Below are 142,163 nucleotides of genomic sequence, written 5' to 3'. Positions count from 1 at the left end.
GTGCAGTCTCCATGTAGCCAAGAAACTATGAAGCCAGCTCTACTGGCTACCAAGCTATTTTTAAAAGTGCCATGAATTCTAATTTTCTTCCCTAGGTGACATCAGAGACTTTTAAGTTGTCTAGGAAGGGGACAACAGCACAGGAGGGAAAAGAGCAGATCATAAAAAGTATCTTTAGGACAGCATGCACCAATCATCGACCTACCTGCTTGAAACTCAGAGGACAAATGATGAAAACCTCTCTACCTTAACTCCCACATGGTGGCTTACACCTGAAACTCCATCCAGTTCCAGGGGATCGAATGCCCTGGCCTTTGCAGGCACCTGCACTCTTGTGCACATACCCACATGCACGAGACTGTGTGCCTGTGTGTTACACACACACACACACACACACACACACACCTATACGTAATTAAAAATAATAAAAATGAATCTTTAAAAAAATCTCAACTGGATGATGGTAGCTTTAATCCCTGCACTTGGGAGGTAGAGTTTGAGGTCAGCCTGGTCTACATAGTGAGTTTCAAGTCAGCCACAACTATATAGTAGAAGCCTACCTAAATTAAAAAATAATTAATTAAAGGTCATTTACAGGAAAGGAAGGCTGGGGAGATAGCTGTCAGTGAAGTGCTTGCTGTGAAAGGAGAGATGTGTGCCACCATGCCCAGCTAAATGGTTTCTTAATCATTTACATGAACATTCTCTTTTTAAAATATACTTTAGGCCGGTCGCTGGTGGCACACGCCTTTAATCCCAGCACTCGGGAGGCAGAGCAGGCAGATCTCTGCGACTTTGAGCCCACCCTGGTCTACAAGACCTAGTTCCAGGAAAGGCTCCAAAGCTACAGAGAAACCCTGCCTCGAAAAACAAAAACAACAAAAAACCTTTAAAAATCATTTTTCAGGATTTTTATTTTATGTTTATGGGGTTGCCAGCATGTATACACACACACAGAGGTCAGAAGAGGACATCAGATCCCCTATGGCTGGAGTTATATACAAATGGTTGTGGTCTACGATGTGAGTGCTGGAAATGAAGCCCCAGTCCTCTGTAAGCACAGCAAGTGCCCTTAATCACTGAACACGGTTCCCAGGCTGACCCCAGAATTGGAGTTTGACAGCTGAAGTCACCACGAGGGTGCTGGAGGGGCGGCATATGCTGACCCTGCTGTCCCTGGAAAAACATTCTTACTGGGCCATAAAAGTCGGAAACCTTATTACTAACAATCAATGCACTTAGTGATAATGCTGGACAGTTTATGTCAACTCGACACAAGCTAGAGTCATCGGAAAAGAGGGAGCCTCAAGTAACAAAATGCCTCCGTAAGACCAAACTGTAGGCAAGTTTGTAGGGCATTTTCTTAATTGGTGATTTACCGGGTAGGGCTCAGTCTACTGTGGGTGGGGCCATCATCCCTGGGCTTGTAGTCCTGGGTTCTATTTTTTTCAAAGATTTATTTATTTTATGTATATGAGTACTCTCTCTACATGTACACCTTTATGCCACAAAAGGGCATCAAATCCCACTATAGATGGTTGTGAGGCACCATGTGGTTACTGGGAATTGAACTCAGGACCTCTGGAAGTGCAGCCTGTACTCTTGGCTGCTGGGCCAACTTTCCAGCCCCTAGTGCTCGGTTCTGTAAGAAAGCAGGCTGAGAACATCATGGGGAGCAAGCCAATAAGCAGTTCCCTTTCATGGCCTCAGCATCAGCTCCTGTCTCCAGGTTCCTGACCTGTTTGAGTTCCTGTCCCAATTTCCTTTGACAACAAACAGTGATTGGGGAAATAAACCCTTTCCTCCCCAACTTGCTTTCGGTCATGGTGTTTTATTATAGCAATATAATAATAATATAGCAATACAGTCTTAGTTAGTGACCCTAACCAAGACTAACAACTCTTAAAGAGCCCTATAATGAGTTCGAGGCCAGCCTGGTCTACAAGAGTTAGTTCCAGGACAGGCTCCAAAGCTACAGAGAAACCCTGTCTCGAAAAACCAAAGAGCCCTCTAATGGCCCACTTCTCCCTTTTATTTCCCCGTAAGTCCCATTTCACTATTATGTTTTTATACATATATTTCTAAAAGGATCCCCCCTTTTTTTCCCCCTGAGACAGGGTTTCTCTGTAGCTTTGGAGCCTGTCCTGGAACTAACTCCAGTAAATCAGACTGGCCTCAAACTCACAGAGATCTGCTTGCCTCTGCCTCCCAAGTGCTGGGATTAAAAGTGTGTACCACCACCACCTGGTCTTCCCATTCTATTTCAAGAGAAAATATAGACAATATTGAGTCAAACAGAATATGATTTAATTTGTCACATTCTCATTTGAATGGGATGTTTAAACTTTAATATATCAATCATCAGTCACATAAATATAAAGCAGGCTGTCACTTGAGCGCAGAATTACCTCAAACACTGGCTGCATTGGAGCTTTCACCCTTCTGGCTCCATTTTCAAGTGCTAGGAGAACAGGTATGCCTCCCTGGTTGTAGGTGGTGCCAGGGATTGGATGCAAAGCTTCCTGGAGTTCCCATTTTACCTCCAGTCACCATCGAATCTTGCTTCGAGAATATATCTGAGATGTGTGCAAACATGCATGAAGGAAATCTTTCCAAATGTGTTTAACTTAAATGGCATCCTGAATCTACTCCTAAGAAAACCACCAAAAACAAACAAGCCGAAAACTCAACCTTCCACTCAGAATTAGAGGTTTACTTAGAAGGAGAAGAGGGACCCACAACAATAGAGGTGGGAATAGAGGTTACAGAGCTGGGAAAGTAGGTGCCCAGGAGCATGGAGAAGTCACTCTGCAAAACAATAATATAGAACTAGCGATTCTAGTATAGAAAGACGTTCAAGACGTTAAGCACTAAAGCTAAATCATGGATTATCAGAGTCTCTGAGATTTATGTATGTGCATAAATGTGTTGAGGAAAAATTTCTTGTAATGATTTAATCTTAATTTTTTTTTAAATTTTGAGATAAGGTCTCTGTGACTTGAATGAGAATTGTCTCCACAGGCATGTATGTTTGAGTGTTTGGTCCCCAGTCAGTGACACTGTTTGGGAAGGATTAGGAGGTGTGGCCTTACTGGAGGAGCTGTGTCACTGGCGGTAGCTTTGAGGTTTCAAAAGCCTACACCATTCCCAGTTAGCTCTCTCTCAGTGATTCCTGCTTGGGGATCAGATGAAAGCTCTGAACTATGGTTCTAGCCCCACGTCTGCCTGCCTGTTGCCACGCTCCCTGCCATGACGGCCATGGACTTTAACCCTCTGGAATGGTGAGCCCCAAATTAAAGGCTTTCTTTTACAAGTTGTCCTGGCCATGATGTGTTGCCATGCAATAAAAGAAAGTTAAGACAGTCCTATCATGCAGCCTTGTGTCTGTTTCCTGGGTGTTGAGATGAGAAAACCACCCACAGTCAATGGCCACCTCTTTAGAGTAGAACTAGGAGAAAAGAAAAAGTTATAACCTTATTATCCATATTTAATAATTATAAATATGATTTTTACAATGGAAAAATTGAAATTTCTCATTTAACTGAAAAGGCCAATAATGGAATATTGTAATTTTGTAAGTAATCACAATGTTCTATCACTAAGCCTTATCAGTTACACAGCAAGGCATAGCAATACCTTGGAATATAGAAGGAGAGGCCAGTTGTTTGTCCCTGCTGCCCAGAACCAAAATAACCACACAGAAATTGTATTAATAAAATCACTGCTTGGTCCATTAGCTCTAACTTCTTATTGGCTAACTCTTACATCTTAATTTAACCCATTTCTATTAATCTGTATATCACCACAAGGTCATGGCCTATTAGCAAAGTTCCAGCACATATATCTCTGGCAGTGGATCCATGGTGTCTCTTGACTCCACAGCATTCAGTTCAGTTTTCCCCACCTACCTAAGTTCTGCTCTATCAACAGGCCAAGGCAATTTCTTTATTCATTAACTAAGAAAAGCAACACAGAGACAGATGGACTTGCCACACCATTGGAAGGGGGATTTTAAAAAAGCCCAAGGGAGTTTCTGGTCTTTAGAGATCTGTCCCAGGTGTGACACTGGGGATGAACCCCAGAATATGGGCGGAAGAGACAGAGGGTCCATGCAAGTCCCAGACCATTCATAGTCTCCGGTTGCAGTTTCAGGCTATCTTAGCCTTAAGGAACAAAACAAACCTGCAGTGGGCAGGCTCCAAAGTTAGAGAAACCCTGTCTCAAAAAATAAATAAATAAATAAATAAATAAATAAATAAATAAATAAATAAAATCTAAAACTACAATAGTATGTAAATTCACTTCTATAATTTTGAAGATTACTCCAATAAAAACTAACTTCAAATAAATATTAGAACACATAAATTATGATTAATGTTAATAGAATTATATGCATCATCTGTACTTCACAAAAATGAGAATCATGAATTTGGAAGGAACCTTAAGTTACCAGTTCAAGTTCAGGCATGGTGTCAAACATCTTGAGTCTCAGCTTGTGTGAGGCTGAGTCTATGAACAGCCTGGGCTGTGTACCGAGTGTGCCACTGGAGTCACCCACCTAGTTCAGCTCTTCCACTCACCATCCTGACAGGGTTGGGACTGACTGGGAACCAGCCCTCCATAACACAACTAGAAATGTCACCTCAAAACGGGATACCGGGTAATCATTCACTAGAAAAGTCAAGCTGTTTGCATCAGTGTTAGTAATTTTCAGGTTTCAAACCAGAAAAAATTAGAAACCACATTACAGGTTGATTTTAATGAACACCAACAAAACGCTGTGTGTGTGTATGTAATCTTTATCAAATGCTTCAAAAACATACACACATAAATTCAAATCCAATACAGAATCTTGTAACATTATCTTTGTTCATCTCAGCAAAATTTGAGGAAATTTCTGAATAAAACTTTATATGTGGCCAGGTGGTGATGATGCACGCCTTTAATCCCAGCACTGGAGGCAGAGGCAGGGGGATTTCTGTGTAGGCCAGCCTGGTCTACAGAGTGAATTTCACGACAGCCAGGATTATGCAGAGAAATCCTGTCTCAAAAAACAAAACAAAACAAAAAGACCCCTAATACTTTACAATTCTACACATGTACACAGACATACGGTCATTTGGAAGGCAGAACATAGACACAGCATGAGTCTGAATGGGAAAAGTATGTATTTTTTGTAAAGCTTAGTGTTTAAAGAACACTATGCCAAAATAAGACGGAAGGAAAAGTGAGACTGGAATAACTCATTTATAAACACACAGTGTGAGATCGCCAGTCAAGGACAAGGAGCTCCGGGAGTCAGAGACACTCAGGCCTCTCCCGCCTCCCGCTCTGTGCTTGAGGTTCGTGGTCACAGGCACCTGTCTGGTTTTCAGGTCTTGATTATCATTACTTAGGGATGTCCTCCTTTCTTGACTGACTAACTCATCAGTTTCCACAGAGCCCTAGGAAAAAATGATGGTGAGCACAGACAAGGAAGAGCGGCACTCCTTGGGGCGGGACATCAGATGACAGGCCCAAGAGCGCCACTGCTAGCCGCCTGTCCTAACATAAAGGGAAGCGCCTGTTGCAGCTTAGTTGGAGTACTTGCCTAGCACTGTGAGGCTCTGGTTCAAGCCCAGCACTGTAGAAACAGGCAAGGTGGCAAATGTTTATAATCCCAGCACTTGAGAGTAGACGCAAGAACATGGACCACTGTCCCCCACACTCCACAAAACAAACAAAAAACAAGGGAACAAATCAGAGCTGACAATATGCTCGATACAAAAGAGATTGATAACTTAAGTTTCATGAATACACATGTTCACGTTTATACTAGAAAAATGGCAGGGAGGTGTGATGCATGCCTTTAATCCTAACAGGCAGATCTCTGTGAATTTGAGGCCAACCCGGTCTAAAGAGAAAGTTCCAGGACAAAGAGCTGTTATACAGAGGAACTCTGTCTCAAAAAACAAAACAAAATGAAAACAAAAACAAACAAAAGAAAATAAAAATGACAAGAGCTCTATATCACAAGATTAAACTCTTTCCATTAAACGTCACGCCATTCCCCTGCCCTCTACACCCTAATGACGGAAGTTCATATTGGTATCCAACAGGGACCAGAAACTAAGCAGATTGCTGCTCAACTTCATGTCTGGCAGGATCTGAGGGTGCCATACTGCTTGGGCCAATACAGGGGGCTGGAATTCCACTTTAGGGCCTGGTCACCCAGCATGCCCCCTCCCACCATTCACAGAAGACCTTCAGTGTCTAGTCATGTCCCCTTCAAAGGGCAGTCGTCAAGAGGACGGAAGCAGCAGCCAGCAGATGTGGAATGCTCCTCCTACTTCAGAATGATGTGATAGCTATCACTGGTTTCTGCTGTAAAAAAGATGGGAGAGAAGAGTGAGTTTTGTTTGTTTGTTTTCTTTGTTTTTATTTTTTTGTTGTTGTTGCTGTTGTTTTCGAGACAGGGTTTCTCTGTGTAGCCCTGGCAGTCCCGGAACTCACTCTGTAGACCAGATTGACCTCAAACTCACTGAAATCCACCTACCTCTGCCTCCTGAGTGTGTCAAACCACGGCCTAGCAAGAAGGGGTGCTCTTTAGCCACCTTTAGAACAGTAAGGAAGAAAATTATCTTGTGTGAGAGAATACAGAGTCAAATCGGATGGCCAGGTGTGGTGGCACAGACCTTGGTTCCCACTCTGCAGGAGGCAGGAGCAGGTAAAGTAAAGGTATCAATCTTACACTTTTCCTGGGCCAGAGATACACAGAACGAGGCAGTTTACATCAAACACGCTCACCAAGATGAAACATTGGTATTCTACAATGTACTATGTTGCAAAGCAATAACACTAGAAAGATTAGGCCTATTAAATGCTTTACAAATATTTATAATTACACTTTTTTATTTTTGGGGTGTGTGTGCCATGGCACGCATGCACTTGGAGGTCAGAGAACAATTTGTGGGAGTTGGTTCTTCTCTTTCACTACATGAGTTCTAGAGACTGAACCCCAGTCATCAGGCTGGGTGCCATCCCGCAGCTCTTCTATGCTTTCTATTTATTTGTTTTAAAGGGTTACTTTATTTTTTAAAGTTTTTATTTTTATTTTGTGTGTGTATGTGTTGCCTACATGCATGTATGTGCATCACATGTGTACCTGAAGTGCCCTCTAAGGCCAAAAGTGTTGGACCCCCTTGAACTGTAGCCATAGACAATTATTATCCACATAGTATGTGGGCTGGGAACCAAACCTGGGTCTTCCCCAAGAGCAGTAAACACTCTTAACCTCTGAGCCACCTCTTCAGGCCCTGCTTATTTGTTTCTGAGAGAGGATCTTACATAGTCCAGGCTTGTTTCAAACTCACTACATAGAGAATAACGCTGAACTCATAATTCTTTTGCCTCCACTCCCTAAGTGCTGGGATTTCAGGTTTGTGTCACTACACATGGCTTTTAAATACTCTTCTTTGGGGGGAGAGGGATCAAAGGGTCTCTCTATGTAGCCTTGGCTGTCCTGGAACTAACTATGTAGATGGGGCTAGCCTCAAACTCACCAAGATTGCACTGCCTTTTCTGCTGAGTGCTGGCATTAAGCATTATTGATTTTCAGCATTTTCAACTTATACTGGGCTTACCAGAATGGGGCCTTACCGTAATGAATAAGTATGTGTAATAAAAACAACACACCTGGATTTCCTCCTTTGCTAAGGGAAGCTGAAAGAGAATGGTAGTGCTGCCAAGTATGCTTTCCTCAAATAATGTCAGGAAGCCGCTTCACAGAGAGAACAATAACCAAGCTTCTCTCCAAACACTCTTCCCATCTCCCTCTTAGGGAAGAAAATATGCAACCGGGAGCGATGCACATGCCTCTAATCCAAGCACCAGGGAGGCTGAGTTAGGAGTTTCCTAGTCTGAAGTCAGCCTGCATTTCATTAAATGAAATGCAGACCACATTAAAATAAAAAAAAAAGTTTGTCTACTTTACCTCACAAAGGTAAAACATTAAAGATCTTTTTGTTGTTTAAGAACTAGAATTCATACCAAGGTCTTGTGTATGCTAAGTTAAAACCCTAGTCTGGAAAACCTTTAAAATTCCTTACAAAGGGGGCTGTGGAGCTAACGAATAAAGTGCTGTACTTGATTCCCAGAACAAATATAAAAAATGTCCTGTACTGATGGTGCTGAGTGCATTTAGTCAGAGTGCTGGGAAGGTAGAGACACATCTCTAATGGCAGTCAGTCTAGCCTTCTTGGCAAGGTCTGGGCCAGTAAGAGAGGTTGTACCAAAACAAACAAACAAAGCAAAAAACAAAACAAAAACCCAATGGAACTGGAACTCAGTGGTAAGAACACTTGTTGACTTGGATTTGGTTTCCAGCATCCATATGGCAGCTCAGAACAGTTTTTAATTCCCGTTTTGACCAACACAGCCCCCCTGTTAATACATGGTGCACATTACATATACTCAGGCACATACACAAAATAAATAATGTTTCTAAAGGGGGGTTAGAGAGATATCTCAGTGGTTTAAGCACTGGCTGCTCTTCTAGAGAAATGTAGTTCAATTCTCAGCACCCATACAGCAACTCACAGATTTCCAACTCTCGTCCAAGGCATCTGAGGCCCTTCTCTGGCCTCTCAGGACACTGAACACATGTGGTGCACAGATATACATGCAGGCAAAACAGCTATACATGTAAAAATAACACTTTATAATTTTAATAGATTTATATTAAAATAGAAAAAATAAATTTAAAATAGGTGGCTAGTGCCTAAGTAACACTACCTGAGACCGTCCTCTGGCTCAACACATGCATGTTTACCAAGATGCATGTACTCACTCTCTTGTACTTATTTTGGGTTGACTATAAGGTTCAGTGGGGTAACGGTACTTGCTGCCAAATCTAATGACTTGAGTTTGGTTCCTAGAACCCACAAGGTGGAAGGACAGAACCAACTTCTATAGGTTGTCATATGATCTGTGTGTGCCATGGCACATGATAACCCATCTCATACACACGTAAACAGACAATAAGTGTTAAAGCATGTTTTAGTATTTTATTACCTTTCATTGTGTCCAGGATAAAGCAGGCTTCTTCCTGAAAGTTCTGTATCATCTGAAAAAAGCAACAAGATTTGCTGATCAATGTTTCTTTTCACATGAGGCTTTTCATGACATTGTCCTGAAGTAGAAATTAAGCTCTTTTATTTCTTCTGATAGTGTAAAATTTTATAACTAAGCTTTTGACCAGTATAAGAAAAACACTGTAGCTCTAGTTAGCTTAAAGATATCCATTAGTCAGCAAGCTTCAAATTAAAAAATCCATAAATTCCATAAGTCAGAACAACTAACTCTGAATACTGCCTTAATATCACTTACTTTGGAAGGTACTGGCAATGTCTAAAATCCAAAAATTTTTCAAAATAAATCATAACTTTACAAACTAGTCTATTTTTAAGCTAAAATAGCTTTACCTGAGCCTTCCTTCAAAATCAATAGCAAAAGAAACAAAGCATTTGGAAAATGTGGTGCTGAACAAGTCATGGTAGGAGATAAATGTACTAACTTCCACCTCAAGTCAGACCTCTTTCTGCTCCACAGCCCTGAAGAAAGGCGAAGAACATCCTTTAAGCAGTCCAGAGCAGCAGCTGCCTCAAAAGAGCTCTAACCTCAGAAGGGTTTGGGGAGCATGGCCAAAGGAGTCAGATTCCTTTATTTCAAAAGAATTATTTATTTTACATAGCTGATCATTTTTCCTGTATCCTTGTCTGTGAACCGCATGCATGCCTGACCCCTGCAGAGGTCAGAAGAAGGTATCAGATCCCTTGGAAGTGGAGTAGCAGTAGGTTGTGAGCTAACATCTGAGTGCCCAGAACTGAACTTAGGTTCTCTCACAGAGCAACGAAAGCTCTAAACCACTGAGCCCTCTTCCAGCCTCTGTCCAGACTCCACCTTTGATGGAGAGTGAAGTGGCCCCTCAAGCGGCGCTGCTACCTGCAGCCCTGCTCCCGCGCTGTGCTACTGCTGCAGACACCTTTTCTCTAGGTGGTCAGTGTCCAGGGAGCGCCGATGAGGTCAGCACAGTTTCCAGGGACTGAAAAGGAAGTCTTTCTCCAGGAGAATCACAAATCCAGGGCTGTTTGAGCTGCAGAGTGAAATTGTCTCAAAAAGCAAAGGAGGGCAGACTCCAGCCCTGAGTGTTTGCCTACCAGGCATGCCTGTCCTGGCCTCTAGGCTCAACTCCAGCATTTCAAAAGACAAAAACAAAGACACTCCTTTCTTTTTACTTATTTTTTTTTCTCCCCTGAGATAGGGTTTCTCTGTGTAACTCACTCTGTAGACCAGGCTGGCCTCACTTAGGGATCCTCATGCCCCTATCTCCAGAGAACTGGGATTAAAGGCTAAAACACTCCTTTGTAGTCTCTGTGGTCCTATCACAGGGTTTGTTTACAAGACAGGCTCCTAACTCCATGACAAAATGTGCCAGGCCCAGCTTTATGCAGGAAACCACAGCTGCTGAGAGAGCTCCAGGGTGTGAGACCTTCTCATAAAAGCTGGGTTTGGTAAGTTCCTCCTGTAGGCCATCTACAACAATGGTTTGTAATGTGGAACATGCACTTCTTTGGATGAACCCCAAGACTTTGTAAGAGGTACAAAGATATTAACAGGCTCATATAGGAGACCTGACTTCCAGATCTCCAACTTCCAAATACCTTCCTCTACATGTGAGTGTCAGTGTCCAACTTGAGTGACCCAACCACAGTTGTCAAAAGATGGATGGCTTGAGTCAGGCAGTGGTGGCGCATACCTTTAATCCCAGCACTCGGAGGGCAGAGGCAGAAACCCTGTTCTGAAAAAGCAAAACCCAAAACCAAACCAACACAAAACAAAAAGATGGATGATGCTGAAGCAATATCATTATATAATTTTTGGTACATAACTAAGAAATTAAAAAAAAACCAAATTCAGTGATTCTGTTCTAGCAAAACCCCATCCATTCCTGCTTCTAAAAGTCCAATGCACTATCCATCCCTGTCTCTCAATGTAGGAAAATCAAGTTCACGGGGCTTCTATCCAGAGCGGAAAGTGGGACAGAACTGTTGCCATTTTCACAATTCGGGGGCAGCATTCAACTACAGACTAATTAAGCATGTATAGCACGGGCAAAGGGAACTGGGTGATTTCATCAGTATCTCTAATAGATGGATGAGGCCTCGCTGGTATAGTAATGGTCTGGCATGCATTAAGCCGTAGGTTTGACCTCAGCACTGCACAATTGAGCATGCTAGTGCACACTGTAATCACAGCATTTGCAACATGGAGGCAGGAGTTCAAGATCATTCTTTTTTGTTTGTTTTGCTTTTTACTTTTTTAAACAGGGAAAAGCTTTGGAGCCTGTCCTGAAACTAGCTCTTGTAGACCAGGCTGGCCTTGGACTCATAGAAATCTGCCTGTCTCTGCCTCCCGAGTACTGGGGTTAAGGGTGTGTGCCACCACTGCCTTGGCTTCAAGATCATTCTTAAGTGTATGGTGAGTTTGAAGTCAGCCTGCCATACATGAGATCCCATCTTAAAAATCAAAAACAGAACCCCCATAAGAGATGCATGTATAATTCTTTTTCTCCTCTTTTGAGGTTTTAAGGATTAAATTCAATGCCTTGTACACATGCCAAGCATGTTTACCTCTGAGCTGTACTTCAACCCTCTAACTTGATATTTTATAAATACCTACTTCTTGTTTTTGATCATCTCTGTAACTGATGATAATTCTATTAAGAAGAAATAAGTTTTCAACTTGTATTGAAGCAAGTTATTTAGATTAAACAAATTTTTGTTTCAAGGAAGTACAGCAGGACAAAAATTGGGATTTTCAAGCATAAAAACGTAAATTTAAAAACTACGGGAGGACTAGAGAGTGGTTAAGGGTGCTTGTTGTTTTTCCAGAGGACCTGGGTTCAGTTCCTACCACCATTAGGCAGCTCACAACTACCTGTAACAGCAGCTCCAGAGGACTGGACACCCTCCTCTGATCTCATACACACACACACACACACACACACACACACACACACCCCATTTAAAAACAAAACAAAAACAACTCTGTGGAAGTCAGGCTAACACACATTTATAATCCCAGCAACAGGGAAGCAGAGGTGGGAGGATCAGAAGTTTAAAACCATCCTTGGCTATCAAGAGGCAGGAGCAACGGTTAAGTCAGTGGTAAAGTGCTTGCTGTGGCCTGTGAGTAAGGCCCTGAGTTTTAATTCCTAGAACCCACATAAAAGTTGAGCATAGTGGCATGTGCCAGTAAACCAGCAGGTCCTGGAGCTCATGACTGGCTTTACATGGGTAGTGGGGGATCCCAATTCAGGCCCTAACATCTGTTCAGCAAGCTTTTTACCAACTGAGCCATCTCCCTAACGCCATTTTAAAATGGGCTGTGTGTGTGTCTAGGAATGACATTTTTTACTCAAGTGAGAAAACTTGTAATTGTTCAAACTTTTTTAAGTTGACCTAAAAATGTGCAAAGGATACATGGTTTTGTGTGTGTGCACGTGTGCGCACCCGCATGCACACATGCATGTGTATGAGGTGCATATGTATGTGTGGTGTATATATGATATATACGCGCACGTGTATGAATATATAATCACACAGAGGCAAACTCTAGTATCAGGTGTCCTCTATCACTGCCCACCTTATTTTCTAAAGAATCTCACTGAACCTGGAGCTCACTCCACGATCTGGTCCCATCAGCTGGGCTGGCAGAGCACAAGCTCCAGCGACCCTCCTGTGCTAGGGTGACAGCACATGGAGGATGAGCACAGCCATCTTTAAAAGAAACAAAAACAAAACATGGTGCTGGGATCTGAACTCTTATCCTCACACTTGTGCAGCAAGTACTTATAACTGCTGAGCCACCTCTCCCTCACCAGATTTTGGTTTTGTCTGTTTTTGAGGAGGGAGGGGGAGTCACCATTTCATGTATACCAGGTGGGCCTTGAACTTACTACATAGAGATGAAGTTGTATTCATGATTTTCTTGCCTCTACTTCTCTTTGTGCTGGGGCTACAGGGGTGCATCAACACCCCCAAATTTAAACATAATTTTTAAAAATTAGGAGGTAAGCAACAACAAAACTAAGGATGCTGAGGCAGGAGGATCATGTGAACCCACAAGTTCAGGGTCCGTCGGGCCAAAATTGCAAGACCATGTCTGTTAAATTTTTAAAAGAATTAAAATTAAAAAGCTAAACCTTTCAGTAGAAAACAGAGTCCAACCCTGGCAGAGTACTCTGGTCTTGGTGCCGTCACAAACTAGGGTACAGCAGGTAACTCAACAGGACTGAGAAACTGACCTCATCACTGATGAGCACATGGATCCCTGTTGGCCCTTGCTTGTAAATCTGGCTGATCTGGTGAGGAGAAATACTGAAAAGTTGAGCAATTTTTTCTGTTAATTCAACAGCTGTCAGTTCTTCTAGATAGATAGCATGGTACACTGCAAAAGAAAGCACAGCAGTCAGTGCAAAGGCCGACGGCACCTGCAGGTGGCTGCTTGTTTTAGAGACCCACACATCACACAGCCGGCCTGCAGACCCTGCCTCCACTGCCCCTTTTCAATGTGAACTAGGACAAGTTACTCAAAAAATCTAGTCCTTTCCTTTTTCTAAAGACTGGGGGAGAGAAAATCTACAGCACGATAGACATTACTGGTTTTAAGAATTCAAGCATAGCCAGGTGGTAGCGCACACCTTTAATCTCGGCACTCGGGAAACAGAGGCAGGAGGATCTCTGTGAGTTCGAGACCAGCCTAGTCTACAGAGCGAGTTCCAAGACACCAGGGTCACATAGAGAAACACTGTCTCAAAAAAACAAACAAAAAAGCCCAGAGACAAATATTGGGGTTCAAGCTGAAGACCAGAAAAGCAAAGCAGCCAACCACTACAGATATCTTTCACCTCTACCAACTCTGCAGACCGAAAGGGCGAGATCCTGTCTCCATGAATCCTCAGACTGCACCAAGACTGCACTGAACTCGTGCCTTATATTCCTCTCTAGTGCTGGGATCAAAGTCGTGACCTCTGTTTCTCTATTAGATTGATTCACTTTCCTGTAGCTCAGGGTGGCCTTGAGTCCTGGGATTAAAGGTGTGTGCCACCATTCCCTGGCCTGTATGGCTGACTAGTTGTAGCTAGCTTTGTTCTCTGGTCTTCAGGCAAGTTTTATTTAATAAAATGCAAATAAAATATCACTATATAAGCATATAAAAAGTACTGGAATAGCACCTGGCATAGATTATGAGCTCAATAAATGTGGGCAATTGCTATTACTTCCAGAACTCTAATGCTGAACTGTTCTAAACTCTATTACACCTGCCCATGAGTCATCACTTCTTTCTCCCTACCTGTGCGGGTCTGCCTAGAACAACCTACCGAAGAAAGTACCATTGGAATCTCCATCTTCCTGCTTCTGTTGTGGTGGCTGCTGCTGCTCCCTCAACTGCAATGATTCCTGACAGACATAGATGGTTAGCCGTGGACGCACCATCCTGTGAGGGAAGAAAAGGACTGTCGGCTTTCCACTGCCTTCCCATTGTAAGCACGCAGACAGGTAGATCTGAGTCCTACGTCACCGAGCAGAGCAGAGAGGAACTCTATTAGTGCTGCTTCCTCATCTCAGTGGTGGGCTCTGTTGATTAAGCTGACTGGTTCCAACAAGAGATACCATTTAAGCTTCGAAATTCTGCTCTCCCTGAAGTTAGACTTGGGGTTAGAATTGTGGCTCAGTATTAGACTATTGGCTTGGCATGTTTAAGGCCCTGGGCTCTGCTCTCAGCATTGAAAGGGAAAGGGTAGAAGAGGAAAAGTAGGAAGAGAGGGGAAGAGAACACTAATGTTAGCTTAGACCTGGCAATTGAGGCTCCTCATTCTCCCAAGATTTCTTCACTGACTTTGACTATTGTTTCTTTGCATGACAATGTAGTGCCTACAGTCAACCGAGTTTGTGAGTTTTGGAGTTATGGTTAGAAATATTCAAAATGTAAGAGTCACCGTTTTATGTAAGGGTCAGGTTCTAGATATAATCTTTACTTAAAAATACTAATATATGACGGGCAAGATGGCTCAGTTGGTAAAGCGCTTGTCACTTGAGAGAGAGGGAAAGAGAGAGAGGGAGGGGGAGAGAGAGAGGGATGGAGGGAGTGAGGGAGAGAGAGAGGAAGAGAGAGAGGGAGGGGGGGGAGGGAGAGAGAGAGGGAAACACTGCACAGTAAAGTGGATGATCTCATCTTCCCTAGCGCCTGCCCACCTGCCCGAGCAGCCTCTCTCCCTCCCACTTACTCTCAGCACTTCTTCATCTGGTCACCTCGTTCTTTTCCATTTCTAAACACTTCTTAGATAACACCCTTAAAAATAAAGGATCTGTTACTAACTTTTAAATTCTCATTTCTATTACCTATTATATTTATTTTTGTTGCATTAGAGATTGAACCCAGGGCTTTGCACATGTGAGGCAAAGGTTTTTCCGCTGAGCTACAGCCCCAGTCTTTGAAAAATCTTCTTTCCTTGGGTCAATTTCTGACCACTAGGCCATCTCTCCAAGTTCATGCTTGAATTAAAAATTGTGTGTGTGTGTGTGTCTGTATCTGTATGCCCACAGAGACCAGGAGAGGGCTTCAGATCTCCTGGAGCTGGAGTTCCAGGTAATTGTGAGCCACCCAATGTGGGTGCTGAGAACCAAACACAGGTTCTCTAGAAGAGCAGGAAACACGCTGAACTCTGAACCATCTCTCTTGCCCTTAACCCTTGAATTTTTATCTCCTTCTGTGGTGGTTTGAAAGAAACATGGTCCTCAAAAGGGAGTGGCACTATTAGGAGGTGTGGCCTTGTTAGAGGAAGTGTGTCACTTAGGGGCGGGCTTTGAGGTCTCTTGCTCAAGCTTCACTCAGTGTGACACTGAGACCATTTCCTGTCGCCTGCAAAATGAGATGTAAGACTCTCAGCTACTACTCCAGCGTCATGTCTGCTGCACACATCCATATTCTCTGACATGATGATGATAATGGACTGAACCTCTGAACTCTAAGCCACCCCAATTAAATGTTTTTCCTTTATAAAAGTTGCCATGGTCATGGTGTCTCCTCACAGCAACAGAAACCCTGACTAACACACTTTCCTTTAAGTTTTCCAAAACTGCCAGGGTGGCAGCACATTCCTGTAACTTCAGTGTCAGAAGATAAAGGGAGACTAGGAACTCAAAGCTTTATCCTCAGATTCATACAGAGGTTGAGGCCAACCTGAGTCATATGAGACTGTGTTTCAAAAACAAAATTTCCGAGACTACAGTCAGTTCAATGCATTATGTTTGTGAGGTATAGAGATACAAATTCTTCATAATTTATTTATTCACTGATTCGATTCTGTTATCACTGATCTAATTTTCCCCCTATCAATTATTATTACTAAGCCAAACATGATACTACATGCCTGTAATCCCATCACTTACATGGTTGGGGCTGGAAGCTCTGAGTCCAAGGCTAACTAGGCTACACAGCAAATTCAAAAAAATAAAAAATAAGAAACATTTAAAAACAAAAAAATAGAGCCGGGCGGTGGTGGCGCACGTCTTTAATCCCAGCACTCGGGAGGCAGAAACAGGCGGATCTCTGTGAGTTCGAGGCCAGCCTGGTCTACAAGAGCTAGTCCCAGGACAGGCCCCAAAACTACAGAGAAACCCTGTCTCAAAAAACAAAAAACCAATCAAACAAACAAACAAAAACCAAAAAAATAAAACAACCCCCCCCCCATCTCAAAAAGGATTAAGATGACCCTTTTTTCTCTTGAGACAGGGTTTCACACTACATAGCTGATCTGGAACTTAAATATATACACACTCTCTCTCCACAGTGTCCTTTCTAACTACATCAGCATATTCTATAGACCACAAACTTGCTTTATTTTGTTCGTTTTGTTGAGACATGGTCTCTGGTACTCCAGGGTAACTTGAAGCTACACAGTCAAGGATGGCCTTGAGCTCTTGGTCTTCCTGCCTCATCCTAGGACCTGAACTATAAGCTGAGCCACGTGCAGCTTGTCTGTGTCCTTTCAGAGCTCGTAGCACTACCTAAAACACCTACTGCTCTTCACTATGGGCACACTGTCATCAGTGTACCCCACAACCTGCAACAGTGCCTGTCTTCTCATAGAGACACTAACTATTTACCCAAGGAAAGGACCTGGACACTCTGAGAACTGCCTATCACAAGGAGTTATTTGGATCAAATGTAAGAAATAATATTCTACATTTATGTTTACTTGGTACACAATGGGATTTTTTAATAAAGTTTTTTTTTCTTTTAAAAGAAATAAAAGATTTCTTTAGCATGCACGCATGTTGTGTGCAAGTGTGTGTCTATGTGTTTGTAGTGGGGGCACATCTCAGAGTACATGTGGAGGGTGGAAGTCAAAGGACAACTTCTGAGAACGAGTACTTCCTCCGTGTGCTTTCATCTCTTTACCTACTGAATTCACTGGATCAAGACTAGAATTTTTGAGACAAGGTTTCTATGTAGCTTTGGAGTCTGTCCTGGAACTAGCTCTTGTAGACCAGGGTAGTCTTGAACTCACAGAGATCCACCTGCCTCTGCCTCCCGAGTGTTAGGATTAAAGGCGTGCACACCACTGCCCAGGTAGAACTTCTTTTTTTTTTTTAAGTTTTGACAAGATGTATTTATCTGTGTAGAATATTGTGAAAAATTCCAGAATGTAAATTCATGTGAAATCCAATCTGACTGGTATCTTAACCACTGGCATCTTAGAACACATACCGGCCTTTTAATGCATTAAAAAGTCTGATTCCATCTGCAGGGCCGCAGATTTGGATCACATCATCTCTAGTTAGTTTCAATAAATCTGCCCCTGGAATAAATACGGGACAAAAAGGTTAACAATAAAGGCAAAAATTACTTTCGTAAGTGACTTTTAAAGTGGACTCTACTTTGAGGACACCTCATCAGCAGTCCGTTAGAGTCTTCTGCAGTGGACAAAGCCCTTGTGACCTGGCCTCTGCCTCATCTTCTGTCTCAATCCTCAGCCAATTAACTTTTCCACTTAACCCTCCGCTTTGACCAGACAGGGTGCTAAACAGGCCGCTTGCTTTTTCTGCCAGAAACACCTTCCATAGTATGACAGACTCAGACCAGCCCCTCCCCAGCTTCACCTCACACACTGCTGCACTAGTACTTACCTAGTAGGTTCCATCTGGATTTTTCTTTTACACACATGATAAAAGAGTGCTCTCATTGGTACATCTTATCAACTATATGTTCCTACACAGATGCACACAGAGGCCCCTTGATAAAGTATTATACGGAATACCCATTTAAAAAGTGCTATACAGAATAAACATTTTATGGTTTAAATGAGTTCAAACTGAAAGTTGCTTCTTTTTTTTAATTATTTATATTTGTGTGCATTGGTGTTTTGCCTGCATTTTAAGTCTCTGTAAGAGTGCCAGGTCCCTTGGAACTGCAGTTACAGACAGTTGTGAACTGCCATGTGGGTGCTGGGAATTGAACCCATGTCCTCTGGAAGAGCAGTCAGGGTTCTTAACCACTGTGCTATCTCTTCAACCCCGAAGCTGCTTCTTTTTAAGAGTCTCCCAGTATAATCGTAGCCAATTCAAAGTGTTTAATGAAATTCATTTTATCAGAAAAAACAGACTGAGACACCGCTGCACACCACATGTACACCAAAAGGCCCTACAATGCACATGAGTACCCCATGCTGGAGAAGGCAAAAAGAAAAACTAATCTAACCTGAGAAGTTGGTGAAGAGTCTGGTGAATGTGGAAAACCGGTTTCGATGCAACCACTGTTGGGCTTCCTGAGGTGTGGTTGTTGGCAAGAGGTTCTGAAAGAGAATGCATTCTTTTGTATGCGAATAGTTTACCTGTTACCTCATTAGATAAAATAACCAATCACTTCTGCACTCTACAACCACACAGGTAGTGTCTGGAAACTGTTTCTATCACACAGGGTCTTCTCTAACCATAATAAAGATATTTCACTATCAAACTATAAGATCTTCATAGTCAAGGGATCCTGTAGTGGCAGCTACATGGGAAATCACATGAGCCTACAGCTCACACTAGACCAGCCTGGGCAATACAATAAGATCCATAAAAAAAGAAGAAACAGCCAGCTGGGGCAGGGTACACCTGTAATCCCAGCACTTGCAAGGCTGAGGCAGGATGACCACTATGCATCCTAAGCCAGTCCAAGCTGCAGAGTGAGTTCTCGGACAGCCTGTGATGTACAGTCAGAGTCTGGCTAAGAACAAGCAAACCAACACAACAGCTTTCAAGGTCCTGCTTGCACTTATTTTGTTTCGGTCCCTAGGATAATTTCGAGTTGGCTGAAATTCGGTAAGCGTGGGTGAATAACAGCCTCTAGTCAGCTAGCCCACTGGCATCTGGCAATCACAGTCACCACAACAGCACTGCACATTACGATAACTGACATTGCTTGAGACTTACGTCAGTGACTGGAGGGGGTGGCTCTGGCTGGTGGTTTGGTGAGCCATTTCTAAGGAGAGACATTGAAGATGAAAGGATGAGTCCATGGTACACTCTGTAGATTACCTCCTGCTTCTGTGTCATGGTGACTCTTAAGTTGAGAGCTAAAAGGATCTCTACTTTATCTGAAAACATTCTCTGACCCAGTGTTTCAGCTGTGTGCTGATTAACTCAGAAATTTCAGGGAAAGGGAGAAACTATGTCACTGAAACATTTTTTTTAATAACTGAGGAAACTAGGAAAAACATCAAAATATCAGTAAATAGAAACTGATAGATTAAACTATGGCATAATAAATATCTATAAGGGGCTAGAGATATAGTCAGCAGTAAAGCATCTCCTAGGCTGCATAAGGCTCTGAGCTCAACATAGGGAAAAACACTGGCTATAAAAGTCCTAGTGCTTCACTGCTATAATTATGCATCACTATATTAACCCTATCAGCAGCCACACATCCAACACAGAAGAATCAGAAGAAACTGTATGCTATGACCACACACGGGGCCGGGCACAGTGACCTGCGCCTTAAATCTCGGCACTCAGGAGGCAGAGGCGGTGGATCTCCATGAGTTCAAGGAAAGCCTGATCTACATAGTCAGTTCCAGGTCAGCCAAGGCTAAGTGAGACCCTACTCAAAAAATTCAAAGACAAACAAACCAAAGCAACAATAACAAAATAACTATTCTGCTGGGGGCTGAAGCCAGTTCCTTCTTTGCATGTGCTAGCAATTGCTATCCCACTGCACTACCTCAGTTCTTCAAAACAATTATTGTTCTGAGCTGCCATGTGGGTGCTACGAACTGAACTGGGTCCTTTCAGAAAAACAGTCAGTGCTCTGAACTGCCAAGTCATCTCTCTAGCCCCTAGTTGTTAGTTTTTAAATGTTGGTTAATTATTGTTGCTGTATGTATATGCTGCTGGGTGGTGCAGGTACGAGGACAGTCCTGTGGGGTCGGGTCTCCTTCCATCTTTACATGGGTTCTGAGGATCAAGGACTGCTGGGCTCGACAGGCAAGAACTGTTGGCTCAGGGCTATCTTGCTGGTCCAATTCATTTTTAGATCTACTTACTTACTCACCTGTCCGCCTGCCCGCCCATCCATCCATCCGTGAGAGTGAGTGTGTGTCTGTAAGAGTATACCCAAAGATCCATGTCAGTGTGTATACCTAATTATCTACCTACCTACCTATCCATCCATCTGTCAGAGTGTGTGTCTGTGAAAGTATACGCAGAGATCTGTGTCAGTGTGTATATTTAATTATCTACCTACTTACTTACCCACCCACCCATCCATCTACCCATCCATCCATCCATCTGTGAGTGTGTGTGAGTGCGCATGTATGTGTGTGTCTGTGAGATTATATTCAAAAATCTGTCAGTGTGTATACCTAATTATCTACCTACCCACCCATCCATCCATTCATCTGTGAGTGTGCATGTGTGTGAATATATTCAAAGATCTCTGTCAGTGTGTATACCTAATTATCTACCTACCCAACCATCCATCCATCTGTGAGTGTGAGTGTGCATGTGCATGTGTGTGAATATATTCAAAGATCTCTGTCAGTGTGTATACCTAATTATCTACCTACCCAACCATCCATCCATCCATCCATCCATCCATCCATCCATCCATCCATCCATCCATCTGTGAGTGTTAGTGTGCATGTGTGTGAATATATTCAAAGATCTCTGTCAGTGTGTATACCTAATTATCTACCTACCCAACCATCCATCCATCCATCCATCCATCCATCTGTGAGTGTTAGTGTGCATGTGTGTGAATATATTCAAAGATCTGTGTCAGTGTGTATACCTAATTATCTACCTACCCAACCATCCATCCATCCATCCACCCGTGAGTGTGTGTGTGTGTCTGTGAAAGTATATTCAAAGATCCGTGTCAGTGTATATACATAAATGTGGAAGCCAGAAGAGGGCACTGGTGAAGCTAAATTACAGGAGTTTGTGAGAGGTCTACCTGATTTCATGGGTGTAGGTTCTAAACTCTGGTTCTCACAACTGGGAAGCAAGCACTCTCACCTACTAAACCATATATATCTCTGGTTCCCCAATCCATTACGGTTAAAGTTGATTCAAAATTAGTGCTAATTTGTCATTCAATATTTATCTCCACAGTTTTGTTTTTCTTATAGTTTCTTTTATTTAATATTTATTTTCTCTATGAGAGAAAAAGTTAAGGAGAAAAAAAATGTAAAACTCAACCCTTAAACTGCAGGTATTTTAAACCACCTCCAAGTGGACAGTATCATGCCCCAAAGGATAATAAAAAAAAAAATCCTTTTATTTCAAGAGCTCCTCTGGTTCAGATGTAGTGGTGCACATCTATAGCCAGCTACCTGAGAGGCTGAGGCAGGAGGATGGTTGGCTCCAGGAGTTCAAGGCCAGCTTAGAAACAGAGCAAAGACCACTGTATACAAACAAACAAAAAATGAAAGATAGTGTAGCAATGGCAGCTCATGCCTATAATCCCAAGATTAGGGAGTCTGGCAGCAGGACTGCTGTGAACTTAGGGCTAGCCTGGCTATATTATAATTCAAGGCCAGCCTGGAATAGTATACAGCAAGGCCCTGTCCTAAAAAACAAATTCCTTTTTCTTCTTCATTTCTATCATAGTTATTCAAACTCAGTAATGACATCAGGGTTTTAGACAGATGTATTCCTTTTTTAACTAATACCAAAGAGTAACTGTTATATTCAAATATTTAAGGTACTTTTTAAATCTTGTAAGAAGTAGGTTAAACACAGTATAAACAAATCCAAACTGAAACATCACAGTCCAACAGTTTGTTCCTTCTTTTATATGCTTGTGGTTGTTGTTGTTGTGGTTTCCTTCTTCTAATATGCTTCTTAACTGTGATACTGAAGATCAAACCCAAGGCCTAATGCATGTCAGCCAAATGCTCTACTATTGAGTAACACTTCAGGCCTCATGACAATTCTTAAAACAAGGGAAAAAAATGTCTATACAATTGTGCTTCTAATTCCCAGGCCCACTCTCTGGGGCAAGTCTGAAAAGGAAAGGGAACAAACACAAAGCAAACAAGATAAGGTTCATCAAAACACCAAAACTAAAATCTCCCATAGAAGTCACCTGACACTATCTGATGCTACCTGACACTGACACCATGTGATACTACCTGACACCTTCTGATATCACCTGACACCATCTGATATCACCTGACACCTTCTGATATCACCTGACACCATCTGATATCACCTGACACCATCTGATATCACCTGACACCATCTGATATCACCTGACACCATCTGATATCACCTGACACCATCTGATATCACCTGACACCATCTGATGTCACCTGACACCTTCTGATGTCACCTGACACCTTCTGATGTCACCTGACACCATCTGATATCACCTGACACCATCTGATGTCACCTGACACCATCTGATATCACCTGACACCATCTGATATCACCTGACACCATCTGATGTCACCTGACACCATCTGATATCACCTGACACCATCTGATGTTACCTGACACCTTCTGATGTCACCTGACACCATCTGATGTCACCTGACACCATCTGATATCACCTGACACCATCTGATGTTACCTGACACCATCTGATGGTACCTGACACCATCTGATGTTACCTGACACCATCTGATGTTACCCGACACCATCAGATGTCACCTGACATCATCTGATATCACCTGACACCATCTGATATCACCTGACACCATCTGATGTCACCTGACACCATCTGATGTTACCTGACACCATCTGATGTTACCTGACACCATCTGATGGTACCTGACACCATCTGATGTTACCTGACACCATCTGATGTTACCCGACACCATCAGATGTCACCTGACACCATCTGATATCACCTGACACCATCTGATATCACCTGACACCATCTGATATCACCTGACACCATCTGATATCACCTGACACCATCTGATGTCACCTGACACCATCTGATGTTACCTGACACCATCTGATGTTACCTGACACCATCTGATGTTACCCGACACCATCAGATGTTACCTGACACCATCTGATATCACCTCACACCATCTGATGGTACCTGACACCATCAGATGTTACCTGACACCCTCTGATGTTACCTGACACCCTCTGATGTTACCCGACACCATCAGATGTTACCTGACACCATCTGATATCACCTGACACCATCTGATATCACCTGACACCATCTGATGGTACCTGACACCATCTGATGGTACCTGACATTACCTGATGTTACCTGACACCATCTGATATCACCTGACACCTTCTGATATCACCTGACACCATCTGATATCACCTGACACCATCTGATGTTACCTGACACCATCTGATGGTACCTGACATTACCTGATGTTACCTGACACCATCTGATATCACCTGACACCATCTGATGGTACCTGACACCCTCTGATAGCACCTGACACCATCTGATGGTACCTGACACCCTCTGATGGTACCTGACACCATCTGATGGTACCTGACACCCTCTGATATCACCTGACACCATCTGATGGTACCTGACACCCTCTGATGCTACCTGACACCATCTGATATCACCTGACACCGTCTGATATCACCTGACACCATCTGATGGTACCTGACACCCTCTGATATCACCTGACACCATCTGATGGTACCTGACACCCTCTGATGCTACCTGACACCATCTGATAGCACCTGACAACGTCTGATGTTACCTGACATTACCTGATGTTACCTGACACCCTCTGATGTTACCCGACACCATCAGATGTTACCTGACACCATCTGATGTTACCCGACACTATCTGATGCTACCTGACACCATCTGATGTTACCCGACACCATCTGATGTTACCTGACACCTTCTGATGTCACCTGACACCATCTGATGTTACCTGACACCATCTGATGTTACCTGACACCTTTTGATGTTACCTGACACCATCTGAGGGGAAAAGTTCTTAGATAAAACTCCATCTCTTTTCAGGAGAGTCCAAACCTTAACCAGTACAAAAATTGGTCAAAAGAATAACCAAATGGAAGCACTTATTAATTTGGAAAGAACTTGATAATGGAAATGTAATAAAAGAATATATATTTGGTTCAAATATAACCCAAATGCATTTCCTAGACTTACCCTTCCCCAAGAGAGAAACTGCTATGGGAACTGTTGAAGCCAGGTGATGGGGAATTGTTAACATAGGTGATCTCAGGCCATGGGGAACACTGAAAACAAAGGAGAACGTAGGGAACAAGAAAGGACGCTCTGTCAGTCAGTGCTCCCATAAACACTCTCACTTCACTAGCATATCTTCATCAGTCAAGAAAATATGCGCAGAACCAAGTTTAGACTAGGCTGGAAAGGAATATATACATATATATGTTTTTTAATTTATTTTTTCTTTTGTGAATGACACTTATAAGAATGGAGACGCAGCTCGGTAATAGAGAGCTTGCCTAACATACACAAGACCCTAAGTCTGATCCCAGCCCCACATAATGAATGAATGAATAAGAGTAAAAATTATGAACTGAAAAATCCTTTTACCTCTGTGAGTATGGTTGTTTCATAGGAAGGTTGATATTTCTCTTTTTCATGGGGTGTTCGTTTCTCCATTTTCTCTCTATCAGTTTTTTGTTTTCTGTCTGCACCTTTAGGCTGAAATGAGAAATAAGTTGCTTTAAATTCAAGTAATCATACTTTGACCCAGAAATAATACTTTAAAACTCTTAAATACTCACAAACGAAACAAATGTGTGAGTACGGTAATGTAAAGACTCTGTACATCACCCTCACCGTCTGAAAATAGGATATTTAAATGTTTGATGCAGTTGGAAAAATTGATAGAAAGACCACTAAAATACATGGCTAACTGAAAAAAAATAAAGTCTCAAAACCACGCATAAAGTATACTCCCACTTATGTTTCAAAGAAGAGAAAATATGTGTACCTATGCATACACGTTCATTAAAGAACAGAAGGGACCAGGAGCATGTATAACAAACTGTGACAATAGTAACCTCTGGAGAGAGGTTACAGGCTTGGGAAGAGTAAGTGAGGGAGGTTACAGTGCAGTGCTCCATGTATTTTAGATCACTGACTCATGGCCGCCCTTCCCTCCTTCCCAGCTTCCTTCTTGATTTTTTGAGATAGAGGCTTGCAATGTACCGTACTCCTAGTTCACCTGATCTTGATATGTAACCCAGGTTTGTACAGATTACAGCAATCTTGCCTCAGGCTAAGTGCTAAGACTATAGTTGTGAGCCACTACACTTGGCCTGAATTTCTTGCAATGAGAATATATTTATTCATATGATAAAAACAAAGACAAAGCAGGGGATGGTGGTACATGCCTATCGTCCCAGTACTTAGAGGCAGAAACAGAAGTATAGGGGGTTCAAGGACACCTTGACTACTTAGCAAATCTGAGGTCACACCTTAGAACCTATTTTTGCCTCATGACTGCCTCAAAACAACAAAAATAATAAATAGCAGAAACACAAACTATTCATGTACCTAAACCAATCAACTCTGCATGCTTACAAGTCAGCAGGCTTTAATGAGAAGCAGCTTGGCCTGCCATCTGCTTTCCGAGTTCTTGTTGCCCCACACCAATCCCCATGTAAACAACCCTAAGTGGTATTTCAGAGCTTGTCTCAGAATCTATCTCAGATAATTTGTAGTTCTGAAAACAGGCAAGTTGACTTATTATCTTGGCACCTCAAGTTAAAATGGAATGATAAAGAAAAAGGCTTTAGCTGGGCATGGCGGCACATACTTTTAATCTCAGCAGAAGCAGGCAGATCTCTGAGTTTGAGAACAACCTGATCTACAGAATGAGTTCTAGAACAGCCAGGGCTACACAGAGAAACCCTGTCTCAACACCCCACCCCAAAGAGGCCAGTGCATGGTTCAGGATACCTTGAAGACTTTGATCTGGCAGCTGGCTGAGTGTAAGTGCTCAGTGTATTCCCCATTCTCATTTTCCTTGAAGGTATCAATTTGTACTCGGAATGGCACCCCCTTCTCTCCACCATGCTTCCTCATAGTGAACTCTGTGCTGATGCAGTGCACCTGGAAGGAAGTGACACCATGGCTCCAGTGTCACAGGCCAAACTAGCCAGCCACGCTCTGGAGCAACTAACAGAGGCAAAACTTTTAATAGACATTTATCAATATATATTAAATTCTTTCCATTTCTTACAGTCTAATGGAGGAAATTAGAAACATTAGTAATTTACAAATGTAAGCAAGTAAATTTATAGATCAAATGCCATCAAAGACCCTGTCTCAAAAAAACTAAACAACAAAAAAGGCTGCTTGTAACTTAATGTATTAACTCCTCTGAGAACACTGAGCTGTCAAAACGTTAGTGAACCTTCATCTAGATTTAAAAAAGAGGCGCATTCAGGCTGGGAAAACAGTAAATACGAACGCTCAGATGTAATAGGGAAGATCTGCTTGGCTCCTGCTGACCACTCACTGGCTTGGCTTGGCTGCTTACTCACTCTAGGCCTCAGAGTCTAGTCTGGGGCTACACAGATGGCTCAGCTATTAAGAACACATTCTTTGTTGTTGTTGTTGTTCTTCAAATTTCTTTTTTTGTGTTATTTTTTAATTTTTCCATTCAAAAATTTACACTTCCTACCCTCTTCCCATTCCCCTCCCGCTCCCCCACTCCCCCTCCTCCCTTCCCCTCCCTCCTTAAGAGAAAGCAGGGAACCCTGCCCTGTGGGAAGTCAAAGGCCCTCCCCCCTTCATTCAGGCCTCGGAAGGTGTGCATCCAAATAAAGTAGGGTCCCAAAAAGCCAGTACATGCAGTAGAAACAGGTCCCAGTGCCTTTAAATGGCCCAAGTTCAGTTCCAACACTCACATCACGTGGCTCACAATTGCCTATAACTCCAGCTCTAGTGGGATTAAATGCCTTTGGCCTCTGTAAGTTAAGTAAATTTACAAACCTATTGCCATCAAAGACCCTGTCTCAAAAAAAAACCAAACCCTTTGTGGACACCTACACTCATGCACAAACCCATACTCTAATATACATAAACATAATCTAAAAATAATAAAGGATATTTTTAAATATAAAATTATAAATTAAATGTTTCAAAGACTCTCCCTGTTCTAAAGAACTATTATTCAAAGTCTTAAAACAATATTTACAAAGTAGTAACACAGTGATAACCTTAATGGTAAGTATTCAATGAACTGCTGGTTGAAATTATTACAAATAAACAAATTCTGAGGAGTTAACCCAAAGGACATAATCACATATGCAAATCAAACTTTAAGTATATGCGTGTCCAAAATAACTATGGATAACAATTAAAAAAAGAACAATTACCAGTTACATAATTGTTATGTAAATTACCTACAATCAATGAATGGTAGACAACAACATTCTAATTGTATAAAATCGGAAGAGCAATTAAAAGACTCTTCATGTTGAGATGCCTGAATCCGATAGGTTAGAACCCTGAAGAACAGAGGTACAAGTCAGTGAAAGAATGTGTGGTTAGCATGCAGAAGGCTGCAGGTTCGATCCCCAGCATGTGTAGCACATGTGCATGCACACAACTCATGTGCAAACAAGAATCTTTTGTTTTGAGATGGAAGTCTCTCTATGTAGTTCTTGCTGTCCTGGATCTCGATATGTAGATCAGGCCGGTCTCAAATTCATAGAGGTCTGCCAGTGCCGTAATTAAAGCATGCACTGCCATGTCCACCATAGTGTTGCCAGTTTATTGTTTGAGATAACAGCTCACATAGCTCTGACTGCCTTGAACTCACTAAGCAGCTTTGATCTTCCTACCTCTACTATCCAAGAGCTAAGATTAGAGGTGTGTATCACCACACCAGGTTTATGGGGTACAGGGGGTCAAATCTAGGGCCTCATGTATGCTAAGTAAGCACTCTACCAATTGAGCTACATTTCCAGGTCTGGTATTTGTTTAGTCTTTAAAAAAAACAAACCAGTAGTAGCAGGTGCTCTTTGTAACTGTATGGCGACTGCAATGCCTTACCTGAATAAACACAGACGTCCTCTTTGCAGGATCCCACAGGAACTCCACTGTATTTAGTTGGGTAGGATTGGCCCTGGGATCAATTATACCCACAGACATTGGAATATCTGAGAAATATAACAGGAATCACTGAACAATTCTGAGGACTCCTTGTTTTTGTTTTTAATATGGGGGTCTTGATGCACTGCCTAGGCTCAAGCAATTCTGCTTCAGTCACTCGAGAAGCTGGGACTGTAAGAATGTGTCACCACGCCCATCCGTGCCTTCCATGGTTTTAAGTAAGAGAGCAACTGACTGTGATGGATTAAGTCTATCTACTAGCTCTAATATGAAAATTAGGAAACTTTGGAGACTCAATCATCCTGCTTCTACTTCTTGAGAACTGGGTACAGAACTTACAAATAGTGTCAAATATAGAGAGTATTTGAATACTACTGGTAAAATGCATTACAGGCATTTCTGGGGAAAAAAAAAGATTAAAAATAGAACTGAAATATGGTCCAACACACCCACTTCTTAGTAATGAAACAGAAGCCTTGATTGTAGTGGCTCATATTAGCAGTCTGCACTCAAGACAGTCAGGAGGGTCGCCACGAGTTCAAGGCCAGCCTGGGCTACCAGCTACAGAGTGACATCTTGCTTCAGACAAACAAGAAACCAAAGCAGAGGCTCAAACAAATATTATTATGTCCATGTGCACAGGAATGGTATTCAAAAAAGCCCAACGGTAAAAGCTGTCTGTGTCGGGCTGGAGAGATGGCTCAGCGGTTAAGAGCATTGCCTGCTCTTCCAAAGGTCCTGAGTTCAAGTCCCAGCAACCACACGGTGGCTCACAACCATCTGTAATGAGGTCTGGTGCCCTCTCTGGTCTGCAGGCAGACATGTAGGCAGATATTGTATGCATATTAAATGAATAAATATTTAAAAAAAAAGCTGTCTGTGTCCCTCATAGGTGAGGGGTAAGAGGGGTAAACAGAATGTAGTGGACACTGGATCACTCTTCTGCCTTGAAAAGGAAAGAAATTCTGACACACGCTGCAACATGATTGAATCTTGAAAGGCTGATGCCAACTCACAGAAGCCAGTCACAAAGGACAAATACTGCATGAGGTGCCTGAAGCAGAAAATGACAGGGCAGGAAAGTGACTGACAGGCTGGGAATAAACAGAATGAAGAGCTATTTATGTGGAGTACAGATTTCTGTCTTGCAGGACAAAAAAAGTTCTGCAAATGGACAATAGTGATAATTAACAAAGTAAATGCACTTAATATTATTCGATGGTCTAAAATGGAAAAAATTAAGTTTTATATTATATATGAATTAAGTTTCATATTATATATTATATATGAATTTTATATTACCACAGTTCAAAGCAAATGCACTCTGAAACAACAGACAAACTGCTTTGGAACTCGATGCCCATGTCCTACTCAATCCTGATGCCAAAAGTGAAGCAGTAAGCCACTTCAGGGTCCCTGCTAATTAGCCTTGAAGCACTCCATCAGGACTCAATGGGGAAGCCTAATAGGAAACCAACTCTAGACGCAGGCAGATGTTCTCCAAGCAGCAGCTTCTTTTGACTCACCTATGTCAAGAATCCTGTCTCCAGGCCGGTTCCACCTCCAGCCTTCCAGCTGCTGGTGCTCGGTGTACTGCAGCCGCCTGTCGTGGAACACTACCCGAAATATGCTCTAAAGGAAGGACAATGTCAGTCCACAGGAGTCTAGAAAACCAGTTCAGACAAAAGAAAACTAGAGGAGTTAATGCTAGCTGGCTAGACACAATCCAGCGTTTCCTGTGCCTTTCTGAAGACGCCCAAGCTGTCTGCGTGTGTCTTAGATGTTCTCACACACGACCTCTGTGTTTGTTTCAGATGAGGATTAGAAGCCATATAGCCCAGACTGACATCCGACTTTCCATTTTAAGGCATAAACATGGATGCTTATCTGTGTGCACATGGGTGGGTGTATATGTGTGCATCTGGGGATGTACCACAGTATTCATGTGCAGCAGACAAAATGAGGGAGGGAGTCTCTTCTCTCCTTCCACCATGTGAGTCCTGGGAATCAAACTCAGGGTGCATGTCTGGCAGTAAGTACAGGGCATATAGTGAGCCATCTCTCTAGCCCTTGGTACCAGACTCTTGATCCTCCTTCCTCAGCCTCCCAAATGCTGGGGTCATACATCATCTTTACAGTTAACTGAGAATACACTCTTAAGTGAAGTCAAGAGGGTCTCACTGTGTAGCCCAGTCTGATCTCAGACATACTATAGCCTTGGACTCCCAGTCCTCCAATTAGTACATTATGTGAAGTACTTTTTCTTTTTGTAATGCTTATTACATTTCCCTCTTTCTTTCCTTACTGGGGTGGGGGTGTATGCACACCACAGATTCCTTACACCACATAGGTGCCAAGGACAGAAGTATTTTATTCTTGGCAGCAAGCATTTTCACCTGTTGAGCCATCCTGCTAGCCTTATGAAGCATTTCTATCACATCACGTAATTCAGCCTAAGCCTCCAGGTAGGTATGAAACACATACTAGGACCCACTCACCAATCCTACATACACCTATAAACACTGAGGGTCGATAGACTACTCCCGGCTATGTTCCTTATGCTGGCCTCCCTTTGTGGAGGTAGCTGCCAGCCACCCCCCCACACACTCTTACAGGCGCTGATAAAACTCCTGTACCAAGTGTGTGAGTTCCCCAAATTCTTACCATCAGTTGACAAAAAGAACTCTATTCATTAACAGTAGCTCTGGGGGTTAGGTTCTGTTCTAAATTTTTTATTTTATGGACAAAAAGTGTGCAGGTCTCCTTCACTGGGTAGGTAGTCCTAGATGATGCATTCAATTTAGTGAAGTCAATATTCTTTCGTACTTCTGGAAACACTGTGACCCATGTGCTGCCCTAATCTTCAGGTCAGATCACACAGGTCTGAGCAGACAAGTCAAAATTATCATTACAATTAAAATCCTTAAGGAGCTGATTTTACACCACCCAAAAACAACTCCAGTAGGACTCTCTCCTGAACAAGGACTTGCAAGCCTTCTGCAAGTCTGTGAAACCCATGTGAGGCCCAGCAAGATGGCTTAGCAAGTAAGACTGACAATCCCTGGAACCCACGTGGTAGGAAGAGAAATCTGAGTCCCTCAAGACAGTGTCTGACTTCCACACTCAAATAGTGACATGTGTACACACCTACAGCCACATAGTTAATTAAAAACTACATGTGAACAGCAAGGCTTACTGTGATCCCAAAGATCATCAGTTTATCTCTCAGGCCGTCAACTGTGGCAGACAAAAGATACCGAGCCCTGCCGGCAAGGATCCAAAAGAATATGAAACAGAAAAAAAGAAACAACAGTTATGCATTACGGTACACTCCTGGAATTATACTCTACTAAGCTGAGGCAGGATTCAGAATTCAAGGCCAGTCTAGGATATATGAGACTTTGCCAAAAAAAACAAAAGCAAAGGAAAAACTAAAAGGATCAGTAAAAGACTATTACACAGAAAAACAGGCTGCTTATTTTACCTTTACCAACTTGCCATTGATTTCTGGAAGTTCTCCCAGTTTTCTATTGTCTAGCATTCGGATTTCGTAAGACTGTCCTAGAAGAAAATTAATTACAAATTACACCAATCACAATTCACTTACCTAGACCCAGGAAGAAAGACTGTTGAATAGACACAATAGCACTACTAGTACCGACTAGCAGTGAGGCACTGTGCTAAGCACTTCTAAATCCTATTACACTAACAGACAGTGTTCTAAGTTACTGTCAATCCCACCTGTACAGATAAGGAAAGTAAACAAAAAGTTCACATGCCCGAGGCCACGGGGACACTGGTGGACAACAGAGCTGGGTAGAGGAATTTCCACGGGGATAACTGAGGATCATGAATTGGAAACAGTCAGGAGAATATGGCGCTAGTGTGACAGGCCACATTACACAGCTCTAACCACTGTCATGTGAGCATCTATAGTCACAATCATAAGCCCAGCGATCTCCAGTGCATAAGAAACAAGAAAGCATCTGACCTTGATTGAGGTACGTCAGGGTCTCATCGTGGAGCTTAACTGCTGGAGAGGTGGCAGCGCAAAGAACATACTGGAACGGTAGGATTTCGTTCTCAGTGTCAGGAGGCAGACTGGACTCTTCTTGCTTAAAAATGGGCAATGCAAGGACATCACTGAAATAAAACAAATGACTGCTATTAGTAACTGATAACAGTACAAAAGCAGATACATAATTTTAAAAAAAATTAACTGGAAAAATCTTTAAAAGCCATAAACACTATTCACTTGGTGAAACCTCGTCCAAACTGCCAAACAGATTACTGTGACAGCCCCCCGCCAAAGTATGTAAATACTGTCACTAGACAGTATTCTCTGCTAATGTGTACATGTCAAGACTGTGTTAAAGGACTCACAGACAGAAACTGAAAATAACATCCAGGGTTCCAAAATGTAAATCTAGGACATTTGGGACAGTGGTATAGCAATGGCTGTGTGTTTGGTCCTCGGTGTGGTAACACTGAGACAGCAGAATTGTGAAAATGAAACAAATACAAGGTTAAGGGGCTGCGGGCGCACTGAGAGAGAAGTCAAGTCCTGTGGAGCAGTTCCTGACAGCACGGTACTTCACAAGGGGCCTCCTCTAACTCCCCTTCAGGTGCACTGCTCTCACTAGACATAGCCGTATAAGTCTGTAAGCCCAGTCTTAGAGGTATCACTTGTTCTCACCATATGATGCCGGAAACAGAGTCAAGCAGGCCAGCCCTCTGCTGGCGAATCACAGAACAGTGTACAAGTAAAGCTTTCTTTACTCATTATCCAGCACTGGGTATGGTGAAAGCAGCACTCAGCTATGCACCTGCTCTCAAAAGCAACTACAGCAACTCCATAAACATGTAAGCTGATCTACTGTATGGTCTTAAACAGTTTCTTTCTGCCCCCCCCCCTTTCTTTTTGGTTTTTCAAGATAGTCCTGACTATCTTAGAACTCATTCTGTAGACCAGGTTGGCCTGGAACTCACAGAGCTTCACCTGCTTCTGTCTCCCCAAGTGCTGGAATTAAAGGCATGCACAACACCCCCTCCTGGCTTTGCTTTGTTTTTTTTATTTTATGTGTTTTAACTACATGTATGTCTGTGCATCACTTGCATGTTTGGTGTCTGTGGAGGCCAGAAGAGAGTGTAGGGTCCCCTAGAACTGGAGTTACAGATGGTTATGAGCAGCCATGTGCATGCTGGGAATCAAACTATTCTGGAAGACTCTGAACTGCTGAGCCATCTCTCCAGCTCTCTGGTGTTTTATTTAAATAAACAACAAGAGGAAATCAAAAAACAAAACAAAACAAAAACAGGCTCTCACCAGACTGGCCTTGAACTCCCTTATGTCATCAAGGATGACCTTGAATTCCTGATACTATTATCTTTACTTTTCAAGTTTTTATAGGTAGGCAACAAACACCTAAAACAATGTTTATAGTTCCTTAGAAGTCACAAGAAAACCTGCTTATGCCTATAATCTCAGCTATCAGGATGCTGAGGCAGGACTGTGAGTTCAAGGCCCTGTAAGGACACTATCTCACAACAAAACAAGAATATATCAGAAATATCTTAGAAACCATAAAATAATAAAATAGATGTAAGTAAGTAGTAAAAGCATTCTTTTACAAGCTTTAACCAGACATGTTGTGGGCATTATTCAAAATCTTTTTTTTAATTAATTTATTTTTATTTCATGTGCATTGCTGTTTTGCCTGCATGTGTGTGTAAGGGTGTCAGATCTGCTGAAACCAGAGTTACAGGCAGTTGTGAGCTGTCATGTGGGTGCAGAGACTCAAATCCAGGTCCTCTGGAAGAGCAGCCATTTCTCAGAATCTTGATGAGCAGTCGATGTTTAAAATGTTCTTAGAATGCACAAACTATAGTGCATTTCCAACTATCTGAAGACAAGCCACAAAACTCTCAAAGTATATTTTTATTTCTTCTGAAGAATATGTACACACTAAGATGAAAATGAATGAGAACTCTAATGTTGGCGAGGAGATAAAGCAGCCATGACTCAGTTTGCCAGTGGAAATATAAGCTAAGTAAAGAATAGAATGTAAGGAGTTTGAACAGAGACACCCTACATATGCTTCTCAGGAGGCATAGATTATAAAATAAAAATTTCAGTGCCAGCCATGGAATCCCCAGAGAATGATTCCTTAGGGAGTCTTCGGAGGCCCCCAAAGTAACGCAGGCTATTGCCATTGCTCGACTGGCCATAACTGTGATGAGACCTTGTTGTTGAAGACACCACATACTGTCACTGCAAGATACAGAAAAATCACTCCAGAACTGGTCAGGAAGCTCCCCCCTTGATGGCGTGCTTTCATGGGGCTGGAAGGTGCTATGCGGTTGCTGGGGAGAAAGGTTATCAATCGTCTTCCTCGGCACTGGACCTGCCTGGGAAAATGTGCCCAACAGTGGCATGACAGCATGAAGGCTATGGTGGCAGCCTACTCCACAGGAAGGAACTCACACCTGTGCTGAGTGAGGTCATAGGCCCACTGGGAACCTCCTAGTGCTATTTTGCTGTATTTATATTTACAGATTTGTGCAACGTTTGTCACAGAAGCTTTATACAGCAGGCGATAGTCAATACAGAAGTACACGGCTGGTCAGAGCACTGAGAATAAGTGACTGCATTCACCTACTAGGACACTTATGCAAATCCCCATCCCAGGGGTCAGGGAATAGAGGAGGACAGAAAACATGTGGGAGAGTCGAAGAAGTGCTCTGAAATACTGTCCTCAGGGCTGACATGGCTGTTGCAGTCATGAACTCAGCAGATTAGCGTTAAGACTTACGGGAGATCAAGCCAGTCAAAATTTCAGCATGGATGGGGAGGTGTTCACAAGGCCCATGGCTAGCTGAGGAGCTAAGCTGATGGCTCTGAAAGAGGGTTATACATTTTGTATTTGGGGGTGTGGCCATTGATAAGTTGTCCATGCTCTAGTGGATGATCCCAAAATTCATGGGCACACAGGCAGAACTAACCAGACTCATTGAATTAAAAAAAAAAAAAGAAAAAAAAAGGAAGAAAGAAGGAAGGAAGGACAGACATGAGTTAAGGAAAGGGGGGAAAGTGGAGGGAAAACAGAGGTGACCACAATCAAAATACATTGTATACTATAAAATTAACAACCCACCTCAGAGAAAGAGAGAGAGAGAGAGAAAGAGAGAGAGAGAGAGAGAGAGAGAGAGAGAGAGAGAGAGAGAAAAGAAAAAAGAAAGAAATGAAGGGGCTGGAGAGGTGACTTAGCAGTTAAGGACACTGGTTGCTCTTACAGATTGGCAGCACCCACATGGCGGTTCACAACTTTCTGTAACTCCAGTTCCAGGAACTCCAATGCTCTTTTCTGACCTCCACAGGCACCAGACACAACATGTGATACACATACATGCATGCATGCATGCAAACATTCATATACATAAAATAAAAACAATTCTTTATTTTAAAAAATGGAGAGTAACAAGGGACCAATTTCGTGTTAAGGTTCCTTAAAATAGCACATGGAGCTTGTTATGTTTACTTTGTTGGGTATTTGAGATTTTGTATGATAAAAAATTTTTGTAAATAAGAAAAATCATAGCCAAGTGTGATGGTGGTGCATGCCTTTAATTCCAGCACTTAGAAGGCTATACAGTGAGACCCTGCTTCAGAAAATAAACAAACAAACAAAAATCCAAAAAACAACAACTATAACAGCAACAAAAACCCACCCCAAAACAACAAACACCTTTGGAAAAAAGGGGCAGTAATGAAGAATTACTCAATCTTTTTGTCTGCATTAAAAAAAATTACATATGACAGATGTATGCATGGAACTCTCAGGCACCAGGTGAGGACATCAGAGCCCCTGGAGCTGAGGTTACAGGAATTTTTAAGCAGCCCAATCCAAGTGCTAGGAACCTAACCAGCATCTTCTGGAACTGCAGCAACTGCTGTCCATCACCATGCCACCTCCTTTCACATTTGTTTTAGGACTGTTTACTATGTAAGCTGGGCTGGTCTTTATCTAGAGATCTTCCTACCTCATCTCCAGAGTGCTGGGATTACAAGTGTGTGCCACCATGCCCACCCAGTTCAAAGCATGTGCATCCTTTGTCTGTGGAGATTCTTTCTTCATGATTTTCTGGGCATATGTGTGTGTATGAGGTGTATGCTTACTGAGAACACCTCCGCGAAAGGCCAGAGAAGGTTGGGGTACTGCTTCTCACTCTCAGTCATATCCCCTTGAGATAGGACTTCACACTGATCCTAGACAGGCTGGTGGCTAGCAGGTCCACCAGTCCTGTCTCCACCTCTCACACAGCCCTGGGGTCACAGGCAAGCACATAACCATGCCCAGTGAAGTGGGAAAGAAACAGCTGGAGACAGTTCCATGCATACAGAGCATCTGTGGGGCTCCAGCTGGACCCCCAGCACCACAGGAGAACACAACAAAACAAAAACACCAGGTTCACACGTGCTGGATTTGGTGGTGCTCAGGAAATGAAGTCTGCTGTATTTAAAGACAGGATCTCCTATATAACTCACGCCGGCCCTAAACAAGAGATTCTCTTGTCTTCACCCCCAAGAGCTGGGACCAGAGCCCTGCATCCCTACACCCAGACTGTAAATCAGTTGTTATGAAAGCTGCTGTTGCTAAGAATTACTGAAAAGACCAGACATGGAAGGTGCTCTCCTCTTCCTCAGGCCTGTATTTGCGTGTATTCCGTCCAGATGGGTGCAGTTAAAAGGGGGAAAGTAAGGCTGGAGAGAAAACTCAATGGTTAAAAGTACCAGTGGCTTAGGTTCGATTCCCAGCAGATCCCATACAGATGGCTCACAACCATCTCTACCTCCAGTTCTAGGGATCCAACACCCTTTCCTGGCCTCCACAGGCACTAGAAACACCCATGGTGCATACATATATGCAGGTAAAACATTCCATACATATAAAATAATAAATAGATAAATAAAATGTGTCTTTAAAAAAGAGAGAGAGAGAGAGAGAGAGAGAGAGAGAGAGAGAGAGAGAGGATAAAGCCTGGTGTGATAGCACACATCTCTAATTCTAGTACTAGGGAGGCTGAAGGAAGAGGACTGTGAATTCAAAGCCAGTCAGGGCTATATGAGCCCTAAGGAGAATGAGCACAAAAGGTGGGAATCTATCCTTCCTAGGCATATCAGTCAGAGAAAAATACTCTTGTTCCCTGCAGACTACTTCAAGCCACAGGAGTATGGAGTCTTCTAGAAAAGAACTGTCACAATTCTCAAGACCAGCTACAACACTGTAGAAAACAAAGTCAACTACGATTGGGCTCTGGGAGATCTCACTGTGACAGGTCTGTCAGCTCTGCTGCTTTCTATGACGGATTAGAGAAGATTACCAGGAATCAGGATTTTGACATAGCAACAGCTCAGCCCTCATTAACGCACACTGGCATTCTCCTCAAAGCTCAGGGCCTTGGTAGGCTAACGTACAGTGACAGGTTGTGGTTCACATCGTGTGGCACCCCACTTAAGTCTCCATGACTAAGCAAAGATCTGTCATTTAAGGTTGAGATTCTAACATTTTCAAAGCAGTACAACTACCCCAAATATGTCTATATTCACACACGCGTACACACATGTACACACACAGTGCGCATGATGGGAGGACAACTTTCTGGGTCTGTTCTCTCCATCCATCATGTGGTTTCTGGGACAGAAGTCAGGCTATCAGACTTAGCAGTGAGCGCCTGTACCTACTGAGCAAGTCTACCAGTCCTTCATCAGAGACTGTACAATCTAGAATTACTTATGTTTTGCTTTCCTTCCTTCCCTCCCTCCCTCCCTCCTTCCCTCCCTCCCTCCCTCTCTTTGAGACAGGGTTTCACTGTGTAGCCCCAGCTGTTCTGGAACTAGCGAGGCTGGCCTTGAATTCACAGAAATCCACCTGCCTCTGCCTTCCAAGTGCTGGGATTAAAGGCATACACTACCACTGCCTTTTTTTTTTTTTTAAAGTTAAACCACTTTTTTAGAGAACAGGACATAGAACCCTGCCATTTTTGTGAGTGAAATGGCGGCAGCCTCCACAGGTGGAGGTGGAGTCAGAGAGCAGCACCATGCACTGGTGAACACTAGGAGGAGATACTACTTTTCTTTACTGCTGGAGCCAAAGAGCATTTGTTCCACAATCCTAGAGATGGAGACTACAGATCCCTGGTCAACACAATTCAAGGCCCCTACTTATTTTTCCTTTTTAAATTTTATTTATGTTTTTTGGGTTTCTTTTTTTACTTATTATATATACACACACCAGAAGAGGGCATCAGATCCAGATGATTGTAAGCCACAATATGGTTGCTGGAAATTGAACTCAGGACCTCTGGAAGAACAGCCAGTGCTCTAAACCTCTGAGCCATCTCTCCAGTCCCATGTATTTTGTTTTTTAGGTATGAGTGTTCTGCCTGCATGTATGCCTGCAGACCAGAAGAGGGTACCAGATCTCATTACAGATGGTTGTAAGAGCCACCATGTGGGTGCTGGGAATTCAACTCAGAAGCTCTGAAAGAGCAGCAAGTCTCTTAAACAAAATGCATTTAAAATAAAACCAAATTGGAAGTATAAAAGCCAGTAAATTAGCTGGTTTTGTATTAACTTGAGACAAGCTAGCGTCATCAGAGGGGAGGGTACCTCAACTGACAAAAAGCCTCCATAAGACAGAGCTATAGGCAAGTTTCTAGGGCATTTTCTAGATTAGAGATTGATGGGAGAGGCCCAGTTGAGCTGGGTGGGGCCACTCCTGGGCTAGGGGTCCTGTTCTATGCGAAAGCAGGCTGAGCAAGCCATGAGAAGCAAGCCAGTAAGCAGCACCCCTCCATGGTCTCTGCATCAGCTCCTGCCTCCAGGTTCCCGCCCTGCTTGAATTTATATCCTGACTTCCTTTGATGATGAACTACATATACTCTTTCCTCCCCGGGTTGCTTTGGTCATGGTGTTTCATCACAGCAATAGTAACCCTAGCTAAGACACCCAGCTCTACTCACACGCATGACATGAAGGTAGGACTGGTTGGAAAAGGTGGGAGTATAGGGAGAGTAATGTAGAAAGTGATCGAATGAGCATGTCATAAGAAAACGCATTATCATGTATAATTAATATATGCTAATGCAAGGGGAAAGTCTGCTCTGTTCTCAAGAGTAACTGATTACAAATTAGGAAAATCCATTCTGATAGACTCTCCTTGGTGTCTGTCAATGCATAAGTAAACATTTTATTACATTATCAAATTGCTTCATTCATGTACCTCATTTCAATGAAGCTATGTGAAGGGATGACTTCTATCTTGTGGTAGTTTGAATGTTAATTGGCCCCCCATAATCTCATAGAGAGTGGCATTATTAAGAGGTGTGGCTTTGTTGGAGTGGGTATATAGTCTTTTTGGTAAAAGTGTGTCACTGTGGGGGTGGGCTTTGCTCAGGATACCGTCCAGTGTCTTAGCTCATTTCCTGCTGCCTGCAAGACTCAGCTCCTTCTCCAGCACCACTTCTCCCTGCACACCACCATGATAATGGACTGAACCTTTGAAACTGTAAGCAAGTCCTCTCGATTAAATGTTTTTCTTTGTAAGAGTTGCCGTCTCTTTTCCTCCAGCGCGCTACCGACGATCCTATTGTCATCATGGGTCGCCGCCCCGCCCGGTGTTACCGGTATTGTAAAAACAAGCCGTACCCAAAGTCTCGCTTCTGCCAAGGTGTCCCTGATGCTAAAATCCGCATCTTTGACTTGGGGCAAAAGTTGATGAATTCCCACTTTGTGGCCACATGGTGTCAGATGAATACGAACAACTCTCTTCTGAAGCTCTGGAGGCTACCCGTATTTGTGCCAACAAGTACATGGTAAAGAGTTGTGGCAAGGATGGCTTTCATATTCGAGTGAGGCTTCACCCTTTTCATGTCATCCAGAATCAACAAGATGTTGTCCTGTGCTGGGGCTGACAGGCTCCAGACAGGTATGCGTGGTGCCTTTGGGAAGCCCCAGGGCACAGTGGCCAGGGTTCATATTGGCCAGGTCATCATGTCCATCCACACTAAGCTGCAGAATAAGGAACATGTGATTGAGGCTCTTCGTAGAGCCAAGTTCAAGTTTCCTGGCCACCAGAAGATCCACATCTCAAAGAAATGGGGCTTTACTAAGTTTAATGCAGATGAATTTGAAGACATGGTTGTTGAGAAGCGACTGATTCCTGATGGCTGTGGGGTCAAATATATTCCTAATCGTGGTCCCCTGGACAAGTGGCGAGCCCTACACTCCTGAGGGCTTTCACGGTGCTCTCCTATACCCTACCAAATCATGGTCAGTAATAAATCTCACATCCAGTCTGCTAAAAAAAAAAGAGTTGCCATGGTCGTGGTATCTCTTCACAGCAGTAGAAACCCTAAGACATAAGTGCTTAGTAAATATTACTGATGGTATTTTATACTTCTGTTTTAATTCTGCACAATCAGTGCTACATATACTGTTATCGATATTGTTTTGTTTTTGTTCTTTGTTTTTTGAGACAGTCTCTCTACACAGTTCAGCCTGTCCTGGAACTCACTTTGTAGTGTAGATCAGGCTGACCTGGAACTCACAGAGATCCACCTGCCTTTGCCTCCTGAGATTAAAGGTGTCTGCCACCATGCCTGGCCAATCTGGCATATCTTTAATCAAACATAAAGGTATAAAAGTTAAGTTGTTGAAAGGTAAGTTGAGTGCTGGAGATATAGATCAGTTGGCTGAGTGCTTGTCTAGCATGCACTACACTGGGTTTGATCTGTAGCATTGCATAAACCAGGCATGGCAGGACATTCCTACAACCCCACACTTGGGAGATAAAGGCAGGAGGGTCAGAAGTTCAGGATCCACTAGTGAAATGGTTCAGCAGATAAAAGCACTTGTCATCAATCAAATACATATGCAGAAATAAATAAATGTAAAAAAAAAGAGTAGTTCAGATCATCCTCAGCTACACATTAAGCTCACAGTCAGTAAGGGATACAAGAGACCCTGTCTTCTAACGCTGTGTGTTGAAGCATGCACTCTCCACAGCGGAGAACAGGAAGCATCTGGGTGTTAGCTGGGCAGACGGCAGCAGCAGGTGGCTCACACTAGAACTCGGGAAAGCTGCGGGGCATGGTCTGCTGAGGCACACATTACCCTCCTGATGTAAGGCAGCTCACGATTGGTCTCCACTAATTCTTAACCATGGTCTACCTACCCTCAGGCCTAACAGCTGTGGAGATGCTCTCTTCTAGAAAAAGCCCAGAGACTCAAGAGTGACAGGCCTGTTAAGTTTTACCTGAGCAAGGCTGACAACAGCTAGCCCTCAAGAATTCAGAAACATGGGACAGGAAGTCACTGTGAACTTCAACCTGCTTATTTCTGTCTCACTTAGAATGGAATTCTACAGGTACACATTATCTGAGACAAAGAAAACAGGGGAGGTTAAAACCAGACACAGCACTCACTAATCAACTATGAAATGGATCTGCACAACACACAAAAAGGGAAACTTTCTTGAAGCAATGGTACTTAAAGTGTACAGAATATTCATTAACACACACTCAGAAGGAGCTGAAGCTGAAACATGGCAGACTTACTCTGATATAATTACTAATATGAAGGAGACAGAAGGGCTCTCCATTCCTGTTCTTCTTCTACATTTCTGTTACAAAAAAAAAAAAATTTTTTTTTGAGTTTTTCAAGACAGGGTTTTTCTGTGTAACAGCCCTGACTGTCCTTGAACTAGTTTTGTAGACCAGGCTGGCATTAAACTCACAGAGATCTGCCTGCCTGTGCATCTTAAGTGCTGGGATTAAAGGCATGTGCTACCATGCCCAGCTAAAACTACTCATTAGAGAAGGAAAATGCATATATTTTATTGAAAATATAGCTTGTTTTATAGCATTAACTTGTTCTTTTAAGAGAAGCTGGGCATGGGGGCTCACATCTATAATCCCAACACTCGGCAGATGGGGCAAAGACAGACTTAACTGCACAGCAAGTGTGAAGTTGGCTTCAGCTACCTAAGACCTTGTCTCAAAAAACTGTTATAGTATATTCTGAGATGGTTATGTGTTTTATTTCTTTAAACAAAATAAGCAATTTTAAAATATACTGTGTCCTATCGTCTGTGTGTGTGCACACATGTATGTGTGCCCGCGCATATGTGAATGTAAAACTTAGTATTTTCCATTATGTGTTTATTCATCACACATGTGGTGGGAGCAAAAAATTCTATAGAGCTTACCCTGCTATCTTAATGAATAACAAAAATATTCCTAAAACATAGTGGCTTAAGAAATAATTTATGACTTCTTATGAATTTGTGAGTTAGCTGGATTAATCGATCTGTTTCATGAGTGTCAGACACTAAAGCTGCAATCGTGGGTCCTACACTAGAGCATCCAGGATGGTAAACTCGCGAACTGGTCCTGGGCTTTGTTGGGATACTTGGGTGGCTGGACCTCTCCATGTAGTCTCAAGTTCCCTCTGTTCATGGACATACATGGTTGCTCCAAGAATCATCAGACTTCTCCCTGGCCGTTCAGGGTTCCCCACCATGCTGGAGAATTTCCTTAGGGATGAGCTCCTAGACCAGACCTAGTGCACTACTTTCTGCAGCTCACACGCCCATATTCAGTGTAGAAGGAGGATCTGAGAGGGGCTGATATGAGAAAAGCAGAAAGATTTTGTCCATGTTTTAAGGCAGAGTCTCAAATACTCCAGGTTGGCCACAAGTTTGCTGGGTAGGTGCTAGCTTTACAGGTGTGCATGTATTAACTGTGCAGGAGGCAATGGCACTACATAGGTGCTCTTAGTAGGTGTGAATATCCTGGTGGTCTACAGCTTCCCAAGTGTTATCGCCCATACATGGGCAGTCAAATGGGACCACTATCTGTTAACATATGCTCACAGTGCCTTGTGTGGAGTGGTTTGAATGAGAATGGCTATAGGCTCACATGTCTGAATACCTGGTCCCCAGCTGGAGGAGTGTTCGGGAAAGATTAGGAGGTGTAGCCTCATTGAAGAATGTGTCACTGGGAGCAGGCTTCAAAAGCCCACACTATTCCCAGTTTGCTCTCTCTCTGCCTCCTACTTGAGCATCAAGATGCAAGCTCTCCATACCCAGACTCCCCACATCCTTCAGCAGGATTAGCTTGAACTAACAAAGGATCTCATCACAGGAATAACAACACTGTGAAAGATTAAGCCAGGATCTTTTCTCCAAAACTCACTTAAACATGCTTGCCAAGATGAACTTACAAGACCCATCATAAACCTCCTCAAAGAAATCAAGGAATTTAAAGGAGATACAAAGTAACAGCTCTGGGGAAGCAAGGAGAAAGAGCTTAGGGAGACTAAATGTGGAGTGACGTAATGTGACACAAGAAACCGCAAACACAGGCTGACAGCAATAACAGTGACCAGACAAGGCTGAGAGTGGGATTCAGTCGGAGACAGAGACACGGAATGGAACTCGAGCTGACATGAGAATGGAATTGAAAATCCCAAGATCCCAACTAGAAAATGCGAATGCGCGAATGAAAGCTTTATAAGCAAAATAAATCAAGCAAAAGACAGATTAAGTCTCGGAGATAAAAGAGAGGTTTTAAACCAAATAACCAAGAACATGAAAAAAAAAAAAAACAAAAAAATAAAAACATAAGAAAGAAATACACAAAAAACATGGGATCATGTAAAAACAAAACAAGACAAACAAAAAAACGAAACAATACCTTTGAATTATAGGCAAAGATGGGGAGAAGAATCCCAAGTCAATGGTATAGACAAAGTTTTCAATAAGATCATACAAGAAAACTTCCTCAAACCAAAGAAACACACATCCATATGACAAGAAGCACGCAAATCCCCATAACATATCATTTCGTAGAAAAATAGCATATCATAGTTAAAACACTGAGTACACATAATAAAGACAGTGTATTAAAGCCACAAGAGAAGAAATGCAAGTCACATATAAAGGAAAATCCACTAGAATAACAGCAGAGTTCTCAACGGAAACTTTGAAAGCCAGCAGAGCCTAGAACAATGCATCCCAAGTCCTAAAAGACAATGAAGGTCATCCTAGAATATATACCCAGCAAAACTATCTGCATATGTAAAGGAAAAGAACTTTCCATGATATAAACAGCCCCCAAAAATTATACCCAACAAAGCAAACTTAAATAAAAGAAAACATTATTTCAAGCTGAAGGAAGGAACAGCACAGCAAGGGGCTGTGGGAAGGAACACAAAACCCTGATGATTAAAACACAACACTGAGAACACAGCACCAAAAACTGACAACACAATGACCGACAAACACACATATTTCAATAACAACCTTAAATATCGATGGCCTCCGTTCCCCAATCAAAAGACACAGACGGACTGAATGGGTCAAGAAACAAATTCCATCTATATGCTGCCTACAAGAAACACGTTTTAGTTTTAAAGGTAAATATTACCTTAGACTAAAAGGGATGGGCAAAAGTACTCTAATCAATGGGACAGGATGCAAGCAGGTGTTGCTATTATATGACAAAAAAAGACTTCAACTTAAAACTAATCAAGAGAGTAAGAGGGACACTTCATTCCAATCAAGGGACAGTTAATCAAAAAGACATTACTATCTTAAACACAGGTGCACCAAACCCTGGTGCACTTAATCTCATTAAAAATGTTCTAGTGGATTTAAAAACATAGATTAACAGCAATCCATTAATAACAGCTGATTTCAATACTCCACTTTCTCCAATAGATGGGTCATTTGGACGAAAAAAGAAGAAACATCAGAAACAACTGACATCAGACATCAGACGAAGTTAACATACATCTACAGAACAGTTATCCAAACACTAAAGAACACAAGAGCACATATACTCAACAGCATATGGAAGATTTTCTAAAATAAACCACATCCCGAGATACGAGACCAATCTTCCCAAATTCAAAAAGACTGAAGACACTCCCTGTATCCTATCTGACCATAATGCAATAAAACTTAAAATTGGCAGCAATAAATAAATAAATAAAACCCTCTGGTAATTATGCAAATTCATGGAGATTAAATAACTCACTACTAAATTATAAGTGGGTCAAAGAAGAAGTCAAGAAAGAAAGAAACTTCCTGGTACTAAAATAAAGATGAAAACAGAACATAGATCCCTGAAGGCAGTCCTGCATGAGAAATCACAGCTCTACATGCCTACATTAAAAAACCAGAAAGAGCACAAATAAATAGCTTAATAAAGCATTTTTAAAAACTGAAAAAAAAAACAAGAGCAAAATAAATCCAAATCCTGTTGGTGGCAAGAAATAATATCAGAGCAGAAATCAACAAAACAGAAACAAAGGAAAACAATACAAAGAATCAACAAATCTTAGAGCAGTTTCTTTTAGAAAATAAATAAAACTGGTAGACACACAAAAAAGAGAGGACCCAAAATTAACAGAAATGAAGAGGGAAACATTACAATAGACATCAAAGAAATTCAGAAAACTATGCAGGAGTATTTTTAAAACTTGTACTCCATTAAGCAGGAAAAATGAAAATAAATCGATTTCTAGATTCCCCCCAAACCACCAAAATGAAACCAAGAAGCAACAACCTAAAGAGGCTCATAACAAATGAGGAGGCTGAAATAATAATAAGAACCTTTCAGCTAAAAAGAAAAAAAAGAAAACTATAGGCAAATATCCTTGATGAATACAGACTCAAAAATACACAATAAAATACTTCCAAACAGTATATATATATATCAAAAAGATTATACGCCATAACCAAGTAGGTGTTGTACCTGAAATGTAGGGATGGTTCAACACACCCAAGTCAATAAATGCAGTAAACCACATTCATAGACCTAAAGACAAAAATCACATGATCATTCCAATAGATGCAGAAAAGGCCTTTTACAAAACCTAGTGTACCTTGATGATAAAGTCCTAGAGAATGTAGGGCTAGAGGGAACACACTTCAACACAATAAAAGTTACATACAAGGAGCCCACAGCCAACATCATCTTAAATCAGTGGTTCTTAACCTACTTATTGCTGCAAACCTTTAATATAGTTCCTCATGTTGTGGTGACCCCAACCATACAATTATTTCATTACTACTTTATAACTGTAATTTTTCTGCTATTGTGAACTATAATGCAAATATCTGATATGCAACTCCAAGGTGATCTCAACCCACAGGTGGAGAACCACTGTCCTAAATGGAGAAAAGTTTGGAGCAATCCCACTGAAGTCAGGAACAGCACAGGTATCCACTATTCTCATTCTTCTTGAACACTGTGTTGAAGGTTGAGCAGTAAGACAAGTGAAGGAATTAAAGGATACAAACAGGGAAATAAGTAGTCAACTATTCCTATTTGCAGGTAATATGATGTCATTATACATCAGAGATCCCCAAAACTCTACCAGAACTTCTAGAAACAATAAACAAATTCAGAAATGTGTCAGGATGCAGAATTAACTTACAATCAATGGCTTTTCTATACAACAACAATTAACATAGAGAGAAGATCGTGGACATACTCCCATTCACAACAGTCTCAAAGAAAATAACTATCTAGGAATAAAGCTAACCAAGACATGAAGGACCTCAACAATGAAAACTTTAAACCACTGAAGAAAGAGATAAAGACACTAGAGACAGAATGACATCCCATGTTCATGAACTGGTAGAATCAACACTGTGAAAATGATCGTTCTACCAAAAGCTATGTACAGATTCAATGCAACCCCAATCAAAATCCCCATCTCATTCTTCACAGAAATAGAAAAACAAAACAAAACAAAAAATCCTAAAATTCATATGGAGCCACAGAAGACTGACTCCCAATAGTCAAACAATCCTGAACAAAAAGAAGAATGCTGAAGGGATTACAGATCCAGTCTTAAGATACATCACAGAGCCATAGCAATAAAACAATAAAGCACTGGCACCAAGACAGATACAGAGACAGTGGAACAAAACTGCAGACCAAAAAGAAGCAAACACATAACATCGGCTACTGTGTTAGACAGTGGTGCCAAAAACATGCTGGAGAAAAGAAAGCGTCTTCAACAAATGGTGCTGAGAATTCTGATTGTCCACAAGCAGAAGACTGAAATTATACCTGTACCCATCACCTTCCATGAAATCTCATTCCAACTGGATCAAAAACATACACATGAAACACGAAGACTGCTGGAATAAAGCAAATCATATACCTGTATTCCTAACCCTACACAACATAGGTGTGTGCAAAGACTTCCTGAGCAGGACCCAAGTGCCTACCAATCAAGGACAACTGAAGTGGACTTCATGAAACCAAGAAGCTTCTGCCCAGTGAAACAATCAACTGGGGCTCAGTGTAAGAGCGCAGTCTGCTCTTCCAAAGAACCCGGGTTCAACTGCCAGCACCCACATGGTGGCTCACAACCATCTGCAACTCCAGTTCCAGGGCATCCCACACCTTCTTTCTGACTTCCATGAGGAAAACATTGGACATCAACCTTCGGCCTCCACATGCATTTATGCAGGCAAGCTAGTTAGTGAGCCCCAGTGACCCGGCTAGGGAGTTCACTGGAGCAGCTGGACCTGGCTCTTTCATGTGCTGGGGATTCAAACTCAGACATTTCTGTGCAGCAAGCACATGTTTGTAAAGCAGAGTCCCCTGGGCATCTCCCCAGCCCTGAAAAGGGGTTTTAGACAGAAGTATGGTCCTAAAGATTTTTCCAAAGCAGAAATAGGAAAAAACCTCAGAACAAAACCAAGTTTAAGTACATTCCAGAAGGTCTGATTAACTTATATGTATTTTTTTAAAAAGGGACTTACAAAAGGTAAACCTTAATGATGGTATGTGTGTGTGTGTGTGTGTGCATACACACCTATATTGTATTGGCTGTATTGCTATGTAGTGTGATGACCCAATACCCTCTAGATTTCCATTAATGTCTCCACAAGTGCCATGGCATGCACGCGCGCGCGCACACACACACACACACACACACACACAAATAAATGGGGGCAAGTTCCAACACAAGTAACTATATTTATATGAAGACTATCAACATAGAAATAATATTTATTTTATATAAAAAGAAAGTTATCAACATAGAAAGAACATTTCTTTTACATAGAAAAGAATGATAAAATAGAATGCTTAAGACCTATGCCTATATTATCTTCAAATACAGCCTTTCTTCTTTCCCAGATGTTTCCTAGGAATCCCCAAAACAAGACTAAATTTTTGTTCACAGAAAAACATCTTAACTCCTCCTGCAACCTTTGAGACCTAGAGTAACCCCATGCATGATCCGTGATCTGTTAGGTTAGCGATCCTGTTAAGGCACCACCAAAACCACTATATATAGTCACAGTAAAGACAGCTCTGTACCCCAATCTCAGGTGTGTCTTCCTTTAGTCCCCATGCTTAAATGGATGTTTAAAAACATTTTAATAAACTCCAAATCTGCTTCATAGTACCTTATCCTGAAATTCTCTTTCTGTGGCAGGGATTCCTAAGGGGGAGAAAACTCCCCCAGCTGCTCCAGCAGTGTGGGGCACTGTCCCCACCCCCAGCTGCTCCAGCAGTGTGCGGCACTGTCCCCTCCACATATTCCCTGACAATAAGCTCAATATATAGGTGTCTAGAAATATCTAGAAGTTATCTTTGCTACATTTTTTTTGAGACAGGATGTCATGTAACCCATGACAGCTTTGCTATGTAGCCAAGGATAGCCCAAACTCCTGATTCCCCCTGCCTCTATCCCCTGATAATTCATGTAGTACTAATGACTTTGTCACTGTTTAAAAACTTCTCAGCTCAAGTTTCCAAAGATGGAAACCCTGGAAGAGAAGCCTTAAAACAAGTTTGTCATAAAAGATGGCTATGTGTAGACGTCTTACCCAAGTAGTCAACTTAACCCCAGTTTCCAACTCTCCAGCTGCCTGGACACCCCTCACGTGCTCAATGTAACCCTTTCCTCACATGAATCAGGCATACCATACCACATGTGCATACAAGGCCAGTGCCAGACTTCCCACCCCAAGGCCCTGCAGAGCTGACTCTTCCCACCCCAAGGCCCTGCAGAGCTGACACTTCCCACAGTCTTTCTCTAGTTCTCCCACACCACTCAAGCCAACAAGGGAAAAAGGTCTTCCCACCCCGCTACAAGCAGTTTTTTGAACTCTACCCCCGCCTTCCCCACTTTCACGATCCTGCCTGTTACTGAGAAGGTAAGGTGCGAGGAAGCCATCACTCACCTCATGCTGTACGCACCAGCGCCCAGCTCCTGGCCAATGCCGGACAGGCTAGCATCAAAGTCCTGCACCAGCCCCGACTCAATCACCTCGTCCGCCAGCGGCAGCTTCAGAGCCCAGGCCATGCCGGCTCCTTCCTTGCCCTGTACAAAGGCACGGAGCGTAACTCTACCCGGCAGGGAACCTACAAACAAGCTCGCTCGCGCAGCACACCAGAACCCCGAGCCTGACCCTGAGGCTGCACCCCGGTTACTACTCGGGTGCCCCGATGGCCAGGATTCCTCTAGTTCGGCTCTCGGGAGCGCGAGGTGCCCGGGTCTCAACTACTCCGGACTTGCTCGAGTGCGGCTGAGCCCTCCCGGCCGCTCGGCGCCCTCCACACAGCCTCTAAGCGGAGCCGCGCCGCACGCCAAACGCCCGGGCGTGCCCTCCGCCCCCTGCCGCGGAGAGCTCCTCCCTCCGGGGGGGGCCCGCACTTTCCCCTCAGGCCCCGCTTCCGGTCAGCAGATCACTTCCGGTCACCGGTTCTCCCGTGCTAGGTCCTCAGAAGAAAACCCAGATTTCTGTGCAGCGCTCCCCACGCCCTCGGGAGTGCCTCCGAGCGCCCGGAAACCTGGACAGGTAAAGTTCGGCGTAGACTCGAAGCGCAAACCCGTCCCAGCGCCAACCAATCATGGCGTCCTCTTCCACCCGAAGGTGACGTCACGTTGCCGCCCACCAATGAAGAGGCGGAGTCTGGCTTGGCTTTCGCAGCGGTGATAGGCTATCAAAGCTAATGTTCCCCGCCCCCTAGGCGGTGGGCGGCCGCAGTGCTCAGGTGTGGACGGCGTGGCATGGAGCTGGGGTAGTAGCATGGGGTTCTGGTCGCGCTGCCTGAGTGTCTGGCGATCTGAGAGCTGGCTGTCTGGCCGTACCCCGCCCGCCTCCCTCCCTGAAGGGACATTGTGTCCCTGGTGCTGTCTCAAACTCTCCTCACTTTCCGCTCCGTATCTTCCCCTTCTCCTAATGCATTCGAGCAGGAGACAGGGAAACTATTGGGGTGTTTGCTGATGTTTTGAGACAGGGTCTCTGAGTAGTTTTGACTGGCCTGGAAGTCAGACATTCGCAACCTCTGCCTACCGTACCCTGCTCTTTTAAAAGTTATGACGGAGGAGTTTTGGAGAAAGATCTGCAGAGCAAAGTCAGGCCTGGCGTCTTTATTTATAGCTCGATAACCAGAATAGTCTCACAGAGATTGAATTTACTTAATTGTAAATAAATAAACCGTAGCCAGGCATGGTGGCTTATGCTTTGATCCCAGTACTCCAGAGACAGGCAAGCTGATCTGATTTCCAGGTAAACCAGGACTGCATAGTGAAGACTCTGGAGCAGGGAGGTGAAATGGTACCAACTCCACCTTGCTCTTTTAGGGATTAAGAAATTATGACCATTTTTATTAATCACTGGCTATATACCTGTGTGCTATGAACAGCATTACTTTACTAGAACTCCTCAAGACAGGGTTGTAATTAGAACGCTAATAGGTTATGGTGATGCGCTCCTATAACCCTGGCACTCAGTGGGCTGAGACAGGAGGATCAACACAAATTCAAGCCAGACTAGCCTACATAGCAAGTTCCAGGACAGCCAGGTCTACCTAGTGTCTTAAAGTGAACTCTACAGGTAAATGGAAAAGACTTTACGGATCAGAAAACAGACAAAGGGCTTAAATTAGCTGACTCTCACTGGAAGGCTGCTATACATGAAAATGTCCTTCATTGTTGTACTTCATCTCAATAGTTTTACAGTCTGTTTTGACTTTTATTTTTGTATAAACCTACTTCTCCCAATGGATGTCTACCTCATAAAAGTTCGGGGAAATTGCTTAATGTGGTGGCCTACACCTTTAATCCCAGAATTCAGGAGGCAAATTCAGGAGAATAGGAGTTTGAGGCCAGCCTGGTCTACAAGAGCTACTAGACCCTGTGTTTAAAATATATATATAAAAGGCCAAGCCTAGTAGCCCATGCCTGTAGTTCCAGCACTTGAGAAAATGAGGCATAAGGATCGCAAATACTTGCGAGGCCAGCCTGGGCTATATAGAAAGCTGGTGGCCAAGCCGTACTATAGAGTGAGACCCTGTCAGGAAAGAGGGAGGGAGGGAGGGAGGAAGGAAGGGAGGGAGGGAAGAAAAAAGGGGCTAGAGAGATGACTGAGGTTAAGAGCAGAAACTGCTCTAACCGAACCCTTGTGTGACTTCAACCCAAGAGTGGTCTGGTTCTGCTGGCTTCTGTTGGTGTCCCATGCACATACCCCACACACATGGTTAAAAATAAAGTCTCAAGGGAGCATGGAGTCAAGCACATTGGCTGCTCTTCCAAAGACTCAGGTTCAATCTCCAGCACTCATATGACTGCCCACAACTCTCACAGTAGATCCAACATCCCTTCTGGCCTCTGAGGGCACCGGAACACACATAGTACACAGACATGCATGCAGACAAAACATCCATACACATAAAACAAATTTTTAAAAAATAAAAAAATGTTTAAAAGAGAGCAGGTATTGACCCTTGTTCTTCATCCACTCCATGGTTGAGAACTTATGCTCTATCCCTGGGACCTAGGATCCACCAATGAAAGGGATGTCCAGAGCAAGAAGATCTTGGCAATTGGGAGCCAAGGAAAACCACAAAGTCACACCATACAACAAACCTCACACAAGAGATTCATTGGGGAGAAACACAGAATGGTGGCTGCCTCTGAGAGGCTGGGAGAAGGAGCAGACTTTTATGGGGGTCCGAGGAGCTTGTGCAGTGAACTGGTGGAATAGCACAGCATGGCTACAGTATTGCTTGGCCTTTGATCCTGAGTGATGGGTGTGGGGATTTCCAAGTCTCGGGTTTGGGGACAGGCAGGGAGCAGGGTAATTTTTCACTGGTCTGTTACCCTACATTCCACACTTTTTTTTTATTATTGATAACTAATCAGGGGCCAGGAAAAAGGGCAAAGTTATCATTAGACTACTTCCTGTTGTGTGGCAGCCTCCAAGTCCTCGAGGCAAGCTTGATCTTCACTGTCAGTGTGTAATCGGGGGTGTAGGACTCTGATTCTGTAGGGAGGGATTGATCATCCTGTAATAACAGCTGGTTAAAGGTTGGTTAGAAGATTTTTAAAATTTTTTACTGAAGAAATCTAGATAAGAAGTTTATAAGACAGGGAACAATTAGTAGGATTAGGAAAAGGAAGAGAAGGGGAGTTAAGAAAGGTCCATATTGGAGCATCACGTTTCACCAGCCAGAAACATGGAGGTGTTCCGTATGACTTTGGGGATTAGTCTGGAGTGTTGGGTCTTGTCTTTTATTTACTATGCCCTATTGGTTGACTTAGAAGCAACATTCCTCCCTGAGAAAGAAGCAAAGGCCACCCTTCTCCACTGGTAGAAGATCTAGTCCTTGTTGATTTTGTAGTACTGTGGTGGCCAGTGAGTTTATTTGGTCCTGGAGGGTGAGGATGTTCTGAGCTATGGGTTGGAGGTCCTGAATGAAGGTGTGAACCAGTAAAGGTACTTTACCAGGTATCACCCCTAATTTAGGAAGGAGAACAACATGGTACAAGTCCCAGAGCACCCTGCAGGTAGGCTGTAGCAAATTCTAGTGCCATAAATGACAGAGGTGTTGTGAACATTTGGGGATATGGGCTGGATGGTGGTGCTGAGGGTTAGGGTATTATTAGTCTGAAGCACCCAGTGTGCTCATAAAATGAGTACCTGGGGTGTCGATGGAAGTTTCTGTCCTGCCCAGTCCCACAGCCACTCAGTCCCAAATAAACACACAGAAGCTTATATTAATAATATACTGTTTGATCTATTGCTCGGGCTTATTACTACTAGTTCTTACAAGTTAAATTAACACATAATTCTTATCTATGGTTAGCCATGCGGCTTGGTACTCAATAAGGCATTCTCATCTTGCTTCCTCTGCATCTGGCTGGTGACTGTCTCTGCCTTTCCTCTTCCCAGAATTCTCCTAGTCTGGTTGACCCACCTATACTTCCTGATTAGCTACTGGCCAATCAGCATTTTATTAAACTAATATGAGTGACACATCTTTACAGTGTACAAGAGCATTATCCCACAGCATACTGGGGAGTTAAAGCAGTCTGCAATACCGAAGAGAGATGTGGGAAAGATGAGGGGTAGCAGGAATAATTGATTCAGAGCAGTTAATGAGCAGCGAGGTAAGAGAATCTAATAGACTGATGGGGAAAGCCACAAATGCCAACTGTGAGTTTGACCCTGGAGAGACACACAACCAGCAATCTCCAAGGCAGCTGGGCAGAGTGTTATTCAGCAGCTGATATGCAGAGGTCTGAAACAAGAGATGGAGTGACCATGAGGACTGAGAGGTGGGATCAGTGTCACCCAAGACGGGAGACATTAGGGAGGCAAGAACCTTTGATGAATGAGATCACACCTTCATTTTTCCTATACCTCGATGTTGGGGTTGGGTGGGGTGTATTCTCTGTGTGTTTTGACCATGCCTGTAGTACACTTATTGAACATGTCATAATACAGTTTGCCTGTGAAACCATCCTCCCATCTGATGTCCCGTGGGTCTTGAATGTAGTAGAGGTGGAAGAATCCTTCCTGTATGTAAAGAGAGGGGGAATTTGGATGTCCCAGATTTGTCTCCTGGCATTTGCAAGACAAATATGGGCAACATCCCTAAGTTTCTGGCCATTTCTTATAGTAATATTCCTTTTGGTCATAGAGAAAACAGGCATGAGAGTAAGTGAGGGAGAGATGGATGAGGGAGTTACAGGGAACTAGACTGGCATTTGACAGACTGATATAAAACAATTTTCTAATCTATCAGAATGGGCTGTTGGTTAGAGGTGGGGGGGGGTCTATTGAACATTAAACACTCATATGTAAGAGCTACCCCAGACAGATGTAAATAAGAAATAGAGGAGGCGAGGGCAAGTGTAGATAAAAGAGATTTTCAAATCATTTGTTTGTGCAGTAGCAGAAGGCGTTACCATATGAGAGAATTTGAAGATTGAACACGCAAATTTGGTCATTGGGCTGTATTGAGGTCAACCTGCTTGTAGTACCAGAGCAAGGCTTTAATGAAATCTGAGTCTAGAGAGTAAGAGAGAAAGGGCTGTAGACAAATCCCACACAAGGGAGCTTTTCTAAGCTCCAAGTGGGAGCTGAGAGGCAAGAGAAATACCCAGGAAGGCATAGAGAAGCTGTGAGACTTCCAGGAGGGAGACGGGAGGTAGAAGTTCACAGAGGCCTAGAAGGACTCAAGGAAGCTGCAGGACAGAGCAGGCAGCTCCGAGGGGGAGGAGGTAAGGAAACAAGGAGGGTTCCACTAGAGGGAGAGGAGCAGGCGTCATAGTGTATAGACAGTGTCCCATGTGGTAGGGCCTAGGAAGGCACGGCAGGGAGATGCCTGTGTGTTCAGAGCTCTGGAGGGCATAGCAGGCTCCAGAAGCCAGAGAACAACACACTTAGCAAGTAGACAAGAAGAAACAGATGGTCAGAGCAGGTGGAGGGAAGAAATGGATGAAGAGGAAGACTCTAGCATGTAGAATCAAATATGGTGGGTGACCAAAGGCAACAGAAACAAAAGTACATGCCTTAGGAGAGCCATAGAGCAGTTTGGGTCCGATCAGAGCATGGTTCAGAGCAGTTAAGTTCCTTTGCTATTGAAAGGCCCAGCAAGAGCTATTAGTTCAAAGTGTTGATCAGTGGTTTGGGCTGGGAGGGCCCAGTGAAGTTTACACAAAGGTTTGTCAAGAGACACAAGGGGAACTTGAGTGAGGGGCCAACGGTAAGCAAGAAAGGAGAAAAAAGGGATCCAAAAATCTAAGAATCAGTCTCCCCTAGGAAGGATAGAATTTTGACCTTGGTAGTGGGGATTGTGAGTGATTAGATTAGGCATTTTCTGTCTAGGGTGATGGCCTGAGGGGAGAACAGCTGAACTTAGAGGATGACACCCTGTATCCCCGGTCAGACAGGAAGATTAGTAGGAGCAGGAGACAATCTGACCAAGCTGTAGGGATGACTACAGAGAAGATCATTTGTAGAACGATTAATAAAAACCCATTAGATTAGGCATTTTCTGTCTAGGGTGATGGCCTGAGGGGAGAACAGCTGAACTTAGAGGATGACACCCTGTATCCCCGGTCAGACAGGAAGATTAGTAGGAGCAGGAGACAATCTGACCAAGCTGTAGGGATGACTACAGAGAAGATCATTTGTAGAACGATTAATAAAAACCCAGAGACAGATATTGGGTTCAGCCTGAAGGTCAGAAAAGCAAATCAGCACGCTATTACCTCTATCTCAAACCAAAATGGCAGCCCTGCCTCCAGGAACCCTCAGAATAAGACTGAGCCTGAAAGCTGTCTCCTCCCGTCTTTTATTGCTCTCTAGTGCTGGGATTAAAGACATAGACCACTACCATCTGGTTTCTATGGCAAACTAGTGTGACTACTGGGATTAAAAGTGTGTGTGTGTCACCACTACCTGGTCTGTAAGGCTGACCACGGTCACTATTTAACTCTCTGATTTTTTTGGCAAGTTTTATTTATTAAAATACAAATGAAATATTACTACATTTCCCCTTTTGTCTAAAATGAAAAAGAAGGCTATAACTAACATAAAAACTATATACAATAAGTACAATGACTATATACAATATACACACACAATAAATGCATCAACAATGACTAGTCCATTTGCATTTGACAAATTCACAGAAAATACTCCATATTTATCCTATCTTGGTGAGTTTAAAGTATTGTACCTAATTTACTTTTTGTCATAACTTGCTTTCTGCATCAGGTAAACAGGTAAAACTATATCTAATCTTCAACTCCCTCAGAGACCCAAGAAGGAAATAATATTAACTTAGTAAGCAGGAAGGAAGTGTGAGCCAGTGACTTCCAAAAAAAATGTGAGAAGTGACAGAAACAGCTGGCTGCCTGGACAGACACCCAAAGTTCCTCTGCAATGTTGGGGCATCTATCTACAGGCTTAGCATATCTGACAGACTTTTCTGTGATGCAGGATATTCTGAAGGGCTGTCTCTCCTTGTCTTTACAATGTTTGGCAGTTACTTTTTTGTGTGTCCTTCTTGTCCAATTAGGACAGCATACTGTCAGCAGTCAAGGCAAGAGCTCTTCTTACCAAGTGGCTTACTTTTGCTACAAAGAAAGCAAACTCCATGTGGAGTTTCTTCAATGCCCATTATCTTCTCTGAAGTAGATTGGTGCTGCCAGGAGCAGACATTTAACATTGTCATAAAAAGAGCCTATTTATTAAAACATCTTGAATGCCTTATTCTGCAGATCTCTAAAGAGTTTGAAGATAACCTGTGTGTCTAAAATATATCTTTGTTTGACCTTGAAAATGAAGGAACAGAACAAACTCCATTTTGAGAAAGAACTTCATTTTAGCTGCACTTGACCTAGGGCTGATCCAGCTTCAGTGAAAATCAAAATAATATTTCTAAGAAAAACAGGCTGTGCCTGCCACAGTTAAAGTAACCCCACCCGGTGGCCAGCCAATGACTAGCAACAATGCTTGCTTAAGATGTCCTTGTGGGCATCTGATAATTGCTGTTTGGAAACTCCCCTAGACCCAGCCAATGAATTTGAAGGTTGCCTTCCCTCACCAAATTTGTATCCAATCATGTAACACCAAGGCTGTACCCTGCTTAAGACTTTTTCCCTTAAAAACTCCCTGCTTTAGAGGTTCAGGGTCATTCTCCTCCACCTGTTGCATCAGAGTGTTGAATGATGGTCCACATTTAAGTTCATATTCAGTAAACCCCTCTTGTGTCCTTGCATTGGATACCGGCTCTGTGGTGGTCTTGTTTGGGGGAGTCTCTTGATGCAGGTACATTTGGAGGCTCGTTCAGGATCCCCACAGACTCTGGCCTGAGGAGTTCATGACCAGCTGATAAGTCTCTTTGTTTCTGTTCCTGTCTTTGTCTCTATGGTGTTCTGTACTTTCACTTTCTGAAGTGTGCCAAATCTATAACGTGGTCCAGTAACAGTCAGTGTCTGGGACAGTCAGTAAAGGCGTTGGAGGACCAGGACCATGGGGGTCCAGGAGACATTTCACACCCTGGAGACGGGTATGTGGAAAGCCCCAAGGCATGTTTGATTGAGGACAGAGAGTCTCATGTTTGGATGGTCCTTGGTGTGATTGAACCTGGAGAGTTGCTCCCTGCTGAGGGCACCAAGCCATCACTGTTTCTGAAGCTTTGTTGGTTGTCTTATTGGGGCAAAATCTTTTTTGTGCCCTTGATCTTTTGTGTTGTCGTTTGTTTGGTGTTTTTGTGTATCTGACTGAGATGGAAATAATGGGACAGTCCCCCTCTTCTCCCCTAGATCTCTGCCTACCCCACTGGAAGGACATGCAAACCACAGCTCATAATCAAGGGGTTGAAATTCACAAGGGAAGGTTGGTTACCTTTTGCACCTCAGAATGGCTCACTTTTTATTTCATCTGGCCCCCGGGAGGGGAGTTTTGATGCCAGACCCATTGGGCTGTGTAGGAAATTGTGTTTCAACCCAGAACTGGACATCCTGATTAGATACCCTACATCATAACATGGAGAAGTCTGGTAGAAGAACCTCCCTCTTGGGTTAAAACTTTTCTTCCCCAACAGGTTACAGTACTGGGGGCAGAGAAGAAACTCCCACTGACTGGGGGCCTTTCAGCCCATCCAGCTCCAGTTTTTCAGGGTGGGAATACTGAAGAAGATACTTTCCCTCCCCCTCCTTATACCCATACCCCAGCTCCCAGGCCTGCACCAGCAGTGGCCCAAGGAGACCCCCTCCATAGACCCCACCCATGGGGAAGGCCCAACCAGGGGCACCAGAAGATGGAGAGGAAGGACCCCTGAACTGGATTCTACTGTTCTCTCTTTGAGGGCCACTGGGCCCTCAACCAAGATAGGAATCAACCCTTTTATTACTGGGCCTTTGCCACCAGTGATCTCTCCAATTGGAAGTCTCAAAATTCTCCTTTCTCTGAGAACTCCCAAGGCTTGATGACTCTCCTCAAAACTGTTCCTTTCACCCACCATCCCACTTAGGACAATTGTGTTCTCCATGGAGGAGTGGGACTGGGTCTAGGTGGAAGCCCGAAAATTGGTTCTGGGCCCCACAGGGAGCCTACAGCCAACCAGACTCTCAGCGATGGCCACATTCCCTCTATCTCACCCCAAATAGTACTACAACACGGCTGAAGGTAAGAGGAGTCTCCTTGTCTATCATCAGACTCTACTGGTGGGTCTCAAAGTGGCCGTGGATCGGCCCACAAATTTGAGCAAGGTCTATGGTGTTAGACAGGGACCAGATGAAAGCCAAGCTGCATTGTTGGAAATGACTACAGGAGGCTTTCAAGAGACAGACACCACAAAATCCAGAGTCACGGGAAGTGTGGTGGCCTTGGCGTGAGGCTTTGGTAACCAAGCAGCCCTAGGCCTTAGAAGGAAACTGCAGAAACTAGAGCACTTAGGAGGGAAAGGCGTTGGAGAGTTTGCTGCAGTGGCTGAGAAGGTGTGCAGTGGCAGGGAGAGTGCAGAGGGAAGAGCAGAGGAGAACCATCACCTTTCTAGTGTGCTGTGGCTGCTACAGCGGGAGCGGAGGAGCACAGAGGGCAGCTACGGTGCCTGGGTGCTGGGGAGAGGACAAGAAACCAAAAGACAGTAAACGAAGGCCCTGGCTGGAAAAGAATCCGTGTGCGTCCTGAAAGGAGGAAGGATGCTGGGCGAGATGATGCCCATGGGGGAAAGCTAAGGACAGCAGCAAGGTCCTTAGTTTAGAGATGGACAGTGGCGAGGAGAGATGGGGTTTGGCTCCCCTCCTTGAACCCAGGGTAACCCTGAGAGTGGAGGGGGAAAGACTGGCTTCATGGTGGATACAGGAGCTGAGAATTTGGTATTATTAAAGGCCGATGGGCCCATGACAAATAAAAAGATCTGGACTCAAGGGGCCAAAGGGGCAAAGTCTTATTCATGGACCTTACATGGACCACCCGAACAATGATGGACTTAGGAATGGGCTGGGTAACCCACTCATTTCTGGTAATCCTTGAATGTCATTATCCCTTGTATGGCTAAAATGAAGGCCCAGACACATTTTTCTGGTGAGGGAGACAAGCTGCTCAGTAAAGACGGAAAACCTATTCACGTTCTGGTAACTAGCAGTTTGACTGACGAGTATAGGCCACACCAATGGCCCTGAACCTGATCCACAGTTGGAGAGATGACTTCAGGAGTTTCCATCAGCCTGGGCCAAACAGGAGGGATGAAACTGGCAGTGCGTTGTCCCTGTTTATGCCCTTAGAGGCCAAGAAAGACATCATCCCACATGTCAGGCGGCTGCCAGACTTGGGAGTCCTACAGCCCATGCAATTGGCCTGCAACATGCCTTTACTGCCTATTAAGAAATCTCATACCAATGATTACAGGCCACTCCAGTGATGTGGGATTGCCCTCTGTATGCTGTGAATGTTATTTGATAATAAAGATGCTGCTTTGGGCCTATTGCAGTGCAGAATAGGGCAAGGTGGGAATTCCAAGCAAATAGAGGAGGAGAAAGTAGGCGGAGTCAGGGAAACACCAAGGAGCTGCTGGAGGAGACAGACCCCAGAACCTTGCCAGTAGGCTGTGACCTCGTGGTGATGCACAGATTAATAGAGATGGGTTGATTTAAGATGCAAGAGCTAGCTAGAAATAGGCACAGGCTAATAGGCCAAGCTTGATTTAATTAATACAGTCTCTGCGTGATTATTTCTAGTCTGGAAGGCCAGAACCGATCAAGCAGCCTCTGCCTACACTCTAGGGCTTAAGGGAAGTCAATAGGGTGATTGACATACACCTCATAGTGCCTAACCCATATACCTTACTCACCTCGTTGCCCCCAGGACTAACAGTGGTACTCTGTTCTAGATCTAAAAGATGCCCTTCCCAGTGTGCCTCTGGCCCCCCAAAGCCAACCACACTTCACCTTTGAATGGCATGGCCCAGAGATTGGGATCAGCAGTCAGCTGACATGGACCAGTCTACCATATGGATTCAAAAAGTCTCCCACTAACTTTGATGAAGTTCTACATGAAGACCTGGGTGAGTACTGGGCATAGAACCTAGGTGTCAGTCTGTTTCTATATGTAGATGACTTACTGATTGCAGCCATGGATCAGGAGACTTGCCTGACTGGGACTGAATGGCTACTGCGAACTCTATGGGACCAACGGTACTGTGCCTCAATCAAGAAGGCCCACATCTGTATGCAGCAGGTAACGTGCCTGGGGTACCTCCTGACAGAAGAACAGTGGTGGCTCTCAGAAGCACGCAAAAAGATGGTGCTTAAGACCCCGACCCGCACCATGGCTAGACAAGTGAGCGAGTTCCTAGGTACAGCAGGCTTCTGCCGCTATGGATTCCATGCTTTGCTGAATTGGCTAAACCTCTATAAGTGGCCACCAAGGAAGGGCAGAACCTGGTGTGGGAGTCCTTCTGTCTGTGTGTTGTTTTTCTTGGTTAATGAATAAAGAAACTGCCTTGGCCTATTGATAGGGCAGAATTTAGGCAGGGAAAACTAAATGGCATGCTGGGAGAAAGAAGGGCAGAATCAGGGGAGACGCCATGGATCCACCGCCAAAGATAGACTGGAACTTTGCTGGTAGGCCACGACTTCGTGGAAATACACAGTTAATAGAAATGGATTAAATTAAGATGTAAGAGTTAGCCAATCAGAAGCTAGAGCCAATGGGCCAAACAGTGATTTAATTAATACAGTTTCTATGTGGTTATTTTGGGGCTAAACTAGCCGGGCGGCCAGGATGAACAAACAGGCCCTCCTGCAACAAGAACCTTTTATGGACAGAAAATCATCAGTAGGCATTTGACAAACTCAAATAAAATCTGCTCTCAGCCCCAGCGTTGGGTCTGCCGGATGTGACTAAGCCTTTTCACTTATTTGTGGATGAGCATAGAGGAATAGCTAAAGGTGTCTTGACCCAATCTTGAGTCCTTGGAAATGACCTGTGGCCTATCTGTCCAAGAAGTTAGACCTTGTGGCCACCCAGTGGCCCCTGTCTCCACATAATAGCAGCTGTGGCCTTACTGGTAATGGATGCAGATAAATTGAATCTGGAACAAAATCTTATCATAACTACCCCTCATGCTTTAGAAGGAGTCCTCCAGCAGCCTCCTGACAGGTTGCTGAGCAACGCCAGCATGACTCAGTGTCAGACACTGTTACTCAGCCCCGCCAGAATAACGTTTCAGGTGCCCACAGCCCTGAACCCAGACACCCTACTACCTGACCCAGACTTGGAAGTGCCTTTGCATGACTTCTCTGGAATCTTGGCTTAGGTAATACTGTGTCTGACCTGATCTGAGGGACACTCCCCTGCCTGATGTGGACGTCACCCGGTACACTTGGAGCAGTTTTGTACAAGATGAACAGAGGGACGCAGGGGCAGTGACCACTTCAGAGGAGGTGATCGGAGCCAACGCCTACAGGCACTTCCACTCAATGGGCAGAATGGGTGACCTTGACCAAAGCTCTAGAACGGAGACAGGGACAATAGCTGCTCTGCGTTTGCCACCGCTCATCTCCCTGGGGCGATGTATAAAGAAAGGGGACTACTGACTGCAGAGGGAAAATCTATTAAAAATAATAAAGAAATTCTGGCCCTCCTCAAGGTCCTATGGAAGCCTAAAAAAGTGACCATCATGCATCGTCCAGGACACCAGAAAGGGGATGGGCCCAACAATTTGGCAGATAAAACTGCCCAGGAAGTAGCAGTGCAACCTTAGTAGAACCAGGATCCCCTGCCTTACCTGAAACTCACAAATACACAGGGAGGATCTGGCCTGGATAAAGTCCCTCCCCATGGTGCAAAACCTGGAAAGATGGTGGCGATCAGCAGACAGCACAATCATTCTGCCTGACCATCTGAGTAGACACTGCTCCAAAAGATTCACCACTCCTCTCACGTGGGGATTTGTAGGATGCAAAATCTGTTGAGACACTCAAAAACTAAAATCAGAGATGGAAAGCAAAAAATTGCAGACATAGTCTCCCAATGCAAGGCCTGTGTGCTGACCAATGCTGCTGCCAGTCCTAAAAATCCTGGAACCCGGCTCAGAGGAAAGAAGCCTGATGTGTATTGGGAGGTAGATTTCACAGAAATTAAACCTGGCAAGTATTACCTGTTAGTGCATATAGACACCTTCTCAGGCTGGATGGAAGCATTCCCCGCCAAGCATGAGATAGTACAGGGGGTGGCAAATATGCTCCTAGAAGACACCCGGCCCAGGTATGGATTTCCCACTGTGACAGGACCAGACAATGGACCAGCTTTTGTGTCCCAGGTAAGTCAGAATTTAGCCACTGCACTGGGGACTGATTGGAAATTACATTGTGCTCTCAGACCCCAGAGTTCAGGGCAGGTAGAAAGAATGACCAGAACTCTAAAAGAGACCTTAACCAAATTAGCCCTGTAGAGTGGCACAGACTGGGCGATCCTCCTCCCCTTTGCCTTGTTTAGGGTTAGAAACTTGCCCCATCAGATGGCATGGACACCCTTTGAGATTATGTTTAGGACCCAACCCCCTATTATTCCCAACCTGCAGACAGATCTCCTGGTGGAGCTGGATGATAGAGACCTCCTTGATGCCACACAAGGAGTCCAAAGCTCAGGATCCTTTATGAGTCTGGTGTGCCTCCTGACCCCACAGGTTCTGGCCAGGGCACTGGGTCTATGTGAGAAGGCATCGCCAGAGCCCAGATGGAAGGGACCTTTCCTCACCCTGCTGACGGACACCCGCTGCCATTAAGGTTGACGGCATAGTCTCCTGAATCTTTTACACTCATGCCAGACCTGCAGATCCCTTCGCACTCAAAGAAGACTACAGAGGAGAAGGATGGGAAGTTCTTTTAAGTAGGCTGGTACAGTTCAAAGAAAGACTTGGAACTATTCGACTAGTGGTTGCCGGATGCCAATCGGTGGTAACATGTCACAGGAGAGGCTCGTTATCAACCCTGACAGGGGAAACTCAGAGGGGCTTGATGGAATCGGATGAGCTGGGACAAAACCGAGACCCGTGATTGGGCTCTCACAGGCACAAGAAAGAGAATGAAGGAGCAGGACAAACTCCATTCTGAGAAAGAACTCCATTTTAGCTGCACTTGACCTAGGGCTGACCCAGCTTCAGTTAAAGTCAAAATGACATTTCTAAGAAAAACCACAAACTGTGCCTGCCCCCGTCAAAGTGACCCCACCCGGTGGCCAGCCAATGACTAGCAACAATGCTTGCTTGAGATGTCCTTGTGGGCATCTGATAATTGCTGTTTGGAAACTCCCCTAGACCCAGCCAATGAATTCAAAAGTCCCCTACCCTTACTGAATTTGTATCCAATCATGTAACGCCAAGGCTGGACCACCTTGCTGGAGGCTTTTCCCTTTAAAAACCCCCTGCTTCAAAGGTTCAAGACTGGTCGGCTCCACCTGCTGCGTCGGAGTGCTGGATGATGATCCAAACTCAAGTTTGTAGTCAATAAAACCGTGTGGGCTTGCATCAGATACCGGCTCTGTGGTGGTCTTGTTTGGGGGTCTCATCACAGGAACAAAAAAAAACTCACCTAATGTGATTACAAGTTTGATTATAATAGGTGACTAATTACTAAGCTGCAATCATCTATATATTGTATAAGCTTAGATTTAGGAAGAGACAAAGAGAGTAGATCAGAGGCCAAAGCCTGGCCCAAATAGATGCAAGCTGTGCTGGAATCCTAGGGCAAGGCAGACTTGGGTGGGAAGGTGAGTGTCCAGGTCAGTCCAAGTAAAGGCAAAGATATCTTGTGATTGGGGATCAAGAGAAACGGAAAAGAAAGCATCGCTCTGAGGGGATGGTGGAGAGGAGAGATTGGGGTGGAGAGGAACCACTGAAGAGTTAGTAGGAGAGACTGAACCAAGTGGTAGGTATGTTCCATTGGGTTTCTTTAAACTGCAAGCATGGTAGTGTTAAAGGGGAGGATGTGCGGGGGGCGAAAGTCTTTTCTTATGAGTCAGAAATAAGAGGTTTCAATACCTCGAGACTGTGGAGAGAGAGTGGGCACTGACCCTGGGTGATGCGATTGGTAGGGTTTTGTAATTGGATGATGAATGGGGATGGTATTTGGCTATCGAGGGGTTTGAGTGACCCACACTCATGGCTCCACCTGGGAGGCCAATAAAGGAAGTGATGTATCTAAAGGTATGTCTTGGAGAAGGAGGAGAAAGACAACAGCTGTTGAGCCCAGAGTCAAGGAGATTGGGGGAAGGGCGAAGGAAACAGAGGCTCCTACTTTGTCCTTTCCCAAAATAGTGTCATGCCACATGGTCTGTATAGGTTTTTAACTGTCAACCCCTGTGTTACAAGTTTGAAACTAACCCTTTTGTTACAGATTTTACAGATTTTGAACTATACCCAATATACTTATACATTTTGATGTACAGAAGTCTTACATGATAGTTTTACAAATTTTAAGATTCATACCTGAGCAAAAGTTTTAGAGACTTAAACCAAAACCAAAAAGAGTATGAGATGAGTAGCAACGGTCCCTGGTGGGAAGAGTCTGTTCTTTTGTCCAGTTTTGCTCTCCTTTTCCCGTCACATAATCGGGTGACCCACCCGACATGGGACAGAGATTTTGGAGGAAACTTTAAGCAAGTACACCTGCATCTAGAGGACAGAGCCAAAACCCAATTCTAGAGTCAGCTTTTCACTGAAGTGGAACGGCATAAAACAACAATATAATACAGCCCATACCTAAAAGATACTCCAATCCCTGTGAAGCTGAATGCAAGTAAGCTTAGAACAAATAAGGCTTAGAGATAGAAAATTTCTGAACTCTGGCTATAGAGGACCCTGCAGGAGAGAGCTGAATGATACGCCAGCCCTCAAGGTGTGTGCGTGGCGTGTGTGCATGCCACAACTGGCCTACTCCTTGGCTCTCTCCCTCACCTCCCCTGTCTGTCTCCCAGCTCCCACATCTACAGATCCATCAATGGTAACTTAAAAAGACAGAATATTAGACCAGACGGTGATGGCGCACGCCTTTAATCTCAGCACTCGGGAGGCAGAGGCAGGCGGATCTCTGTGAGTTTGAGGCCAGTCTGGTCTACAAGGGCTAGTTCCAGGACAGTCAGAGCTACATAGTAAAACCCTGTCTCAAAAAACAAAACAAAACAAAACAAAAGACAGAACATTCACACAGTATGGTTGGGGTGGGGCAGACGAAAACAAACAGGGCTTGGAATGGAGATGAGAGAAAGCTTGACAGAGAAGTGGAATCTCTTTCCGTTTCCCGATTGTTCCCAGCAGTTGTAAGTGTTGAACAATCTTAGGTTCTGAGGTGCCATTTGGCAGCTCTCTGGGTAAGGGATATTGAGGCCAAATTTAATTGCAAAAGCAAACAAATTTGTGGCCCTTTAGGTCAGATGCCAGGTGGAGGGTGTGGGGGTTTTATAAATGGCATCCCACGGGGGAAGAAGAGGGCATGGATGATGCTGATCCCACGGATGAGAGAGACAGAGCTCGAAGTCTGTATTGAGGGCATCGTGAAGACATGAGCTACCAGCTGGAACCTTGCCAGTAGTCCATGAACTTCATGGTAAAATATAAAATAATGGAAATAAATTAATTCTGGATGTAAGAGCTAGCTAGCAGTACACTTAAGCTACTGGCCAAACAGTATTGCAAATATTCCTTCACAACCTCTTAGCCTGAATCCAGCTCTTCAGGCAGATCCTATACTATATAACTTATATGTACTCAAAAGACAGCCCTCAAATGGTCAGAGATCTGGGAAATATGGCCTTTGAATGTTTAATTATTAAAAGACTTTTCGTAACAGAGGCACAGATTGGCTCCTAGTAGCACCACCCCATTTCCTCCAAAGAAGACAGAAGACAGATGGACACAGAACAATGTCCATCCATAATTCACTTCAAGCAAAAGTGCTAACCACTAGGAAGAACTGCCTTTAATCTGAACTGCTGAACATCTCCAGACAGGGAACAAAGGAGAACTGGAATTGACTGCCTGGTAGCAGAGGGCAAGGTGGGTTAGTCTTCCTACAGATTCCTAACCCACAGCATCTTCTGAGGCCTGGCAGGCCTTGCACTAACACCAGAAGGCAAAGGCAACTCTGAAATTGCTGCCCTCAGTGATCATGGAGGACCCTGGAGAATGGCTGTCCAGATACCCAATCAAGTAAGTTCTCTGTCATTTTTTAGATCAATAAATCAAGAAAAATTTTAACCTTCTCAAGATCTATCATGCAGTTTGATGGCTGGGAGGTTTCCCAGTTTAAAAAGGACAACCTCACAAAACAGATTTCCGGACAACTTCTTACCATGCTTACATAAAAGGTGTTTGAGATGCAAAGCTCGAGCACGAGGTGTTTAAGGCACAGAAATGCAAGTTATTAAGCGTGCGCCTGCGCGCGGTAAAGATCTGAGAACAAGAGTTTCAGAATATAAAAAAAATGTTTTAAGGTGTACAAATGCAAGCTATCAGATTTCTCCCTCTCATTATGCTACTGTTCATAGTCTTAACACTCATCAATAAGATTCTGATAAGCTAGTAATCTAACTCTGGCACAGTATTACCACTCCTATACTGCAAGATCAAGACTTTAAATTCTCTTGGGTCATTTTCTACCTAAAAGATGGTTTTCATTGTGCAAAAACATCTGTCACAGTCCTTTCTGGCATAAATATACTTCCATTTGTACAATGTATATGTCTAAAATTTATGTTTTCACAAACTCAAAGAATTCTTGTGAGTTCCAGGGAGCCAACTTGGAGGATCACCTTAAACATGTCAGATGCACCCCTCCCTCAATTACCAGGCCCTAAGAGCCCAAGTCTTCCCACCGGTCCCCTTCCCTGACATCCTCCCCTTAAATCACCAGTACCTAAAGAAAAAAAAAATTTCCTAAATTTAACCCTGTCCTCTGCTTTGTCAACACCTCACCAGGTCCAAAAGACACCAGACAATTCCACACTACAAATCCTGGAGAGCAGTGAAGCTACCCCAGGATGTGGCCAGAATCCCAGCTTTCTCAGGTTCCCCAAGATTTCAGTGCCCACAAATCAGCAGGAAGCAGTCTCGAGAACTTGACACCCTCATCCCCTAAACCTGCTATGTCTAACTTCTTGTCTTTTAATATAAGAGGAAGATGGGAATGTTATGATTTTGCTAGCCTTCCGTGTTTGTACCCTGTTCCTTTAAGAGACAAGCTCCACCCACTCCCAATCTTCCCCTTCCCACTGAGGCAAGCTGGTCTCTGCTCTCTTCCCTTCTCTTTCTCTCTCTCTCTGCCGGCCATTCTTCTAAAGAGGCAGCTCTCTGCATCCCTCCTCCCTCCTCTTCTCTCCTCTCTTTCTCTCTCTTCCTCCTCTCCCTTTCTCCCCCTACACCTCTCTTTAGTAAAACTTCATACTCAGTCTCTGTCTACATGGCATATTCTGTTTCCTACCCGCCATAATCCCCCACCTGCCATCGGACCTACCAAGGTCACTCACACTGGCCGAAATCTTTCCCCATCCCCTGCAGATTACTAGCACCAGCAGAAGTAGGGGGGCTTTGGGCACTGTTGGTGACCACAAGCATTATGCAGTAAAGTACAGCTTACAGTCTCTAGGCTTCTTGCAAGGCTTTGGGAAGCTGCTTCCTGAATAGTCACTGTCAATTCTGTAGGAATCTTGTGAAGGCTTTTCTCCCTTCCAGAATGGGATTCATCTCAAAATATCCCAGCAGCATATAAATCATTCTTTAAACCTGACTTTTCCTGTACTGGCAACTGGATGACCTTTCCACACCATGAGTCCCTGGTGTGAAAGCATTCACTCAGCCAGACCTTTGTTCTCATAGTCAAATCTACATAAAGCTAGACCCCCACAATTATCCTTAATGGCATGAGTCTTGCAAATAGACTACATAAGGACCTCAAAAGACAGGCTCTGAGTGGAAGAGACAGCATGTTTACCCTTACAGGTCTGGATGGCCCTAAAAATCTCCCAACAGCCTACTCAGGAGAACGCTACCTACTGTCCTTTGCTCTACCCTAACAAGCTATCAATATTCTGTACTTATCTTCACCTTTCATTAGACACAAGGTCTTAATCTAAGAAATTAACTGTTTGTACCTTTACCTCTGAAATATGCAGAAAAAAAAGCTTGAGTCACTAAACCAGCCCCCAAGAAAGGAATTCCTTTTAACCAGTGAATACAGCACCCCGTTGGCCCAGGGACCGAGCACCATCCAGTTTCCTTTTGCAGTTTATGCTGGTTGCCATGGCTACCACAAATGCTACGTTTCCAGCCAGCACTGGAAGTGCTTAGAGCATGCACAGACACTGTAGCATTTTCTTTCCTACATCTATCAATTACAGACTCCAGCTTAACTAAACACACAAATTTAACTAGCACACAACCCCCCTTTTTCTCCTCTTAGGATTCCGTACTAATTTAAAGCCTCATCCTTAACTAATCCAACTGGTATCCAGGGGAGCTTCACAGCCATGCCCTCCCTGAGACGTAAAGTGCCCACTTTGTCAGATTTACCTGCTTCTGTGATTCTGTGATGTGCGTGCTTGGTACCATTGTTGTTGCCTATGGAACTGCCAACTATGTCTGTGTGGGTATATAAAGTGGACATCTTGTGGGGTTGGGAGGAACATTAAAGGGGATCATCGAAAAGGAACAGTAAGAAGCAGCGAGGGACATTGAGAGAGCATTGGAAAGAACATGGGGGGAAATGGGGCCTGATGAAAAGATTTATGTGAGCTAATTTATTTACCCTCAGACCTTATCAGCCAATTTTCACATACTGAAGTGGTCCTTCTGAATCCTGAGAGATTTAAGGGGGCTGACACCCCAACAGAAATTTCAACAGGACACTTTTCTCCAAGCACTATTGTGGTGGGCTTCACATGGCAGTCAGAAAACTCACAATTCATCCAAGGTGAGTCAGGTTACTCAGGCACCTGATAAATTGTTTACTGGATTTCTGGAAAGGCTGTATGAGGCACACCAAGTATCCAGATGCCCCCCCCCAAATCAACAAGTCAGTAATGTAGCCTTGTCATGCAGTTGATATAAGGAGACAGCTCCAGACGTTAGAGGGATCTGAGAGGATGAATAGGTCAGAAAGTTCTAACAACCGAGGTTTAGCTGCAGACAGACAGGGAAAGAGACTCTCCTGGGCAGTGATTGCTGCTCTTAGGAAAACAAACTGGAGAGTAAACAGGGAAACAGAGAGAAATAGGGAAATAGGAGAAAGGGAAAGACCAACATGCCTACTATAAACAGAAAGGTCACTGGGAGAAATGAATGTCCTAATGGAAGGGGGATAAAAAGGAGAGTCACCCCGTTCTCTAACTAATTGAAAACTGACACGGCCAGGGCTCATACAGCTTTGTCCCTGGGATCCCAGAGTGATAGTAGAGATAGAAGCAAATCTGTTAACTTCCTGGTAGACATCTGAGCCGCCCATTCCATCTTGACAGAACCTCTTACACTTCTCACTTCTAACCAAACAGTGGAACTGTGGATTAGAAAAGCAGTTGATTTCTTTAATTGCTGCTTAATGGGCCATGCTAGTGGGAGCATGGAAGACGGTGGTGCTGAGGGTGGCCTGAACTGTGGGGGGCCGGCTCAAGAAGTTCCAGAGGAGAAGAATGTATGTAGCCTAGAAATCACTCCTGTGACATTCTGGTGAAGAATGTAACTGTCCTTTGCCCTTGTCTGAAGAGTCTGTCTGAGGCTAAAGTGAAGAGTTTGGATTAATTCCATTGACAGAAAAAAAAATCTCAAAACAGCCTAGTACAGATTCTGTCATGTGGTTATTTGTAGCACTGTTAATAAAAACTCAGAGACAGATATTGGGGTTCAACCTGAAGACCAGAAAAGCAAAGCAGCCAGCCACTGGCTCTTACCTCGACTTCAGTCCAAAAATAGTAATCCTGCCTCCGATATACCTCGGAATGAGACTGAGAGCTGTCTCCTCCCACTTTATAATCCTCTCTAATTCTGAGATTAAGGGCATGCATCACCACCTCCTGGTTTCTATGGTAAACTAGTGTGGTTACTGGGATTAAAGGTCTGTATCATTGCTGCAAGGTCTGTAAGACTGGCCAGTGGGACTGTTTTACTCTCTGGTCTTCAGGCAAGTTTTATTTATTAAAATACAAATAAAATGCCACTACAGTTACTAGTGGAAACTCTAATGAAGATTTATAATGAAAAGGAGCAATCTGAGTAAGAAAAAATACAAGGTGGACAATTTGAGAAGAAAAGAAGCACCAGGAAGTAGAACAGAGTTAAGTCCTGTGTTCAGGGAAATAAACAGATTAAGAAATGGAATAAAGGGAATTGATGAGCTCAGAGCAAGATCCCATCCAGCTAAGTTTTCAACTTGTGAAAGGAAATGAAGAACATTTTAGGTCCAGGTGTGGTACGTGCCTTTAGTCCCAGCACTTGGAGGGCAGAGGCTGGCAGATCTCTGAGTTTGAGCCCAGCCTTGTCTACAGATTCAGTTTCAGAACAGCCAAGTTTAGGCAGTGAAGATAACCATCGAGAACAAAATGCTGGAGAAGATGTAATTGTATGAGGGGGCCATGTTCCAGCCCCAGTAAGCAGCACAACTTGGTAGCTTTGGTCACATGGTTCTAGCCTTAGAGTTAAGGATTGAAAAAGGGGGCTATGGAATTTGTTCCCAAGACTAAGGAAAGCTACTGAGGCCAGGCATGTGTCAGGGGTGTCCCTGAATGGAGGCCCAGAGAGGCCATTGCATGAAGCTGTGAAGTTGAAGCCTGGATTGCCTTAGAGACCCCAAGATGTTGGAGGTGCCAGAGCCAGGGGATACCCGATGAGGAAAACTGCTAACAGGGAGTAGAACCCACTCAAAAGAAAGAAATGTGTTGCAGTCAACAAAGCTGAAAGGAGTTGGAGATCTGAACAGTGTTTTGATGTCAGACGTGGAGATGCAGAGTTTGGAGTTTGCCCAGCTGGTTTCAGTCTTGCTTTGGTCCAGTATTTTCTCATTATGCTCCCTTCTCTATGTTTTGAAATGGTAATGTGTATTCAGTTATATGTTGGAAGTATATGATTTGCTTTTTAATTTTAATTTTACAGAGGATTACAGTTAAGAGATTGCATGAATCTCAGTAGAAATTTGGAACTTTAACCTTTTAAATAAGTTTGAGACTGCTATAGACTATGGGGCTTCTGAAGTTAAACTGAATGCAGTTTTGCACTATGATATGGCTACAAGCCTCTGGGGGGCCAGAGATGGAATGTGGTGGTTTGAAAGAAAATGGCCCCCAAAGGGGTGACACTATTGGGAGGTGTGGCCTTGTTGGAGGAAGTGTGTCACTGTGGGGTGGGCTTTAAGTTCTCCTATGCTCAGGTCACACCCAGTGAGACAGATGACTTCCTGTCACCTGCATACCCAGATGCAGAACTCTCAGCAGTTTCTCCAGCACCATGGCTGCCTGCATGCCACTGTGTTCCACTGTGATGATAATGAACTAGACATTGGAACTTTAAGCTACCCAATTAAATGTTTTCTTTTATAAAACTTGCCGTGATCATGATGTCTGTTTACAGCAATAGAACCCCTAACTAAGAGATTTCTTCTGGTAAAAGAAGCTAACAAATTGATTTTAGGGCAAGAATTGTCCCTGACAGCCCCACATTCTCTTGAGGGGGACATACCTGAGTGACTCCATACCAAGCCCTGCTTTTGCATTAACTTCCAATCTGTTTCCACAAGACATCAGCCCTCAGCCCTGCTGTTCTCCTGATGGACAATGACCCTACGGAATCCCTGCTTGACTGTCTTGAGGTGACTTCTCTGATCCGGTTCATCAGCCATGGTCTGCCTGATATCCTGTTGGCAACACCAGATGACGAATCATTCACAGACCGGAACAGTTTCATCCAAGACTGGACTAGGCTTGCAGGGGCAGCAGTGATGACCCGAGGCAAGATTTTCTGGGCATAGCCTTTAAGCAGAGGAGCTTCAGCTCAACGGGCTGAGCTTTGATTTCAAGCACTCTGCTTGGGAAAGACGAGGCAGCCAGCATACACATTGACAGTCGATCTGCTTTCACTGTGGCTCCTATTCACAGGGCTCTATGCAGGGGAGGGGGGGCTGCTGTTCTCAGTAGGAAAAGAAATAAAAAAATAAATCTTACCACTATTGGGGGCTATCTAAAAGGGTGGCCAATGTCCATTGCAAAGGACACCAAAACGGGGATTTCCTCGAAGACAGAGGCAACAGAGCAGCTGGCGTGCCATCCAGGAAGTGGCCCTCGAACCAGTGGATCTTCTCGAAGTCTTGGTATCCCTGCCAGTTTACTAAACCATCTGGAATACACCCCAGGTGAGACTGACGGGGTAGAACAGGAACTGGCCACACCAGATGAGCAAGGACAATGGACACTGTCAGGCGGCACACCCACCCATGGGTGTGGGAAGATGACTGGCTTTGGGTCTCTACCAACCAACACCTAGGTGATCACAAAAGCTGCTGAACTCCTCAGACTCAGGTAGTATGTTCCAAATGTGGAGAGATTGGTGAAAGACGCCACTTCTAGATGTGCCCCCTGTGCCCAGGTAAAGCCCAAAGAGGGCAGGAAGTATCTCTCAAGGGACCTGGGTATAATGGAAAAATTAAAAATTGATGCAGGATCCCCGGTGACAGCAGGCAGCAGAAATGCTGTAGGTCCCCAAGCGTGGTAGCAGGCCATGTGGCGGTAGGCAGTGGGCCCTGAGAGCAGCCAGTCCCAGGCAGAGACTGTCTGTCCCCGAGCGGTGGCTGGGAGACCAGTGGCGGGCGGGCAAGAGACAGAGACATGGATAGGCATACCATGCAAAGTGAGGTTGGATATTTATTCAGGAAGTTATTGAGGGGGAAGGGAGAAGGGGAGAAGAACAGAGAGAGAGAAGAGAGAGGAAAGACAGAAGGGGAAAGGAGAGAAGTGGGGAGAGGCAGAAGCTGCCTCTCCAAGAAGGAGATGGAAAAGAGAGAGAGAGACTAAGGCTGCAAGCAGGAAGGAAGACGTGCCTGCCTCAGTGGACAGGGGAGGGAGTGGGCATGGCTTGTCTCTTAAAGAGACAGAACAACCATTACACTGGGTTTGAGGGAATGGACCTGGGAAGCACTGAACATCAAACTTTACTGAAATCAGGCCTACTGATATGGGCTAGAAGTACCTGTTGGTGTTTGTGCACACTTTCTCAGGATGGGTGGAAGCCTACCCCACCCACACAAAGAGCATTCCGATCATTACAAAAAACTTCTTCGGGAATTAATCCCCTAGCCTTGAGGTCTGTCAACTGCCTGGCCAAAGTATTACGAAGTTTGGCAAAGGTATTAAATATTAATTGGAAATTGCACTGGGCATACAGGTCTCAGAGTCTGGTCAGATAGAAAGGAAGAATAAAACACAAGACCAACTCCATTCTGAGATATTCCCCAGGCAGAAATGTCTAATCACACTCTTCTCAAGTCCTAAAGGCTTTACAAGAAGCCAAACCATTAACTAGACCATGAAGGAAGTCCTGCCATTTGCAGGGAGTTCACCAAGCCATTAACTGAACCACAGAGGCAATCCTGTTATCTCCCACCTCCAACCCCTGCAACATACACCCACCACAACACACACACCAATCCCAGTAGGGAAACTTGGTCTAGATAAAAGGAATCCTAGCTTGGGCCCTGGAAGCTATCTGGAAGGGATCGTATGCAGACATCCTCAACACCCCAACTGATGTCCAACTCGCCTTACCATCACTTGTGTTCATCACTCCAGATAAAGCAGGCCGTGGAGGATGGTGACCTTTAACCCACAAGGATAAATGCAGACATTGTGTTTCTTCTCTTCTTCCTCCCTGGGGGATGGGCTTATAAGCCCCGTAGACCTGAAATCAGGACTTGGGAACTGAGCTAATGGGAAGATTCTCTTTGACCTAACTTCAGATGGCCAACCCACTTTCCGAGCAGACCCCTTGACTCTGCCCTTAGAGGGTTAGGAAGGAAGGGTGTGTGAGGGAGCACAGGCTGGGGTACGACTTTCCTGGAAAGGGACTTCAAAGCCTCCAGTTCTTCGCTCGTTCTGTAAATGCTCCGCACCCCTGTCAAGGAAGCTGACAGTATCACTGTGCAGCCTTGGGTTGTTGAACACAAAGATCCCAGCATCCCGAAAGAAAGGGAGAAGCTGTCTTCAGCCTGTAGCCTGGAAGATGAAACCCCATGATCATTACAGTCAGGGCATGGGCTGGGGCTGGCACCCACTATTGGCTTGCAGGCCTTGTTCTCTCACGTTTACACTGCCAACTAGAATGATAAACACTCCACTACTCTGAACCCCAACCTAGGACAAGACTGTTGGCTATGTGTAGACCCCAAACCCCCATACTACGTAGGAGTTAGATAAAACCAGACCCTTGCTCTTGAAGAAATTCAACAGGCTGTGGCTGGAGTCACAAGGGTAACCTCGGGAGATCTCCAAGAAGGAACTTGCATAGTGTTCTCTAAATAGGACTTACCCAACTCCCCTTACTCTGAGAGTAGTAGTAACAGCCAGCTACTGCCCCAGTATGGCGGGTCGGGTATTCTACTGTGCGACCACCTGGCTGGCCTGCACCAAGGACTCACTAAATGTGTCTCCTCAGAACAGTTCGAGGGACATGGGGACATGCTCCTCTCCTGTGTATACTCACGTATGTTGTTCCCCAGATATGTTTCTAGTGGAGAAGAAGGCAGAGCGCACCTCAGCCTAGACTGAGGACTAGTCAGGAGCAAAGGGGCCGTCCGCATCTTGATCCCACTCTTAGTGGGGGTAAAAATAGCTGGGTGAGCCACAGTGAGCACCTCTGCTGTCACCATAGGAGATAAAAACTTCGTGGGATACCTGGAGAATTCCAGCTTCAGATTAGGAAATCAGGTAAACGTCTTGGCTGAGGCGATCCTTCTTACAAAACCAAAGGAGCTTAGAGCCCCTCTTCATGAAACAGGGAGACAGATTTGTATGGCACTGGGGGAAACCTGCTGCTTCTATGCCAACCAGTCTGGAGTCACTAAAGAGCACCTGGCCATCATCAGAAACAATGCAAAGGAGAGGAAAGAGAGGGGACATGACTCTGCTAACGGTCCCTATTTCCTGGTTGCCTTGGCCACTACAGCCTTTGCATCACCAGTGTCCCTTAATCCCCCTCCTCTTGGCCTTAACTACTGGCTCTTGTACCCTTAACTGTATGGCTAGCTACATTTTTAAAGATTAATTGGAGAAAACTCTGAATCCTAAGAAGACAATAAAGTCATCTTCTCCAGGATGAGTCCATGATTTGACTCATTCCCACAGGACCAGTGGGCATGGACCGAGGCTTGACTTTGGCTACTCTTTGGTACCTCAGATGAACTTGGTAAGAACCAGTGGTTGGCTGCTCTGCTTCTCTGATCTTTCGGTTTTCATCCCCTAATATCTGACTCCAGGCTTATATTATTAAGACCAATTAGAATTTGAGCAACACTGGGTCCCAAGCACCCAAGTGTAGTCACCAGCCAGCTGGAGTAGAGACTTCCAGTTGGCTCACAGACCGTGTCTGAGAGGCCCTCTTTAGTGGGGGCCCCGCAACAGTACAGAGCAGGTCCCTGATTGTTCTGGCAGGGCTTTGCCTACCGTGATGCCCAATGCTGGCAGGTAGTACAGCCCTAGAAACTCCATAAGCAAATAATAGTAACGATAGTCTCACATGTTCTGAGCAGTCCTTCCTAAGTAAGTATTGGCCTAATTGCTTTATGATATTATCTCATCTTCATCCCACCCCAAAAAGAAGATAGCATTAAATTCACGTCATAGGCAAGGTAATTCAGGCTTAGGAAATTAAGTGGTGAGGGCTAGTGTATATTAGTTGGGGTTTCTAAAGGAACAGAACTGAATTATGAATATGCATACTAGAAAGGAATTTATTACATTTGTTTGCATGTTAGAGAAGTCCTACAGTGGCTTCCTCACACAAAAGAGGCTAAGAACCCAGTAGTTGTCAATCCATAAGGCGCCTCAGCAGTCCTAACCCGGCACTGGGCACCTGAAGGAGTCCTGGGTTCTGCTGATCTTCAGCTGAAACATTGGAAGCCTAAACATGCTGGTTCCAGTGCCAGCAGAAGGGTCTGGACAGCAGCACCAGTGAGTAGATGCCCTTCAGGGAGAGCCAAGGCTTGCCGGGCGGCGGCTCCGCATCGTTTTGTCTGGCTGACACCACAGCTGTGCCCACATTTAACATGGCTCTCCCCACATTTGTAAGACAATCAAGACGACCCCCACAGTAGCCCTCAGGCCAACCTGGTGTAGATAACCGAGCCTCCTCCCCAGGTGAATCTAGACTATGTCCACTTTACCATTAAATCTAACCGGCACAGCCAGTGAGATGAACCAGTGGGTCAGATGCTCGCTGCCAAGTCCGCCAAGCTGATTTCTCCCTGGGAGCTCAGGGTGTAGGAGAGAACCAGCTCCCATAAGCCGGCCTCAACATATACACCACAGCATGAGCATACACACTGAAACACAAAAATACATCTAAGTCTTATTTTATTTTTTAAAAATATTTATAAATTTCATATTCAGGAGTGTTTTGCCTGCGTGTGTCTGTGTACCATGTCCATGCCTAGTACCCCCAAAGGTCAGAAGATGGCATCAGATCCCTGGAACTGGAGGTACAGGGGGTTGGGAGTCATCATGTGGGTGCTGGGAACTCAATCCAGTTCTTCTGCAAGGGCAGCCAGTGCTCTTAACCTCTGAGCCCTCTCTTCCAGATTGGGTTCCCAGCAATCTTATGGTGGCCCACAACCATCTGGAACTTCAGTTCCAGGAGATCTAATGCTATTTTCTCATCTCTGGGGGCACCAGGCACACATGTGGTGCATGCAGGCAAAACACTCAAGAACATAAAATAAAATACATAAATATTAAAAATATTTAATGAATGCCAGGCACCATCGATGGTGCACACCTGTAATCCCCAGTACTCGAGAGGAAGAAGCAGGCGGAGCTCTGTGAGTTTGAGGCCAGACTTGTCTATAGTGAGTTCCAACCCAGCTAGGAGCCAGAACTACGTAGTAAGACTCTGTCAAAAAAAAAAAAAAAGAAAAGAAAAGAAAAGAAGAGAAAAGAAAAGAGGCAGTGGGGGAGAGAAAGAAAGAGAGAGAGAAAGATTACATTCATGAATAATTATTTAATGGGGGCTTAAGGGCTAGCTTGGTGGTGAACACTCGTTCCTCTTTCTGAGGACCTGAGTTCAGTCTCCAGCATCCATGTAAGGCAGTTCATAACTACCAGTAACTGTGAGGCCTGCGAATCTTGACAGCTTCTTCTGATCTCCAAAGGACCTATACTTATGTGCAAGAATACACACACACACACACACACACACACACACACACACACATATGTATATATACACATGCACACGAACACACCTTAAAAATAATAAACTAAACAACAGATAGATGTTTTGGTGGTTAACACCAAGTACAGCTCTTGCCGAGGACCTGAGTTTGGTTCCCCACACCCATGTCAGATGGCTCACGATCACCTGTATCTCCACCTCCTGGGGGTCAGCCCTCTTCTGGCTTCCAGGAACAAATACACATGAACCCATGCTCAGATACACGATACACGTATACACATAACTAAAAATAAAATCCAGAAATGGTGATGCACACCTTTATTATTATTATTACTACTATTATTATTATTAGTCTTTTAAAAACAGGATTTCTCTGTGTACCCTCCCTAGTTGTCTTAGAACTCACTTTGTAGACCAGGCTGGCCTCGAACTCACAGAGATCTGCCTATCTTTGCCTCCTGAATCCTAGTAGTTGGGAAACAGAAGCAGGTATATCTCTGAGTTTGAGGCTAATCTGGTCTACATCCAGTCAGGATTTCGTAGTAAAAACCTATCTCAAAAAATAAAAAATTTAAAAAGAAAAATCTTTTTAAAATACATAAATATTTTAAAAAAGATTTATTGGATGAAGATGTTTTCTCATCCACAGAAGACAACGGACTTCACAAACCGGGAATAATGTTAGCACTTTAGAAGAGAGAGTTCTGCCATATTCAGGGACATCATGGACCTTTACCTTCTGGAAAATATTTAGAGAAAGATAGATTTGTATTTCTTGGAAATGTCTAAGCCCAAGTTTAAGATTTAATGCACAACTAAGATTTCACAAGGGTACTCCTATTCATAATCCTCAGGCAAACAGAGAGGGCAAAAGGAACCCTAAGCACTGGCCCATCCCAACAGAACACAGCCTGTCTGAGACACAGTGCAGTCCGCCTCAGCCATACAGACTCCCCTCCCCGTTCCCAATGCAGCTAAGAGTGGAATTGGAGCTCCAGGATTGGAAACTGGGATTCCAGGGCCCCCAACACCCTAGACATTCCTCAATAGTTACCATCAGGCCAAATTTCTGAACCCATTAATTCAACATAATAAAAACAACTAATAAAAGGCCCAGATCCAGTTTGTGGTGAAGCTGTGAACAACTGTGAGTCCAGACGTGAGTATGAGTCCGTCTCAAACCTTTCCCTAGAAAAGGTGTACTGTGAGGGCTTTGCTTCCCTAGCTGGGGTCCTCAAAGTGGGCACTTTTTTTGGTTTTCCGAAACACGGTTTCTCTGTAGCTTTGGAGCCTGTCCTGGAACTAGCTCTTGTAGACCAGGATGGCCTCGAACTCACAGAGATCTGTTTGCCTCTGCCTCCCAAGTGCTGGGATTAAAGGCGTGCACCACCACCACCGCCCTGCTTGAAAGTGGACGTGGACACTTCTTAAACGAAAGATGTCAACGTCTGTCCAGAGTGAGGAGGTGTCGAGCACAACAAAGCTCTAGAGATAGCCCGCCCAAGTTCAGGTCCCGATTCTGACACTCGGAGTCCCAGTGACTTTGAATACATTCATCTTCCCTGAACCTTGACCTCAGCTGTGAAATGAATGTGATGACAACTATTTTGTCATAACAGTATCGTGAGAATCAGCTGAGACCATGAACGATGCAAATTCAGAAGAATGCATAGCGCGTGGTGATGGGCGGAGCTTAGCTGTTGACAGAAACAGCACCTCGCAGCTGTCTCGTGGACACTTCAGACTCCCGAGGACTCAGGCCGTGGGTCAGAGCCTTTCTATCCTCCAGGTTTCCTGACTCACTCAATTATTCTGGTCAGGCAACATTTCTGAGTTCTTAGGTCAATCCCTGGCATTTTCCTCCAGGGACGCAAAGATCTAACCCCTAAGGACTGACATACATAGCCTTCCCTCACACCAGCTCTCCCAGAAGCAGCCTTTCAGGCCTGGCAAGCATCTCTAAGGACCTTGTGGCTGAGGCAGAACTAATCAGGAGTTTCCACTGCCCTGCAGTTCCAAGCAGTCTTGGTCTTCTCCAGCCCCCAAACCAGACACTTCTTTAGGGCATACCAAAAAAAAAAAAAAAAAAAAAAAAATCCCCTTCAAAACTATCCACAGAGCAATGATCTTCTCACGTGTGGGAATAAAGCTGCAGTCGTGAACATATCTACCCCCCTTCTCTGAAGTCTAAAATCTTCCTGGGCCCACTGCCAGAAACCACTCTCAACTGCTCTGAGCCAGCGCTCCCAGCTCCCAGGAACCTCCTGGTGCAGTAGGTCTCTGTTCAGAATCCGTTGACCCCCAAGTTTTACAGTCTAAGTAGAACCTTTGGGCCAGTGCTCCCAAAGCCAGGGTCTCAGGCTTCATTGCTTCCTTGAAGGCAGAGGGAGGAAGCAGCGTTATGTCCCATATGGCAATTATCAAGATTATCAAGCACCTACCTTGTGCCTGGCCGCGTTACTGATCACACTGCCGTGTGGCTAGTTAATAGTAAATAGTAGGATTTAAGATCTATGCTAGCATCTAACTTAAGTGCTGGTGGCCCCCACTGTTTCAGGGTACTGCAAAATCCCTCTCATCCCAAGCCTTGGGTCAGATTCTGACATCCCTTAACCCCTTGGGCTTGGGCAGGGAGGTAGAAATGATCTAGAACCAAGTGGAGTGAAGGGCTCACTTATTCTTGGCAGTTTAGGTTACTCCACTCAGACTCATCCATGCCAGATGAGTGAGGGCAGCCAGGGACATGGCATGAATACCACTTCTAGGAGGTGGACAGGGCAAGAGGAGCCCTCTTGGCAGTTGACTCTTTAACTCTAAACTCAGAGGCAGGCCTGTCCTGAACATTTGCAGGCTGGGGAAGGAGCCACTTAGCACACAGCACATTTTAATAAAGAGCTGTATAAATCAAGCTATTGTTACTGTTGAATAAGTCATGAGGGCACAGAGCCCTTTAAAAAGATGCCCAAGGGAGTATGTTTCCCTCAACCACAAGACATTCCATGTAAAGGCATCCATCTATGAAAAAGAGGCCCTCGCTAGACACAAGGCTCCTTCCAGGTAGAGGCCCTCACCGGATAGACACCAGACTCCTTCCAGGTAGTGGCCTTCACCAGATGGACACCAGGCTCCATCCAGGTAGACCCCCCCCCAGGCTCCAAAACTATAAACAGGAACTTTCACTTATTAAAAAGCTGCTCAAGATGAGGGATTTTGTTACAGCCTGGATATGAACCGAAAGCACCCACACCAACAGCACAGCCTGTCAGTGGGTCGAAGAAGGATGCAAAAGCAACCTCGGCAGGAGATTCTGAGACACTAAGCACCAGAAGGATAGTTTAGGAGAAAAAGGGCGTGCCCTCTTAGCCCTGCACACCCCCAGCCCCGGAGGGAGAGTCAAAGCTTGGAAGGCCCAAGCAGGACCGTGTGACGTGGGAACCGGGTGCTGACCTGTCTGTCCCGGGTTCACTAGGCAAGTCGTCAGCCCCAAAGGCAGCTCTGACGCAGCCTCGGCTTCTGGCACTGGCTCCCTCACATCTGACATGTAACAAAATAGGCAGAGCAATACAAAAGAAAAAATAGTGTTTATTCACACAACTACACCAAGTGCTTCTCCCCTGTTCTTCTCCCCAGCTTCCAGAGGCAGTGCCCCACGAGTGGAGACCATCAGGACTTCAGTGACAGAATCTGGCCTCGCAGGCAGAGAGGGATCCTGGGCACAGGCAGGTGACTGGATTTTCAAGAACACAAACACATCAGGCTTTCTCATTCCACACTCAAGTGCATTTACAGTTCACGTGACCAGTTCCTTCTCTGGACTTTGCTTGGGAAAAAACGCCATAGTTAGCGCAGGAGCAAAGAGCACAGCTGACTGCAGGCCGCGGACACTGCTAGTTTCCTGCCACTTCACACTGGCCAACCAGAGCTGACCGCTTTCTGCCCATTCTCCTGTCATCCAGAGCAAGAGCGCCACTGGGCGTGGGCTGAAGTCCAGGAGGGTGCTTTCAAAATAAAACTGTTAACTCTTTTTTCAGAGTCTAATGCTCCCCAAACCCAAAGAACAACGAAAATTACCTTGTAGGTTAGTGGCTCAGACTGGGGAGCAGAGGCAGAGTTCATAGGTCAAAGTGAACTATACTTTGGGGATACTTTATGCATACCTTGCACCTCGCATTTGGGAAGTCCAGCCTGTAAACATCCGGGCTCTCCTACTGTTCCGAATGCATCTTTCCTACACAGGAGAAAATGGTTTACTCTGGCCCAGCCTTGGGAAGACAAGTTTAGACTAAGGGCAGGGTGAGAAAGCATGGCCAGGTTTAATTTAGATCAGTTGTTCATGATTTTTCCCTGTAATGCCACAGAACAGATGGTATCCTCCTGCATGGCCACGTCATGACCACTTCATACAACATGCCACTCCACAAAAAACCAGCACTCCTGAGTGCAGGTTTTGAGCAAGAAAAGCTGCATATAATTTCTCAAGTGAGTCACTTGATAAGCTCCAAGATGTAAGCATCCACACTGAAAACTCACGTGCAGTACCCTCCTGACTTCCCATCACACGGAAGCAGGCTGACAATCACAGTCGTCGAAGAGACGGCCTTCCCCCTCCAGGGACACTCTGTCCTGGGAGGCAGAGTCAGGAGAGCTGCGCACCTGCCTCCTTATTCCCTGCAGACCCCAGCAGGTTCGGTTGATTTGAATGCCGTGGAGTGTGTGTGTTAATTCAGCATACTACTGTCTCCACTCACTGGAGAGCTACCAGCTGGTTCTCCACACTGGCACTGCAGGACCCAAGAGGGACTAGTATTCACGAGGAAAGGGGACAGAGAGGAGAGGGAACTAGGCCTCAGTGTCCCTGTACTGTGATCAGCAGAGAAGGTAACGTGTCTTTGACTGTCATTTCCTCAGGACAGATCACATGAGGTGCAAGGTGGCCGTCTAGACAGCAGGCTCTGTAAGGCTGAGAGTGGAGAAGAGCCAGGAGTGGTGGCACCGTGGCGCGGGGTAATCCCAGCACTTGGGAGGTGGACACAGAAGGGTCAATCAGGAGTTCAAGGTCACTTTCAACCACAAGTTTCAAGTCACTCTGGACTAAGTGAGATCCTATCTCAAAAAACAAAACAACAAACCAAACCAAAGCGTAGTGTCTGGCTGTCCTTATCCTTGTAGAGCAGGACAGTCTCGGTGGCAATTCTGGGGTCATTCAAGCCATTATCTTAGCTCTTTCCTGACTTCCTGAAACCAAATACTGATTGTTTCCCCCTCAGTGCTAGAAACGGAATCTGGAGCCTTGTACACGCTAAGTTCTCTCCCACCGAGCTACATTCTCTGGCCAACACATTGAAGTCAAGGGACTGGCCAGCTTCCCAGTGGCTGGATGCTCACCCAGTGACTTGAATATGATGCTAGCCCCCAGCGTGCCATCACCTACAGAGGCAAAGTCCATCCCGGCCTGGGCACTCTTGGCTCAGAGGAGCACGGCAGAGCGGCACGGGGCTTGTCACACACAGACTTGGTCTGCATTCTGACAAAGTGAAAACTTCAACATCGAAGACTTGAAGTTACAAAGAAAGCGAGAGGTACGCCAGCCTCAACTAGACATCTTCCTGGACCATCATCTTTCTGGACATTGCCCTCCTCCTCACTCCGGCTCCTTGCTTTCTGGCTTCTCACTCAATGTGTTCCTCCAAAGAGACCTCAGTGCTGGACTGAGATGGGTATGGGCATAAGAGAGGGTATCCGTGCCCCCTGCAGCTGCCTGCGTCAGCGGGCAGTGGAAATGTTCCCAAGCTGGCAGTTCCCTAGAGAGCTTTTCTTGGGAGACAGTCACAGATGACGATTAGATTAAAATCTGGGCGGATGGCCTTATTTACTAAATTCCAGACCTGCAACAGACCTAAGACTCTCCAGGCTGGGAGAGTTCGCTGTTGCTTCCCTTCCCACTTGGTTTGCAGAGGAAGGGTTCTGCATTAGTGCAATCCCACCACCCCCAGGACCCCAGGAGGAACCTCCCAGCATCTGACCCCACAGCTCTAGAACTTTCTGCTGGAGGTCAAGGCAAACAGTGAGTCACACTTCTGAACTTCATCTCCTTGGTCCTTTACGGGGGTCAATGTGCCCGTGTAAAAAGTAAAAGAGGGCAGTGTGAGGCTGAGGTTCCACTGGGTGAGCTGTCACACTGGCACAACCTCGGAGGAGCTCAGGGCAAGGGGTGGAGAGCGCCACCAAAAACAAGGGCTAATGCACAGTGGCCCCCAAGAGTTGCTACAGCCCCGCCCCAAAGACAGAGCCTTTCTGGTTCCCAACCAAAATATACCCTTCAGAAACCATGTTGGCAAAGTGCTTTTTGAGAGAACGCCATAAATCCCCTCCTTCCATGTGCCCAGCCCAGAGCCTAGGGCTCTCATGCAGCCCCTTGGGCCTCCCCAGGGTGTGACATATTGGGCAGAAGAGGCAGGCATTGACACACATGCACAGGTGGAGTCTCATGACCTAGGGCAAGCTCAGCTGCACACGGTACTGTCGCCGCCATGACAACAGCCAGTTGCTGAGGGGACAGTAGAAAGTGCTGGAACAAGGGCTGAGAGGAAGCCCTAAGGGATCTGAAAGACGTTCAGCTTGCTGGTGTTTTTGAGCGTCTGGCGTCGATTACAAAACCAGACCCGTACCACCTCACGGTCATAGTTGAGCTCCTTAGCGATCTCGGTGATCTCCTGGCCAGTGGGCAGGGGGTTCTTCTCAAAGTAGGCATTGAGAGCCTCTATGGCCTGCGGCGTGAAGGAGGTGCGCCGCTTGCGTTTCTTTGAGGGCTCACCACCCACGAACTCCATCAGATTCTGCTGGCCTTCCTGGTTCCGGAGCTCCGCCTCATTCAGCCACTTCTCCAGAACCGGCTTCAGCTTCTGGGCACTCTTGGGTGTGATGTCTAACTTCTCAAACCTGGAGAAGGAGCAGAGATAGTGTGGCTTGCTCTTCCATACATGTCCCATGAGGAAAGAACATTACTCGCAGGGGCGGCTCCCCTCCTCAGTGTCTCCACCCTCCTGGCCCCTCAAAGCCCAGATTCCTCAGACTTTCCATATCCCAGGCCTCACGAAGGAGCGATGCCCACAGCCTCTGGTAGGCAGGTAAATGACAGCACGCTCTGCCTTAACCAGAACTTTCACCCCCAAATGACTGAAGTCCCAAATGACTCATCATCAAAAGACCCAAATGAGGAAAGGCACTCTCCTCTCACTGCTCCCACGGCAGCCTCAGAACAAGGCCTGCTGCACCTTCAAGCCGAGCTGACCTGGCAGGCCGCAGGAGTACACCAGGGGACTGACAGCCCAGGGCCAGGACAGAGTACGTTTCTAAGTCATAACTCTCTCGTGCTAGGAGCCTTCAGTGGCCTTCCTCCCGTGAACATCTAAATACTCAGGATTGGAGTCAATCTAAACTTTAGAAGGCCTGGTCAGTCTTTGGCTACTCCAAGTGTCCATGCCCTCGACAGGACAGTCTTCCTTATCTGGGAGGAGTCATTGTGAGGGGAAACATGGAAGGGACTGGATGCCCGGATTCCCATGACAGCTGGCTATGGTACGGAGCAGCAGGTCCTGGCTTTATCCTGGGATACTCGTACTTACCGGCAGATAGCTGATTGGCTGTAGGCTGGACCTTCTGTTGCAGTCAAAGCCTGGCCCACCTGGGTCTGTGTGAGACCCAGGGAGAGCCGCCGGATCTTAAAATTCTTGGCAAACTCCCGGATCTCTTCTAAGTTGATCCCGTCCTCATCCAGGCTCGGGGTGTGTGGCTCTGGGACAGAGGGAAGGACCAGAATGAGTACATGAAGACAACCATCATGCTTCTCTGGGCCATGGGTCTAGCCTGGAGTAGGAAAGGGGGTGGGGACATCTACCAACAGACCCTCATCTCCGCGCCCTCCCCCCCAAGCAGGACTTGCAGGAAAGGGCTCTAGAACAAGCTACTGAGGTGGTCTATTCTTAGTTCTTCCAGGTCTAACTGCTCACCCTCTCCCACGCTCCCTAGTCTGGTCCCAGGCACAACTACTGGCTATCTGTCTTTCTCAGAACTGGGTGAGACCACACTGAGCTAGTCAGTGGCAAAGCGTGACCAGATGGACGGCTAAGCAGCCTCCACTTCCACCATGTTCACAGCCACTCCAACAGGAAAGGAAGTAAGAAAGCCACCTCCTGGTAGAGGGTAAGAGACTCAGTGAGTAAAGACACTCGCCACTCAGCCTAAAGACCTGAGTGGGACCCACATGCACACCGTGGATACTCACACCCCACCCCTAATCTCAAACAAACAAATAAATGGAAAAGAAAATTGGGAGTTACCAGCTTTCTCCTTTGGGTCTTTACCCTTTCCTTTTAGACACCAGGAATTTATGGACTGATATGAGACAGGGCCTCAGTAGGCTGGCCTTCAACTCCTGCACTCAAAGGCCCCTCCTGTCCCAGCCTTAGAGCAGCTGGGACTAGAGGTGCTCCCGGTACCCCAGATCCACATTCCTCTTCTTCCAGTCACTTACTCGAGACCAGCTGGCTGACGGTAGGGGTCTCGGAGCAGGTGATTGGAATGGGAGCTGAAGCAGAGGGCTTGACTCCTGAGGTCGGGCTGGTGATGACCACGGCAGGCTGCGGCACAGCCGGCGTCGGCTGGATAGGCTGCACCTATGAGAAGAGACACAAGCTCCATGACCCGTGCCTAACTTAGGGGGTCGCAATCCCTGGGCAAGCCAGCACCAGGAGAGAAATGGACAAGAAATTCTGAGCTACCCAGGCACGCCCACCAAAAGCAGAACTAGAAGCTGCCTGATAACATTTACAAGAGATGGGTTTGCTCTCTCTCCGTGTCTAAGACTGACCTCAAATTTATAATCCTCCTGCCTCCACCTCCCAAATGTTGGGATTACTGGTATGTATCACCACACCTGTCTTAATTCTTATTTTTTCTCTCACGAATCTGTGTTATATGTGTACACGTCTGCATGTATGTAGGTATACATGTGTGCCACATGAGTGTGGAGATCCGAGGCTGATATTAAGGGTTCACCAAAGCAGTCTCACTCAGTTGAGCCCAGAACTCACTGATGTAGCTGGCTAGTGTGGCTGGCACCCTGATTCTGGAGTCTTCTGCCTCTGCCTTCTGAGTGCTGGGCTACACAGGACTACCTACCACACTCACCCAACATTTACCTGGGTGCAGGGGATCCAAACTCCAGTCTCCCGAGTGCTGGGATTAAAGACGTGTGCCACCACTGCCTGGCTTTGATTTTTATTTAGTGTTGTAATGTTAATTAAAGTTATGTATCTTATTTATGGTCAGGACAAACTACAAATATCTGAAAATAGCATTATTAGTATGACTTAAAGCAAAACCAACCAGTGTGGTGCCACACCTTTAGCCCCAGCACTCGGGAGGCAGAAGCGGGTGGGGCTCTAAATTCTAGGCCAGCCTGGGCTACATAGTAAGTTTCAGGATGGTTAGGGCTAGACAATAATGCCCTGCATCAAAAAACCAAAACCAAAACAAAATTTAAAAAAACCCATAAGCTTTTTGGGAAATGCAGTTTTTTCCTGGATTTTCTGTTCTTTGGATTCTGTCTCCTGCTAGCTCTCAAACCCACCCCTTAATCCCCAGGACCTGGCTTTAGTTTTCCCTAGAACTACTAGGGCTCAGAGAACCACGCAAAAATGTTGTACCTGGCATGAACAAGACCCTGGGTTCAATCCCCAGCAGCACGGATAAAAAAAGGAAAAACTTAAAGGGGCGGGTCTAAGATGCACATCTGTCAGTTAGGGGCAGGTCTAAGATGCACACCTGTCAGTTGGGGGCGGGTCTAAGATACACATCTGTCAGTTGGGGGCGGGTCTAAGATGCACACCTGTCAATTGGGGGTGGGTCTAAATGCACACCTGTCAGTTGGGGGCGGGTTTAAGATGCACACCTGTCAGTTGGAGCGGGTCTAAGATGCACACCTGTCAGTTGGGGGCGGGTCTAAGATGCACACCTGTCAGTTGGGGGCGGGTTTAAGATGCACACCTGTCAGTTGGAGAGGGTCTAAGATGCACACCTGTCAGTTGGGGCAGGTCTAAGATGCACACCTGTCAGTTGGAGCGGGTCTAAGAAGCACATCTGTCAGCCACTGGAAGCCCGGCAGCAGGTCCTGCCATGGACACGGTCAGCACCACCATCACAAATCTAATCGTGCACCGGAGTGTCAGTTCCTTGGTGTAATATTCCTAAACTTCTGGAGAGGATTTTTGTTTGTTCTATTTTTGTTTTTGTGTTTTAGAACAGGATCTCATAACCCAAGCTGAACTCCCTACATATCCCAGGCTGAGATTACACATGTGTACCACTATGCACGGCAAAAGTAGCAATTTTGTTTTGCTTTTTTTAAATCTTTTTTTCTTTATGTGCACAGGTGTTTTGCCTGCATATATGTCTATATGAGGATGGCAGGTCCTCTGGAACTGGAGTTACAGACAGTTGTGAGCTTCCATGTCGGTGCTGGAATCGAACCTGGGTCCTCTGGGAGAACAGCCAGTGCTCTTAACTGCTGAGCCATCTCTACAGCTCCCAAACTTAAGCCTTTTTTTGTTTTTTTTCCTCTCTCTCCCTTCTGTCATTTTGAGACAGAGTTTCTCTGTGCAGCCCCAGCTGCCCTAGAACTCACTCTGTACACCAGGTTGGCCTTAAACTCAGGGATCCATCTGCCTCTGCCTCCCAAGTGCTGGGGTTAAAGGCGTGTGCCACCACCACCCAGCAGAAGTAGGAATTCTTATAGCCACTCTCTTCCAGATGAGACTAAGGGGTCATTTACAAGTTTCTTGGAAGCAAACATATAGTATTAGACAACCATGGACCTAATGGGAGCGTCATCTGGGAACCGTCCTGCAGATCCCTGCAGGAGACCCCAGTGCACAAGCCAGAGAACCGCACTCTGGCTACCATGCTTGTCCAGTTCCCAGAGACAGCACCTGCTACATCAACTCATCCTTCCTCTCTGGAGCTGTCCTGACCCCATTCTGTCAGGGCTCACTGGTGGGTACTGCAGTCCTTACACATGCCTCCCTCACACCTAAGGCATCCTAGGTAGACAGCAATCCCAGTCATTCTTGCATCCTTAGCATTTGGAACATAACGGGCACTCAAAATCTCTTCTAGAATGGAAACCAAGAAGAGTCAAAATGCCCAGTGTGTGGTGGTGCAGAATTCACCACCCAGGGCTTCTCTAGCAGTTTGCTCCCCAAAGGATGATCAGCATCCAATCTGCTTTGCTCAGTCATTTCCCGTCCTCTCTGACCTCTGTGGGCACAGACACATGTATGTAGCGGCCAGAGAATGGGAGCTGTTTCCCTGGGCAGGGTATGTGTGAACTCATAAAAGCCTTCTGCTGGGGAAGGGGGCTCCTAATTTTTGAGAAGCGCCTTGTTCTCCCAGAAGTTTCAGTAGGAAGTAGCCATGCTACACAGTATTGCCTTCCTGTGCCCATCCATACCCCCAGCCCTGGTACCTCACTCTTAGCAGGGGACTCCGGTGTGTTTGGCTTCCGGACAGCCATAGGTTGAGGCAGGGGGCTGCTGGCTAGGGTTGCAATCACTTGGCCCTGGGCATTCAGCAAGAGTTGGGGAGTCACGGCTTGGACCTGTAGGCTCTGTGCTGGTGCTGGTGTGGCCACACTAGCCGAGTTCACTACCCATGGAAGGGCTCCAATAACCTGGGAGAAAATAAGGCATGGTCCCCAAATTTGAGGGGTGTGGGGCATACAGGGTCACATAATATGTCATACAATTCACATCCCCAGAGTTGCGGGCAAAGAGACTAACTCTGAGAAGCTGTTTGAGCATTCTGTCCTCTGCTTCCTCAACAGACAGAGTACAGGACTCACACCCAAGGGCTTCCTTTCTTTGCTTTCCCTAGAGCTGGGATGGGGCAGGTGAAAGTTTTTTTGTATATCAGAGAACTGGAAACTCTGCTAGTCTGCCACATGTGAGCTGTGGGGTTTAGTAGTTCTGAACTTTACCCTTCTCTCCCATAAAACAAAAGATCCCCGGAGAGGTTTGCACTCAGTGAGATAACACATGAGAAAGCACGGAGCGTGAGGCCCGATCACAAAGCGGGAACTGTGTGGATAAAATCCCCCACTAGAGCCAGCACTGGCAGGGTGGAGGGGCGACTACACTCTTGCCTGGACTCACGTCGGCTGTCAGCAGCAGCCCTTCCTAGCCAGCCGCCCCACAGCCGCCGCCCCTCAGCCCTGCTCTGACCACTTGCCTGTCCCTGAGCATTGGTGAGGATCTGACTGCTGATCCCCGGCATGCTGGGAATGGCGTTGGTAATGACTGGAGCCGTGGCAAGGGAGCCCAGGATCTGGGTCTGTCCCCCGAGGGAGGCAGCACTGATCTGTGGGTAGAGGAAGAGCCTTGCTCAGAGCCCAAGGGGCAAGAAAGACCAGAGAGAGGAAAGAGGGCTGAGGGTGTCCACTGGCTAAATAGTCAAGGCTGGAGGGGCAAGTACCGGATATCAGGGAACGGGGGAGGGGCACAGTCACAGAACAGTGACTCCTGCCTTTTCCAATTATGTCTGAGAGGGCAGAAGACCAGACTAAAAGAACAAACGTGCCCCCAAGTCATGCCTGATTCTCTGCTCCCAAACAAGAGCCACACCCGAGAGATGCCAGCATGAAGCTGAGCTGCCCCTGTGTGCCCCGCCCCCAAGGCTGGTCCAGCAGTTCCGTCTGGAGCATTTCTCCAGTCGTTGCTTGCTTTGATCTGGGTAGGACAAGCTGACAGGTGCAAGGAGCCCATCTTTGCTGACACGTCAGAAATGGCTGTATTCAAGGGGCTGGTCCTCCACTGTGGGGGAAGTTCCACCCTTGGCCCAAGCTTTGGTCCATCCCTCGGAGCCCTGGGTAAGGGCAGCAGCTTACGATCCCTGGGCTAAACGCGAAGCCCGCAGGCTGGACGGTGATCTGCGGGGTGGTGTCCACTGGCTTCGGGGTGGGGGCGGTGACGGTGGCAGCAGTGGGCTGTGGGAGTATGGCAGGCGTGGTCTGTAGCAGCGGCTGGGTCTGGAACAGCGTTTGGGGCTGAGCTGGTGGCCGGGGCTGGGTGGGCGAGGAGGCCTGGACTGGTGGGGCAGCTTGTACAGGTGTTGGGAGAGCGGTGTTCAGCACGGCAGCTGCTATGGAGCAAGGCAGAGACAGAGGCGCTCAAGGGCCCAGCCGTGACCCGGCATGGTTCCAGTCCCAAGGGATCTGGTATGAAACTGACAGGGCACTGGGGGCACTGGGCGTGGGGCAGCTGCAATTCCCTTGATTCTTGAAGGGCTGACACATGCCAACATCTCTCATCCCCCCTCCCTTGGGTCAGCAGACATGTAGGTTCGAGAACCAGATGTTGACTTTTCTTGCAGTCCATCTTGCTGGTCATGGGGTGGATGCTGGTGGGGGGAGGGGCAGTCTCAAGCAGCTGGTTGCAGGAAGACAGGCCTGCTGGCCAGCCTGGTGTCCTGGCCTAGAGTCCCGAGGCGGTGCAGCGGCTCTGTGGCTGGGTGCCTATGACACTGGATCCAGAATCCAGGGTTGTTACCCCAGGTGGACTGCAGGCTCTGAGTCCAACATGGTAAGCACACGTGCAGGGGCGGCAGTGTAGGGTGGTAGGGGCCCGGTGCAGTCCTGGGGAGAGTTGCCGTTACCTTGGAGCCCAGCTAACGGTGGCTTGAAGACTGCCGCGGTAGGAGAAGCAGCGGCCAGTCCAGGGAGGGCAGCCACGGCTGCTGTAGGGATTGTCCACACGGCCAGCCCCTGCTGCCCAGACACCTGACCTGCAATACTGATGGGGATAAGAAGAGGTTGAGTAACCGCCCCTGCCGGAACCACAACTCCTGTCAGAACTGTGGCTAAGTTTTCCTGAGTCAAGACCTGCAAAAGCAAACAAGATTTCAAAAAGAAAAGAAAAAATTAAAAAAATAAAATCAACATCCACAGTGCAAACGAGGGGCCTCCTGGACCCAGCTGAGCATAAGCAAGCATTCTGAGGGCAGTGGGACAAAGGCCGGAGGAAAGCAAGAAGAGCCCCAGCTGAAGCCTAACCCACGGTGTCTGGACCAGACTATCCTGCCTGCAGAGAGCCGCCCAGGGGTCAGGGTGCATGGACCTCCTCCGCCCAGCCCGCAGTGTGCTGCCTCTTAGACCTTCCCTGGGGAGCGTTTGCATGTACAGTGTTTGTTCTTTCTCATTCTTTCCTTTATTTTTTGAGATTAGAAAACAATCACATCATTTCCCCCTTCTTTTTCCTCTCTCCAAAGTCTCCATTATTCAGCTCCTTACTCTCTTTCATATGGCCTTGTTTTTTTTATTAGTGTGTGTGTGTGTGTGTGTGTGTGTGTGTGTGTGTGTTTCCAAAGCCCTAAGTACAACCTGCTCGGTTGGTGCAATGTCACTCGTACGTGTGTTTTCAGAGCTGGCCATTCAGTGCACCAGGGAACGGGGACCAAAGCCGCTCCCAAGTGGTCAAGGGCCCACAAAGGCCTCCAAGAGGCTCTAGTGGAGGGCATCCTGGCCGGAAACCTTGCACGAGCAGAGGTCACTCAGGCTCCACTGGCCTCCGGGATTCCACAGGCCCCTTCATTGGTTGGGCGGTGTTATAACTTAACTGAAGACTAGACAGTCCATTAACTCTTCCTCTGCAGAAGGGGCTGACATGGGCGCTCACTCATTTCATTAGTAGATAAGCACAAATTCACCCAGGAAAGAGTTAACCCTAACACTCTCTGGGACCCAGGGAAGCTGTCCAGCAACATGCACATCCTCTTCCCTGATCTGGGGCAGGGGAGCCCGGGGATACCTAGTGGGAGATTTCCTCCCTCAAGCCACAGCTTCCTTCCTGCCCTGCCTCATGCCGTTTCCAACCCCACGGCCACCCCATGCTTGCTCCTCCCCACTGCCCTCTGTCTGGCTCCCGGATGTGGCCCTTACCTGGGGGGCAGTTTGTAGGGTCAGTGGCGTCAGGGTCTGTGATGCCTGAGGCTGGCTTGGGGCTTGGCTGAAGGTGGCAATGGCTGGGGCAGAACTTGGAGGGATCCCGGGCAGCGACTTCACTTCGTGTGACATTGAGAGAAAGAAGGACAGGAGTGAGCCCGGTGTGCGTGGAGGGGTGACCAGAGCATCCAGTCTGCAGCCCCGTGCTCTACTTCTGCATAAAGTCTCGGGCCAGCTGGTAGCCTTCCCTGGCCCATGGGGCAGCTCCCCAAGTGCTGCTAGTACTACCTAGGAGGCTAGAGAACCCTGGGCTGACCAGGAAGCGAGGTACCGTCTTCCCACATCTTGTGGAAGGGAGGGCTCTGCATGACACTGTGGTCTGTCACGTAGCAGTGTGAACCAAAAGTATGTCATGGATGGAAAAGTCAGAACTCAGAGAAAATAGCCACTGTCCTAGGCTCAGACAGTGACTGGGCCATGATTTCAGAGGCTTTGGAAATCATGTACAGTGTTTGTTCTTTCTCATTCTTTCCTTTATTTTTTGAGATTAGAAAACAATCACATCATTTCCCCCTTCTTTTTCCTCTCTCCAAAGTCTCCATTATTCAGCTCCTTACTCTCTTTCATATGGCCTTGTTTTTTTTATTAGTGTGTGTGTGTGTGTGTGTGTGTGTGTGTGTGTTTCCAAAGCCCTAAGTTTAAGGCAAGTCCTAAAAGAGCAAAATCCCTGGAAACCGGGCACATCATTGTCACACTGTAGGGTCACGGCAGCTCCTTGGGCCACTCAGTTTTTCTCTGCTGTTCAAAAAGGGCGGTTGCTATGAGTTTCCAAAAGAATGTTCCAGGAACTACAAGCTTTCACCTCCTCTGACTTGGCCAATTCAGGAATTGGGGTACCCTGCCAGGAAACCTCCTAACAGTCCGCAACAATGAGACAAAAACTATAACTTCACAAATCAGACAATAATAGGAATCTAAGACTGGGGATGCAGCAGGATGGTAGACTGCTTGCCTGGATGGAGGGATGGATGGATGGATGGATGGATGGATGGATGGGTGGATAAATAATAGATAGATAGATGATAGATAGATAGATAGATAGATAGATAGATAGATAGATAGATAGATAGATAGATAGATAGATAGTAGATGGTAGACTGCTTGTGCTTGTCTGGTCCAATCCCCAGCACTGAAAATAGATAAAGGGATAGATAGAGAATAGATGGATGAATGGATGGATGGATGGATGGATGGATGGATGGATGTGTGGATGAATAGATAGGTACACAAATATATGACAGATGATATATGAATAGAGAAATGATAGAGGATAGATAAATGATAGGTAGATGATAGATAGATAGTAGATAGATACATACATACATGCATACATAGAGGTAAAGATTGATAGATGATAGATAGATAACATAGATAGATAGATGGCAGATAGATAGCCAAATAAGCAAGCAAACAAATAGTAAAAAAGTAGAATTTAGTTATTGGGTGATGAATGTTGGACATATAAGTGGGTTAGGGTTTTTTTTTTTTTCCCTTTGAGGCAAGGTTTCTCTGTGTAGTCCTGATTGTCCTGGAACTCGCTCTGTAGACCAGTCTGGCCTCAAACTCACAGAGCTTTGCCTGCCTTTGCCTCCCGAGTACTGGGGTTAAAAGTGTGTGCCACCACCACATGGCATGGTTTTCTTCTTTTTGTTTGTTTTTGGGTTTTTTTTGTTTGTTTGTTCGTTTTTGAGACAGGGTTTCTCTGTAGCTTTGAAGCCTGCCCTAGTACTAGCTCTTGTAGACCAGGTTGGTCTCGAACTCACAGAGATTTGCCTGTTTCTGCCTCCCAAGAGCTGGGATTAAAGGCGTGCACCACCACCACCTAATTTCCGACATAGGCTCTTAGTATGCCCTGGTTGGGCATTTATTTCTAGGCCCAGGCCTGAATTGGAAAGCCAAGAATAAAGACCAGTAACCAATCAATCAGTTAATCAATCTCTCTCCCCCTTCCCAATCCCACTTTAAAGCTCCTATGGAAGAGAGTGCCCAGCAGAGTGGGTGGCACTGTTAGGCCACCTTAAGGGTCCTGTCCAGCCCTGCAGTCCCAGCCTATGTTATTTTGTGCTTGGGAGATTTAGTTTTTGTTTTAAAGCAACTTAACCTAAGCCTATAACTGTTCCCAGAACCTAATAATAAAACCCAGAAAGCTGAAAGAACTGGAGACACACATATGACACAGGCCTTACAAACCAGAAAAAGAAAAGCAAGTGTCAGGGTCCTCTCTTCTGTGAAGGGAAGGCAGGTCATTAACTGTCGGAGAAAACAAGGGCAGTCAGGATGATCTGAATATAGGAAAACTGAAACCCATTATGTTGGACAAAATGTAATGAAACCTAAGAAAATGGGAATGTGGGGCTGACAACATGGCCGAGCAGGTAAGCCTTCTTGCCAACAAGTCGAACCTGAGTACCATCTCCAGAACCACCTGGAAGCAGCAGAGAACCAAGTTTGTATGTTATTCTCTGGCCTCCACATGTGATCCTATCATGTTTGTATGTGTGTGCGTGCACACACGTAAATAAGAAATCAGTGGAGGCAAGCACAGAAAATGGGAATGTGATCGGGATAAAAGCCTACCACAGAGAAAGGAAACACTGGTCTTTTTGGGCTCAGTTTCAAAGCGGGACCATAGCCAGCAGTGCGATTCTCTAACCCTACTATGTAGGAGGCTGAGGCAGGAGAACAGAGAATTCCCAATGAGTTCAAGACCAGCCTGTTTTACAGAAAGACGGGACATTTATTTCTACACAATACCACTGAGTTTAGATTAGTTCGCTTTTGTTTTTTCCCCTTTGAGCCGGGAGTCTCGCACTGTAGCCCAGGTTGGTATTGAACTCAGGTTAGCCTTGACTCCTCAGCAGTCCTGTTGCCTCAGCCCGGCCTAGCGCTCCAAGGTGGGGATTACAGGCTTGGTCCGCATATCTGGCTCCACCTTTATCACTGTTCTTTTCTTTGCTCAGACTCCTTATGACCCCACCTTCTGGGATTACCGAGGTGTGTGACCACACCCACTTGCATGTGGTGGAGGGGATTGAACCCAGAATCTCACGCAGGCTAAACAAGCTGCACCAGCCAGCCGCAGCTCAGGCCCTTGGCGCCGTTTTCTGGTTTATCAGGAGAGCAGCACCTTAAAGCCAGTGCTCCTCCCCCTCCTCCCCCTTCGCTCTTTGTTTTTTGACACAGGGTCTCTCCTTCCTGTTTACACCACACTGGCCTCAAACCCGAGATCCTCCTGCCTCTGCCTCCTGAGTGTTGGGATTAAAGGCATGCGCCACCATGCCCAGCCGCCTTCTCTTCTTATTGTTAATAAGGGATCTTTTTAAAATTTCCTTCTATGTCAACAAGTGACTCTGTTTTTCCGAGGCAGGTCTCACGCTATAGCCGGTGCTATCCTGGCGCTCGCTACCCGGCCCAGGCGGGTCTCAGACTCAGCACGCTCCGCCTCAGCTTTCTCAGCACCATCATTAGGGTCATGTGCCACAACACTCAGTTTTAACAAGCAGCTTTTCTTCAAAGAAACTTTAGTGGACCATGTTATAAAAAAATAAAGATCAGTACAAACATATTCAAACAAATACTGTTTATGAGGATAAAAAATAGCCGAGAGGGGCCCGAATCCAAAGCAAATGTGTGAGACCAAGTCAGCACAGGAAATGGGCATACCAAGGCATGGGGAGATGGCTCAGCTGTTAAGCGCACCGGCTACACTTGTGGAGGACCCTGGTTCAGTTCCCAGCACCCACACGATGACTCTGTAAAGCGAACCATCTATAACTCCAATTCTAGATCTGATGGCCTCTTCTGACCTCTGACTGTTCCAGGCACACAAGCGGTACACGTGCATACATGCAGGCAAAACACCCACACACATAAATAAATCTAAGAAAAATTAATGGAAAAGAAGCAAATGAAAGAACACGGGAAGGTGTCTCACATTCCAGAGTCTCCCCTCCAGCACCACAAGAATGGAGAGAGTGTGTGACGAGAGCGTAGTTGGAGGGACACGAGCCACTGGACTCTTCACCCTGAGGTTCCTATTACTTGACTTGTTTTGATGGGAGTGGTCCCGTCTTAATACTGCAGCTACAGAAAGGACCCATTCAGTCTCCGCTGACAGCCACTTAGACAGTCCCACTCAAATACCCCTGTCACCCGACTGCCCCGGCTCAAACTCCTTGACTCCGAGGAAGCCATCTACGAGAGAAGACGCTCACCACTATAATGCTTGTGCTATGGTGTGAGCAGTTGATTTAAGAGAGGACAGGTCTGGGTCAGGGGAGAATCCTGACACCAGAAAAAAATGGGGTCAAGAAAATGGGCAAATGGGTAAAACAGGCACTGTGGATAAACCCAAGAACCCCCCTGAACTTTTTCAAAAAAGAGTCCATTCCACATGGCCCTGTGAGTCCAAAGGATGGCAGGGACAGCGTCCTTGTCTGTCCTGCCCCAGCTCTGAAGCCCTTTCCTTTAGAAGCAGGGGGTTCATCCTGGCCACCATACTGGAACAGAGTTTCCTAGGCTGGGGGGCGGAGTGCTCTTTTTCTTTCTCTTTCCCTCAGAGAGGAAACAGTAAGTGAAGCCACAGACTGCCAAGAGCTTGGGCACCGACGTCCAGTACGGGGAAGGTTAAGGAGCAATAGAAGGACACTATGATACGGGACCCAACTGCCAGTCGTGACATTAGTGAACACAGTGGGTGGGGGCTGATCCAGACTTACAGAGGGTCAGGGCATGGAGAGTTAGAGACCCTGAGCTGGTCAGTCCTAAGTGAGACATTTGGATCAGCCCCCGTCCCCCTCCCCCCCCCCCCCGCCCGCCTAGGCTTAGGGGATAGCTCAGAAGAGGAGGCTGGAATGGAAGAGCCAGAGACTCTGGGGTGCTGGGAGTCTGCTTTCTGGACACGACAGTTATTGCACTTAGGGGCTAACTGTAGCTGTGGTTACCTGTCACCAATACATCATATACCGGCAAGGGGTTCAACCCACCCCTTACTGAGGAACTATGGGCCATGAATAAGTACTGGTCAGTTCCTTCAGTGGTATAGCCACTAGTAAGTTGTCCACATTCCAGTACCTAACCTTTCACACATCCTCATGCAAGCAATGATAGTTAAACTCGGTGGCTTTTAAAAATATATATAAAAAAAAAACACAAAAACAAAACCAAGGGGCTGGAGAGATGGCTCAGAGGTTAAGAGCATTGCCTGCTCGTCCAAAGGTCCTGAGTTCAATTCCCAGCAACCACATGGTGGCTCACAACCATCTGTAATGGGGTCTGGTGCCCTCTTCTGGCCTGCAGGCATACACACAGACAGAATATTGTATACATAATAAAATAAATAAAAAAAAAAAAACAAAACCAAAAAAACAGACAGCCAAGTAGAAGAAGGGCTTCAGCGGTGGAGAGAAGGTGAAAGTTCAGGATACACAGGTATAAGACTGTCGGAGAATTAAAAAAAGAAAGAAAGGCCGAAGGCTGACAGAGATGGATCATGGGACTCAGGAAAGTGGCAAGGAGGTTCAAGGATCCTTACAAAATGCAGCAGCTGCCCTGCAAGGTGTTGGCGAAGGAAGACAAGGGACAGCGCCCACTGCTAACTGCGCCAGTGCTGGCAGCTCAGTCCCCATGGCTTCCACTCTCCAACTGCCTCAGGCCAGGAGAACTCACTTCACACCCTGGCGTCAGTGGTGAAGGACAGCACCCATAAACCCAGTGAAGGGAGGCAGGCAATGTCGGGTATCACCTAATCTGATCCTTAGCTCAAGGGAGACAAGTTGAGAATGGACGAGTCCCTCCATTCTTGGCTCCTGGGATCTCCCAGCTCTGCTACAAACGGGAGTTAGCTGGAGAGCTGGTGGGATCCCAAGAGTCTCTCTCCTTCCCCGGCTTGGACAGTCTGGTGTAGACCTAGGACCCTCTCTAGGCCAGGCGTGCCAATCCTCACCCAAAGCCATCTCAGTTCAGCATGGGTGCAAAGAAACCCAATTCTAAATACAAGGAGGGCAGGGTATTCCTGGAAACTGGTCAGCATTATGGACTGTGGCCAGAGGCTGCCAAAAGGGCAGGAAGACAAGGCCTTAGTGTCATCTGGGCCACCCGGGCCATGAGAGGGAAGCGGCAGATTAATGATAGCCTCATACCAGTTGTCTCTGCAGAGTGGTCTGGGTCACGAGGCCCAGCTTCAGCAGCAGGTTCGCTAGCTTCCGCAGGGCCTCTACTCTGGGAGCTGTCAGCAGCCACGCTCTCCAGTCCTTTGCTCTCCTCCTCAGCCGGGAGCTGAGTGTCCACCCCGACTTCCAGTACTCGGATGGTCTCATGGCCTGACATCACAATGACCTGCAAGTAGAGGATGGGGGACAGCTCTGGGGATGGGAGGGTTCAGGATGTGGAGTTCTCATCCAGAGAACGGGCACTCTGAGAGGGCCAGCATTTGGTCCAGGCTACTGTCCCCGATTCCCAACAAGGAGCAGGCTCTAAGAGCAGAAAGAAAGGTGCCACAGGAGACATTTCTGTTTGTTCCCCATCTTGGACTTAGCTCAGGAGGTGGAAAATGGCTCATCCTTGGAGCCTGCAAGAGCATCCTCTTGGGATACTGAGGTACTAGAGACCTGGAAGAAATCTGTCCTAACTTCCCTTAGAGACCACCCGGAGGCTCCCAGAGCGGGAGTGTGGGAAGTGAGTGTTCCACAGTGTTCTGCAATTTGTCTTCATTAATGGTGTGTGTGTGTGTGTGTGTGTGTGTGTGTGTGTGTGCATGCTCTTGTGTGTGCACGCATACATGCATGACACAGTGCTCACGCACCTTCAGGGATTCCCTCCTTTCACCTTGCTGTGTACTTCCTTCAGGAGGCTCTCTTACCTCCCTGGAGGAGGGCTGAATTACAGGCATGCACCACCGCATGCAGCGTTCTTATGTGGGTCCTGAGGATCTAGCTCGGACTGTCTATGCTACATACAAATGCTTTACCTACGGAGCCATCTCTCCAACCCTTGAGTAACTTCTAAAACTCAGATACCAGAAGTTCCCTGCAAGCTAAGTCCCCCAAAGAAGGGTCAAGAATCACCAGATGCCATATCTCCTGCCTCACCCTACTCTGTATCCCATGGACCTCATTTCCATTGTCGGCGCTCTCAAACAGCGAGGGCACCTTCCATGAGTCCCCGCTCAAACACCTGCACAGAGCTCTTTGTTCCATCACTGAACTGCACCCTCCTGGCCCTTCAGACTCCCCAGTGAACCCCATACATGAGAAAGCTTTGTGTCCGTCATCAATAGTGGCTAGCACCACTCCAGCCCTGCACCCTGGAAACTGGCTCAGCCACAGACTGTGCCAGAAAAGGCTTCCGGGACCCATCAAGAGGAATGAATATATACCACAATAGGTTCCTTTGGCAGACTCAACCTTGACCTGGGGGATTTCACTACAATTTCATTTCAAGGGATGCTGATTTATTTTCTTCTTTTAAGGCATAGTTATTTCAGAAATCACAGAAAATACATAGAAGCATAAAGAAAAACGAAGTCAGCTGTTCAAACATGTATATGTATTTGTGTACTTTAACAGGTTTTTGAGATCTTTTCATTTTATGTGTATAGGTGTTTTGCCTGCATGTATACATATCTGCACACTACATGCATGTAGTACCTGCAGAGGCCAGAAGGGGGCATCGGATGCTCTGAAACTAGGTTGTGAGTAGCCTGAGGGTGTGGGGACTCAAGGCCAAGTCCTCTGCAAGACCAGCCGAAGCTTTTAAATGCAGAGCCATCTCTCCAGCCCCCAGTGGAGTTTAATTTTAATTTCAAAGTTGCAACTTAAGATCCCAAACTCTGCCCAAGAAATCCTAGTTGACACTCCTTTGGGCAGGTCGAGTGATCATAAACTTTAATAAGAGACAGACAGAGGCCCCCTTATGTCTTTCTCCCTGACCATATCACCCTTCAGGCCACGACCCTCACCACCCCCACTTCTCACCCCCAGGAGATACCTGCTCATTCACAGTCAGAGATGAGTCAGAGCCAGCTCCAGGATCCATGGTCACTGCCGGGTGGGGTGGGTGCCAGTCCACACCTAGTGCATTCTGGGTAGGAAAGCAAAGGCTGGTGAGCCTGCGCTGAAGTTGCCAGGCTGTCTAGAAAAGTCAGAAATAGAACAATAGGAGAAGAGAAGCCAGGCTCTCCCGAGAACACAGAAGAAAACAAAGCAAGACGCTACAAATTTTGAAGACTCTAGCATCCCAGGAGAGCCCATACCCAGGGGAACCCAGAAGATCTGTTTAGGAAGGCAAAGGAGAGAGGGAGGTCATTTGTCCCTGGGGTCCCCCAGTACAGCTGGTGACAGCACACCCACAAGAGTCCAAGGTGGAGCTAAGAGACACTTGGAACCCTGGGCAAAGGCGAGAGGAGGGTTCTGAACATCAGTGCTTCCCTGAGCAGCTTCCTGAAGAGAGACAGTAGAGAGGGTTCAACCTGGTTCTCTGACTCTCTGAAGCTAGACCAAAAAATGCCGCTTCCTAGGCCCCTCCCCACAACCCTTGGAGCCTCCGATTCGGAGGTGGATTCTTGAGAGACTCTGCAGGGATGGCCCAAGGACCATGTTGTCCTGTACACAGGAGGCAATGTATTCCCAGTGGTGGCATGGGGGGCCAGGAGCAGGAGGCAAGAGTGGGTGAACCCCACGTGAGGACAGGCTGTCTGGCTGGAGTCATCTTTTAAAAAGTAGGCAAACAGGTTAGACATTTGTGTAGGAGAAAAGGCAACTGTCATTTAATTTGAGTACCTGCTAGAGGACGAGTGTTTTATGTGACACTGACGTATTACTCATCTCTACTCTGGGGACTGTTACCGTCACCATGTCACCCTTGAGGAAATCCAGAACACTGTTCTTACCCCTACTGCCTTTTTTTTTTTTTTTTTGGCATACTGAGGATTGAATCTAGGGTCTCAAACAAACTAGTCAAGTGTTCTACCACTGCACTATATCCAAAGTCCCACAAACCTTTTATAAACTGAGGTAAAATTCTGCTATGGTCTGAAAGCTTGCATCTCTCTCAGTTCATCTGTTGGAATCATAAGCCCCGAGGTGACAGACGGAAGAGATTCGAGTGTCTGGGAGGTGAGACCAGGAAGGCAGGCTTCCCAGGCAGAAGAAACAGGTTCACTAGATAACCTGACCTCCGCCTTCCAGCCTCCAGCGTCAGCAGCCATGAGTTTCTATTGTTGACCAGCTACACAAGTTACCATACTTTGTCACAGCAGCCCCAACAAAAACAAAGCCACACGGCAGAGAGCTCACCAGCTTAAGCATCTCTGTGATGCAAGGATTGAACTCAAGGCTTGGTGCGCACTAGCAAGTGCTCATCGTAGACCAGGCTAGCCTAGAACTTCCGAGGGCCACTTGCCTCTGACTCCGGAGAGCTGGGATTGGCGCTGTGGGCCAGCACTTTCAGGGTTTTAAAGCATCTCTTTCGGTGGGATTCTGAACATTCGCGATGCTGTGCAACCAGGAACACTTCTGGTTCACCAACACTTTCAGTGACCCAAGGGAACTCCACTGGCCCCGCATCCCCCAGCCCCTGGGAGCCCCTCATCGGCTTTCTCTACAGATTTTCCTTCTTTGTAGGGAGGGGCCATGTGGCCACTGGGAATGGAACACAGGTCCTCTGTTAGAGCAGCAAGTGCTCTCAACTGTGGGCCACCTCTCCAGCCCCCAAGGGAACATTTTTGGCCAGGGTTTTTCTACATCGCTAGGCTAATCAAGTGATCACTACATTCTTGTGCTGCTATGTCCAGCTTTAAATTGGTAATATTTACATAACAATAGGGCCTAGTATGTAGGCACTATGAGTGTTACTATTATTGTTCTGGTTTGCTTGTTGAGACAAGTTGCATGCATTCCAGGCGGACCTGGAACTCCCTACCTAACTGAAGATGACCTTGAACTTCTTGTCCTCCCGACTCCTAGTCCCAAGTGCTGGAGTTATAGGTGCACATACTAAGTTAATCTGGCCTTGGGAACGGAACCCGGGCTCCATGTGGGCTAGGCAAGCGCTATCCCAACTGAGTTTCATCCCCAGTTCTATTACTGCCGCTATTTTAACTGAAACAAAGCAAGCATACAAAACGTTTCAAATCATAACATAGTATAAAATGTAAATGATCACCATTATGACTTTACTTACTTGTTTACTTATGGGACAGGAAGGTGGACCCAGGGCTTGTGCTCCGCGCTGGGTTACAGCCAAGCACTAGTGCTATAATGGTATAGTAATTAAGCCCGGAGGGGAATATGAGTTTATGCCAGATTTTTTTCTTTTCTTTTCTCTTTTCTCTCTCTCTGCTGATCTCTCTTTGGAAACAGGGTCTCTGCATAGGCCTGGCTGTCCTGGACTCGCTCTGTAGACCAGGCTGGCCTTGAACTCCCAGAGGTCAGCTTGCCTCTACCTCTCCAATGCTGGGATTAAAAGTGTGTGCACCACACTCAGCACTCAGTGTTTCCTTTTTCCTTGAAGCAGAGAACCTTTAGAAAACACGTTTCTTTCTTTTCTGTTTCTTAAATTTTCATTCCTGGGGTTTGAATTTGCCCTTGAGCATGCTAGGTCAGTGCTGCATCACTAAGTACCACACACAACACCAACTTCTTCTTCTTCTTCTTCTTCTTCTTCTTCTTCTTCTTCTTCTTCTTCTTCTTCTTCTTCTTCTTCGTCTTCTTCTTCTTCCTCCTCCTCCTCCTCCTCCTCTTATTCTTCTTTGTTTGTTTTTTGAGACAGGGTTTCTCTGTATCCCTTTGGAGCCTGTCCTGGCGCTTGCTCTTGTAGACCAGGCTGGCCTTGAACTCACCTGCCTCTGCCTCCAGAGTGCTGAGATTAAAGGTGTGAATCACCACCACCCGGCTATAGTGCCAGTTTCTTCTAATTTGTGATATGTATTTTCTCCTTACCATCATTAGGCTGCGTGTGTGCATGTATGTGTGCACATGTTCAAGTGTGTGTGTGTGTGTGTGTGTGATTGGTACAGATGCAATATTCTCTACTGTTGAGCTCTATCTCCAGACTTCCTTTCTTTTGTTTTTCTTCTTATTGTTGTTTTGTTTTGAACAGGGTCTCTCTGCATAGCCCTGGCTGTCCTGGATCTTACTCCATAGACCAGGCTGGCCTTGAACTCAGAGATCTGCCTGCCTCTGCCTCCTGAGTGCTGGGATTAAAGGTGTGCGGCACCATTGTCTGGCTTCTTTGTTTCGTTTGTTGCTGCTGCTGAATTTTGGTTCTCCCTGTTTGTTTTTGACATTTGCTGCTTTTCTTCTTTTTTGACATTTATTACTTAGTCTGTGTATGTATACTGTGCTGGAACCCGAGGGCCACGGTGTGCCCGGGACACAGCCCATAACTTGCGGGAGTCAGTTCTCGGCTTCTACCATGTGAGGTTTAGAGATCCAACACCCAGTGGCAGGCTTGGCAGCAAAGGCCTTTACCTGCGGAGCCGGCTAGCCAGTGCCCCTTTCTGTTTTGTATTTATTGAAGTTGATGTTTGGTTTGGGCTTTTGTGTGTCTTTAGTTTTTGAGGCAGTCTCACCATGTAAATCTGTGATGCTCCTGCTTCATCATCCCCTCCGCTGGGGCTACAGCTCTGAGCCACAGTCTCACCTTTCCTTAGCTGCCGGTAGTGCCTCCAAGAGGAAAAGAAAACCAGTGTTCTCTCCTTCCCTCCTTCCGTTCTTCCCTCCCTCTCTCCCTTCTGCCTCTCTTTTTCTCTCCCTCCCTCTCTCTGCCTCTCTCCCTCCTTTCTACCCTCCCTCTCTCCCTTTTCCTTACCCTCCCTCTCTCCCTCCCTCCCTCCCTTCCTCTCTTTCTTTCTCCTCTCTCCCCTCCTCCCTCTCCGATTCTCTGGTTTGTTTTGGTGTTTATGACCCATTTGCTCACTCCTGGACAGGTGGGGCTTTGTCTTTGCTCGGCCCTTGCTGGTTATAGAACCAATAGGATGCAGTTCTACTGTCCATATGTAAAGAGGTCCCGGGTCACACAAACATCACCCTGAGCACCAACTTCAATCAAAACATATGCCACTATACCCAGAGCACCTCTCGCCAGTGGCGTGGATTACCAAAGTGACAGGAGGAGGTATATAAACTTATGGAACTGAGGATCAACCTTCTGTTTTACGAGCAAGGACTTAGAGCAAAGAGGCTGCAGTTTCTCCATCTCTGCTAGAGCTTCCTGTGTTTGGCCTAGCAAGGCTTCTTGACAAGCTTTTATTTCCTCCTGTCAGCCGCAGGAACTATTCCATAAAGGTTTTAGGCTTTCCAGCCCAGCCCAGGCGGCGATCTGAGCGCTCAAGTGGGTGAGAAGCCACTCTGGAGAGCCCTCGGCCTTGCCAGGTGCAAATGTCCCGGGAGGACACACGGGGCCCATTTTATGACATTATTAATACTAATACTGTCATTAAATATTTATGAAGTGCTCACGCTCTGGTCGACGGTGACCCTCCCACCACTTCCCCATCCTTCCAGCAACAGCGAGGTCTCTACCCCAGAGTCCCTGCCGCCCTTTCTCCGGAGGAGTGGTGACAGGTCGCCGGAACCCAAGAGTCCGGGTCTCCAGGGCTCTGCAAGCCTCTTCCCGACACCCCACCCGGACTCTAGGGCAGAGCGTCCTCCTGGCGGCCGCCCCTCCACGGGTGTCCGCGGGGTACCGGGGGACCAGGGCGCGGCCCGGGGTCTGCGGCCTCAAGTGGACAGCGCGCGGCCGTCAGCTCCCACAGCTCCCGCCTCCCGGGCCGCAGCCCGCCGCCCCGGCCCGGCGCCTTTTTCCTCTTTATCATAAATATATAAATTATGCTAATTACGGGCATTGCATATTAACCAAATCCGAAACCTCCCCTGCCCGGCCCCCTCCCCCTCCGTGCAAAGCCCTCCCCGCCCCGGACCCCGCTACTCACCGGAGCCCGAAGCCCAGCCTCCCGCTCCCCGGCTGCCCAGCGGCCACCGACTAGACACTCATGTCCCAGCCCGGGCCAGGGGGCCGCGGCCGAGGCTGCCGCCCGCAGACAAAGAAGCCGGAGCGACTCGGCCCGGCTCGCTCGGCCCAGAGTCACTCGGGACCCGCCGCCCCCCGGGCCCACCGCCGGGGCTGGCAGAGCGGAGCAGCGGTGGGTTGCGGGCCACGCGCGGGCCGGGACGCCGGGGGCGGGGGCGGCCAGGTGCAGTCCCCTCCTCGCCCCCTCCTCCCTCCCCCCTTTTCCCTCCTTCTGCTACTTGGATTTTTTTAGCTGCTGCGTCATGAGCATAATTTATGCAAAGCGCTTTGCCGCATGCTGCACCTCCCGCGCCAGCCGCCGGGGGCGGCGGTCAGGAAAGGGAGGGGGTCTGGGGAGCGGCGAACTGCTCGTGGGGGTGGGGAGGAACCCCAGGCCCCGCCGGGACTAGAACCCAGGGCCTGTGGGGTCACTTGACTCGACCATCTCTGAGAGTAGCTCTGGAGTCTACTGGAGTCTCGGTCACTTTCCCTGCAGCCGAGGATTGGGTCAGTGTCCAGCTGTGACTCTCCCGGTAGTCAACTGCCTTTCTCAACGGAGAACCTCACGTCTATCCTCCAGCCTGGGAAAGGAGTGGGAACGCGGACGACGCTCAGGCTTAGCGGAGCAGGGCCTGGGGAGCAGCTGTACCCTCGTGGTACATCCCAGAGGGCACCAGGGTCCCGAACGCTCGGAGCCGCTCACCTTCCCACCTTCGTGGTGGGGCGGGTTCCTAACCACAGCCTGCTGGCTACTCAGGATCGAGAAGGTGTGAAAAGAAAAAGTTTGGTGTAATAGAGAAAGAAAAACAAGCTCGGTGGTCATGGTGCTGGGAGGCTTTGAAGGGAAGGGAAGGCTGATGAGGGGGACTGGGGACCGAAGGTTTGGGAGGTAATGAACAACTGGAAGGAAGACCAAAGGGTGGGGAGGGGGGAGAAGAGGAGGGAGGTTAATGAATCCAGAGAAGGTGGATTCCAACAGTTAAGCGGCTTGTTGTCAATCTCATGTTTCCCTTCACCCCACCCACACCCACGTTTCTTGGATGACCTGGAGGTAGATGGTGCAGAAGCAGCATTAGGAGAAAGGGAGTGGAGAGTAAAGCCCTAGCCAGACAGTTCCTTAAAACCCCAAGAGAAGGAAGCATATAGCCCAGCCAAGGAGAGGGGAGCGGTACCGGGTGGTTTTGACCAGCAGCTACACTCCAGGCTGCCTAGATCTTGCTGGCACCCAGAGTCTCTGCTCACTGAAGTTTGCGGCAGAGGTGGGCCTGTCGCTGTTTTCCTGGGGCCAGTGAGGAGGCGCTGCAACTAGGTGGACAAGTACCAGAAAGTTTGGAGTTTCATCCCAGCTCTTCCACCGGCCGTCCTGGCACCGTCCCCACCAGTAGGACCAGCTACTGAAGAAGCTGAGAATGGTCTGAGCATGGACAACAAAGTCACACACACACACACACACACACACACACACACACACACACTCACACACACACACCCCACTCAGAAAAAAAAAAACATGGGGATGTAGCTCAACCCAGCTCTGAGGTCAGACTCCACCTACACATTAAGCTGTGAGTGACAGCAGGTGCCTATAATCCCAGCACCCGGGAGTTTGAGGCCAGCCTGGTCACATATGAGTTCCCAGGCCAGCCTGGGCCATGAGAAGATTTTGTTTTAAACAAAGGGGGTGGGGAGGACGCTGGAGAAATGGCTTAGTGGCTAAGAGTGGCTGGTGCTCTTCCCGAGTTCAGGACCCAGCACCCACAGAGGGTGGCTCACAACCACCTGGAACTCCAGCTCTAAGGGGACCTGGACCCTTTTCCTAGTGGGTACTGCACATGCTTGGCACACATACAAATATGTAAGTAAAAATAAATCTTAATTAATTACAACTATGGTCTCAGCACTAAATTTCAAGAGGTGGGGAGGGGGCGTTGAAGATCATGGTGGACCCAGGACACAGGATCCCGCTTCACAGGCAGTACCCTCCCGCGGTGGCGGCCAGGGATTAGGAAATGTTCTCGGTGCACCAATGAGCTACTCACCTCCCAAGGGGCTTATCTCCGAACACCATCCTGTGTGGATTTAGATTTCATATCTGAACAAGGCTAGAGAAGTCACAATGTGCATACCACAGGCTAGAGCACAGGAAGTGACGGAAGAATTGCCCAAAAGAGGGCTGGAAGATCGGTGGGGCCCACATGAGGCGGACTGGGTCACACATCTTGAATTCTTTCTAATTAATTGGATGGGGGGGGGGGGGTCTGGCAAACTGTTCTGAAGGTTTATTTTCTTTAAGAATCCTTCTTAAGTCCAAATGCCACACTGTTGTAAAGGGGTTTTGCTTTAATTACATCACTATCCCAATAACTTTGTAATATAATTTGTAGTTTGTAGGTTATTTATTCTGTTTCTTTTGTTACATTTACTCAGAGAGAGAGAGGTGTGTCAGAGTGCTTCTTCAGAGGGCAAGAGGACAACTTATAGGAGTTGGTTCTCTCCTTCTGCCATGTAGGTGGATTCTGGGGAATCCATTTCCAGTAGGGAGCCTAGCATCAAGCGCCTTTAGCCACCAAGCCTTTTGCCAGCACCTCTGTTTCTTGAAAATGTACGTGGTTTGCCTAAAAGGCAAATAGCAAGGACTTTCCCATCCTTCCCTCACCTCCTACAGGCACCCAGCCTGTGACAAGCACGGAGGACACTGAGAGCCTTCTTTGACACGATGCTTGCTTTAAAAGCCCCTGAAATCTTAGCAGATAAACCTTCAGTTCCCACCTTCCACGACTTGAAAATTGACCCAGTTTCAAGTCGTGTTAAATATGTCATAGAGCAGCCGAGTTCTGCCAGGACCCATGAATGTATTCCAAACACTTCCCACGGTTGCATGGACAACTTTGCCCTCCCCTTTCTCGCCTCAAGGCTAAGGACACCCAGTGCTGTGGCTTAGAGGGTGTGAGCTAAGGGTGACACAGCGGTGCCTCAAGTCAGTCTTCAGGAGACATCCCTGCTGTGAAGAGCAGACAGCGGAGCATGGCCAAGGCAGTCTGGGCCAGTTTTCCTAAGACAAGGGAGATAGGTCATAGGTCAGACTGAAGCCCCGTGAGGAGACTGGCTGGAATCCGAGCTGGTGACAACACAAGGCACAAGGCGGAGGTGAGGAACCAGAGCCGGGCGGTGGTGGCACACGCCTTTAATCCCAGCACTTGGGAGGCAGAGGCAGGTGGATCTCTGTGAGTTTGAGGCCAGCCTGGTCTACAAGAGCTAGTTCCAGAACAGGCTCCAAAGCTACAGAGGAACCCTGTCTCAAACACCCCATCAAAAAAGGTGAGGACCCAGAAGTTTAGAAAACATGTATGAGGCAAGGAGTCTAGCCAAAGCGTGCTCTGTGTTTAATATCCTCTCAGAGCTGCATACAAAGTGCGTTCTATTTAATTTTAGCAGTGATGTAAAGTTGCATTGCTGTCACCGGCTCTGACAGATCTCCCTGCAGTTCAAAGGGTAAATACGCTGTGGGTTTTCATTTTTTTTTTAAAGTTTTTGTACAGTGACAAGGTGAGGAACATTTTAGCTCATAAATTATTTACCAGACCTCACAGGCATAATGGGCTGTGCATATTCATCAGCCAATTATCCATTATTCATAAGGCGTTCCCTTCAACTGTTGGAAGAAAATGAGGTTGTTGGTTGAACTGTTAAAAAAAGGTGGGCTTTTGTCCTTCCTCTCTCTTCTCTGATAAGTCTCTACATTTCCACTGAAAAATAATATGAGAGGAAAATCTTATTCCTGACATGCAGATGTGCAAATGAAGGGAAGGAGCTGAGCAGGAAGTAAATTGGCAGAATTCAGCAGCATCCATTGCTGACTCCTGTTCCCATAGGCATGATGCTCCAGGAATAGCTGGAGAGTCGCTCCCTTTTGGGGAGGGGAGCAAGGAGGGAAAAAGGGTCTTGCTACAACACTCGGGTTGTCCTGGAACATTCTATGTAGGTCAGGCTGGCCTCAGATTTGCCGATGCAGGAACCGCAGCTGGGCACCATTTTGTGACGTCAGCCCCATGCAGGAATCACAGCTGGGCGCCAACTTGTGACGTCTGCCCCCCCATGCAGGAATCACAGCTGGGCACCATCTTGTGACGTCAGCACCCCATGCAGGAATCACAGCTGGGCACCATCTTGTGACGTCAGCCCCCATGCAGGAATCGCAGCTGGGCGCCATCTTGTGACGTCAGCCCCCATGCAGGAATCGCAGCTGGGCGCCATCTTGCCTAACTGGGGACACCTATCACGCAACAGAAGAACGGTTTCAACAAAACTTTGTAGTTGATGATAGCCGACACTGTTTACATTCTACTGTTGTTATCTGTTAGTGAGCAGAACCAGCGTGGTCTACATAGGCTAGCTAGGGCTACATAGGCTCTGTTTCAAACAAAGGAAAACAGTCGGGTGTGGTGTCACATGCCTTTAATCCTAGCAGGCAGGAAGATCTATAAGAATTCAAGGCCAGCCTGGTCTAAAAAGCAAGTTCCAGGCCAGCCAAGGCTACCTAGTGAGACTTTGTCTCAAAACAAATAAACAAAAAGCATTTGTTAAAAGAAAAATACGCCAATTAATAAATAAAAATAAAAATTAATACCTTTAATTCCAGCATTCAGGAGGCAGAGGCATATGGATCTCTGTGAGTTTGAGGCCAACCTGGTCTACAAAGTGAGTTCCAGGACAGCTAGGGTTGTCACACAGAGAAACTCTGTCTTGAAAAACCAAAACAAAACAAAAAAGGGAAAGGAAAGCAAGGGATTGAATCAGTATTTTAGCTATCAAGATCATGCATTGCTCTTGTAGAGAACCTGAGCTGGTTCCCAGTATGCTTGTGGGACACTCACAATCACCTATAACTTCAGCTCCAGGGTGATCTAACACTCCGTCCACCATGGGCACCTACACTTATGTGTACACACACATATATTCCTAATTTTAGACAAGAATTTAAAAAGCAAGGAGCTAGAGAGATCATTCAGTGGTTAATAGCACTTGCTGCTCTTGCATTGGTCATGGATTCAATTCCCAGTACTCACATCAGGCAGGTTACAAGTGCTTGGAAGTCCAGTTCCAAGGGATCTGATGCCCTCTTCTGGCTGCCTAGGGTACTGCATGCATGCGGCACATGCAGACACAAACATATACACACAAATAATACTAAAATTAAAACAACAAGCAAATAAAATACAAATAAATAAGATGGGTTTTGCTAAAGTCAGGCTTGACCTGGGTCTGGTGGTTTATGCCTGTAATCCCATGTAATCCCAGTCGTTTCACGGTCTGAGACAGGAAGACCAAAATTCAAGACTGTTTCAAAAAAATCAATAAATAAAAGGTGTGTGTCTGTGTGTGAGGGACTTCCTGAGCTGGGGAGGTGACAACAGCTTAGTGGCAGTGGTGGACCACTTCATAGCATTCAAGAGGATCCAAATCCAGCCCTCGGTGCTGTCAAAAGAAAACAAAATGCAGAGCCTGGAGTTGCTTCTTTCTTTTCCTTTCTCTTTTTGTGACAGGGTCTCTGTGTGTGACAGTTCTGACTGTCCTGGAACTCACTGTGTAGAGCAGGCTGGACTCAAACTCCCAGAGACCCACCTGCCTGTGTACCTGTCCAAGGCACATGTTGGTAACCTCAGGACTGAGGACACTAACACAGGAAGCTAGCCTGGGTTACAGAGGGAAACAGCCTTTAAAAAAAAAAAAACCATTGAGATGACTGTGTGCATAAAGACATTAGCAAACAAACCAAGGCAGAGCGATATTATTATCCCTTTCGTCCAGTCCTCACAGGAAGTCCCTGACGCAGATATAATGTTCAGTATGAGAGACCGAGATGAAGAGAAAATGGAGAAGCTGAGGACCGGATTGTGCACCGGATGGTGCATTGGGCCTTTGTCCTTCCTTGCACCATGTGCTTCGAATCCTGTCTTCCCAAATCCTCAGAACAATAAAAGAGATGCTATCACCGCAATAGAAGCATTTCATAATACTGTGTTTTCCATGAACTGAATTTTATTTATTCATTCATTCATTTATTTATTTATTTTTTGAGACAGAGTTTCTCTGTGTAACAGCCGTAGCTGTCCTGAAACTCACTCTGTAGACCAGGCTGGCCTCGAACTCAAAGATCCACCTGCCTCTGCCTCCTGAGTGCTGAGATTAAAGGTGTGCACCACCACAGTCCAGCTGATTTTATTTACTATTTGTGTTTTCCTTTGTTCTTCCTCCAGGCCAGTGGCTGCTCCTCCAGATTTATTTTACTGGGCTCAGTGGTTAAGAGCAATTGTTGCTCTTCCAGAGGAACCAGGTTCAATTCCTAGCATCAACCTCCTGTAACTCCAGTCCCAGGAGACGCAGTGCCCTCTTGTGGCCCCCACTGGTATGTGTGAACATGCTCTGCATGTGGGCCTGGCTCTCTTAGACACCAGGAGAGGGTGCTGGTCCCCAGGAACTGGTGCCTAGGATGGTTGTGAGCCACCGTGTGGGTGCTAGGAATTAAACCCAGGTCCTCCAGAAGAACCGCCAGCGCTCCTACCATAGAGTCACCATTCCAGCCAGGAGGCTGATTTCTTAAATCTTTCTGCCTCAGCCTTCCAAGCGTTGGGATTGCAGCTGTGTGTGATCTTTCTTGTGAGTGGGCTCCTGGTAGCCTCCATTGTCACCATTGTCACAGGACACCTGAGACACTGTAGTTGTGACAGGCTCTCAGGGCTCGCTCCTAGTCTGGATATGGCCTTTTGCTAGTGTGAAAAGCTAAACAGATAGAAAAAGGGTTGTTTTGGTTTTTTTTCAAGGATCAAATAGGGCCTTGTGAACACTGAACGAGTCCTCTAAACACTTGCTATTCTTCAGTCTGGAGATCAGAGCCCTCAAGTCACAGCGTCCCTGTCAGTAAAAAAGGGAACCATGTTTAACCTTGGGGGCTTTGTAAGTTACAAAGAGAAAAAGCCCATGAAATCCAGGGCTCCACATTTCCTTGTTTATTTAGGTTTGGTTTAGGGTTTTTGTTTCTTGTTTTTGAAGATAGGATCTTACTGTGTAGCTCAGGCTGGGCACCCTACCCTGATCCTCTCACCTTAGCCTCTCTGAGGTGCTGGAAATATAGCACCCCTTCCGTCTTCAAGGTCTCCTCTCTAATATATTGGAGGAACTGAAGTGGGAGGTAAGATTTTCCTCACTTCTGTCCCCAAAGTCCTCTGTTGACTCTGTCTCTTGCTGCCTTAGGTCACACCCTGGGCAGCTGGTCTCAGCCTGGAGCTCCTGGTGGGGTCCACATGCATGGATTCTTCCTCTAGCGACTAGAGAAAAGTTCTTCTTCTTCTTTTTTCTTTCCTTCTTTCTTTTGGTTTTTTGAGACAGGGTTTCTCTGTGTAGTCCTGGCTGTTCTGGAACTCACTCTGTAGACCACGCTGTCCTTGAACTGAGATTTTTTTTTTTAAGACTTATTTTCCAGGTATGCTGGTGCACGCCTTTAATTCCAGCACTCAGAGCAAGCGAATCTCTGTGAATTTGTGGTCGACTCATCCATATAGTGAATTCAGGCTAGATACATAATTAATTTAATTTAATACAAATTTTAAATTTTAATTAAAATTTAATTTTAATTTAATTTTAATTAAATTTTAATTAAATTTTAATTTAATACAAATTAAAACAAAACAAACATATTTTTATTTTACGGGCATATGTACGCGTCTGTATGTGGGTGTGTGGTTGCCTGCAGAGGTCAGGAGAAGGCATCATGTTCCCTAGAGCTGGAGTTAGAGGTGCTGGGAACAGAATTCAGGCTCCGGAAGAACAACTGCTTTCCAGGTCCTGCTCTTTTTTCTCTGTGTAACAGTCCTGGCTTTCTGTAGAACAGGCCGGCCTTGAACTCACAGAGATCCACCTGCCTCTGCCTCCCCAGTGCTGGTACTAAAGGCACGCACTACTATGCCCAACCAGGCCCTATTCTTAAAAACTTTTATTTTCAACTTTTATTTATTAATTGGGGGTTTGTATGACAGGGAAGACTGACCTTGTAAGAGTGTGAAATTGTCTAGGGAAGGCATGTTCCCAAAGTCTCCTGGGCAGATTGACAAGCAGAGCAAGAAGCAAGTTCTGTTCTTCTGAGTGCTGTAGAAAAGTTTGGAACACACACAGCACACATACCACACACCCCGATACCCACTACCACACACACAGAGAACACATACATCCAAACATACCACATAAAGACAACACCTTCCCCCCAGACAATACTCCCATACACCACACCCCACACAGAGCACACACACACACACACACACACACACACACACACACACACCATCCCTCATAGAATAAAGTCAAACCTCAAACCCTCAAACCAGCAAATCTTAATATACATCAAGATCACTCAATTTAACTTGCATTTTAAATAAGCCTTAAGCAGTTCTAATGCAAGGGGCCTGTTGGGTCCAGGGGGTAATGCAAAGATAGGGAAGGGACAAACCACCAAAGTCTAATAAACCAGAAGCAAACTTTATTCCAGAAACCAGAATCCAGGAAAAAAATAAAATAAATCTCCATGGGGCACAAAAAGCTTATCAGCTAGCTGAGACCACAGCCAGAGATGGATTTTGTAAGGCTGTGGCAGAGGCCGATTTCTGAACCCACCTTTTTATAGTAGGGGCACCAAGCATTAGATCTGAACAAAGGAATTTTTACAATCTCAAGGTAAAACTCAGATACAGATTGCCTTACTTTACACTCTCCATTAACAGTTTTTCAGTTAAACTAGTGTTTGCACTTAATCTATTGTCTTTCTTGGTACTTCCAGGTGGCGTTTACTGAAGTCCTGTGGTCTCCCCTTTGATGCTGCCAGTTTCACATAGCAAGGAAAATGCATAACCCAGAGGTCATATGTCTATTTCCTAAAAGTTGACTCAGCCCATATCCATAGGCTAGCTCTCAGTTTGCAGAGAGATGCCTTGGCCTTGTAAATAGAGCTCTGGGTTGTAAAGTGGAGTAACCACTGTTAATAGTTAATCCTCAAGCTGCTGAGAAAGCTGCTGACAGTCTGTTCTCGTTCTCTTAGGCTCACAACTTTGTATTTCTTTATTTCTACATTCCTATTTCTGGAATCTACATTTTTATATTCTTATTCTTGGACTCTTCAAGGCTGAGATTTCAGAGAGAAAATACTGACAAAAACCCACAGAGAAGAAGTCCTGCCCAAGCAGGACCCACGAGGCTGCCCAGGGCACTGCATCAGTACTTGAGCTTTATTGTGCATAGAGGGCCTGTACCTTTCCTAAAATGTCCTGCTGAGCCTAGGAGAGAAGGCTCCGTTTCCCACCATATATCTTGTAATAGCTGTTTCCTTAGTTACACAAAGGCCAGCCAGAGCTTTGAAAGGACTCTTTCAAAGAGTCTGTGGATGCTTCCCAGAGATCCAGCCTTCCTTTGGGTCTGAGAAATGAGAGACTGTTATATTCTTCATCACACAAGGATGAACACAACATGCTTTAGGTGCTTAATAAAGGTACATTTAAACAAACAAACAAACAAACAAACAGAGACCTCAGATCAGACTAGCTGAGACTAGAAGGCCAGCAGGAAGGGTTACTGTGCAGCCGGCTTGGTACCGCTGTGGCAGAGCACCTGAAACTGGATGATTTATAACATTTGTTTGGCCCATGATTGTGGTTTGAGGGTACAAACAGCATGTGGGCCGACCGGCTGCCACAGACCCCGAAAGGGGACCGGCAAGCATGCCAGTGGTCTGAGTTTCTAACAACTGACTCCTGCTGTCTCCTCAGCTCCCCATTTTGACTGACACTAGGGACCAAGCTTCCGACACGTGGACCTTTTGAGGACAAGCCATCATTTTCAGCAGCCTCATGTCACAGCTTACTGACCTCCAGAGCAACATTTACTGAATTATGCTGTGACTTTCCTTCCATGATCTACTCCAGGCCACAGTAAGAGCTCATTAGCAATCATCTTTGGCTTCTTCCCTTCTTCATCTCAGTATTATTATCACTCCCCACCCCAACAAGATCACACTATGTAGCCATGTTTGGCCTGGAACTCTCTATGTAGACTAGGCTAGCCTCAAATTCATAGACATCCTCCTGCCTCTGCCTTCATTCCTTCATTGGTTCTACAAAAATACACAGCAAGTGTCACACCTGGAACAGCCCAGACCTCCACGCTGGAGTCCCTGGAGCAAGTGAGTAGATCATAGCCGTGAAAACAAGTCAGATAATACCAGACAGACAGACAGACAGACACAGACAGATGATAGAGAGAGGGAAGGAGGGAGGGAGGACGTGTTGATTTTCGTTGTTCATCCAGAATCTGACTTCCAAGTACTGTGATTAAAGATGTGCTCATTATACCCAGTTATTGATATTTTTAAATTGCTTGAGGATTTTATACATGTATAAAATGTGCTTTGATAGAATCTGCTCCCTAATTCCTACCTTACCAACCCCTTGGATTCCCTTCCAATTTCATGTGCTTTTTCCTTATTTCCTTTTATAAAAAATTATTTTTATTACATGTGTGTGTTTTCTTTGCATGCATGAATGTATGTGCACCATGTGCTCTCTGAGGTCAGCAGAGGGTGTCAGGGCCCTTAGGACAGACCGCCTTGTCTTCACACAGGCTCTGACCTTGGGCTCTGCTTGGCCTGGCTCCTGCTTCATCACCTTCATCTCTTACGATTGCGAGCTGTTCTCACTTTTGTGATGGGGCCATACTGCCATTTTCATGGTCCATCTCATGGCCTCCCACGCTGAACAGCGTCTTATCTCTAGCAGAAGTGATGTCCTCCCTTTCCCAGGAGCCCTCTCCACTTGTTTAGTGGCTATGAACTCCTAGATCTCATCTCAGGCACCATACCCCCACTCCCCAGAAAACCTTGCCTGACCACATAGACAAGAGCAGGCAGGCGCTCATCTATGCGCTTCCCTACCATCGCGGCCGATGTTCACATGCTGACTCTAACCATTGTAGGTCATTACCTTGACTTTTCCAGGCCTTACGTTTCAAAACCACGGGGGCTCTGCTTCGTCTTCCGTGCTATTTCTCTAGTGCCTCCCCCGGGCCTGACACAGTGGGCATTCGGTAAACACCGGCTACGGTAATGTAAGAAAGAGCGTTTGACAAGTGAACCAACAGCTTGGTTTAAGAGCAAGACCACGGAAGTCGTGCCTTTAGTCCCAGCACTCGGGAGGCAGAGGAAGGCGGATCTCTGAGTTCGTGGCCAGCCTGGTCCACAGAGCGAGCTCCAAGACATCCAGGGCTCACAGAGAAACCCTGTCTCAAAAAAATAAACAAAACAAAACAAAAAGAGAAACATGGATGCTCCCTTCTGTCCAAGAAAGTAGTCAGTTGCTCCTTTGCCCCACCTGGTGGAGAAGGCGGTGAGCTGCAGCCCCTTCACCGTGGTAGCTCACTTGGCAGCACTTCTGCCTCTTAGGCTCAGCGTTGGACTAAAGCAGAACACCAACCAGACGGCAGCTCGCCCTAGAGGGCCCGGATATCAAATTAACCCTTTCTTCATGAGTCCCTGGTTCTGGGAAGGACCTCCCTGTAGCAGCACCTGGATTTTTATTTGTCTATGTTGCTTTTATTATTATTTTATTTACTATGTGTGGGTGTTTTGCTTTCAGATACACAAATGTCACTGACTTTAGGATACTAATTTAATCTGAATCAAATTTATAATGCACTTAAAGGGACTTTTTCAAAATACCTAAAAGAATTCCATAACAGTCTTTAGTGCAATCTTGTCAGGGGAGACACTGGATAAGTGATAGAAAACAAAATGCAAACACTGACCCGGAACCTGGGAGTAAGGACACAAAACCTGAGTCTGTAACCTGTCTCTTTAGATCGGCTTTCTCGAGTATTTATTTTAATTTATGCATGTGTCTGTGTAACATACGACACACATGTGTATCTGGCAGGGTCCAGAAGGTGTGCATTCCGAACACGATAGAGGCCTCTGAAGAGCAGTGTTCTTAACCGCTGAGCGTCTCTCCAGCTCCCCTGGATTAACGTTGTTGGAGAATGAGGGGTGCGGAAAGAAGCAGCTTGCCTGGGGCTGCTATGCGGCCTGGATCAAACTGTTTTTACAGTAAGTCAATCACTGGAGACAAAGGCGGGGATGACTGAGTAGGAGTGAGGACGGGTCATCAGTCAGGGTGCTTTGGGGGCGCTGGGGTGGTGGTGGGGGAAGACGTTCGAGACGGGGTTTCTCTGTGTAGCCCTGGCTGTCCTGGAACTCACTCTGAGGCCTAGGTTGGCCTCGAACTCAAGATTCACCTGCCTCTGCCTCTGCCTCCCAAGTGCTGGGGTTACGGTCGCGCCACCCGCAGCAGCGATCTATCGGGGCTGTGACATCTACGGGGCGTCTCTCCACTCCACGGTCTCGCTCAGCAGCTCTCCACCAACGTCAACTACCACGGAGAACAAACTCCTACAGATCGGTCCGCGACCGCCGACTCCAGACGTGCGCGCAACAGCTCAGCAGACACGCTGGAACGAGGAAACAGCGCTGCCCGAAAACGCGTCCTCTTTACTCTCCAGGACAATTTAGTGAGAGGTGACGCACTCGGCCGTCTGCAGGGAAAGGGCTTCGGGTCACCTCGGGCGGGCGGCAGGTGCAGATGTCGGCTGCGCGCGCAACCCTGGCTGGCGGGGCCTGTCTACGTCAGCGCGGTGAGGAGCGCTGGGCCTCCCGCGGGAAGGCGCGGCAGGCAGGGGCTGGGCCTCGCCTCCAGACACGCCACGAGGGAGGACTCGCGAGTGGGGGGCCGCGGAGCGAGCGCCGCCCCGAGACAGCACCGCCACTCAGGGCGGGGCCGCGCTCGCCCTCCCCGCCGCGACGGCGGCCTCGCGAGGGGGCGGGGTTTCCGGTGGCAGCGCGCTCGGGCGTCGACTGACGCAGAGTGGACGGGTGTCACGTGACACGGAAGCGACTCCGAACAGGAAAAGGACGAAAAAAATAACCGTCCGCGACGCCGAGTCGAAGCGGACCCGCAGCCACCATGAACAGCAAAGGCAAGGCCGGGGGGGCGGCAGGGACGGTCGGGGAGGCGGGCTGGTCCGGGGCGAGCGGGCTCGGGGGGCCACGGGCTCGCGGCGGGCCGGGCCGCGCTTCTCCTTAGAGGGCCGGGAGCCCGGCCACACCTGACGTGGACGCCCCCTCCTCCGCGCCGCCGCCGCTCGGCCCTCCCGGCCCCCATAAACTCGGTGGCGCAGTTTGGAGTCGCGGGCTGTGTGTGAGGTGGGGGGGCTTTTCCGTGACGGGCACCCGCTGGAGCGAATGGGGAGCTAGAGCAGGGCTGTGGGGAGGCCAATGGCGGGCCGGCAGAGGCGGGGCGCCGCGCTTCGGAACAACAGGCCTTGACGGCCTTAACTAGTGAGGTGCCGGTTCCGCGGCGCCGTCCCCCCTCGCCGCCCGCCCTCCGCAGGACCAGGTCTCGCCGTCCCCGTGCTTGCGCCGCCCTCAGAACACCCCTCCCGCCGCCCTCTGCACGGCTGCCTCCATCCTCTCATTAGGAAGTCGACTCTGAGTAGGAATCTGGGAGGAAAACAGTCTGACTGGGAACAGCCCAAAGTAGAAGTCCCCTAAGACACCGGCGGTCCAGAATCGCGGGGACGGGTCCCCAGACCTGTCCTTCATCGGGAAGGGGACACGGCCAAGTTAGGCTTGATTCCGTCATCAGTATGCTTCTGGGAACAGCGCCTTTTCTGCCCCGTCAGAGTCCCGTGAGGGTGCAGACAGTCCTCCCTGCTTTTCTTGGCTCCAAGAAATTCGGCGCTGTATGGCAATCTGTCTGTCGTCCCCTGTGCGCCTCCAGCAAGTTAGCTGCCCTGTGCATCCTGACCAGCTGGTGGCTGTTTGCAGCCTTGCTTTAAGTTTGTGTCTGCGTCTGTGTGAGTGAGGAGCTCACAGAGGGGAGCTCGAGTTGAAAGGAGGCCGCTGGGAACAGAACTTGGGGCCTCAGGAAAAGCAGCATTTTGTCTTAACCAGTGAGCCATCTCTCCTGTCTGCCACCCCCCAGTTTGACAGACAGCACCTCCCCCTTTTGTGTTCCAGGTCAATATCCAACACAGCCTAACTACCCTGTGCAACCACCTGGGAATCCAGTATACCCTCAGACCTTACACCTTCCTCAGGCTCCACCCTACACAGACGCTCCGCCTGCGTACTCAGAGGTACTGCAGCTCGCTAACTTTGAACTAGTTGAGGACACCCGTGGGCCCCTCGTTCAGTCTTTAAGTGTGACTTCACAGACAGAAGGATGGTGATTACTATTGGAATTGTGCTGTTTGATTATGTTATTTGACACATGCTGACGTTAAGGTGACCCAGGAGACTGTTGTGTTATTGTGTGCCAGTGACTCTAACTTAGTGATCTGTACACACGAAGAACTGAGAATGAACTTAGGAGCCATGCATGGTGGTACAGGCTGGTAGTCCAACACTTAGGAGGCTGAGACAGGAGGATTCTGATTTCAGGGCTATCTTGGGCTATATAACCAAGGGGCTGGGGATGTAGCTGATTTGGTGGAGTGCTTGCTTAGCATGCACTAAGCCCTGGATTTGACCTAGTACTGTGTGAACTGGGTTTGGTGGCAAGGGCTTGTAATTCCACCACAGTTGAAGGTACCAGTAAGACTTGATAAAGACAATTCAAATAGGGATGTCACAAAGTAATATTCTGCCTTCTCTTCTGCTTCTTTTAGCTCTATCGTCCAAGCTTTGTTCATCCAGGGGCAGCCACAGTCCCTACCATGTCAGCTGCGTTTCCTGGCGCCTCTCTGTATCTGCCTATGGCCCAGTCTGTGGCTGTTGGGCCTTTAGGCTCCACAATCCCCATGGCTTACTATCCAGTCGGTCCCATCTATCCACCTGGCTCAGCAGTGCTGGTAGAAGGAGGGTATGATGCAGGTGCCAGATTTGGCACTGGCGCTACCGCTGGCAACATTCCTGTGAGTATGGGCTAACTGGAAGCGATATTCCTTCTCCCACCATCTGTGGACAGTAATGGTCAGGGTTGGCACAACAGCTGCTGTTTCATAGGCAGAAATGTGACACATCCTTTGGTTTTGGAATTAATCATTTGTTTTCTTGCCTTAGTAAGATACTGTTAGCTAGCTGGGCAGTGGTGGTGCATTCCTTTAATCCCAGTATTCGGGAGGCAGAGGCAGGTGGATCTCTGTGAATTTGAGGCCAATCTGGTCTACAGAAGGAGTTTCAGGACAGCCAGAACGGTTACACAGAGAAACCCTGTCTCAAAAAACAAAAGCCTGCTAGCTTCTTTTTCATTGGCATGGGCACAGTGAACGCTCCTTCTTAAGTCCATACACTCTTAATATCTACCACAGGATGAAATGTACCAGGAACACAGGTGATTAAAAAAGTAGAATGCATAATCCCTAATAAGTAGGTGTTAGTTACCAGTTCCTCCTCCTCAGTGCTCTAGTATTTGGGGTTTGTAGCCCACCTGGTTCTAGCAAAGGACACCTCAGGAGCCACATTCTAGAGTGAAGTGGAGCGGTGTCGTCAGTGGCTCTTAAGGATTACAGTGCTGTGTTACAAGTCTGGAGTTGCTGAGGTGCAACCCAGTGGTAGAGCATTTGCTTGGATATAGAGTGCTCTCCTCTGTGAACAAATGCACGCACGGCCCACAAGAGACCCCACGGGCTGTTTTTTCTGTTTTGGAACTGTGACATGCAGTGGTTCTCCTGGGGACAGGCTGCATCTTAGGGTGGGAACACTGGTGAGTGACAGGCTCCCTTCCTGTCTGTGTCTGGATTCAGATGGTGACTTGCTGTAGAACTCAAGCTATCAGAATTAGCTCCTTTAAATGGTGGTTGCTTGGTGTGTGGCACATGCCTATAATCCCGCAGTGGAAGGCTGAGGTAGGGGTCAGCCTGGGCTACATAGCAAGAAACAAGCAAGTCAGGGTTACATAGTGAGACCCTGGGTTAGCCCACCCCATCCCCTGCAAAAAAAAAATGTTACTGGTTGGCTCACTGCCACCTTTTTGAGGCGTCTGCTTCCCATGTGCTCCTCCTCTTTGCCCACTGTTGTGTCCTTTCCTTCTAGCCTCCACCCCCTGGATGCCCTCCCAACGCTGCTCAGCTTGCAGTCATGCAGGGAGCCAACGTCCTTGTGACTCAGCGCAAGGGAAACTTCTTCATGGGTGGCTCAGATGGTGGCTACACCATTTGGTGAAGAACCGTGGCCACGCCTGTGCCGGGAAAGACATCACGTACCTTCAGCACTTCTCACAATGTAACTGCTTTAGTCATATTAACCTCAAGTTGCAGTTTAGACACATGTTTTTGGGGGTGTCTTTCTGGTGTCCAAACTTTGAGGCACTTTTCAAATTTAATAAGGAACCATGTAAGGGTAGCAGTTCCTCCCTAGAGCATTTGAGGTAGGGAGGCGTCCATTTCTTCAAATGAGTGTGAGTGAAGCAGCCGAGGCTCTTCCCTAATCTTCTGCAGTAACACTGTACCATCCTGGTCTGTGCTTTTAGTAATGAAACATCAAATTAGGTTTGGAGGGAACTTTGATCTTCCTAAGAATTAAAGTTGCCAAATTATTCTGATTGGTCTTTAATCTCCTTTAAGTCTTTGATTTATAGTAGTTGTTAAATGAAACGCATTAGCTGTCTGCCTTTTCCTCCCTACCGGCCCACCCTGTCCTTCGTCTTCCATCAAATCAGTGGTGCAGGACAGAGAGCCGGTCACTCGGCCCTTCTCACCGTGCACCTGTCCCACTTGCCATTTTTAACTGTCTTCATAAGGATCCTCTGAAGCCCCTGTGCCCTGAGCACAGACCCATTTCTTTGGGTTTTGTGTATCTCCAGGAGAAGGTGAGGGGACCTTTTGGACCCACCTCGCAGGCCGTCTCTGCATCACCATGAACCCAGACTTGCTGTGGTGCCAAACCTGAACTTAAACAACAGTTCTCAGTGCAAGCTGTCCCAGAAATGTTTCTTTAAAAGTGATGGGCAGAGAAGAAAACACATGAAAAAGCTTGGCTTTAAAGCCAAATTAAGGGTGTGTCGGATCAAACCTGGTTTTCATTTTCTGAGTGTCTGAAGCAGCCACTCGGGTTCCCAGGAGTTTTCCTGTGATGGGTTGGTTAGTAGGGTCACATGAATGCCTCGCTATGAAACGACTTGAGTCCAGTGAGATCTCATTAGGATTAATATTTCAGGGATCCTTAGTATTTTGATTTGTTTTCTGAGATTGGATTTTATTTTATCTGACATTTCAGTTCATCTAAATCTTGTGTTCTGTACATGTGTTGTTTGACTGTACCATCGACTGTTATGGAAGTTCAGCGTTGTATGTCTCTCTACACTGTGGTGCACTTAACTTGTGGATTTTTTATACTAAAAATGTAGAATAAAGACTATTTTGAAGATTTGAATAAAGTGATGAAGTTGCATTACACTGTACTCTAGGCTTTCTTTACTCACATGTGCTCACATGTTCACACGTCAGGTCGTTAGAGCTCACTAGAAATGAGTGCTCCTGTAGCTGCTGCTTCAGCGATGTCTGTAATAAACGTAGACATGCAAAGTGAGGTTCTAGGTTTGGCTGTTCTCAGGAGCTTTCACTAGAGCTGATTCTGGGATTCAAAACACAATCTTAGAAATGAAAGAGCAATGCTGGTCATGTCGGCACTGGACTTTAATCCCAACACGGGGAAGGCAGAGCCTGGTGGCCCCTGTGAGCTCAAAAGCCAGTCTACACAGTGAGTTCTCACTCGTGCTAAGGAAAATACCTTAGTGTAGTAGTCTGTACACTTCAGGGTAATTTCTAGATGGTTGTTCCAAAGTTCTATGTGGAGAAATACTGAAAACAAGCAGGCCAATCCCATTCCTCTAGAGACTGGAAAGAGGTCTGCCAAAAGTTTATGGCAGCATGGGGTAACTAGCAAGATGTTTCAAACCCACAAAGCAAAAGCCAACCAGCCTCTGCACTGCAGCTTCTGGAATCTACACTGATAATATCGGGTAAGAGTTTTAATACCAGAGTATCCAAGGGGCTTGGGTGGAAAAGAGCTTGGCCTGGCAGTGGTGGCACACACCTTTAATCCCAGCACTTGGGAGGCCAACCTGGTCTACACAGTGAGTTCTAAGAAAGCTAGAGTACACAGAGAAACCCTGTCTTGAGAAAGAAAGAAAAGAGCTTTACTGGTAGGAAATCTAGGTGGCCAGGTTTTTTCTGACTCCTTCTGTATATAAATAGGGATCTGGGAAATTGTGGCCTTTGCCAGGATAAAGGTCAAACCCACTTAGTTCTCATGTGTTTCTGATGGGACAGTTGCTGCTTCTCTGGAACACTCTTGAGATAGTTCTAGGAACTTCAGAACATCCCTAAGAGTTCTTAAAGAGAGATAGCACACGCAGAAGAGTTAAAGAAGCAGAGAAAACGCTATAAAAAGTTTAAGGAAAAAGTCAAAATTTAGTTTTTATAAATGAAAATCTGATTTTTATAATAAATTTAATCTGGATAAAAACAGTGTAAATTTGAGGCTATTGGGGGAAATGGTAAGGTTCCGATTAAAGGAAGTAACACTCAGAGGCCTGTCCCTCCTGGCTTGATCCGTCTTGTGGTATCTAGCCTCCAAGAAGCTACACTGGGGCTAGGCAAGTAGGGAGGGGACAAAGCGGACCAGCCCGTGGCCACCTTCCACATCTCCCACTTCCAACTCAGGCATGGCCCCATATTGTTGGCCAGTTGTGAGCACTATCCTTTCCAAGGCCTGGCTATATAGTTGTCATAAGCAGCTTTCTTCGTGTCCCTGGACGATGGAGTCAGTGAGGATGTTATTGGAGACTGTGTCCTGGGAGGTGAGTGGATTCGCCATCCCACTCAGTGCCACTCACTGCCTTCAGAGCAAACATTCCCTAATTATAGAGTCAGTGTGTTAGCACTGGAGCCAAGACTCGGCCCCTCCAGTCTGGGGATCATTAGATGAAGTACTCTTCCTTCTCTCTGTCCTTGGCTGAGTCACTCTCCATCTGGAGGATGGTGCTGGGCTCGCCTTCTGCGGGCTCATAGGTGACGTAGCTGCCTTTGTTCTTGTACAGGTAAAAGAAGATCAAAGTCACCACCGAGAGCAGGGTAAGGAACACCACAGTGATCACGACTGGGAAAGGAGAGGGAGACATGTTTGAGTACTTTACTGGGCCAGTCAGGTCCTCTCAAACCCAGCTTCCCTATGACACAGCAGCCAGAGTCTCTTGGTATTTAGCTACCATACAGTTTAACTCCCTCTCAAACCAGTTCCTGATGATCATGCTAGAAACCAAGGGGGAAACAGCTGATGCCAACAGGAAGGGTGTTTTAATACATAGCTTCCCATGAGAGTTTCTTTTCCTCACCCACTCAACAAAACCACACATCTCCTCCTTCAAACCCACGCACTGCAGCTGAGTATCTACATGCGCCACAGCCTGTTCACGGCCACTCCCAACCTATCGTTTGTTGGTCATGTCTCTCCATCTTTCACAGCTCTGCATGTGTGAGACCTACATGCCAGAAGGAACCCAGTACTGGAGTTGGTCCCTTATGTGGCTTTTCCTGTATGAGGAAAATCTCACACTGGGTTCCAGGCCCAGAGGCCCCTTGGACTGGTACACTGGCTTTCTTACCTGCAATGAGCGCTGTGCTGGCCTCTTCAGCTTGTGGGGACAGGGTCTCATGGGCCTGAAGAACTGGCGTGGCCATCAGTTCTGGGAAGTTGGAGGGGGAAAAGGAAATGATGAGTCCTTTGTCCTTGCCATTCTGTCACTTCACCTTCCTGTTCAAAAGCTCAGTGGTTCAGAGCACTGTCTGCTCTTCCAGGGGTCCTAGATTTTATCCCCAGCAAGTCCTTGGTGGTTCACCATTATCTGTAACTCCAGGTCGAGAGGATCTGAACTTCCAGCCTCTGGGCACCAAGCAAGCACACATGTAGTACACAAACAAACACACAGACAAAACATTCATATACATAAAGATTAAAAAAAGTTTAACTAGTATCTACAGTAACTCCAAACAATAAACTGGAACAAAGATTAAAACAAACCATTTCCAAAAGACAACATTTTTATGAATTTTTCTCTAATACAGTGTTTAAAAATGGGGACTTGAGCTGGGCATAGTGGTGCACACCGTTAATCCCAGCACTTAGAGGCAGAAGTAGGTGTATCTCTGTGAGTTCGAGGCTAGCCTGGGCTACATAGTAAGTTCCAGAACAACCAGAGCTACACAGTAAGACCCTATCTTGAAAGAAGAAGAGAGAGAGAAAGAAAGGGGCTCTTGGTTGGGAGTGGTGGCACACACCTTTAATGCCAGTACTCAGGAGGCAGAGGCAGGCAGATTTCAGAGTTTAGGTCAGCCTGGTCTATACAGAAGTTCCAGGCCAATCTGGTCTACTGACTTAAGAAAAATAGGAGGGGGTTAGTTTTTGTTAGGTGTGGTGACATGTCTGTAATCCCAGCACTCAGGGCTGAGACAGACTGACTGTTCAAGGTCCCCTGTGCTATACATAGTCCCAGGGTTCTGTTCTCGTATTTGTTGAATAGGGTTTTGAGTTTGAACTGATTGATTTTCAAATGTGATCTGTCCTTTTCAAGCTACTCCCTTGGGAAAAACATCACCTAACCTCTGCCAGCATCAGTCACTTCAGATGCTAACAGTACAGTACCTAGTTTATAGGCTGTGACATAGAGACGCGAGGATCCGGCCTCAGTCACTTTGGATGTTAACGGCACAGTACCTAGTTTATAGGCTGTGACATAGAGACGCAAGGATCTGGCCTCAGTCACTCGGATGCTAACGGTACAGTACCTAGTTTATAGACTGTGACATAGAGACGCAAGGATCTGGCCTCAGTCACTCAGATGCTAACGGTACAGTACCTAGTTTATAGGCTGTGACATAGAGACGCAAGGATCTGGCCTCAGTCACTCGGATGCTAACGGTACAGTACCTAGTTTATAGGCTGTGACATAGAGACGCAAGGATCTGGCCTCAGTCACTCAGATGCTAACGGTACAGTACCTAGTTTATAGGCTGTGACATAGAGACGCAAGGATCCGACCTCAGTCACTCGGATGCTAACGGTACAGTACCTAGTTTATAGGCTGCGACATAGAGACATGAGGATATGGCAGTATAAGGAACACATCAAATGTTGAGTGTGTATATATGAATATATTTGTACCATGCAGCATAAATGTATCCTGTACATCTTTCCATGTTCTACATACTCTTTGTGAGTCCCAGGCCTGCCAGGGCTAGTGGGACCTGTCTACAGCAGAACAAATGCACACTGTGCATCTATCTTTAGCAAGTTCTGGGGATCGGGACCTGGGTGATTATGCAGGTACAGCACGCTGCCCACAAGTCATCTCCTTGGCCCTACATACCTTTTATAAACATTAGTTTTCAGTAATAAAATATACTTACCCTGCCCCAAACCTTTTTCTCGTGGAATATTACTTTAACTATGCAAAGATGTGTTACATTTGTTTATGCTGCATTGGTTTAACTGTGTAAGATGTGTTGCTGCCTAAGGTACCTGATTGATCTAATAAAAAGCTAACCAGCCAATAGTTAGGCAGTAGAGGGATAGGAGGACTGGTGGGTAGAGAGAATAAATAGGAGAAGAAATCTAAGCTGGAGGAACGAGAATGAGAGGCAAGAACAAGGGAAACAGAGGGAGACACCTGGGGACAGCCAGGCAGCTGCCAGCAGCGGAACACAAAGTGGGACATACAGAATGAAAGAAAGCTTGAAGCCCCACGGCAAAACATAGATGAAGAGAAACGGGCTAAATTAAGTTATAAGAGTAGTGGGACAAGCATTCATAACTAATATTAGGTCTCCGTGTCTTTATTTGGGAGCTGGTTGGTGGTCCATAAGCAAGCCTGCTCTACCTTTCACTTCTAGGATGGGCTCTGCACTTTAACAGGCGTGGAACAGGACTTTCCCCACCACTATTTCCTGCACCCCACCCTGTGTCTGTCCGTCTGTCCCGCACCCCACCCTGTGTCTGTCCGTCTGTCCCGCACCCCACCCTGTGTCTGTCGGTCTGTCCCTTAAGCTCCAAAGCCCAAGTCATTACTCAGAGTCAGGACATTATTAAACTGTGGTCTGGAAACTTGTAGGCAAGTCTTTTTTAAGGTCTTTCTAGGTAGCCCCACTAGCCTGGATTTGCTCCATAGCCCAGGCTGGCCTTGAACTCACAAAGATCTCCCTGCCTGTGCTTCCCCAGTGCTAGGATTCAAGGTGATACCACAGTCTTTTCCTAATTAGCATTTGATGTAACTGTTGAAGAAGTAACTTAGTAAAGGTCACTGCAGGATAGAGGTGTCAAGGGAGGACATGCTGGTCAACTCTGGAGTCATCATTTTCTTCAATAAATAATTTATTAAGTCTGGTCTAATGCTCAAACCTATAATCAAAACCCTCAAGAGCCTGAGACATTGGGCTCACAGTGAGTTCTAAGGCAGTCTGGATACAGACTATGAGACCCTATCTCAAAAAAACTGAAATAAAAGAACAGAGATGGGAAGCAGAGGAGGGAGGGTGTGGGATAGAGGGAGAGAGGGACAGGGGAGAGGGAAAGAGAGAAAGAGGGAGAGAGGGAGAGAGGGATGAAAGGAGGGAGAGAGGGATGAAAGGAGGGAGGGAGGGAGGGAGGGTACACACAAAACTAGCAGCTCTGTGGCCCACCTGCTTTGCCAGGAACTGCGCTAGGCACACTGGGAACAGACCAAAGCAGGACCAGCTCCACAGTGCTTACACCCCACAGGTCCTATCATCGCTCTCTACTGCAGAAAGTCCAACAAGGAGCACCAGCAAGGACTGATCTGGTGGTGTTCCTGCTGGGAGCGACTTCAGGGAAGCAATGTTTGATGGCACCAGGACCGGGAGTGGAAGTGACTACTGTCAGCAGAGCCCAGGTCTTAGGGCCGGCTGTGGCACCACTGAGCACGGGTAAAGGGATCTCAGCTGCTGTGAGCTGGGGCAAGAACAGGTCAAGGGCACTGAGGGTCTTTTTTTTTTTTTTTTAACGGAGGCCAACAAGAGCCTCAAATTCCCCATGATCCCATAACTGAAAAGCAGCAGGAGGTGAGCTGCCGAGAGACCTTCCAATCCATGGCCAACCCAAGGTGGGGGACCAGGTGGGGTAAGACAGGGTCTCTGCAAAGCCCTGGTTGTCCTGGAACTCACAGAAAACCGCCTAATGTATGAGAGGCCAGAAGACAACTCGAGGAAGCTGGCTCTCTCCTACCACAGGGTCCAGGAGACTGGACTCAGGTCATCCTGATGGCTCACACAACCTATTATTCTGTGAATCATTAAAACAACATTGCAAGGCTATTATGTGAATAAAGCAGGAGAACACCTGAAGAGTTGGCATGTAACTCAGCTGTAGTGAATGCACGTGGGCATGCACATGTGTGTGTATGTATGTGTGCATGCATGCATGTGCACGTGCAACTCCAACTCCAGGGGATCTAGTCTCTATGGACACTCATAAGTGCACACACATGGAAGTGTGCATGCACACACATATAAAAAATCACAGTAATAGCGCTCTTAAAATAAGACGTCCAGCAAGATGGCTCAGCAGGAAAAGGCACTTGCTGTATAAGCCTGGTGACCTGAGTTCAAACCATGAGACCCTGTAAAGGCTTTGAGAGTTCTTTAGCCAAGAATGACCTTGAGCTTCTCACTTTGCAGCCTCCCCCTGCTACTGCGAGGGCAGGCATCACCCGTGCTTGTTTTTACGCAGTGCTAGGGAACAAACTCGGCTTCGTGAGGCCTCTACCATACCAGTCATAAGGTTTTTAAATTTACTTTTTATGTTATTTGTTTAGAGACAGGGTCTCACTATGTAGTTGCTGTGGGCCTCGAATTCAAGAGTTCCTCCTGGCATTTTGGATTAAGAGGTGTGTGCTCCCATGACTGATAGATTTTTCTTTTTTTAAAGATGTATTTCTTTATTATGTATACAGTGTTCTGCAGGCCTGTATGCCCACAGGCCAGAAGAAGGCAGCAGATCTCATTACAGATGGTTGTGAGCCACCATGAGGGTGCTGGGAATTGAACTCAGGTCCTCTGGAAGAGCAGTCAGTGCTCTTAACTTCTGAACCATCTCTCCAGCCCAGATTTTTTTTTAAATGAAAATGGTCTCTACTCAAAGTGAAACAGTAGAGCAGCAAGGTAATGCACAGGCCTTTCAGAGGTAGAGGCAGGAGGATCCCTGTGAGCAAGGCCAGCCTGATCTACATAGCCAAGGCTAAATAACAGACCTGGTCTCAAACAAAACAAAAAATGAAAGCTCTAAAACCAGGGGCGAGCTGTGAAGACTGGCCAGCACTCAAGGCTCAAATGCTAGTCAACATTTTTAGAGAGGTAGCTACTGTCCTTATCTGGAGTCTATGCTAAAGGTCCAGAGTGCTCACGGTCTACCCACTCCTGTGTCCCTGTAATCTTCTCATTCCAGTATGATTTTGAAATGTGAGCCATCTACAAAACAACAAAACAAAACAAAACACGCACATCAAACTCTCGAGCAGAAATGCCAGGTTAGAAGCTGCCAGAGACTCCAAGAACAGCAGCAGGAAGCTCCAGCAGTTCGGGGTGGCGGGCAAATGACAAGGGCAGTCTCAAAGCGTTGTATTTGGGACAGGCAAGGGAGGGGTGTAAGGCTCGAGGTGTGGCCTTGAAGGTCTCAGGGTAGACAGGAAGCAGGATCTGGGTCTCTGTCTCCAAATGAAGAGCTGCTTTTTCAGTAGGGAGCAAGAGTCACGGGACCTGAGGAAGTGAGCTCAAGAAAAGAGAAGCTGAGCTGGGCGTTGTAGGACAGTAATTCCAGCCACTGGGAGGACTGAGACAGTCTGAGGCCAGTGTGGACTTCATAATGAGGCCTTGTCTCCAAATCAGGAAGAGGAGAAGGGAAATGGCCCAGGAAGCACAAACACAAAAGGATGAAGCAGCACTTACAGAACTTGTAGCCGATCTCTGTCCCCCTGCAGGGATTCTGAGAGGCGCCTGTGCAGACAGAGGGCTGCAAACCGGCTAGGCTTGAGGGGTCAAGTTATTAAGGCCTGCTTTGGGGGTGCTGAACTGGAGACAGCAAGCACTATGAGTCGGATGGCTACCTTACGAGAAAGCTGTTACAGACTTCTTATGTTCGGAGTCCAGGTTGACAGACACAGAAATTAAAAACTTAAGCCAGGAGTGGTGAGAAACACTTATAATCTAGGCTGAGGCAGGAGGATTGCCTCAGGTCAGCTGGGGTTCCACAAAGAAGGTCTGTCTCAGTACCTAAAAATGTTAATTCAATAGCTAGGAGTAGTGGCGGATGTCTCTAATCCCAGACCTCAGGAGGAAACAGAGCTACATAATGAGACCCTGTTTCAAGAATAAAGAAAGAAAAAAGTTAATTCAGTAAGTATTGAGTGACTGACTGTGAACTCTGTGCTAGGTTCTGGTCACGAATCAATGAACAAAACAGGCAAGTTTACCTAGGCCATGCATCCACCGAGGAGCTGCTGAGATGGCTCGGTGGGCAAAGGTGCTGGCTGCACAAAGATAGGATCTGATGGCCTGGGTTTCATTTCTGGAACACGCATAAATTGGCAGGCAAGAAGTGATTCTACAAAGTTGTCCTCTGACCTCCACAGGTGTGCAGGGCACCTGCGTACACACACACACACACACTTTCAAAACCGAAAATAAAATCCATTCAAGAGTACTACTCTGAAAACTGAGGCAGGAAGATTGAGAGTTCAAAACCAGCCTGGGCTATATAGCAAAACCCTGTTTCGAAAAACAGACAAGTCAAACAACAACAAAACCCATCTCCAAATCCCCACCTTCACAGGGCTCCTAAACTGAAAATGCGCTGCGGTGTGCAGTCTGGATTCTGAGTCAGTGAATGGCGTCACTAGACACTCACAGCAGCACTGCTTCCGAATCCATGGGTGAAGCAACCCCAGTGTCCATCAGGAACCACATGAACAAAATGCAGCTAATGTAGACATGGGGTATTATTTTGCCTTAAATACTGAAGGAAGTTGCCGGGCAGTGGTGGCGCACGCCTTTAATCTCAGCGCTCGGAAGGCAGAGGCAGGCAGATCTCTGTGAGTTCGAGGACAGCCTGGTCTACAAGAGCTAGTTCCAGGACAGGTTCCAAAGCCACAGAAAAACCCTGTCTTGAAAAAACAAAACAAACAAACAAAAAACCCAAAAAACAAAAACAAAACTGAAGGAAGCGCTGGGGAGAAAGGCTCAGTGCCTAAGAGGGCTTGCTACTTTTGCAGGGGACCAGGGTTTAAGTTCCCAGCACTCACGCTGTGGCTCACAACCACCTGGAACTCTAGTCCTGGCTTCTGAAGGCATACACATACATAGAATAGAACTGAAGGAAGGAAGGGAATTCTGATGTGTGGTACAATACAGATAAGCCCGGAGGACGTGCTGTCAAGTTAAATAAACAAGGCACAAAGGACAGACACTGGACTGGACTGGTAGTGCACAGACTTGAATCCCAGGAGACAGAGGGATCTCAGAAATGGAGGCTAGCCTGGTCTACACAGAGCAGAGTCCAGGGCAGCCAGGGCTGCACACTGGTACCCTATTTGTTTTAAAGGCAAATATTGTATGATTGCATTTATATTGATTTCTGATGACCTAGAGTAATCAAATTCAAGAAACAGAGACAAAACATTTAACAGGTAGAGTCTGGGGTGCTGAAAAGTGTAGGTGACAGATGTCCTTAAATGGCCCAGACTGAACATTTAGGACGGGGCTGAGGACCACGTGTTTGCCCAGTGCATGCACGACTCTGTGTGTGGTTCCCAGCAACACACGTAGACACAGTACATTTTGTTATGATTTAATCACAAGTTTAAAAACCTTCTCTTTGCCTGATGGTAGTGGCACATGCCTTTAATCCCAGCACTCGGGAGGCAGAGGCAGGTGGGTCTCTGAATTCAAGGCCAGCCTGGTCTACAGAGTGAGTTCCAGGCAGACTCCAAAGCTACAGAGAAACCCTGTCTCGAAAAACCAACCAAACAATCAAAAACCAACCAAACAAAAAACCAAAATGCCAACAACAAAAAAGCAAAATCAACCCTTCTCTTTGCAAAATGTATGCATCTGTGTGTGCATAGGTGCACTGCCTATATGTCTGTGTGCATGCCTGGGACCCATGGACGCCTGAAGAGTGTTGGGACTTCCAATGCTTGAGTTGCAGAAGGTTGTGAGCCTCCAAGTGAGTTCTTAGAATTGAACCCAGGTCCTTTAGAAGGAAGTCAGTGCTCTTTTTTTTTTTTTTTTTTTTTTGATTTTTGAGACAGGGTTTCTCTGTAGTTTTTGGTGCCTGTCCTGGAACTAGTTCTTGTAGACCAGAGATCCGCCTGCCTCTGCCTCCCAAGTGCTGGGATTAAAGGCGTGCGCCACCACCGCCCGGCCAGGAGCCAGTGCTCTTAACCACTGATCCAGTTCTCTAGTCCCCTTCCCTCAAAGACAAGATGTGTAGCCTGGGCTGTTTTAACACGTGTGATTCTCCTGCCAGCATAGCCTGCACAGGTGGTGTTCTGAGAAGCTCCTTTCCCACATGTATAGAACACAAGGGAGGATCACAGAGGGAGGGTCACAGGGAAGAATCACAGAGGGAGGAATCACAGAGAGAGGACCACAGAGGGAGGGATCACAGAGGGAGGATCACAGAGGGAGGAATCACAGAGGGAGGATCACAGAGGGAGGAATCACAGAGGGAGGATCACAGAGGGAAGAATCACAGAGGAAGGCTCTGTAAAGAACAGATTGGGATTGGGGAGACAGAAAATACAGAAGAAGTAAAAGGAATACCATGGTGGTTGCTGGTTCGAATATGTGGAAAACAAGCAGGAAGAGGGCAGGGCGGTGGGATGTGGGAAAGAGCTGCAAATTTAAATAAGAGAGTCGTGGAATTTTCCTGAGAGTTTCCCTGAGTAAAGACCTGGAAGATGGTGATGGAGGCAGCCATGCAAGCAGTGGAGACGCAAAGTCAAGGTTCGGCTGTCTATGACCGCTGGGCACCTGGGCTGGAGTGCAGGCAACATGTTAAAGGGGCCACGGGGAGGCACCTTGGAGGGAGCAGCAGGGAGAGAGGGAGAAAGAGAGAACCAAGTTCCCAGTCTCAACCGACAGCCAGCAGCAACTCTCAGGCCTGGGGAGGGCACTGTGGACTTTCCGGTCCACTGCAGCTCCATGCATGAATGCAGGAGATCCCATCAGCAGAGCCGTGAGAAATTATAACCTGCTTTGATTTGTTTTGTAGGGCTGGCTGGCAACTGAACCTGGGTTCCTGCCCATGCCAGGTGAAAGTGGCAGGTGCTGGGTCCAACTCTTTCAAACCCCAAGCGGCTGCTGCTATTTTAAACAAATGAATTTTGGGTTGTGTTATGTGGCAATATGTGATTCCAACAGATTGATTTTAAGGGATCCCTTTGACTGTGGCCCGGCTAACAAGCTGATAGTGAAGATGAAGGCAGACCTGACGCACACTGCAAATGGGGAGCCCTTCTCTAGCACCTGAAAGCCTTGACCGGGTCTGGCAGTCCCGGTCAAGAGTGAGAAAGTGGCCAGATCTGCTGGAAAGCAAAACCCCATAGGACTGGAGATGGGATGGAGAACTAGGCTGTTACGTGGGATGGAAAAGCTCTCAGATGAACGGACTGCGGATGGGGCATGATTGTTTATCAGATATCCAAGATGTAAAGAATAAATCAGTACTAGTGATTAAGAAATGGGAGCTGGGCAATGGTGGCGCACGCCTTTAATCCCAGCACTCAGGAGGCAAAGGCAGGCGGATCTCTGTGAGTTCGAGGCCACCCTGGCCTACAAGAGCTAGTTCCAGGACAGGCTCCAAAACTACAGAGAAACCCTGTCTTACCCCCACCCAAATTAAATAAATAGATGAATGAATGAATGAATAAATAAATAAATAAATAAAAAGGTGGGTTGGGGATACGGCTCAGTGTAGAGGACTAGCCTTTCAGTGCGTGGCCCTAGGTTTTGTCCCAGCACTGTGAGAAATACATACAGGAAATTTTAAAAGTCAGGGCTGGAGAGATGGCCCAGCGATTAAGAGCACTGGCTGCTCTTCCAGAGGACCCAGGTTCAGTTCCCAGCTCAGCACCACATGGGACCTCACAACTGTCTGTGACTCCTGTTCCAGGGGAAATCAGACACCCTCACACACACACACGCAGGCAAAATACCAATGTGCATAAAATAAAAAATAAATCTTAATAAGATTAAAGTCATTAGCATACTCAAAATAGGCTGGGGGAGATCAGTCACACGGTAGGTAGGCGGGTCAGTGCACACAGGGTAGGTAGGCGGGTCAGTGCACACAGGGTAGGTAGGCGGGTCGGTACACACACGGTAGGTAGGTGGGTCGGTGCACACAGTAGCCAGGTCAAATAAAGCCTGGACATTACTGCATTTACCACAGAACCCACAAATGACCTTCACAAGACAAGTTTTGGTTGAATGCAAAGCTGTGGTTTAGGGCAGGTTCAAGAAAAATGGAAGGAGGAACTGGAGGCAGACTATAAAATGTGTGTGTCCTGCCAAAGGCCAAAGTCTTATGTGTAAGGACTCTTTGTCTTACTGTTTCTGGTCTTACAGTCAGCTAGACGCCAGCAAGCCCCAGGGATCCCATCTCCACTCCCAGCACCAGAATGATGGGCCTGTTTTACTCTGTATCTGGCTTTTTCTGTCAGTGCTGGGGTCTGAGCTTGGGTACTCAGGCACAGTGACAGAGCCATCCCCACTCTCATCCCATAACTAAACATTTTTTCCTTTTTGACAGCATTTAGCAATATAGCCGTGGCTGGTGCAAACTCAGAGATCTGCCTGTCTGTCTCCCAAGAGCTGGGTTTAAAGGCCTAGCTCGAAGCAAACCCTACAGAGTTCTTCTGTACAGGTGAATACAGAAGTGGAGCAGCCGCTGGAGCCTGAGGGAGCTGCCAGCCAGGGCTCTGTGCGCACTCAGGAATGACTCACAGAGCAAACAGTTCCCAGTGCACAGCTGACAGGTGTCTAGAGCCATGTCCTCGAAGAGATGGGATCTATGCAGTGACAGGGGACTGGCTGCACACAGCTAATCCCTGTCAACAGAAAGCAGAGAACATGGTACAGGAAACGGGAGATGGTGGAGGGGGACATCTCAGCAGGAAATGGGAGATGGTGGAGGGGGGGCCTCAGCAGGAAACGGGAGATGGTGGAGGGGGACATCTCAGCAGGAAACGGGGAGATGGTGGAGGGGGACATCTCAGCAGGAAACGGGAGATGGTGGAGGGGGGGGCCTCAGCCTCAGCAGGAAACGGGGAGATGGTGGAGATTCCTTTCTAGGGACTTTGATTTGCTCAAGGTTGTCCTTACGAGTGAGGATGGGAAGCGCTGAAGGAGATTCAGAGGTTCACATGAGGTTTATACACCGGTGGTTTGACCTTAGGTGCCCTGCTGACCTTAGTTGCTTTTGAATCGATATTGCAAACCAGGGCAGGTCCATAGCCTCCTCTGAGTGCTGGTATTACACGCATGCGCCATCACACAACTGACTAGTTACGACTTTTACGAGGAAAACAGACAACAACAACAAAGTAATCTAATCCAGAAAGCCTGGCACCTAAAGAAGGCAGCCGGGCTGTGGGTGTCTCGGTGCTAGAGTGGGTTCTGCACACGTAGGCCCCAACTTGGATCCCCAGTTCCTGTCAGGTTTTCCAAAGAAAGAAATTTGCTACTCTCTGTCTCCCCTCGGAGTAGGCAGGTGCGGGGCAGAGCGCCTGGCAGTGGGCCAAGAGCCTAAGGCTCCGCCCAGATCTGCTCCCACACCTTTCTTTTTGTTGACCCAGATACTAGCTGATTTCTTTGTGTCTCTGTCTTATCAGGAGGTTTCAGATCTGCTGCCACCTGAAGTCGCCAACCTGCTTATTTGCTCTAAGCCTGCCCAGACAGGGGCCACTCCCACCGTCCTCCTTCCCACGGGAACCCCCTCTGGAGTTCTGTCCCTCTCTCCTGCCTCTCCTGTGCCCGGATCGCCGGCCGCTGGGTGAGGGAGACCTGGATGGAAAGGTCACAACTTGCGGGTAGCTCCAGCCTGGCACGGTCTTCTTGCTTCTGTTCCGATCAGCTGCACCATGGGAAATGTTCTTTTTCTTTCTTTTAAACTGGGAAATCACTGAAAATTTCTTAACTTTCTCAAAATCAGTTTTTGCTTTGATAAAATAAGAATAAAACTTGCTTGGTGTGTTGAGAACTAAGTTCAGTGAAAAGTTGTAAGTGCCTAATATATGGTGGGGGCCACTGGGTAGTAAGGGTTGGGCTTCCCCTGGTGGGGTGGGCGAAGTTCCCAAGGCAGGGCTCTGATCTGTCCTACTTGTAACAGGGCAGGCTGACACGTGGTCCAGCACCTTGGTCCACAGTGGCCTCAGGCTTATGGAAATGTCTTTTAATGATTGCATTTTAATGACTTTTCCTTCAAAATCAAGAAAATGAGCTTTTTAATAGTATTAAGATTGTCGTATCAGCCAATTAATTATTCATTACAGTATTTTCATTCACAAGAACTCATTATAAACATCATTATATTTGGGGGGTATTGAGACAGGGTTTCTCTGTGTAACAGTCCTAGCTGTCCTGGAACTCAATCCGTAGACCAGGCTGGCTTTGAACTCACAGAGAATCTCTTGCCTCTGTCTCCTGAGTGCTGGGATTAAAGGCAAACATCATATTAATGCTACCATAGTCTTAACCTGGAAAGGTTGAAAAACACACATTTTAAACTTTTGTTTTTAGACAGGAAAGAGCCCACCGGGACATAGGGAGTCTCATGGTGTGGTGCAGAGTGGCCCAGCATTACTGAAGGATTTCTTAGGGACTCCTGGCTGAGGAGGACGGATGTGAAGATGGAGTACCCGGGAGCTGGACCCTTGCATGGCACCCTGCAGGGAATCCTGCCGATCTCTAGTCTTCTCTCCACTCCTTGGATGCAGGATCACTCACATCTGGTGTGCAGGAAACTGCACATCCTAAAATTCTACCCCGCTCACAGCTCACAACACTTGTACCAAGAACATAAACACACAACTCAACAACACAACTCAATTTTTAAAATGGGCCAGGAGGCAGCAAGATGGCTCAGCAGGTGGGGACACTTGCCGCTAAGCCTGACAGCCTGAGTCCCTGAAAGCCACATGGCGGAAAGTTGTCCTCTGACCTCCACATGTATGTTACAGTATGTGTGAGCACAAGAGCACACATGTGCACAACATGAATAAATAAATACTTAAGAAATGAGCATAGACACTTCTCCAGAGACACCCAGGTGACCAAGACCATGTAAACGTGTTTGGACATCACAGTGATTAGGGAAACAATCAAAGTCACAATGAGATACCGCGTCTCACACACACACAGACAGCTAGCATCACACTCACCCCAAATAACAAGTGCTGGAGAAGATATGGGGAAACCAGAACCTTCGTGCACTGCTTGTGGGGATATAAATAACACAGCTATTACAAAAAATTGTATGGTAGTTCTTTTAAAATAACATATAATTGCTATATAACAACTCCACATCTGGATGCATATCCAACAGGTTAGAAAGCAAACAGCAACCAGATATTCACTTGTGTGTGGCTAACAGAATGCACACACATACAATAGGATATTACTTAAAATGTAAACCAAAGGAAATTCTGACACATTCTGACACATGCTACAATATGGATGATCCTTGAAGGCACTGCACTAAGTGAATAACAGACACAGAGCAGATACTGAAGATCCCTGTCCTCTAGAGAATCTCGTGCTTAGCTCATCTCCCCACTCACAGCCTTGGCCCACCGGCTAGCCGTGCTCTGTCTGTCTGTCTGTCTATCTCTTTGCTCCCCTCTTCTCACCAGATAAATCGGAATCAAGTGCCTCGGATTTACTAATCCCAGGAGGAACTGCCCTAGATTTGCCTTCCCTGGGGTCCTCCCTGTCTTCAGATCAACAAAAGCGACTTCGTAGCGAAGTGAGCCTTTGTTCTGAAAAATGAGACTCTACATAAGAAAACAAAGGATGTAGATCAAGGTTGGTTCCTCCACCTGGCTAGCACAAGGTGAGAACAATCAACACGTAAATATCTGTCACTGGGCCAGCCCCCGCCTGATTGGGAAATGAAAGGTAAGAATCAGCTCATCACCCAAGAGCACTGCCAGCGTCTCAGGGGAACAAGAAGTGAATTATAAGGTGGGGTCTCTTTCCGGGGTGGCAGCTTCTCTTTCCGGGGTGGCAGGCCACCACCAGGCTCCTTGCAACACTCGCCTCCCCTTTCTGACAAGGTCTTATGTAGCCCAGGCTGAACTTGAACTCACTATGTAGCTGAGGATAACTTGAATTTCTGGTATTCAGGCCTCTACCTCCCAAGTTGCAGGGAGAAGGGACCACAGGCAGAGGCCATTACAGGTTCCACCCCACAGGATTCATTCCACACAGAGATCAAACCCGCGCTTGGCAAGCACTCTACCATTTGAGCTACATCCAAGCCCTCTTTAGAAGACTCTTTTTTAGAAGACTCTTTCCCACCTTCAACTACAGGGGTGAATGTAAAATTGGTTCCTTTGGGCTTAAAAGAACCTAATGAGTCCAGGTTACTATCAGAATCCAGAACTGGCTAGGTCCAGATGCACTAAAGGGCACATTATAGTTGAAACCCGCTTCCTCCGGAGGCCTTTTCCTGTGTGAGGGAGGGAGGGAGGAGGGTCTTCCAGTCTACACTGGGGCTTCCCGGACTGGTTCAGGGGTGGGATGGGTGTGGATTGTTGAACAGTTTTCGTATTCCATTTATTCCATCACTTACCTCCAGGAGAAGGTGTAGCCGGTAGGCTGGTCATCGCTGCTGCGGGCAGAGTATCTAGCAAGGTCAGTTCTGTGGGAAGAATGGAAAAGAACGCGGTAGATGGGGTCCTGAGGTTGCATGGCCTGGAGATCCCAGCAGAGCTTTCGGCGCCAGGTTTTCCTAAATCCCTCCCCCCTGGACGTGTCTCCACTCTTCCTTTTGGTTCTCCCTGAGGATCTAATCAATTTTCATAAGCAAATCCCTCCGCAAGAGCAGATCCCCGCCAGGGTTTATCTGGGACGTGTCACGTTGGTGACTCTTTCCCCAGGTCGCCCCTTTTACCAGGCCTGGGAAAGTCAGGCAAGGGTTGGCAACTGAGTAGCCGACCGGGTTCCGCCCAACCGATCCGGGCACCACGTCCACCTGCATTACCTGGAACCCCGCGGAGCCGGACACTGAGTCCACCCGCTCTCCGGGGACCCCGCGCGTCCGGTGCCTGCGCCCTTGCGGCCGTCGAGGGTCCCCGCAGCCGCGCGCTCCCCGCCCCGGGTCCGGTTCCAGCCGCCGAGAGCGATCCCGTGCTTCCAGGCTTCCCCGCCGTACGCTCACCTTTCCAGTCCGACCAGCGACGGGGCAGGGCCGGGCGCCGCGCGTCCTTTTGAACTCGCCGTGGTGGGAGCGGCCGAGATTCGCTCGCCCAGGCCGCGCCCGGGACCCCGAGCCGAGCGGCTGCCGAGCCCGGGCCGCGGTGGGTGGGACAGGAAGGAGCGCGGGGCCGCCCTCGGCAGGTTCCCCCGGGAGGAAAGGCCACTGTCCGGAGCCGCCCTCCCTCGTGCCCGGCTTGGCTGGGGGCGCGACCCGCGGGAGCGCAGTCCCCCGCGCGGACCCGCCGGTGTCCCGGACCGCTGCAGGTGACTTGGCGGGAGCTCCTCTCCGCCCTGCGCCGGCCAAGCGGGGCGAGAAGCCAGGCCCCACCTGCACCTTCCGCGTGCGACCTTCGTGTGAGGCCGTGGAGCGTGGAGAGGGTGAGGGGTTTGGCTGAGGTCTGGGCAGGATTAAAAGTCCCAGCCCAGACACTTGCTAGCTGAGTGGTTGTGGGCAAATCCCTGAACACCTCGGTAGTCCGGCTTTCTCATCCCTAAAATGGGGACTGAAAGTGGTAATTCCTGTAAAGCCATTTCACAACCCTGGTCCTAGCCCAGGGCAAGTGTCTTAATTTAAATATTCATCTGTGCTGCACTTTAGCTGCTGTTTGACTCACATCAGTGGCAGGAAATGCTCCCAAATTAACTAGAGGAACCGAGTGACTAAGAGGATGTAATTCTATACAGCACGGGCTCTGCACTTGGCCCCGCTGCGTAAGCTAGCACACGTTGTTACGTCTGATTGTCTTCCTGGGGCAAAGCTGTGTGAACCCGTGGTATTACTATGGGGCTGGGACCAGGTGATTAAAGCCTCACCTGGATATTTATGTGCTCAATAAACACTGAGGGTCGGACCTGACAGTCACACCTGGCTCTCTTAAGTGTCCTTTTTCTTTAAAATATAACCTTAAATGTTTGCTTTGGGGCAGAGGGTAGTTGGGGAAAGGCTGAGTTCAGCTTCCAGTACCCACAGGGTGGCTCACAACCATCGGAAATTCCAGTCCCAGGGAATCTGACGCCCTCTTCTGGCCTCCACTGGCAATGCAGGCACACATAAATTATTTGCTGGGTCTGGCGAGGCACTTGCCTTGTGAAGTTGACAGCTGAGTTTCATCTGTGGAAA

The 142,163-nt window shown here is 46.6% G+C and overlaps 5 protein-coding genes and 2 long non-coding RNA genes across 21 annotated transcripts; 4 read left to right on the top strand and 3 right to left on the bottom strand.

The window, feature by feature from the left end:
* Positions 1-4,779: 4,779 nt before the first annotated feature.
* Positions 4,780-50,629, bottom strand: Tfcp2 (transcription factor CP2). 6 transcript variants are annotated; one of them, XM_048446192.3, is made up of 17 exons: positions 50,405-50,629; positions 49,932-50,071; positions 32,645-32,796; positions 32,138-32,214; positions 30,180-30,285; positions 28,594-28,700; positions 26,491-26,643; positions 25,117-25,227; positions 24,706-24,794; positions 20,641-20,688; positions 19,524-19,572; positions 18,805-18,898; positions 17,815-17,905; positions 14,423-14,538; positions 13,346-13,488; positions 9,052-9,103; positions 4,780-6,363 (listed from the first exon to the last, which is right to left on the bottom strand). In XM_048446192.3, exons 2-17 carry the CDS (start codon positions 50,051-50,053, stop codon positions 6,326-6,328), a joined length of 1,548 nt encoding a protein of 515 aa, XP_048302149.1. In that variant the 5' UTR covers positions 50,054-50,071; positions 50,405-50,629; the 3' UTR covers positions 4,780-6,325. The 6 variants fall into 6 exon arrangements, with proteins under 6 accessions (XP_048302149.1, XP_048302183.1, XP_087755425.1 ...); XM_048446226.3 differs by lacking the exon at positions 50,405-50,629 and adding an exon at positions 42,271-42,335 and having other exon boundaries at positions 49,932-50,375; XM_087899299.1 differs by lacking the exon at positions 50,405-50,629 and having other exon boundaries at positions 49,932-50,374.
* LOC148119028 (large ribosomal subunit protein uL16-like) lies at positions 40,272-41,008 on the top strand. The gene has a single exon (XM_087899298.1). The coding sequence runs from the start codon at positions 40,583-40,585 to the stop codon at positions 40,943-40,945; it is 363 nt and encodes a 120-aa protein (XP_087755424.1). The 5' UTR covers positions 40,272-40,582; the 3' UTR covers positions 40,946-41,008.
* Positions 50,430-64,529, top strand: LOC125408139 (uncharacterized). Of its 2 annotated transcripts, none has more exons than XR_014997915.2 (4): positions 50,430-50,549; positions 58,316-59,180; positions 60,886-61,059; positions 63,685-64,529. It is a non-coding gene; the product is annotated as an uncharacterized LOC125408139 (long non-coding RNA). The 2 variants fall into 2 exon arrangements; XR_014997916.2 differs by lacking the exon at positions 50,430-50,549 and adding an exon at positions 57,578-58,059.
* Positions 64,530-81,973: 17,444 nt separating this feature from the next.
* Pou6f1 (POU class 6 homeobox 1) lies at positions 81,974-106,675 on the bottom strand. 8 transcript variants are annotated; one of them, XM_087899296.1, is made up of 12 exons: positions 106,395-106,675; positions 105,033-105,126; positions 101,450-101,542; positions 99,604-99,799; positions 93,401-93,517; positions 92,119-92,344; positions 91,352-91,605; positions 90,697-90,825; positions 89,936-90,139; positions 86,945-87,086; positions 86,037-86,205; positions 81,974-85,350 (listed from the first exon to the last, which is right to left on the bottom strand). In XM_087899296.1, the coding sequence occupies exons 4-12, from the start codon at positions 99,778-99,780 to the stop codon at positions 85,005-85,007; spliced, it is 1,764 nt and encodes a 587-aa protein (XP_087755422.1). In that variant the 5' UTR covers positions 99,781-99,799; positions 101,450-101,542; positions 105,033-105,126; positions 106,395-106,675; the 3' UTR covers positions 81,974-85,004. The 8 variants fall into 8 exon arrangements, with proteins under 8 accessions (XP_087755422.1, XP_085534724.2, XP_085534726.2 ...); XM_085678598.2 differs by having other exon boundaries at positions 91,352-91,602; positions 93,401-93,522; positions 106,395-106,673; XM_085678600.2 differs by having other exon boundaries at positions 93,401-93,522; positions 106,395-106,672.
* Positions 106,676-119,373: 12,698 nt separating this feature from the next.
* On the top strand, positions 119,374-123,950 carry Dazap2 (DAZ associated protein 2). The gene is made up of 4 exons (XM_085678596.2): positions 119,374-119,533; positions 120,576-120,694; positions 121,226-121,471; positions 122,592-123,950. The coding sequence occupies exons 1-4, from the start codon at positions 119,521-119,523 to the stop codon at positions 122,718-122,720; spliced, it is 507 nt and encodes a 168-aa protein (XP_085534722.2). The 5' UTR covers positions 119,374-119,520; the 3' UTR covers positions 122,721-123,950.
* A 999-nt stretch (positions 123,951-124,949) lies between these two features.
* Positions 124,950-141,139, bottom strand: Smagp (small cell adhesion glycoprotein). 2 transcript variants are annotated; one of them, XM_048446286.2, is made up of 4 exons: positions 141,006-141,139; positions 140,418-140,486; positions 126,163-126,243; positions 124,950-125,657 (listed from the first exon to the last, which is right to left on the bottom strand). In XM_048446286.2, the coding sequence occupies exons 2-4, from the start codon at positions 140,449-140,451 to the stop codon at positions 125,479-125,481; spliced, it is 294 nt and encodes a 97-aa protein (XP_048302243.1). In that variant the 5' UTR covers positions 140,452-140,486; positions 141,006-141,139; the 3' UTR covers positions 124,950-125,478. The 2 variants fall into 2 exon arrangements, with proteins under 2 accessions (XP_048302243.1, XP_048302235.1); XM_048446278.2 differs by lacking the exon at positions 141,006-141,139 and adding an exon at positions 140,829-140,962.
* Positions 134,195-137,829, top strand: LOC125408188 (uncharacterized). The gene is made up of 2 exons (XR_015735706.1): positions 134,195-136,155; positions 137,458-137,829. It is a non-coding gene; the product is annotated as an uncharacterized LOC125408188 (long non-coding RNA).
* Positions 141,140-142,163: the final 1,024 nt, after the last annotated feature.

The sequence above is a fragment of the Myodes glareolus genome, chromosome 19, assembly GCF_982192425.1.
Source record: "Myodes glareolus chromosome 19, mMyoGla1.1, whole genome shotgun sequence".
In the NCBI taxonomy this organism is placed as follows: domain Eukaryota; kingdom Metazoa; phylum Chordata; class Mammalia; order Rodentia; family Cricetidae; genus Myodes; species Myodes glareolus.
Note: the sequence above shows the minus strand (reverse complement) of the source record. Positions and strands in the feature narration are given on the sequence as shown.

What these genes read in the sequence shown, in the direction of transcription:
- Dazap2 (XM_085678596.2), top strand. An exon ending in CTCCGCCTGCGTACTCAGAG is followed by an intron (nt 120,695 to 121,225) that starts GTACTGCAGCTC and finishes TGCTTCTTTTAG; the next exon opens with CTCTATCGTCCAAGCTTTGT. An exon ending in CTACCGCTGGCAACATTCCT is followed by an intron (nt 121,472 to 122,591) that starts GTGAGTATGGGC and finishes CTTTCCTTCTAG; the next exon opens with CCTCCACCCCCTGGATGCCC.
- LOC148119028 (XM_087899298.1), top strand. Translation starts at nt 40,583, where the DNA reads ATGTCATCCAGAATCAACAAGATGTTGTCCTGTGCTGGGGCTGACAGG.
- Smagp (XM_048446286.2), bottom strand. Translation starts at nt 140,451, where the DNA reads ATGACCAGCCTACCGGCTACACCTTCTCCTGGAG. An exon ending in GGCTACACCTTCTCCTGGAG is followed by an intron (nt 126,244 to 140,417) that starts GTAAGTGATGGA and finishes CCAACTTCCCAG; the next exon opens with AACTGATGGCCACGCCAGTT. An exon ending in CAGCACAGCGCTCATTGCAG is followed by an intron (nt 125,658 to 126,162) that starts GTAAGAAAGCCA and finishes CTCCTTTCCCAG; the next exon opens with TCGTGATCACTGTGGTGTTC.
- Tfcp2 (XM_048446192.3), bottom strand. Translation starts at nt 50,053, where the DNA reads ATGGCCTGGGCTCTGAAGCTGCCGCTGGCGGACGAGGTGATTGAGTCG. An exon ending in GCTGGTGCGTACAGCATGAG is followed by an intron (nt 32,797 to 49,931) that starts GTGAGTGATGGC and finishes GTTTTATTTCAG; the next exon opens with TGATGTCCTTGCATTGCCCA. An exon ending in CACCCCCTCCAGTCACTGAC is followed by an intron (nt 18,899 to 19,523) that starts GTAAGTCTCAAG and finishes ATTCTCTTTCAG; the next exon opens with AACCTCTTGCCAACAACCAC.
- Pou6f1 (XM_085678600.2), bottom strand. An exon ending in CCCTACAAACTGCCCCCCAG is followed by an intron (nt 92,345 to 93,400) that starts GTAAGGGCCACA and finishes TTGCTTTTGCAG; the next exon opens with GTCTTGACTCAGGAAAACTT. An exon ending in AGTCCCCTGCTAAGAGTGAG is followed by an intron (nt 87,087 to 89,935) that starts GTACCAGGGCTG and finishes CTCTTCTCATAG; the next exon opens with GTGCAGCCTATCCAGCCGAC.